The sequence below is a fragment of the Nuphar pumila genome, chromosome 12 (genome assembly GCF_984573655.1).
Source record: "Nuphar pumila chromosome 12, dmNupPumi1.hap1.1, whole genome shotgun sequence".
NCBI classification, from domain to species: Eukaryota; Viridiplantae; Streptophyta; class Magnoliopsida; order Nymphaeales; family Nymphaeaceae; genus Nuphar; species Nuphar pumila.
The window spans coordinates 47,323,163-47,467,341 of NC_143260.1; positions in this window are offsets into that span (position 1 = coordinate 47,323,163).

Genomic DNA, 144,179 nt, shown 5'->3' on the forward strand with positions numbered 1-144,179 from the left:
AATACCTCGCATGGAACGAAGCTCAGGTTTTTACCCTTGACCTGATTGGCGAATGGAATATCTCATCGAAATGAGACTCAGGTTTGTACCCTTAACCTGATCGGGCGGAAAAATGAAGTACCTCTTTGAATGAGGCTCAGGTTTGTACCCTTAACCTGATCGAGCGGAAAAATGAAATACCTCTTTGATTGAGGCTCAGGTTTATACCCTTATCCTGATCGGGCGGAAAAATGAAATACCTCTTCGATGGAGGCTCAGGTTTGTACCCTTAACCTGATCGGGTGGAAAAATGAAATACCTCTTCGATGGAGGCTCAGGTTTGTACCCTTAACCTGATCGGGTGGAAAATAAAATACCTCTTTGATTGAGGCTCAGGTTTATACCCTTATCCTGATCGGGCGGAAAATGAAATACCTCTTTGGATGGAGGCTTAGGTTTGTACCCTTATCCTGATCGGGCGGAAAAATGAAATACCTCTTCGATGGAGGCTCAGGTTTGTACCCTTATCCTGATCGGGTGGACAATGGAATACCTCTTTGATTGAGGCTCAGGTTTGTACCCTTAACCTGATCGGGCGGAAAATGAAATACCTCTTTGATTGAGGCTCAGGTTTATACCCTTATCCTGATCGGGCGGAAAATGAAATACCTCTTTGATTGAGGCTCAGGTTTATACCCTTATCCTGATCGGGCGGAAGATGAATGGAATCCTCGAAGGAAGAGACCATGATGGAACCTTTGGATTTTGCACAATAAATCCAACAGGGGTTTTGCAAAAGGAAGGAAAATGGGGTCCCTAAAGCTTAAAAATGGGTTGATTTTGGGCGTCTCATTGCTGAGACTAAAATCAGCTTTTGAAATTGCCTTTTGCGGGAAAATGATTGGTGGTTCGACCTCGAACCGAAATGGGACTGTCTATGGTGGGACAGTGGGGACACAGGGAAGTGTGCAATCTGAGAGTTCATGCTCTCAAAGAAGGGAAGGAATCAAGTCCTTAGGAGGGATTTAAAATTGGTGTCAGGATGCATCGAAAGTGGACATCAAGTTCTCACTTCATGTCAGGATAGCTAGAAAATATTGTCAAAATATTGAGAATTTTATTGTTGATTCAAAATTTTTGAGAATGTTGCACATTGTTGCAAAGATATTCCTTCTTTTCTACCCAAAGCATTACCTCCAGACAAGGTTCACTTTGTAGAATCGAGATTTGAAATCCAAATTGCTCGCAATTGACCTTCTTCAAGGAAGTTATCAATTTCCTTGATATGAACAGGGAAGAGAATTTTGATATTGTGAAAGCAATTGATGAAAGAGTATTGATAATAGAATTTCACAAGATTAAAGAGGATTCTTGATAGATCTGGCAGTTTGATATCCTGAGGGCTTCTCTCATGATACTCTTTCTGCACTCTTTTGGCTCTCTGGGTTTTTTCTACATTCTCCTTTATTTTGGAGATATTCTTACTTTTTCTCTCTTTCTTTTTCCTCTCTTTCTCTCTTTTGGGAAGGGTACGTCACAAACTCCTTCAACTTGGAGATGTTTTGATCCTTCTTGGATGATGGGTTCGGAGATCTTTGGGCGATAGCTGAAATTAAATATCTTTTAGGGATTGTCGAGAGGTTCATCGCATCTGCCTTCATCTCGACAGTGCTTTGGACTTTCCCTGGAAGGATCCGTCACAAACTCCGTCATCTTGGATATGTTTCGAATCTTCTTTGGCCCCGGGGGTCTACTCGCCTAATTCGCCTTCATCTTGACGACAGGTGAGGGATCCCTTTTGCGGATACTCAATTGTAGCTTAGGTGATTTTGAGGAGACAGGGTTTGGGTGAATTCTCTCTTTTCTAGCACTCAGGATATTTCAACTGCCTCATCTTTGCAAGAATAGCCTTTAAAGATGTGCCATCGACTGCGATCAATATCGATCATCTATGACTTTTCAATAACATTGAATCTTCTTTTCTGGCCATATTGAGGATTTATCCTCCATCCTTTTGGTTGGCCAATAGAAAGAATTTGAGTTTTGAATCCCTTTTCGCAAAAGCTTCGCTCTTTTGGAAGTAATGTTGAAGGTAAACTGATTAGTGCAATAAAGATTCTAAAATCAACAAATAATTTGACAAATTGACAAAATTTTCTTGAAATCCTTGGTGAAAATGAGTATTTGAAATCCGGCTCAATACATCCGCGATGAAAATTCTCCTCTCTTTTTCCCCAAAAAGAGAGACTCAGGCTTAGCCCTTACCTGAATGGGAAATGGGAAATACTCCTCTCTTCCCTGAAGAGAAGGTGTTTGCAAAACGAACTTTCGAAGAGAAATTGAGCTTTCGTCAAAGCTCCCTAATATTAGGCTTCTCTTATGGAAAGGGGGCCGATAATAGTGAGGTCTGAAAATTGGGTCATGAAAGGAACGAGTCCATCACACTCTCCCTGCAAAGAGGGTCTTTCATGACGAAAATGGCCTAGTATGAAATTGGGGGGTCACAAGAAAAGCGAGTCTCCGTCGAGCCTCTCCCTTATCAAAAGGGTTCCTCGTGTGAAATTGGAAATTGTTTTGCAAACGGTTCACAAAGACGCGAGTCCCTTCAAACTCTCCCTGAAAGGGGCTAAGTGAACAAATTGGATAGCATGCGAAAAGAACGAGCTCCCTCGTGCTCTCCCTAAAAAGGGTCTCTCGCAAGAGAAAATGATTGAAATTGGATATTGAGATTGATTGACCCGAAGGTCGAAATTGAAAATTGGAAAATTGGAAAATTGGTTGCTGAAAATTGAATGACCCGAAAGTCGAAATTGGATGACCTGATGGTCGAAATTGAGAATTGATTTGACCAAAAAGGTCAAAATTGAGACTTGATTGACCGAAAGGTCGAAATTGGGTGACCCGAAGGTCGAAATTTGGAAATGAAGGTCAAAGATTGGAAATTGATTGACCCGAAGGTCGAAATTTGGAAATTGATTGACCCGAAGGTCGAAAATTGGAGTTTGATTGACCCGAAGGTCGAAAATTGGAAATTGATAGACCCGAAGGTCGAAATTGAGATTGGTAATTGAAATTGAGAATTGAAAATTGGGTGACCCAGAGGTCGAAATTGGAGAATTGCCTGATTTGAAGATTTAAATTGGAATTTGGAGGACAAAATATCAAATTCGAGCAATTGACGGACCCTGATGATTGAAATTACTTGGATTAACAAAGGAGAATAATGAGTTTGAGTCAGAGCTCGAATAAAATACAGAGATCATGAGTCGGAACTCGGATCAACAAAGGAAAATGGAAGGCTCGAATCAGAGCTCAAATAAGATAATGAGATCACGAGTCGGAACCTGGATCAACAAAGGAAAATGAAGGAATCGAGTCAAGGCTCGAATAAGGTAGAGAGACCACGAGTCAGAACCCGGATCAACAAAGGAAGATGAAGAGTTCGAGTCAAGGCTCGAATAAAGTAGAGAGATCACGAGTCGGAACCCGGATCAACAAAGGAAAATGAAGAAATCGAGTCAAGGCTCGAATAAAGTAGAGAGATCACGAGTCGGAACCCGGATCAACAAAGGAGAATGAAGAGTTTGAGTCAGAGCTCGAATGATGTAATGAGATCACGAGTCGGAACCCGGATCAACAAATGAAAATGATTTGAAATAAAACCCGAGTCGGAACTCGGTTTTCTGAGAAATTGGAATTTTGAAAATGTGCCAGTTTGAGTACTGGATTTTGGAATAATACCAGTTCGAGCGCTGGGTTTTGGTTCAGTATTGGTGATGACCTTTCGATTTTGAATCATTAGGAATCGTGATGAGACTGTTTGTTGAAATCCCAATACTGACCAGATTGTTGTTAATGCAATTGAATGCAAATGAATATGAATTGATGCATATGAATGCACATGTGCATGAAATGAGGAATTTGTTTATCCTGCCTGCATATAGAACAAAATTTTAAAATGCCCCAGTGTAACTGGGAAAGAAAGTTGGATCATTATTTGAAAGAAACATGAAGGATTACAAGAGGAGAATAAATGTTTCAAGTATAAAACTTTTTCAAGTGTCGAGCATTGATAGGATCTGACAATTCTACCCCATCGGCATTGATGAGCCGATATGAGTTGCGGGGTAATGCTTCTTTGACAACATAGGGACCTTCCCAATTTGGCGACCATTTGCCGCCGGGACGATGCTTGAGATAAGCTGTGGATCGAAGTACTAAATCATTGACTTTGAATCTTCTTTCGATGATAGATTTCGCATATTGCCTGGCTACTCTCTGGCGATAGGATTGAGCATGCTCTGCTGCTTTTAGCCTTCTCTCGTCGAGTAAGTCTAGTTGCACTAGTCGCTGCTGCTGGTATTGGTCAAGAGGTAATTGCAGAAGTGAAGCAAATTTCAAAGCGGGCTTCTGAACATGTAGTGGTAATACTACTTCTGTTCCATAGACCAGCTCTGATGGGGTAGCATTCGTTGGTGTACGAATGGTGGTCCGATAGGCCCACAATGCATCGTGGATCTTCTCATGCCAGTCACGGCCTGTTTTCACAGTTCGCTCTAAGATACGAATTAAAATCTTGTTGGTGGCTACTGCCTGACCATTCCCTTGAGGATAATATGGAGCGGAAAAATGGTGATAGATCTTGAATTTTGAGCAGAATGTCTTCATCTTTTCATTCTTGAAATGACTGCCGTTGTCTGACACAATGTCATGCGGGACTCCGAAACGGCAAAGGATGTTCTTGTGAATAAAAGAGACCACGTGTCGGCCTTCTACTATGCGGAGACTGATGGCTTCTACCCACTTGGTGAAATATTCTGTTGCGGCAAGGAAGTATTTGTGGTCATTTGAAGCTGAAGGAGTGATGGGACCTACAACATCGAAGGCCCATATAGAAAATGGCCATGGAGAGACAACAGACTGTAAATAAGTTGCCGGAGCATGGATAGAAGGTGCATGTATTTGACATTGCACACACTTCTTCACATAATGGTAACAGTCTTGTTGCATAGTCTTCCAATAGTACCCTGCTCTTATGATTTGCTTGACAAGGGTTTGGTAGCCAACGTGACCACCACAGATGCCTTCGTGTGCTTCTCGCACGACTTCTTTGGCTTCGTCTTCATCTAAACATCTGGAATACTCTAAACTGAATCCGCGACGATAGAGGACATTGGCCAAAATGAAGTATCGAGTAGACATACGCTGGATTGCTCGCTGCTCTTTCTTTGAGAGTTCTGGAGGAAATTCGCCAGTTTCTATGAAAGTTTTGATGTTGTAATACCAAGGCTTCTTCTTTTGTTCAGCCTGGTTTACCTGTTCCGCTGGAATGAAGGCAGGTTGGTCAAGTCTGCCAATTTCAAAAGAGCGACAAGATTCTCCATTCTTGAATGCCATAATGGAGCCTAAACTGGCTAGGCTATCGGCCACTTGATTGAAATCTCTCTTGATATGGAAGAGCTGGAATTCTTCAAACTTGTTGATAAGAGCTGAAACAATTTTCTGATAGGGAAATAGCTTCTGATCTTTGACTTGCCATTCGGCTCAAACTTGATTGACAACAAGTAATGAGTCGCCATAGGCATGCACTCTCTTAAGATTGAAGTCTAGTAGAATCTTTAGACCTTGAATCAGGGCTTCATATTCAGCCATGTTGTGAGTGCATTGAAAGTCTAGCTTGAGAGAAAATGGAATCATCTCCTTCTCAGGAGTGATTAATAAAATTCCGATGCCTATTCCGGCCATATTCTTTGAACCATCGAAAAATAAATTCCAGACTGGAAATTGCTGGGTATTGCAAATTTGCTCATCAGGGAAGTCATCTTCGGCTTTCACTTCTTCGGTCAGAGGAAAATCCGCCAATTGATCTACAATTGCTTGGCCTTTGATTGATTGTTGCGAGACGTATTCTAAGTCATACTGCATCAGTAAGACTTGCCATTTTGCGACTCGTCCGCTGAGGAAAGGTTGCTCTAAGATATACTTGAGAGGATTGAGTTTAGACAAGATTTTGACTTCTGATGCTAGCAGGTAGTGTCTTAGCTTCTGACACATCCATACCAGAGCTAGGCAGGTCTTCTCTATTTGAGAGTATCTCTTTTCATAATCTATGAAAGTCTTGCTCACGTAGTAGATGGCGTGCTCTATCAGGCTGCCTTCTTTGTATTGCGCCAAGAATCCACCGCATGCGACTTGATTAACTGAGATGTATAGCAAAAGAGGTTTTCCCAATTCTGGCGGCTTCAGGATGGGAGGATTAAGAAGATACTTCTTGATTCGATCGAACGATTGCTGACATTCTGGTCCCCATTCGAACTTAACTCCTTTTCTGAGTAAGTGGTTGAAGGGCTCACATCTCATCGCCAAATTGGAAATGAATCGCCGGATTGACTGCATACGTCCTTGAAGGCTACGTAGCTCTTTGAGATTCTTCGGGGGTGGCATATCAATGATAGCCTTGGCTTTGGCTGGGTCAATTTCAATTCCCTTTTTGCTTACCAGAAAACCCAATAGTTTGCCTGATTCGACTCCAAAGACACACTTTTGCGGGTTAAGCCTTAACTTGTAAAGAATGAGTCTCTTAAAGACTTGCTCAAGTGCTTCGAGGTGATCTTCTTCCTCTTTAGATTTCACGAGAATATCATCAACATACGCATCCATGATTTTGCGCATCTGATCATGAAAGATGACAGCCATTGCCCGTTGATACGTTGCTCCAGCATTCTTGAGCCCAAAAGGCATAACCGTATAGCAGAAAGTGCCCCAAGGCGTAGTAAAAGAAGTTTTTGATTGGTCGCGGGCGGCCAACTTAATCTGATTGTAGCCGGAATATCCGTCCATGAAAGAGAACATGGCATGTCCTGCCGTGCTATCGACTAGAAGATCGATGCTTGGAAGTGGATAGTCATCCTTCGGAGTTGCCTTATTGAGGTCTCTGAAGTCTATGCAAATCCTTACTTTGCCGCTTTTCTTTGGGACAACGACGATATTGGCTAACCAATCCGGGTAGTCAATAGCTCGGATGAATCCTGCTTTGAGCAAATCTTCGAGTCCTTCTTTGACTTGTTGTTCTATTCTGGGATCCATTTTTCTCAGCTTCTGCTTGACTGGCTTAGCATCCGGCTTTAAGACAAGACGGTGTTCGACTAATTTGGGGTCTAAGCCCGGCATGTCTTCATATGTCCATGCGAACACTTCTTCATGCCGCTTGAGAAAATCTGTAAGTCTTTTCTTTTCTTCCGGATTCAGACTGGTTCCGATCTGGAGAATTTTTGGATCTTCCTCTGAACCGATATTGACACCTTCAGTTGGATCTTGTACTAGAGGAGATGGTTCGTCCTGCTTCTGAACTGCGGTGAACTCCGGTAATTCCTGAAGAGACTGATCATATTCTGCACAATCATCAGACTGCTTTGCACTCTTGTCATTTCCGGTGCTTGCTTTGATTCTGTGAATTGCTGTCGACTTCTGAAAGGCCTTGGGATTGAGAACGAGCTTCTTGATTGTCCGAGAAGTCATTCTGAAATTTTGGAGAAGAAATCTGGTTCAGATAAATCGGCTTATAGTAAGACAAGCAATCATTTGAAGAGAACCATACATAAAATCGAATTATAAAATGAAGAGATAGACAGGAAGGGAGACAGATGGCATCCGAATAGACAAAGAAACTGAGAATTTTATTGATTGAATTGATTAATGACATTGGTAAAATGAGACATTTATTTGGAAAAGAATAGAAAGAAAATGACAAATGGTCTTCATTGTGCCCCTTTGACAAAAACAGTCTTCCTTGATGAGCTTCCTTCGGAGAACCCTAGTCCTGCTCTGTGGGGACGATGTTTCTGGATCATTGGCTCGATGCGGCCATCTTCATTCTTGCCGAGTCCCTTGAAGGGTTGATAGCCATGCTTCAGGAGTAAATCGAATCCCTTTCTTGACTTCATGAATTGAGGGAACAAGGGATGATCCTTAATGGTGCTGTAATCGATTCGACCTCCAACCTTGAAGAATTGAGGACCTTTCCATCGTGTCGTGGCTACTGTGTGCAGAGATGGTGCCTGAAGTATTTCTCGATTCTCCCCGAGATTGATCTCTTCACTTTCCCTGATGCTGGGAATATCTGCATTGAATGATGGCCGAGGAATCATGGGCTGCGGGAGCCTTTCTTCTGGGTCTTCTCCCAGTATTGTGGTAATCATTCCACCTTTTGACCACTTCACGCATTGATGGAGGGTAGAAGGCACTGCATTAGCATTGTGAATCCATGTCCTTCCGAGCAGCAAGTTGTAGGTTGGTGGTACATTAACCACGTGGAAAAGGACAGAGTGCACCGAATAGTTGATAAACACCTCCAGAAATATCTTGCCCTTGGCCGTTTGACCATGATTGTCAAACCCATAGATAGTGATGGGATCTGGAATGTATTCCTCGTCCTTGATCCCTAATGCCTTTGCGGTCATTTCAGGACATATGTTGAGGCTACTACCTCCATCGACCAGCACATGGGGAACCGTCATTCCTCTGACTCGAACGACAATGTACAAGGCATTATTATGAAAGGAATGAGGCTTTGGAAGGTCCTCATCCGAAAAAGTGATTGGCGCATTGGTCATGGCAGAGTTCACAATCTGTGCCATGTCTTCAGGAGTGGTACTGGGTTTAACCTTGATTTTCCTGAATAAATCATCCAGTACTTGTCGGTGCTTGCTAGAATTCTTGGCCAAGTCAAGGATGGAGACATTGGATAAAGCAGTCAGAGGCTTCTGACTTGAATTCTCTGGCCTTGGTCTAACGATTTGCTTGAAGAAGTCAGGAGTTTCCTTTGATTTGGGAACTGACTTCACAGGTGCTTCTGCAACTTTCATTTTATCGAATGCTGAAATTAAGTCCATCTTCTTAGAATCTGGAGCTGCTTGTCGTAGCACCGACACCTGATGCTGAACTTGGAGATCTTGCGTAGAACATGGCTTGATATGTTCATGCGGTAGAAAGGGTTGTGCAGACACTACTGCTGTGGTGTGCGAAGGGAAGGGGTGGTTGAGAATGTCCATTTTCTCTTCTTCTTCTCCTTCTACCAATAGATTCTTTTCAATGAGATCTTGCACGATATTTTTGAGAACAAAGCAGTTCTCGGTGTTGTGTCCCACTGTCCTGTGGAACTTGCAGAACTGATCTTTCCATTTCCCCATGGGCACAGGGGGATCGGCCAATCTGGGCAATTTGACCATCTCTTTTGATAGCATGTACTCGAGCACGTCTTCGAGTGATTGGTCAAGGGGAGTAAACTTTCTGTCGTAGCTCCATCCTTCATGTCTAGTCTTCTCACGCAGTTTCGGCCCTTGATCCTGCTGAGGAGGCTTGCTGTATTGAGGGGCAGGCTTTGCTTTTTGGTCTTTGGGGTTCGAACTGCCTGAGCTGTAGCAGTAATCTTTCTTCTGCCCTTTGTGCTGATTTCGGCCTTTGTTGTTGTTGCTGGCAGAATAAGTGAAGTGAGCTTTCTTCTTCTGCTCACCTTGGGAGTTGTTCTTGGAAAAGGTGAAGCCTTCATAGACTCCATTTTCCACACTTAGCTCGAGCCATTCGGCTCGTTCAGTCAGCTCAATGAAGGTCCTGGACGGCGCTGTGGAGATTAATCCTCTTAACGGCTGCGAGAAATTGTTGAGGATTAGGGACAATGCATGCCTTTCCGAGATATGATCTCTCATCTTATTACAGGCTGATCTCCACCTGTGAATGAAGTCCCGTGCTTTTTCATTCTCATTTTGCCTTAAATTGCAGAGATGACTTAATGTAGGCAGCGCTTCTGTGTTGAACAAGAAGCGTTCAATAAAAAGATTCACAACTTTGTCGAACTCCTTGAGCTCGATGGGGTTGATATGCTCAGCATACCACTTAGCTGCAACTCCTTCCAAGCTGCGGGGGAAGCATAGAAACAATGCTCGGTTATCCCTCTTAAACCGAGAGCATTCAGCAAAGAAAGTGGCGAGGTGCGCTTTTGGGTCGCCAGAACCATCGAATTTGATGAATTTACGGGGGAGATTCTCCAGATCATCATCCCCTTCTAAGCCGTCATAAAAGTCCTCACTGGTGAAGACTTTCTTGCCCTTGTCGCGGGCTTGCAGATCCTTGACAACTCGGGCCATTTCTTTAAACTGCGCTTGCAAAGGCTCTTCTTTATCTCTGCTTTGTGACCTGCGGCTTTTAATTTGGCCACGCTTCTGAAATGCCGGAGGCACCTCATATTCTTCATCTGTGTTTTCAGTGGAATCTGATTCATCTGAAATCTCTTCTGGCTGGATCTGCTTCTTGGGAGCCTTCTTACTCCTGCGACCATGGAACCTTTCTCTGAATGGATTCCTTTCTGAGCTGGTCCCGGGCTGCTCATTCATCATTTTTCTGAACATGGCATACATTTGAGGGTCTATGCCATCGTCTTCTTGCTGCTGCTCTCGACTCTTCTCAGATCGAGGGGAACTCATCTCTTCTTCCGAGGCTGACGAGTACTGGGATGCTGTGGTTCTTTTGCCTGATCTTGTCTCAACCATCAAATGGTATGGATGCTCTCTGCAGGGCAAAGACCTGATTAGATTATGAAGGAATTAGCTTTTGGAAGAAATATTTGCTGAAAATATGGTAGACAATTTGGAAAAGATGTCCCATTACTAGGGACTGAGTCGTCGTGGGAATCACGACAATTGTGTTGTCATTCCTTCTACAAAAGAAATAAACAACGAAAATATGCCTTGTTACCTAGGCGAGGTCGTCAAACCACAATAGAAAGAAAATTTTATTGAAATGGGGAAAACATGACTTTATTGGTCTTGACAAAGAGGTGGGGGACAAACAATTTGCCACCATTCACGATAGTCGGCAGACACTCTAGGACCTGGAAAGATTTTGAGAGAGACAAAGGAATCCCAGCCGTAGCGGGCAGATTGATATGCCCCGGACCATTGTGCGGAAGTGAGATCAAACTCTGCCATAACTCCTGATAATAGTCGGGCTTCGACATACTGCTGCCTCTGGGAGAACTGCCGAACACATCTCTCTGGTTGGTAGTAAGTGCAGAAGAATGGTCCCAACAACTTGAACCGCTTGCCATAAGCGTACGTATATCTGGGAGGAGATATTTGCCGATCAAAATAGTCCCAAACAACGTCATCCTCTTGAATGTTGTTGATCATAGATCGGTACTGCGCCACTGGAAGGAGTTCTTGACCATTGTATCTGAAAGAGCTTGCTCGGGCTGGAACGTGTTGGAAAAACCAGGACTGAAGTGCGTAAATGCATCCTTCAACTAAAATGGATTCTCCAAGTGAGAATCGAGTCAGACCTCGATAAAGGAAGGCGAGCGCTGCCATGGCTATGGAGAGGCGATTGGTTTGCCGACTTCCCCATCTTCTCATAAGTTGGATTATCCTGATGTCCATGTAGTTCTGTCCATCTGGGAAAAGGGACAGTCCTACAGTGCATAGAACCATTGCATTCTGAATCTTTTCTTTGGCTGTTCTTGAAAGCGAGCTGACTTCGACGAAGGTCCCGTACTGGCGGTACAACTCAAGTAGGTCAACATACTCATTTCCTTCCAACTGGATTAGGGGCCAAGATCGGCGGCCTGTCATACGAGCTAAGGAGTCTCGGGGGTCCAAACCCTTGACATTGATAAGGAATTGATGCTCTAATGGGTCTCCTGGTTGACCGGCTGGTTCTGGTAACCCCATGATTTCTGAAAATTCATCCATTAAAACAGTCATCTCTCCCCACGGGAACCAGAAGGTACACGTTCGAGGATTCCATCGCTCCGCCATTGCATGGATCAGGTTGCCATTGATGGTCTGTTTTCCGACTGCTGATGCCAGTTCTAATCCGCACTCGCTCAAATGGTCCGAGAACATTCGGGAAAAGCTCTTTAGCCAGGAATAATACCACCAGGGAATGAAAGTTCCGGTGCTAAGGGCTCGATGTTCAGGACGACCTTGTCGCACCTCGAAGGAGATGTGACCTTCAGGAAAGATAGGATCGATTTGACTGGATGCCATCGAACTGAAAACAGAGAAAGACTCAGAATGAGACTTAGGAAAATATGAGAAATTTTGAAAAATTTTGCAGGCAGGATAAAAATGCAGCTAGAAATTCGAGATCCAGTAGAAAAGGTAGAATGGAAAATCGCCTGGAGTTTTGAAAGAAATTTGATATTTGAGGAAATCATCCAGGGTTTGAGAAAAGATCTCGTGGGAAAATAAAGATGTTTTGAAAAAGGCCTAAGAAGTTGGAAAACATTGGGAAATATAAAAAAATTAAGGAAATCATACACATACAATCACATCCTGCACAAACATTCATGCACATTCAGCATTCCCTAAAAGGCTGACTCTAGATGCATCAATTTGAAAACAGCTGTAGGACCCTAATCCTAACTCTAGGTTCAGATCATCTTTGTCTAATCCAGTTATGCCGATATACCCGAACCGAAATCCGAGGTACGTGGCATAGAATCTCAACTCCGGTTCTAAGGTAAGGTTTTCCAACATCCTTGAGCGCCTACCGATATACTTCGGACTGTGGCCCGCGGTACGTGGTAGGGGGTGTTAACCCAAATAGTTGGCCCAGTTGTGAGGCTCTGTCCCGAACTATGGTTCTGGAAGAGAGCCCAGCAACGTGAAGACCGGGTAATGATAGGTAATGGAGATTTGAAAAAATGATCACATGCAAGAAATAGAGGGCTCTAAGTCCTAGAGAGATAGATTTTGAAAATTTTGAAGAAGCATACATTGTTTGCATTCAGATCCTAAATTGAGGAGGATTGTATTTAGACCTAAGTCTATGTGAGCATGAAAATATCTCCTCAATATGGTCCTACCAAACCATGCCTAAGCTATATGCATTCAATGTCAGCTGGGTCAGAATCTAGGCTCCTAGGCTCACATGATATTGAAAGTAAAAGAGCTGACATTTTATGAACATAATTTTGATAATTGAACTAAGTCAAGCATAATTTAAGTCAGACAAGGACAGGTCCCATCTCGGTCGCCAAACCTGTTCTCGTCGCGAAATTTTTCCCCCGTCTTCCCTTCCTTGCGGAAGAGAGAGAGGGGAAACGCTTTCGCGCTTCAAACTTAACCGGATTTTGGAAATTGTTTTGAAATACTCGCCTCCGTTTTTGAAAATTGCGGGAAAATCCGTGGAATGGGGCTCGACCTGTCGGTACGAGGTTCGACCGTTCCTGCCGCCTTTAACAGGGGTAATCGAACCAAGGACCAAAACTATGCTTGACTTAGCGAAATTATCAAAGTTATGTTCTATCCTAAATGCACAGAGAATTCAGGCATGTGCTATGAGATTTTGGAAAATGCAAGTTGGAAAACATGATGTATGCTTGGAAAATATTTGGAGTTGAAAAGATTCTCTTAGGAAAAAGATGAAAGTCAATTTCTCAGGAAAACTCATGTGAAAAAAAGGGTTTTTGAAGTCACGGGAAAGTTCATGAAGTTGTGGGAAAATCATGAATGGTTGAAAATCCTGGGAAAATGGAAGCGATTCTTGAGAAAAGATGAACCTTTTGAAAAGGAAAATATTTCTTAGGAAAACTTGGACTTTGAGAGTTTTCTTAGGAAAATGATGGAAAATTTATAGGAAAACTCATTGGAGAAGGAAATTCAAAACTTGGGGAATCGAAATCCTGGGAATTTTACCTTTTGAAATACTTGGAAATCGATTTTGGATCTTGAAGAAAGATTGGAAAACTCTTTTGAATATCTTAAGAAAATATCATTTTCCTGGGAAAACTGTGGAAAAACTTGTCTTTGGAAAAACCGATTTTGAAAAATCCTTAGAATTTCTTGAGAAATCAATTTCTTAAGAATGAAGTTTTCTTGAGAAAATCTTGAGAGAATCAATGATTTCATGATGTAAATGTCATGAGTGAATGAATGCACTTTGAAAAGATTTTCTAAGAGATTTGTTGGAAAAATGTGCATTAAGTCAAGATAAATCCTTCACATATCCTGACTGTGGCCATGAATATGTTCAGAATTTAGTTGATTTGATGCACATGATTTTGAAAACTTTGGAATATGATGTGCATTTTAAGATAGCCTAAGAGTGTAGGCTCAATGTGACTAGTAGAAAGATGATGGATCTGGGTCTCGTCCATATTCCGACTAGGGCCGTAAATATGGATCCCACCGAGTCCATCAACTCCCTAAGAGTTGGTGCACGTGCCATTCGTGAACATCCATAGTGCTTTTGAAATAAGATGTATGCATCACATAAGCAGGATATTTGCATAAATTCAAACTATATGATATGCATCCTAGTCTAAGCAGGAAATTAACTCTCTTATTCCAAAATTTACATTATTACATCACTAAATAAATGAAATAAAAGAAATTTGCAGACTTCAGCTCCTTCTTTTGAATGTCCTTGCCAAACTTGAAATAAAGTTAGCTCAAATATGTGGGTTTTTCCAAGATTTTCCAATAATATTATGAAATTATTGGATTTAATTGGATATAAACCCTATTCTCATGCTTCATTGATATTTTGAAATGATGAAAATGCAGGAAATTCAGTAGAAAATAGTTTGAAATTCGGAATTGAGGTTAAAATGACCAAAATACCCCTAAAATTAAAGTTACATCTTTAAAATCAGGGTTTTTTGAAGGAAAACTAGGTAAAATTGAGATTTCGAAATTCAAATTGAATCCAATGATGATAAAATGCAGTATGAGGCATGATGACATGCTGCTAAACACATTATGACTGTAAAATCAGAATTTGACATTTTGAAATTTAGCCAAAATAGCGAATTTCGCTTGTTTTTCACTTGGATCCGAGTCCTGCGGGACCCTGTTTTGGTATTATGGATGATCCGAATCTCAAATGGATTCTAAATTGCACCAAATTCGGTATGAAGCATTTAAACACTCTGATAAACAACCTAGAATGCTAAAAATCACAAAATGATATGATTTAAATGCTAAAATTCAAAGAAAGTCCTAAAAATGATGGATTTTGCCTATGGATCCGAACCAAATGCAATGCCTAATATGATAATGCAAGATTTACACCATGGAAACTTCTGATATTTTGCAGACTTCTAAAAGACCCAAAATGGAACATTTTTTGTTTTTATAGCCTCGGGATTTGAGCCATGGTGGGTTCAATAACAGAGATTTAGTTCTGATAGAGGTAAAAATCACACTAATCTGATGAAAAATGCTAAATAAATACAAAACGGCCATGGAAATTTATGAAATTAATCAGAGTTATGCACGACCCCTACATGAACAACGTTCATGTTTATGATTTTGGCATTTGATCAACGGAAACACAAATAAAAATATAACTATTTCTGCCTAAACTAACAAAACAGACAAATGTAGAAAAACAAGGGGCTGACAAGAAAAATCTGAAGCAGGGGTCAACACTGTTCTACAAATTACAGGCTTTTAGATTCAAACAGAGGACATCTCGGAAACCACTTTTACTTTTTACAGTTTCGTATTTGGAGCAACACACAAAGATAAACCATAGCCCTAAGTCGATCCAAGATCTCAGAGGCCCAAATTAGGCTCTGACACGTGTCCCGAACTCTCGGATTTTTGTCAGACATAAACAAAAATCATAAAAATCTGCAAAAATCATATTAACAACTAGACATTCTCCCGCGTTCATAACATCTTTCGGATCGAAAATCGGATCTCCCATGAGGGATATCTCTATTTTACAAGTCGGAAAATGATTTTCAAAACGTGTCCCGGGTAACAAAACTTGACTTGCCATTTTGAATGTTTACCGCAGTAAACAAATTCAAATGGCTCCGAATTTTTGGCAAAGTTTTAGGGACACCTAAGGGCGCATTCCTTGATTTTTTTGGGATTTTTAATAAAAAATAAATGCATGAAATGACGTGTGGACTGACTGACAAAAACAGAGACCTACTGAAAATAAGCAGAATTGAAATAAAGGCTAAATTAATCTTAATTAATTCATGAAATATGCTAAATGAATGAAATAAAATGCAAATTAAATCTAGCTAACTACATGCATGTTTAAAATCATCAAGGAAGCATAATGAAACATTTTATATATGTCGTTTTATGAGAATAGCTAAATCCATCTCTCGGATGAGCTCTTTCTTCAAACGACTCCCGAATTGGATCATGGAATCCAATCAATGGAAAAAGAAGTGCACCTTGTTTCGTTACGCAGCGTAGGAGCTCTTGAAAGGGGCGGCTATCACGAACTTCCTTCGTTCTTCGCTCCAGGCTTCAGATGGTTCACAAAAATCGACCTCTGTTGGAATCGAATTCGCCACAGCACGAGCTCTACTCCACCTTCTTCAATGAGCCAAAGGGGGCACAATTTCCAAAGTTCAAAATCGGATTTTAGGAAGGCTAGGTCGGATTTTCCATGTTCACAAGAGCAAAAAAAAAATGATCTCCCTTAGGCTGGGCGTGAACCCTTGTTTTTATAAATTTTCTGAAAAATTTTGAAATTCAAACAGGCTGGATCTGAGCCGTCCATGTGGCGCCATCTCAAAGGGTGTCATCTGAGGGGTTTGAAATTCGAATTTGGCTTTTGCAGGGAGCCCTCAGGTGGCGCCACCTCAAAAGGCTATTTTGATTTTTTGAGAAAAATAAAAATGGAAATTTTGTGGGTGAGACACCTCAGCAGGGGGAATTTGGAATTTTTTAAAAGTTTGCTTGATTCTCTCTGCAGGGAGCTCCCAGAAGGCGCCACCTCAGAGGGTGCTCTCTTGGAGTTTGAATTTCAAATTCATTTTTTGTAGGGAGTCTTCAGGTGGCGCCACCTCATGGTGGGCTACCTTTATTAAAAATAAAATAAAAAATAAAAATGGAGCCAAGTGGAGTCCTGGAATGGTGCCACCTCAAAAGGTGTTTGCCACATGTCAGAAGGACAGAGCAGTGGGCTCAGAAGGCGCCACCTCAGAGGAATTTGAATTTTGCTTTTTCTGGTGAAAGGAGATCTGGACATATGGCAGTCCAGGATGGTTCCAAGTGTCAGCCTGCTGGAGGAGGTTCTTCAGATGGCGCCACCTCAGAGGAGAATTCGAATTTCAAATGGAGGTTGGCCCTGCAGGAATGGAGGATGGACATGTGGCGCCACCTCAGGGTGGCTCCTACAATGCCATGTGGCAAGAGGGAGGAAAAAGAGGGCAGTGACATGTGTCTCCTACTTTTCTGAAAAAAATAGGGAGAGGACATGTGTCCTCTACTTTTTCTGAAGGAATGAGAAGGAGACAAATGTCACCCTCTTTTCCTGAAAGAAGCAGAAGATGACACGTGGCAGAGGGATGAGAAGGAGGGAAGGGACATGTGGCGCCCTCATAGGCCATCTGGAAAAATCAGAGCTCTGGATCTTCGCCACCTAATGCCTTGTTTGAATTTTAAATGGTTTGCTTTTTCTGAAGAAGGCCAGGAGTGACATGTGTCTCCTACTTTTCTGAAAGAGGTAGGGAGAAGACATGTGTCCTCTACTTTTTCTGAAAGAAGCAGAGAATGACACGTGGCAGAGGGGAGAGAAGGTGGGCCAAGCCATGTGGCGCCATCTCAGACAGGATGAAAAAGGTAGGAGTTCTTGATTTTCGCCACCTATGGGGATTTTTGAATATTTGAATTCTAGCTTTTCTGAAGAAAGCAGAAAATGACACATGGCACTTGCCTTTTTCTGAGGAAATGAGGGCTTGCCATGTGTCCTCTGCAGGAGACACTACAGATGGCGCCACCTCAGAGGAGACAAGCCTACCTTTTCTATAGGAATTTAGGAGTGACACATGTCTCCTACTTTTCTGAGAAAAGTAGGAAGAGACATGTGTCAGGCTACTTTTCTAGAAGGAAGGAGGGGTTGACACGTGTCCCCTGCAGGAGACACACTTCAAGTGGCGCCACCTCAGAAGAGACAAACTCCACTTTTTCTAGACAGGACAACCTATGACACTTGGCATCTTCCGGTAGTCTTTGAAATGACACATGGCGCAGGATGGATACTGACACATGGCAGACATGTGGCGGCTTCTTAAGGTAGACCCACACTGACACTTGGCAGAAGAGGGAGGGTGACATGTGGCACCGACTCTAGGTGAACCCTATGCTGACACATGGCATGTAAATGGGAGGAGAAAGAAAAGACAAGTGGCACCAATCCAGGGGACAAGGCTCCTATATTTTTGGGTTTTTAAAAATTCAAATTTTCAACAGGAAAGCTTGTGTGACACCACCTCAGTGTGGGTCCCACATTGCTTCTTTATTGAAATAAGGATAAAACCACAACTTCTTTTTTGGAATTTTCATAAAATCTGGACTAATGGGCAAAACAGGAATTTTGGAAAGAGTTGGCCCTTGTAGGGCGATTTTGTAAAAGAAAGATATTTGAAATTGTCAAAAAGGGAAAAATCTGAGGTGAAGTGACTGAAATCCACATTGAAAACTATCCAGATGGTTTTCCTGAGGAAATATTTTGAAATTCAGAGTCCTGGGGGTAAAATGGGAACAATTGATAATTTTGAAGACCCAGGGTTTTGAAATCAATTTTGAAAAGAGTTAAAATTCTAATCTGGATTGAAGATTTTGAAATCGAGAGTTTTGGACCTCGAAATGACATGCTGTGCAGTGCAGTGATTTGAAATGCTCATGCAATGATATGCAATGACATGTCTTATGCAATATAATCTTGAACCAAGACTTGGAGATGTATGTCTCCTGTCAGGAGTAAAATCTTGAACATCTGAGATAAAAATAGAGAAAATTTGAGAGTTTCAGATGAAATTTGGACTTTTGCAAGGTCCGGGCTCAGAAAATGACCATTTTGCCCTCCAGCGATTTCAGAGGCTGGATGTTGATGCTTGGTGGAAATGTTGGGGAGGTGAGTAAAAATTTGGGGTGTTTACAGATGCCCCTCTTTGCTACTAAGCCGGCTCATGGCCGAGCTTAGTGGCAAAGAAAAACACACCAAATTTGGGCTATACATAAAAAAAATGCCTCAGTTAGAAGGATCTGACTGAGTGTGAAGAAATTAGCCCGAGGAAGATGGTAGATATGAAACGGAGAATGAAGAGGAAAGATTTGCTCTGTGAGAGCAAAGTTCAGGTTTATGCCCTTGACCTAGATGGGACAAAAATACCTCGCATGGAACGAAGCTCAGGTTTTTACCCTTGACCTGATTGGGGAATGGAATATCTCATCGAAATGAGACTCAGGTTTGTACCCTTAACCTGATCGGGCGAAAAAATAAAGTACCTCTTTGAATGAGGCTCAGGTTTGTACCCTTAACCTGATCGAGCGGAAAAATGAAATACCTCTTTGATTGAGGCTCAGGTTTATACCCTTATCCTGATCGGGCGGAAAAAGGAAATACCTCTTCGATGGAGGCTCAGGTTTGTACCCTTAACCTGATCGGGTGGAAAAATGAAATACCTCTTCGATGGAGGCTCAGGTTTGTACCCTTAACCTGATCGGGTGAAAAAATGAAATACCTCTTCGATGGAGGCTCAGGTTTGTACCCTTAACCTGATCGGGTGGAAAATGAAATACCTCTTTGATTGAGGCTCAGGTTTATACCCTTATCTTGATCGGGCGGAAAATGAAATACCTCTTTGGATGGAGGCTCAGGTTTGTACCCTTATCCTGATCGGGCAGAAAAATGAAATACCTCTTCGATGGAGGCTCAGGTTTGTACCCTTATCCTGATCGGGTGGACAATAGAATACCTCTTTGATTGAGGCTCAGGTTTGTACCCTTAACCTGATCGGGCGGAAAATGAAATACCTCTTTGATTGAGGCTCAGGTTTATACCCTTATCCTGATCGGGCGGAAAATGAAATACCTCTTTGATTGAGGCTCAGGTTTATACCCTTATCCTGATCGGGTGGAAGATGAATGGAATCCTCGAAGGAAGAGACCATGATGGAACCTTTGGATTTTGCACAATAAATCCAACAGGGGTTTTGCAAAAGGAAGGAAAATGGGGTCCCTAAAGCTTGAAAAGGGGTTGATTTTGGGCGTCTCATTGTTGAGACTAAAATCAGCTTTTGAAATTGCCTTTTGCGGGAAAATGATTGGTGGTTCGACCTCGAACCGAAATGGGACTGTCTATGGTGGGACAGTGGGGACACAGGGAAGTGTGCAATTTGAGAGTTCATGCTCTCAAAGAAGGGAAGGAATCAAGTCCTGTGGAGGGATTTAAAATTGGTGTCAGGATGCATCGAAAGTGGACATCAAGTTCTCACTTCATGTCAGGATAGCTAGAAAATATTGTCAAAATATTGAGAATTTTATTGTTGATTCAAAATTTTTGAGAATGTTGCACATTGTTGCAAAGATATTTCTTCTTTTCTACCCAAAGCATTACCTCCAGACAAGGTTCACTTTGTAGAATCGAGATTTGAAATCCAAATTGCTCGCAATTGACCTTCTTCAAGGAAGTTATCAATTTTCTTGATATGAACAGGGAAGAGAATTTTGATATTGTGAAAGCAATTGATGAAAGAGTATTGATAATAGAATTTCACAAGATTAAAGAGGATTCTTGATAGATCTGGCAGTTTGATATCCTGAGGGATTCTCTCATGATACTCTTTCTGCACTCTTTTGGCTCTCTGGGTTTTTTCTACATTCTCCTTTATTTTGGAGATATTCTTACTTTTTCTCTCTTTCTTTTTCCTCTCTTTCTCTCTTTTGGGAAGGGTACGTCACAAACTCCTTCAACTTGGAGATGTTTCGATCCTTCTTGGATGATGGGTTCGGAGATCTTTGGGCGATAGCTGAAATTAAATATCTTTTAGGGATTGTCGAGAGGTTCATCGCATCTGCCTTCATCTCGACAGTGCTTTGGACTTTCCCTGGAAGGATCCGTCACAAACTCCGTCATCTTGGAGATGTTTTGAATCTTCTTTGGCCCCGGGGGTCTACTCGCCTAATTCGCCTTCATCTTGACGACAGGTGAGGGATCCCTTTTGCGGATACTCAATTGTAGCTTAGGTGATTTTGAGGAGACAGGGTTTGGGTGAATTCTCTCTTTTCTAGCACTCAGGATATTTCCACTGCCTCATCTTTGCAAGAATAGCCTTTAAAGATGTGCCATCGACTGCGATCAATATCGATCATCTATGACTTTTCAATAACATTGAATCTTCTTTTCTGGACATATTGAGGATTTATCCTCCATCCTTTTGGTTGGCCAATAGAAAGAATTTGAGTTTTGAATCCCTTTTCGCAAAAGCTTCGCTCTTTTGGAAGTAATGCTGAAGGTAAACTCATTAGTGCAATAAAGATTCTAAAATCAACAAATAATTTGACAAATTGACAAAATTTTCTTGAAATCCTTGGTGAAAATGAGTATTTGAAATCCGGCTCAATACATCCGCGACGAAAATTCTCCTCTCTTTTTCCCCAAAAAGAGAGACTCAGGCTTAGCCCTTACCTGAATGGGAAATGGGAAATACTCCTCTCTTCCCTGAAGAGGAGGTGTTTGCAAAACGAACTTTCGAAGAGAAATTGAGCTTTCGTCAAAGCTCCCTAATATTAGGCTTCTCTTATGGAAAGGGGGCCGATAATAGTGAGGTCTGAAAATTGGGTCATGAAAGGAACAAGTCCATCACACTCTCCCTGCAAAGAGGGTCTTTCATGACGAAAATGGCCTAGTATGAAATTGGGGGGTCACAAGAATAGCAAGTCTCCGTCGAGCCTCTCCCTTATCAAAAGGGTTCCTCGTGTGAAATTGGAAATTGTTTTGCAAACGGTTCACAAAGACGCGAGTCCCTTCAAACTCTCCCTGAAAGGGGCTAAGTGAACAAATTGGATAGCATGCGAAAAGAACGAGCTCCCTCGTGCTCTCCCTAAAAAGGGTCTCTCGCAAGAGAAAATGATTGAAATTGGATATTGAGATTGATTGACCCGAAGGTCGAAATTGAAAATTGGAAAATTGGAAAATTGGTTGCTGAAAATTGAATGACCCGAAAGTCGAAATTGGATGACCTGATGGTCGAAATTGAGAATTGATTTGACCAAAAAGGTCAAAATTGAGACTTGATTGACCGAAAGGTCGAAATTGGGTGACCCGAAGGTCGAAATTTGGAAATGAAGGTCAAAGATTGGAAATTGATTGACCTGAAGGTCGAAATTTGGAAATTGATTGACCCGAAGGTCGAAAATTGGAGTTTGATTGACCCGAAGGTCGAAAATTGGAAATTGATAGACCCGAAGGTCGAAATTGAGATTGGTAATTGAAATTGAGAATTGAAAATTGGGTGACCCAGAGGTCGAAATTGGAGAATTGCCTGATTTGAAGATTTAAATTGGAATTTGGAGGACAAAATATCAAATTCGAGCAATTGACGGACCCTGATGATTGAAATTACTTGGATTAACAAAGGAGAATAATGAGTTTGAGTCAGAGCTCGAATAAAATACAGAGATCATGAGTCGGAACTCATATCAACAAAGGAAAATGGAAGGCTCGAATCAGAGCTCAAATAAGATAATGAGATCACGAGTCGGAACCTGGATCAACAAAGGAAAATGAAGGAATCGAGTCAAGGCTCGAATAAGGTAGAGAGACCACGAGTCAGAACCCGGATCAACAAAGGAAGATGAAGAGTTCGAGTCAAGGCTCGAATAAAGTAGAGAGATCACGAGTCGGAACCCGGATCAACAAAGGAAAATGAAGAAATCGAGTCAAGGCTCGAATGAAGTAGAGAGATCACGAGTCGGAACCCGGATCAACAAAGGAGAATGAAGAGTTCGAGTCAGAGCTCGAATGATGTAATGAGATCACGAGTCGGAACCCGGATCAACAAATGAAAATGATTTGAAATAAAACCCGAGTCGGAACTCGGTTTTCTGAAAAATTGGAATTTTGAAAATGTGCCAGTTTGAGTACTGGATTTTGGAATAATACCAGTTCGAGCGGTGGGTTTTGGTTCAGTATTGGTGATGACCTTTCGATTTTGAATCATTAGGAATCGTGATGGGACTGTTTGTTGAAATCCCAATACTGACAAGATTGTTGTTAATGCAATTGAATGCAAATGAATATGAATTGATGCATATGAATGCACATGTGCATGAAATGAGGAATTTGTTTATCCTGCCTGCATATAAAACAAAATTTTAAAATGCCCCAGTGTAACTGGGAAAGAAAGTTGGATCATTATTTGAAAGAAACAGGAAGGATTACAAGAGGAGAATAAATGTTTCAAGTATAAAACTTTTTCAAGTGTCGAGCATTGATAGGATCTGGCAATTCTACCCCATCGGCATTGATGAGCCGATATGAGTTGCGGGGTAATGCTTCTTTGACAACATAGGGACCTTCCCAATTTGGCGACCATTTGCCGCCGGGACGATGCTTGAGATAAGCTGTGGATCGAAGTACTAAATCATTGACTTTGAATCTTCTTTCGATGATAGATTTCGCATATTGCCTGGCTACTCTCTGGCGATAGGATTGAGCATGCTCTGCTGCTTTTAGCCTTCTCTCGTCGAGTAAGTCTAGTTGCACTAGTCGCTGCTGCTGGTATTGGTCAAGAGGTAATTGCAGAAGTGAAGCAAATTTCAAAGCGGGCTTCTGAACATGTAGTGGTAATACTACTTCTGTTCCATAGACCAGCTCTGATGGGGTAGCATTCGTTGGTGTACGAATGGTGGTCCGATAGGCCCACAATGCATCGTGGATCTTCTCATGCCAGTCACGGCCTGTTTCCACAGTTCGCTCTAAGATACGAATTAAAATCTTGTTGGTGGCCTCTGCCTGACCATTCCCTTGAGGATAATATGGAGCAAAAAAATGGTGATAGATCTTGAATTTTGAGCAGAATGTCTTCATCTTTTCATTCTTGAAATGACTGCCGTTGTCTGACACAATGTCATGCGGGACGCCGAAACGGCAAAGGATGTTCTTGTGAATAAAAGAGACCACGTGTCGGCCTTCTACTGTGCGGAGACTGATGGCTTCTACCCACTTGGTGAAATATTCTGTTGCGGCAAGGAAGTATTTGTGGCCATTTGAAGCTGAAGGAGTGATGGGACCTACAACATCGAAGGCCCACATAGAAAATGGCCATGGAGAGACAACAGACTGTAAATAAGTTGCCGGAGCATGGATAGAAGGTGCATGTATTTGACATTGCACACACTTCTTCACATAATGATAACAGTCTTGTTGCATAGTCTTCCAATAGTACCCTGCTCTTATGATTTGCTTGACAAGGGTTTGGTAGCTAACGTGACCACCACAGATGCCTTCGTGTGCTTCTCGCACGACTTCTTTGGCTTCGTCTTCATCTAAACATCTGGAATACTCTGAACTGAATCCGCGACGATAGAGGACATTGGCCAAAATGAAGTATCGAGTAGACATAAGCTGGATTGCTCGCTGCTCTTTCTTTGAGAGTTCTGGAGGAAATTCGCCAGTTTCTATGAAAGTTTTGATGTTGTAATACCAAGGCTTCTTCTTTTGTTCAGCCTGGTTTACCTGTTCCGCTGGAATGAAGGCAGGTTGGTCAAGTCTGCCAATTTCAAAAGAGCGACAAGATTCTCCATTCTTGAATGCCATAATGGAGCCTAAACTGGCTAGGCTATCGGCCACTTGATTGAAATCTCTCTTGATATGGAAGAGCTGGAATTCTTCAAACTTGCTGATAAGAGCTGAAAGAATTTTCTGATAGGGAAATAGCTTCTGATCTTTGACTTGCCATTCGGCTCAAACTTGATTGACAACAAGTAATGAGTCGCCATAGGCATGCACTCTCTTAACATTGAAGTCTAGTAGAATCTTTAGACCTTGAATCAGGGCTTCATATTCAGCCATGTTGTGAGTGCATTGAAAGTCTAGCTTGAGAGAAAATGGAATCATCTCCTTCTCAGGAATGATTAATAAAATTCCGATGCCTATTCCGGCCATATTCTTTGAACCATCGAAAAATAAATTCCAGACTGGAAATTGCTGGGTATTGCAAATTTGCTCATCAGGGAAGTCATCTTCGGCTTTCACTTCTTCGGTCAGAGGAAAATCCGCCAATTGATCTGCAATTGCTTGGCCTTTGATTGATTGTTGCGAGACGTATTCTAAGTCATACTGCATCAGTAAGACTTGCCATTTTGCGACTCGTCCGCTGAGGAAAGGTTGCTCTAAGATATACTTGAGAGGATTGAGTTTAGACAAGATTTTGACTTCTGATGCTAGCAGGTAGTGTCTTAGCTTCTGACACATCCATACCAGAGCTAGGCAGGTCTTCTCTATTTGAGAGTATCTCTTTTCATAATCTATGAAAGTCTTGCTCACGTAGTAGATGGCATGCTCTATCAGGCTGCCTTCTTTGTATTGCGCCAAGAATCCACCGCATGCGACTTGATTAACTGAGATGTATAGCAAAAGAGGTTTTCCCAATTCTGGCGGCTTCAGGATGGGAGGATTAAGAAGATACTTCTTGATTCGATTGAACGATTGCTGACATTCTGGTCCCCATTCGAACTTAACTCCTTTTCTGAGTAAGTGGTTGAAGGGCTCACATCTCATCGCCAAATTGGAAATGAATCGCCGGATTGACTGCATACGTCCTTGAAGGCTACGTAGCTCTTTGAGATTCTTCGGGGGTGGCATATCAATGATAGCCTTGGCTTTGGCTGGGTCAATTTCAATTCCCTTTTTGCTTACCAGAAAACCCAACAGTTTGCCTGATTCGACTCCAAAGACACACTTTTGCGGGTTAAGCCTTAACTTGTAAAGAATGAGTCTCTTAAAGACTTGCTCAAGTGCTTCGAGGTGATCTTCTTCCTCTTTAGATTTCACGAGAATATCATCAACATACGCATCCATGATTTTGCGCATCTGATCATGAAAGATGACAGCCATTGCCCGTTGATACGTTGCTCCAGCATTCTTGAGCCCAAAAGGCATAACCGTATAGCAGAAAGTGCCCCAAGGCGTAGTAAAAGAAGTTTTTGATCGGTCGCTGGCGGCCAACTTAATCTGATTGTAGCCGGAATATCCGTCCATGAAAGAGAACATGACATGTCCTGCCGTGCTATCGACTAGAAGATCGATGCTTGGAAGTGGATAGTCATCCTTCGGAGTTGCCTTATTGAGGTCTCTGAAGTCTATGCAAATCCTTACTTTGCCGCTTTTCTTTGGGACAACGACGATATTGGCTAACCAATCCGGGTAGTCAATAGCTCGGATGAATCCTGCTTTGAGCAAATCTTCGAGTCCTTCTTTGACTTGTTGTTCTATTCTGGGATCCATTTTTCTCAGCTTCTGCTTGACTGGCTTAGCATCCGGCTTTAAGACAAGACGGTGTTCGACTAATTTGGGGTATAAGCCCGGCATGTCTTCATATGTCCATGCGAACACTTCTTCATGCCGCTTGAGAGAATCTGTAAGTCTTTTCTTTTCTTCCGGATTCAGACTGGTTCCGATCTGGAGAATTTTTGGATCTTCCTCTGAACCGATATTGACACCTTCAGTTGGATCTTGTACTAGAGGAGATGGTTCATCCTGCTTCTGAACTGCGGCGAACTCCGATAATTCCTGAAGAGACTGATCATATTCTGCACAATCATCAGACTGCTTTGCACTCTTGTCATTTCCGGTGCTTGCTTTGATTCTGTGAATTGCTGTCGATTTCTGAAAGGCCTTGGGATTGAGAACGAGCTTCTTGATTGTCCGAGAAGTCATTCTGAAATTTTGGAGAAGAAATCTGGTTCAGATAAATCGGCTTATAGTAAGACAAGCAATCATTTGAAGAGAACCATACATAAAATCGAATTATAAAATGAAGAGATAGACAGGAAGGGAGACAGATGGCATCCGAATAAACAAAGAAACTGGGAATTTTATTGATTGAATTGATTAATGACATTGGTAAAATGAGACATTTATTTGGAAAACAATAGAAAGAAAATGACAAATGGTCTTCATTGTGCCCCTTTGACAAAAACAGTCTTCCTTGATGAGCTTCCTCCGAAGAACCCTAGTCCTGCTCTGTGGGGACGATGTTTCTGGATCATTGGCTCGATGCGGCCATCTTCATTCTTGCTGAGTCCCTTGAAGGGTTGATAGCCATGCTTCAGGAGTAAATCGAATCCCTTTCTTGACTTCATGAATTGAGGGAACAAGGGATGATCCTTAATGGTGCTGTAATCGATTCGACCTCCAACCTTGAAGAATTGAGGACCTTTCCATCGTGTCGTGGCTACTGTGTGCAGAGATGGTGCTTGAAGTATTTCTCGATTCTCCCCGAGATTGATCTCTTCACTTTCCCTGATGCTGGGAATATCTGCATTGAATGATGGCCGAGGAATCATGGGCTGCGGGAGCCTTTCTTCTGGGTCTTCTCCCAGTATTGTGGTAATCATTCCACCTTTTGACCACTTCACGCATTGATGGAGGGTAGAAGGCACTGCATTAGCATTGTGAATCCATGTCCTTCCGAGCAGCAAGTTGTAGGTTGGTGGTACATTAACCACGTGGAAAAGGACGGAGTGCACCGAATAGTTGATAAACACCTCCAGAAATATCTTGCCCTTGGCCGTTTGACCATGATTGTCAAACCCATAGATAGTGATGGGATCTGGAATGTATTCCTCGTCCTTGATCCCTAATGCCTTTGCGGTCATTTCAGGACATATGTTGAGGCTACTACCTCCATCGACCAGTACATGGGGAACCGTCATTCCTCTTACTCGAACGACAATGTACAAGGCATTATTATGAAAGGAATGAGGCTTTGGAAGGTCCTCATCCGAAAAAGTGATTGGCGCATTGGTCATGGCAGAGTTCACAATCTGTGCCATGTCTTCAGGAGTGGTACTGGGTTTAACCTTGATTTTCCTGAATAAATCATCCAGTACTTGTCGGTGCTTGCTAGAATTCTTGGCCAAGTCAAGGATGGAGACATTGAATAAAGCAGTCAGAGGCTTCTGACTTGAATTCTTTGGCCTTGGTCTAACGATTTGCTTGAAGAAGTCAGGAGTTTCCTTTGATTTGGGAACTGACTTCACAGGTGCTTCTGCAACTTTCATTTTATCGAATGCTGAAATTAAGTCCATCTTCCTAGAATCTGCAGCTGCTTGTCGTAGCACCGACACCTGATGCTGAACTTGGAGATCTTGCGCAGAACATGGCTTGATATGTTCATGCGGTAGAAAGGGTTGTGCAGACACTACTGCTGTGATGTGCGAAGGGAAGGGGTGGTTGAGAATGTCCATTTTCTCTTCTTTTCTCCTTCTACCAATAGATTCTTTTCAATGAGATCTTGCACGATATTTTTGAGAACAAAGCAGTTCTCGGTGTTGTGTCCCACTGTTTTGTGGAACTTGCAGAACTGATCTTTCCATTTCCCCATGGGCACAGGGGGATCGGCCAATCTGGGCAATTTGACCATCTCTTTTGATAGCATGTACTCGAGCACGTCTTCGAGTGATTGGTCAAGGGGAGTAAACTTTCTGTCGTAGCTCCATCCTTCATGTCTAGTCTTCTCACGCAGTTTTGGCCCTTGATCCTGCTGAGGAGGCTTGCTGTATTGAGGGGCAGGCTTTGCTTTTTGGTCTTTGGGGTTCGAACTGCCTGAGCTGTAGCACTAATCTTTCTTCTGCCCTTTGTGCTGATTTCGGCCTTTATTGTTGTTGCTGGCAGAATAAGTGAAGTGAGCTTTCTTCTTCTGCTCACCTTGGGAGTTGTTCTTGGAAAAGGTGAAGCCTTCATAGACTCCATTTTCCACACTTAGCTCGAGCCATTCGGCTCGTTCAGTCAGCTCAATGAAGGTCCTGGACGGCGCTGTGGAGATTAATCCTCTTAACGGCTGCGAGAAATTGTTGAGGATTAGGGACAATGCATGCTTTTCCGAGATAGGATCTCTCATCTTATTACAGGCTGATCTCCACCTGTGAATGAAGTCCCGTGCTTTTTCATTCTCAATTTGCCTTAAATTGCAGAGATGACTTAATGTATGCAGCGCTTCTGTGTTGAACAAGAAGCGTTCAATAAAAAGATTCACAACTTTGTCGAACTCCTTGAGCTCGATGGGGTTGATATGCTCAGCATACCACTTAGTTGCAACTCCTTCCAAGCTGCGGGGGAAGCATAGAAACAATGCTCGGTTATCCCTCTTAAACCGAGAGCATTCAGCAAAAAAGTGGCGAGGTGCGCTTTTGGGTCGCCAGAACCATCGAATTTGATGAATTTACGGGGGAGATTCTCCAGATCATCATCCCCTTCTAAGCCGTCATAAAAGTCCTCACTGGTGAAGATTTTCTTGCCCTTGTCGCGGGCTTGCAGATCCTTGACAACTCGGGCCATTTCTTTAAACTGCGCTTGCAAAGGCTCTTCTTTATCTCTGCTTTGTGACCTGCGACTTTTACTTTGGCCACGCTTCTGAAATGCCGGAGGCACCTCATATTCTTCATCTGTGTTTTCAGTGGAATCTGATTCATCTGAAATCTCTTCTGGCTGGATCTGCTTCTTGGGAGCCTTCTTACTCTTGCGACCATGGAACCTTTCTCTGAATGGATTCCTTTCTGAGCTGGTCCCGGGCTGCTTATTCATCATCTTATTCATCATTTTTCTGAACATGGCATACATTTGAGGGTCTATGCCATCGTCTTCTTGCTGCTGCTCTCGACTCTTCTCAGATCGAGGGGAACTCATCTCTTCTTCCGAGGCTGACGAGTACTGGGATGCTGTGGTTCTTTTGCCTGATCTTGTCTCAACCATCAAATGGTATGGATGCTCTCTGCAGGGCAAAGACCTGATTAGATTATGAAGGAATTAGCTTTTGGAAGAAATATTTGCTGAAAATATGGTAGACAATTTGGAAAAGATGTCCCATTACTAGGGACTGAGTCGTCGTGGGAATCACGACAATTGTGTTGTCATTCCTTCTGTAAAAGAAATAAACAACGAAAATAAGCCTTGTTACCTAGGCGAGGTCGTCAAACCACAATAGAAAGAAAATTTTATTGAAATGGGGAAAACATGACTTTATTGGTCTTGACAAAGAGGTGGGGGACAAACAATTTGCCACCATTCACGATAGTCGGCAGACACTCTAGGACCTGGAAAGATTTTGAGAGAGACAAAGGAATCCCAGCCGTAGCGGGCAGAATGATATGCCCCGGACCATTGTGCGGAAGTGAGATCAAACTCTGCCATAACTCCTGATAACAGTCGGGCTTCGACATACTGCTGCCTCTGGGAGAACTGCCGAACACATCTCTCTGGTTGGTAGTAAGTGCAGAAGAATGGTCCCAGCAACTTGAACCGCTTGCCATAAGCGTACGTATATCTGGGAGGAGATATTTGCCGATCAAAATAGTCCCAAACAACGTCATCCTCTTGAATGTTGTTGATCATAGATCGGTACTGCGCCACTGGAAGGAGTTCTTGACCATTGTATCTGAAAGAGCTTGCTCGGGCTGGAACGTGTTGGAAAAACCAGGACTGAAGTGCGAAGATGCATCCTTCAACTAAAATGGATTCTCCAAGTGAGAATCAAGTCAGACCTCGATAAAGGAAGGCGAGCGCTGCCATGGCTATGGAGAGGCGATTGGTTTGCCGACTTCCCCATCTTCTCATAAGTTGGATTATCCTGATGTCCATGTAGTTCTGTCCATCTGGGAAAAGGGACAGTCCTACAGTGCATAGAACCATTGCATTCTGAATCTTTTCTTTGGCTGTTCTTGAAAGCGAGCTGACTTCGACGAAGGTCCCGTACTGGCGGTACAACTCAAGTAGGTCAACATACTCATTTCCTTCCAACTGGATTAGGGGCCAAGATCGGCGGCCTGTCATACGAGCTAAGGAGTCTCGGGGGTCCAAACCCTTGACATTGATAAGGAATTGATGCTCTAATGGGTCTCCTGGTTGACCGGCTGGTTCTGGTAACCCCATGATTTCTGAAAATTCATCCATTAAAACAGTCATCTCTCCCCACGGGAACCAGAAGGTACACGTTTGAGGATTCCATCGCTCCGCCATTGCATGGATCAGGTTGCCATTGATGGTCTGTTTTCCGACTGCTGATGCCAGTTCTAATCCGCACTCGCTCAAATGGTCCGGGAACATTCGGGAAAAGCTCTTTAGCCAGGAATAATACCACCGGGGAATGAAAGTTCCAGTGCTAAGGGCTCGATGTTCAGGACGACCTTGTCGCACCTTGAAGGAGATGTGACCTTCAGGAAAGATAGGATCGATTTGACTGGATGCCATCGAACTGAAAACAGAGAAAGACTCAGAATGAGACTTAGGAAAATATGAGAAATTTTGAAAAATTTTGCAGGCAGGATAAAAATGCAGCTAGAAATTCGAGATCCAGTAGAAAAGGTAGAATGGAAAATCGCCTGGAGTTTTGAAAGAAATTTGATATTTGAGGAAATCATCCAGGGTTTGAGAAAAGATCTCGTGGGAAAATAAAGATGTTTTGAAAAAGGCCTAAGAAGTTGGAAAACATTGGGAAATATAAAAAAATTAAGGAAATCATACACATACAATCACATCCTGCACAAACATTCATGCACATTCAGCATTCCCTAAAAGGCTGACTCTAGATGCATCAATTTGAAAACAGTTGTAGGACCCTAATCCTAACTCTAGGTTCAGATCATCTTTGTCCAATCCAGTTATGTCGATATACCCGAACCGAAATCCGAGGTACGTGGCATAGAATCTCAACTCCGGTTCTAAGGTAAGGTTTTCCAACATCCTTGAGCGCCTACCGATATACTTCGGACTGTGGCCCGCGGTACGTGGTAGGGGGTGTTAACCCAAATAGTTGGCCCAGTTGTGAGGCTCTGTCCCGAACTATGGTTCTGGAAGAGAGCCCAGCAACGTGAAGACCAGGTAATGATAGGTAATGGAGATTTGAAAAAATGATCACATGCAAGAAATAGAGGGCTCTAAGTCCTAGAGAGATAGATTTTGAAAATTTTGAAGAAGCATACATTGTTTGCATTCAGATCCTAAATTGAGGAGGATTGTATTTAGACCTAAGTCTATGTGAGCATGAAAATATCTCCTCAATATGGTCCTACCAAACCATGCCTAAGCTATATGCATTCAATGTCAGCTGGGTCAGAATCTAGGCTCCTAGGCTCACATGATATTGAAAGTAAAAGAGCTGACATTTTATGAACATAATTTTGATAATTGAACTAAGTCAAGCATAATTTAGGTCAGACAAGGACAGGTCCCATCTCGGTCGCCAAACCTGTTCTCGTCGCGAAAATTTTCCCCCGTCTTCCCTTCCTTGCGGAAGAGAGAGAGGGGAAACCCTTTCGCGCTTCAAACTTGACCGGATTTTGGAAATTGTTTTGAAATACTCGCCTCCGTTTTTGAAAATTGCGGGAAAATCCATGGGATGGGGCTCGACCTGTCGGTACGAGGTTCGACCGTTCCTGCCGCCTTTAACACGGGTAATCGAACCAAGGACCAAAACTATGCTTGACTTAGCGAAATTATCAAAGTTATGTTCTATCCTAAATGCACAGAGAATTCAGGCATGTGCTATGAGATTTTGGAAAATGCAAGTTGGAAAACATGATGTATGCTTGGAAAATATTTGGAGTTGAAAAGATTCTCTTAGGAAAAAGATGAAAGTCAATTTCTCAGGAAAACTCATGTGAAAAAAAGGGTTTTTGAAGTCACGGGAAAGTTCATGAAGTTGTGGGAAAATCATGAATGGTTGAAAATCCTGGGAAAATGGAAGCGATTCTTGAGAAAAGGTGAACCTTTTGAAAAGGAAAATATTTCTTAGGAAAACTTGGACTTTGAGAGTTTTCTTAGAAAAATGATGGAAAATTTATAGGAAAACTCATTGGAGAAGGAAATTCAAAACTTGGGGAATCGAAATCCTGGGAATTTTACCTTTTGAAATACTTGGAAATCGATTTTGGATCTTGAAGAAAGATTGGAAAACTCTTTTGAATATCTTAAGAAAATATCATTTTCCTGGGAAAACTTTGGAAAAACTTGTCTTTGGAAAAACCGATTTTGAAAAATCCTTAGAATTTCTTGAGAAATCAATTTCTTAAGAATGAAGTTTTCTTGAGAAAATCTTGAGAGAATCAATGATTTCATGATGTAAATGTCATGAGTGAATGAATGCACTTTGAAAAGATTTTCTAAGAGATTTGTTGGAAAAATGTGCATTAAGTCAAGATAAATCCTTCACATATCCTGACTGTGGCCATGAATATGTTCAGAATTTAGTTGATTTGATGCACATGATTTTGAAAACTTTGGAATATGATGTGCATTTTAAGATAGCCTAAGAGTGTAGGCTCAATGTGACTAGTAGAAAGATGATGGATCTGGGTCTCGTCCATATTCCGACTAGGGCCGTAAATATGGATCCCACCGAGTCCATCAACTCCCTAAGAGTTGGTGCACGTGCCATTCGTGAACATCCATAGTGCTTTTGAAATAAGATGTATGCATCACATAAGCAGGATATTTGCATAAATTCAAACTATATGATATGCATCCTAGTCTAAGCAGTAAATTAACTCTCTTATTCCAAAATTTACATTATTACATCACTAAATAAATGAAATAAAAGAAATTTGCAGACTTCAGCTCCTTCTTTTGAATGTCCCTGCCAAACTTGAAATAAAGTTAGCTCAAATATGTGGGTTTTTCCAAGATTTTCCAATAATATTATGAAATTATTGGATTTAATTGGATATAAACCCTATTCTCATGCTTCATTGATATTTTGAAATGATGAAAATGCAGGAAATTCAGTAGAAAATAGTTTGAAATTCGGAATTGAGGTTAAAATGACCAAAATACCCCTAAAATTAAAGTTACATCTTTAAAATCAGGGTTTTTTGAAGGAAAACTAGGTAAAATTGAGATTTCGAAATTCAAATTGAATCCAATGATAATAAAATGCAGTATGAGGCATGATGACATGCTGCTAAACACATTATGAATGTAAAATCAGAATTTGACATTTTGAAATTTAGCCAAAATAGCGAATTTCGCTTGTTTTTCACTTGGATCCGAGTCCTGCGGGACCCTGTTTTGGTATTATGGATGATCCGAATCTCAAATGGATTCTAAATTGCACCAAATTCGGTATGAAGCATCTAAACACTCTGATAAACAACCTAGAATGCTAAAAATCACGAAATGATATGATTTAAATGCTAAAATTCAAAGAAAGTCCTAAAAATGATGGATTTTGCCTATGGATCCGAACCAAATGCAATGCCTAATATGATAATGCAAGATTTACACCATGGAAACTTCTGATATTTTTCAGACTGCTAAAAGACCCGAAATGGAACATTTTTGGTTTTTATAGCCTCGGGATTTGAGCCATGGTGGGTTCAATAACAGAGATTTAGTTCTGACAGAGGTAAAAATCATACTAATCTGATGAAAAATGCTAAATAAATACAAAACGGCCATGGAAATTTATGACATTAATCAGAGTTATGCACGACACCTACATGAACAACTTTCATGTTTATGACTTCGGCATTTGATCAACGGAAACACAAATAAAAATATAACTATTTCTGCCTAAACTAACAGAACAGACAAATGTAGAAAAACAGGGGGCTGACAAGAAAAATCTGAAGCAGGGGTCAACACTGTTCTAAAAATTACAGGCTTTTAGATTCAAACAGACAACATCTCGGACACCACTTTCACTTTTTACAGTTTCGTATTTGGAGCAACACACAAAGATAAACCATAGCCCTAAGTAGATCCAAGATCTCAGAGGCCCAAATTAGGCTCTAACACGTGTCCCGAACTCTCGGATTTTTGTAAGACATAAAAAAAAATCATAAAAATCTGCAAAAATTATATTAAAAACTAGACATTCTCTCGCGTTCATAACATCTTTCGGATCGAAAATAGGATCTCCCATGAGGGATATCTCTATTTTACAAGTAGGCAAATGATTTTCAAAACGTGTCCCGGGTAACAAAACCCGACTTGCCATTTTGAATGTTTACCGCAGTAAACAAATTCAAATGGCTCCGAATTTTTGGCAAAATTTTAGGGACACCTAAGGTCGCATTCCTTGATTTCTTTGGGATTTTTAATAAAAAATAAATGCATGAAATGACGTGTGGACTGACTGACAAAACCAGAGACCTACTGAAAATAAGCAGAATTGAAATAAAGGCTAAATTAATCCTAATTAATTCATGAAATATGCTAAATGAATGAAATAAAATGCAAATTAAATCTAGCTAACTACATGCATGTTTAAAATCATCAAGGAAGCATAATGAAACATTTTATATATGTCGTTTTATGAGAATAGCTCAATCCATCTCTCGGATGAGCTCTTTCTTCAAACGACTCCCGAATCGGATCATGGAATCCAATCAATGGGAAAAGAAGTGCACCTTGTTTCGTTACGCAGCGTAGGAGCTCTTGAAAGGGGCGGCTATCACGAACTTCCTTCGTTCTTCGCTCCGGGCTTCATATGGTTCACAAAAATCGATCTCTGTTGGAATCGAATTCGCCACAGCACGAGCTCTACTCCACCTTCTTCAATGAGCCAAAGGGGGCACAATTTCCAAAGTTCAAAATCGGATTTTAGGAAGGCTAGGTGGGATTTTCCAAGTTCACAAGAGCAAAAAAAAAAAATGATCTCCCTTAGGCTGGGCGTGAACCCTTGTTTTTATAAATTTTCTGAAAAATTTTGAAATTCAAACAGGCTGGATCTGAGCCCTCCATGTGGCGCCATCTCAGAGGGTGTCATCTGAGGGGTTTGAAATTCGAATTTGGCTTTTGCAGGGAGCCCTCAGGTGGCGCCACCTCAAAAGGCTATTTTGATTTTTTGAGAAAAATAAAAATGGAAATTTTGTGGGTGAGACACCTCAGCAGGGGGAATTTGGAATTTTTTAAAAGTTTGCTTGATTCTCTCTGCAGGGAGCTCCCAGAAAGCGCCACCTCAGAGGGTGTTCTCTTGGAGTTTGAATTTCAAATTCACTTTTTGTAGGGAGTTTTCAGGTGGCGCCACCTCATGGTGGGCTACCTTTATTAAAAATAAAATAAAAAATAAAAATGGAGCCAAGTGGAGTCCTGGAATGGTGCCACCTCAAAAGGTGTTTGACACATGTCAGAAGGACAGAGCAGTGGGCTCAGAAGGCGCCACCTCAGAGGAATTTGAATTTTGCTTTTTCTGGTGAAAGGAGATCTGGACATGTGGCAGTCCAGGATGGTTCCAAGTGTCAGCCTGCTGGAGGAGGTTCTTCAGATGGCGCCACCTCAGAGGAGAATTCGAATTTCAAATAGTGGTTGGCCCTGCAGGAATGGAGGATGGACATGTGGCGCCACCTCAGGGTGGCTTCTACAATGCCATATGGCAAGAGGGAGGAAAAAGAGGGCAGTGACATGTGTCTCCTACTTTTCTGAAAAAAATAGGGAGAAGACATGTGTCCTCTACTTTTTCTGAAGGAATGAGAAGGAGACATGTGTCACCCTCTTTTCCTGAAAGAAGCAGAAGATGACACGTGGCAGAGGGATGAGAAGGAGGGAAGGGACATGTGGCGCCCTCATAGGCCATCTGGAAAAATCAGAGCTCCGGATCTTCGCCACCTAATGCCTTGTTTGAATTTTAAATGGTTTGCTTTTTCTGAAGAAGGCCAGGAGTGACATGTGTCTCCTACTTTTCTGAAAGAGGTAGGGAGAAGACATGTGTCCTCTACTTTTTTTAAAAGAAGCAGAGAATGACACATGGCAGAGGGGAGAGAAGGTGGGCCAAGCCATGTGGCGCCATCTCAGACAGGATGAAAAAGGTAGGAGTTCTTGATTTTCGCCACCTATGGAGATTTTTGAATATTTGAATTCTAGCTTTTCTGAAGAAAGCAGAAAATGACACATGGCACTTGCCTTTTTCTGAGGAAATGAGGGCTTGCCATGTGTCCTCTGCAGGAGACACTCCAGATGGCGCCACCTCAGAGGAGACAAGCCTACCTTTTCTATAGGAATTTAGGAGTGACACATGTCTCCTACTTTTCTGAAAAAAGTAGGAAGAGACATGTGTCAGGCTACTTTTCTAGAAGGAAGGAGGGGTTGACACGTGTCCCCTGCAGGAGACACACTTCAAGTGGCGCCACCTCAGAGGAGACAAACTCCACTTTTTCTAGACAGGACAACCTATGACACTTGGCATCTTCTGGTAGTCTTTGAAATGATACATGGCGCAGGATGGATACTGACACATGGCAGACATGTGGCGGCTTTTTAAGGTAGCCCCACACTGACACTTGGCAGAAGAGGAAGGGTGACATGTGGCACCGACTCTAGGTGAACCCTATGCTGACACATGGCATGTAAATGGGAGGAGAGAGAAAAGACAAGTGGCACCAATCCAGGGGACAAGGCTCCTATATTTTTGGGTTTTTCAAAATTCAAATTTTCAACAGGAAAGCTTGTGTGACACCACCTCAGTGTGGGTCCCACATTGCTTCTTTATTGAAATAAGGATAAAACCACAACTTCTTTTTTGGAATTTTCATAAAATCTGGACTAATGGGCAAAACAGAAATTTTGGAATAAGTTGGCCCTTGTAGGGCGATTTTGTAAAAGAAAGATATTTGAAATTGTCAAAAAGGGCAAAATCTGAGGTGAAGTGACTGAAATCCACATTGAAAACTATCCAGATGGTTTTCCTGAGGAAATATTTTGAAATTCAGAGTCTTGGGGGTAAAATGGGAAAAATTGATAATTTTGAAGACCCAGGGTTTTGAAATCAATTTTGAAAAGAGTTAAAATTCTAATCTGGATTGAAGATTTTGAAATCGAGAGTTCTGGACCTCGAAATGACATGCTTTGCAGTGCAATGATTTGAAATGCTCATGCAATGATATGCAATGACATGTCTTATGCAATATAATCTTGAACCAAGAATTGAAGATGTCTGTCTCCTGTCAGGAGTAAAATCTTGAACATCTGAGATAAAAATAGAGAAAATTTGAGAGTTTCAGATGAAATTTGGACTTTTGCAAGGTCCGGGCTCAGAAAATGACCATTTTGCCCTCCAGCGATTTCACAGGCTGGATGTTGATGCTTGGTGGAAATGTTGGGGAGGTGAGTAAAAATTTGGGGTGTTTACAGATGTCCCTCTTTGCTACTAAGCCGGCTCATGGCCGAGCTTAGTGGCAAAGAAAAACACACCAAATTTGGGCTATACATAAAAAAAATGCCTCAGTTAGAAGGATCTGACTGAGTGTGAAGAAATTAGCCCGAGGAAGATGGTAGATATGAAACGGAGAATGAAGAGGAAAGATTTGCTCTGTGAGAGCAAAGTTCAGGTTTATGCCCTTGACCTGGATGGGACAAAAATACCTCGCATGGAACGAAGCTCAGGTTTTTACCCTTGACCTGATTGGGGAATGGAATATCTCATCGAAATGAGACTCAGGTTTGTACCCTTAACCTGATCGGGCGGAAAAATAAAGTACCTCTTTGAATGAGGCTCAGGTTTGTACCCTTAACTTGATCGAGCGGAAAAATGAAATACCTCTTTGATTGAGGCTCAGGTTTATACCCTTATCCTGATCGGGCGGAAAAATGAAATACCTCTTCGATGGAGGCTCAGGTTTGTACCCTTAACCTGATCGGGTGGAAAAATGAAATACCTCTTCGATGGAGGCTCAGGTTTGTACCCTTAACCTGATCGGGTGGAAAAATGAAATACCTCTTCAATGGAGGCTCAGGTTTGTACCCTTAACCTGATCGGGTGGAAAATGAAATACCTCTTTGATTGAGGCTCAGGTTTATACCCTTATCCTGATCGGGCGGAAAATGAAATACCTCTTTGGATGAAGGCTCAGGTTTGTACCCTTATCCTGATCGGGCAGAAAAATGAAATACCTCTTCGATGGAGGCTCAGGTTTGTACCCTTATCCTGATCGGGTGGACAATGGAATACCTCTTTGATTGAGGCTCAGGTTTGTACCCTTAACCTGATCGGGCGGAAAATGAAATACCTCTTTGATTGAGGCTCAGGTTTATACCCTTATCCTGATCGGGCGGAAAATGAAATACCTCTTTGATTGAGGCTCAGGTTTATACCCTTATCCTGATCGGGTGGAAGATGAATGGAATCCTCGAAGGAAGAGACCATGATGGAACCTTTGGATTTTGCACAATAAATCCAACAGGGGTTTTGCAAAAGGAAGGAAAATGGGGTCCCTAAAGCTTGAAAAGGGGTTGATTTTGGGCGTCTCATTGCTGAGACTAAAATCAACTTTTGAAATTTCCTTTTGCGGGAAAATGATTGGTGGTTCGACCTCGAACCGAAATGGGACTGTCTATGGTGGGACAGTGGGGACACAGGGAAGTGTGCAATCTGAGAGTTCATGCTCTCAAAGAAGGGAAGGAATCAAGTCCTTAGGAGGGATTTAAAATTGGTGTCAGGATGCATCGAAAGTGGACATCAAGTTCTCACTTCATGTCAGGATAGCTAGAAAATATTGTCAAAATATTGAGAATTTTATTGTTGATTCAAAATTTTTGAGAATATTGCACATTGTTGCAAAGATATTCCTTCTTTTCTACCCAAAGCATTACCTCCAGACAAGGTTGGATGACCTGATGGAAAATTAGAAAATTGGTTGCTGAAAATTGAATGACCCGAAAGTCGAAATTGGATGACCTGATGGTCGAAATTGAGAATTGATTTGACCAAAAAGGTCAAAATTGAGACTTGATTGACCGAAAGGTCGAAATTGGGTGACCCGAAGGTCGAAATTTGGAAATGAAGGTCAAAGATTGGAAATTGATTGACCCGAAGGTCGAAATTTGGAAATTGATTGACCCGAAGGTCGAAAATTGGAGTTTGATTGACCCGAAGGTCGAAAATTGGAAATTGATAGACCCGAAGGTCGAAATTGAGATTGGTAATTGAAATTGAGAATTGAAAATTGGGTGACCCAGAGGTCGAAATTGGAGAATTGCCTGATTTGAAGATTTAAATTGGAATTTGGAGGACAAAATATCAAATTCGAGCAATTGACGGACCCTGATGATTGAAATTACTTGGATTAACAAAGGAGAATAATGAGTTTGAGTCAGAGCTCGAATAAAATACAGAGATCATGAGTCGGAACTCGGATCAACAAAGGAAAATGGAAGGCTCGAATCTGAGCTCAAATAAGATAATGAGATCACGAGTCGGAACCTGGATCAACAAAGGAAAATGAAGGAATCGAGTCAAGGCTCGAATAAGGTAGAGAGACCACGAGTCAGAACCCGGATCAACAAAGGAAGATGAAGAGTTCGAGTCAAGGCTCGAATAAAGTAGAGAGATCACGAGTCGGAACCCGGATCAACAAAGGAAAATGAAGAAATCGAGTCAAGGCTCGAATGAAGTAGAGAGATCACGAGTCAGAACCCGGATCAACAAAGGAGAATGAAGAGTTCGAGTCAGAGCTCGAATGATGTAATGAGATCACGAGTCGGAACCCGAATCAACAAATGAAAATGATTTGAAATAAAACCCGAGTCGGAACTCGGTTTTCTGAAAAATTGGAATTTTGAAAATGTGCCAGTTTGAGTACTGGATTTTGGAATAATACCAGTTCGAGCGCTGGGTTTTGGTTCAGTATTGGTGATGACCTTTCGATTTTGAATCATTAGGAATCGTGATGGGACTGTTTGTTGAAATCCCAATACTGACCAGATTGTTGTTAATGCAATTGAATGCAAATGAATATGAATTGATGCATATGAATGCACATGTGCATGAAATGAGGAATTTGTTTATCCTGCCTGCATATAGAACAAAATTTTAAAATGCCCCAGTGTAACTGGGAAAGAAAGTTGGATCATTATTTGAAAGAAACAGGAAGGATTACAAAAGGAGAATAAATGTTTCAAGTATAAAACTTTTTCAAGTGTCGAGCATTGATAGGATCTGGCAATTCTACCCCATCGGCATTGATGAGCCGATATGAGTTGCGGGGTAATGCTTCTTTGACAACATAGGGACCTTCCTAATTTGGCGACCATTTGCCGCCGGGACGATGCTTGAGATAAGCTGTGGATCGAAGTACTAAATCATTGACTTTGAATCTTCTTTCGATGATAGATTTCGCATATTGCCTGGCTACTCTCTGGCGATAGGATTGAGCATGCTCTGCTGCTTTTAGCCTTCTCTCGTCGAGTAAGTCTAGTTGCACTAGTCGCTGCTGTTGGTATTGGTCAAGAGGTAATTGCAGAAGTGAAGCAAATTTCAAAGCGGGCTTCTGAACATGTAGTGGTAATACTACTTCTGTTCCATAGACCAGCTCTGATGGGGTAGCATTCGTTGGTGTACGAATGGTGGTCCGATAGGCCCACAATGCATCGTGGATCTTCTCATGCCAGTCACGGCCTGTTTCCACAGTTCGCTCTAAGATACGAATTAAAATCTTGTTGGTGGCCTCTGCCTGACCATTCCCTTGAGGATAATATGGAGCGAAAAAATGGTGATAGATCTTGAATTTTGAGCAGAATGTCTTCATCTTTTCATTCTTAAAATGACTGTCGTTGTCTGACACAATGTCATGCGGGACGCCGAAACGGCAAAGAATGTTCTTGTGAATAAAAGAGACCACGTGTCGGCCTTCTACTATGCGGAGACTGATGGCTTCTACCCACTTGGTGAAATATTCTGTTGCGGCAAGAAAGTATTTGTGGCCATTTGAAGCTGAAGGAGTGATGGGACCTACAACATCGAAGGCCCACATAGAAAATGGCCATGGAGAGACAACAGACTGTAAATAAGTTGCCGGAGCATGGATAGAAGGTGCATGTATTTGACATTGCACACACTTCTTCACATAATGATAACAGTCTTGTTGCATAGTCTTCTAATAGTACCCTGCTCTTATGATTTGCTTGACAAGGGTTTGGTAGCTAACGTGACCACCACAGATGCCTTCGTGTGCTTCTCGCACGACTTCTTTGGCTTCGTCTTCATCTAAACATCTGGAATACTCTGAACTGAATCCGTGACGATAGAGGACATTGGCCAAAATGAAGTATCGAGTAGACATACGTTGGATTGCTCGCTGCTCTTTCTTTGAGAGTTCTGGAGGAAATTCGCCAGTTTCTATGAAAGTTTTGATGTTGTAATACCAAGGCTTCTTCTTTTGTTCAGCCTGGTTTACCTGTTCCGCTCGAATGAAGGCAGGTTGGTCAAGTCTGCCAATTTCAAAAGAGCGACAAGATTCTCCATTCTTGAATGCCATAATGGAGCCTAAACTGGCTAGGCTATCGGCCACTTGATTGAAATCTCTCTTGATATGGAAGAGCTGGAATTCTTCAAACTTGCTGATAAGAGCTGAAAGAATTTTCTGATAGGGAAATAGCTTCTGATCTTTGACTTGCCATTCGGCTCAAACTTGATTGACAACAAGTAATGAGTCGCCATAGGCATGCACTCTCTTAACATTGAAGTCTAGTAGAATCTTTAGACCTTGAATCAGGGCTTCATATTCAGCCATGTTGTGAGTGCATTGAAAGTCTAGCTTGAGAGAAAATGGAATCATCTCCTTCTCAGGAATGATTAATAAAATTCCGATGCCTATTCCGGCCATATTCTTTGAACCATCGAAAAATAAATTCCAGACTGGAAATTGCTGGGTATTGCAAATTTGCTCATCAGGGAAGTCATCTTCGGCTTTCACTTCTTCGGTCAGAGGAAAATCCGCCAATTGATCTGCAATTGCTTGGCCTTTGATTGATTGTTGCGAGACGTATTCTAAGTCATACTGCATCAGTAAGACTTGCCATTTTGCGACTCGTCCGCTGAGGAAAGGTTGCTCTAAGATATACTTGAGAGGATTGAGTTTAGACAAGATTTTGACTTCTGATGCTAGCAGGTAGTGTCTTAGCTTCTGACACATCCATACCAGAGCTAGGCAGGTCTTCTCTATTTGAGAGTATCTCTTTTCATAATCTATGAAAGTCTTGCTCACGTAGTAGATGGCATGCTCTATCAGGCTGCCTTCTTTGTATTGCGCCAAGAATCCACCGCATGCGACTTGATTAACTGAGATGTATAGCAAAAGAGGTTTTCCCAATTCTGGCGGCTTCAGGATGGGAGGATTAAGAAGATACTTCTTGATTCGATCGAACGATTGCTGACATTCTGGTCCCCATTCGAACTTAACTCCTTTTCTGAGTAAGTGGTTGAAGGGCTCACATCTCATCGCCAAATTGGAAATGAATCGCCGGATTGACTGCATACGTCCTTGAAGGCTACGTAGCTCTTTGAGATTCTTCGGGGGTGGCATATCAATGATAGCCTTGGCTTTGGCTGGGTCAATTTCAATTCCCTTTTTGCTTACCAGAAAACCCAACAGTTTGCCTGATTCGACTCCAAAGACACACTTTTGCGGGTTAAGCCTTAACTTGTAAAGAATGAGTCTCTTAAAGACTTGCTCAAGTGCTTCGAGGTGATCTTCTTCCTCTTTAGATTTCACGAGAATATCATCAACATACGCATCCATGATTTTGCGCATCTGATCATGAAAGATGACAGCCATTGCCCGTTGATACGTTGCTCCAGCATTCTTGAGCCCAAAAGGCATAACCGTATAGCAGAAAGTGCCCCAAGGCGTAGTAAAAGAAGTTTTTGATCGGTCGCTGGCGGCCAACTTAATCTGATTGTAGCCGGAATATCCGTCCATGAAAGAGAACATGACATGTCCTGCCGTGCTATCGACTAGAAGATCGATGCTTGGAAGTGGATAGTCATCCTTCGGAGTTGCCTTATTGAGGTCTCTGAAGTCTATGCAAATCCTTACTTTGCCGCTTTTCTTTGGGACAACGACGATATTGGCTAACCAATCCGGGTAGTCAATAGCTCGGATGAATCCTGCTTTGAGCAAATCTTCGAGTCCTTCTTTGACTTGTTGTTCTATTCTGGGATCCATTTTTCTCAGCTTCTGCTTGACTGGCTTAGCATCCGGCTTTAAGACAAGACGGTGTTCGACTAATTTGGGGTATAAGCCCGGCATGTCTTCATATGTCCATGCGAACACTTCTTCATGCCGCTTGAGAGAATCTGTAAGTCTTTTCTTTTCTTCCGGATTCAGACTGGTTCCGATCTGGAGAATTTTTGGATCTTCCTCTGAACCGATATTGACACCTTCAGTTGGATCTTGTACTAGAGGAGATGGTTCGTCCTGCTTCTGAACTGCGGCGAACTCCGGTAATTCCTGAAGAGACTGATCATATTCTGCACAATCATCAGACTGCTTTGCACTCTTGTCATTTCCGGTGCTTGCTTTGATTCTGTGAATTGCTGTTGACTTCTGAAAGGCCTTGGGATTGAGAACGAGCTTCTTGATTGTCCGAGAAGTCATTCTGAAATTTTGGAGAAGAAATCTGGTTCAGATAAATCGGCTTATAGTAAGACAAGCAATCATTTGAAGAGAACCATACATAAAATCGAATTATAAAATGAAGAGATAGACAGGAAGGGAGACAGATGGCATCCGAATAGACAAAGAAACTGGGAATTTTATTGATTGAATTGATTAATGACATTGGTAAAATGAGACATTTATTTGGAAAAGAATAAAAAGAAAATGACAAATGGTCTTCATTGTGCCCCTTTGACAAAAACAGTCTTCCTTGATGAGCTTCCTCCGAAGAACCCTAGTCTTGCTCTGTGGGGACGATGTTTCTGGATCATTGGCTCGATGCGGCCATCTTCATTCTTGCCGAGTCCCTTGAAGGGTTGATAGCCATGCTTCAGGAGTAAATCGAATCCCTTTCTTGACTTCATGAATTGAGGGAACAAGGGATGATCCTTAATGGTGCTGTAATCGATTCGACCTCCAACCTTGAAGAATTGAGGACCTTTCCATCGTGTCGTGGCTACTGTGTGCAGAGATGGTGCCTGAAGTATTTCTCGATTCTCCCCGAGATTGATCTCTTCACTTTCCCTGATGCTGGGAATATCTGCATTGAATGATGGCCGAGGAATCATGGGCTGCGGGAGCCTTTCTTCTGGGTCTTCTCCCAGTATTGTGGTAATCATTCCACCTTTTGACCACTTCACGCATTGATGGAGGGTAGAAGGCACTGCATTAGCATTGTGAATCCATGTCCTTCCGAGCAGCAAGTTGTAGGTTGGTGGTACATTAACCACGTGGAAAAGGATGGAGTGCACCGAATAGTTGATAAACACCTCCAGAAATATCTTGCCCTTGGCCGTTTGACCATGATTGTCAAACCCATAGATAGTGATGGGATCTGGAATGTATTCCTCGTCCTTGATCCCTAATGCCTTTGCGGTCATTTCAGGACATATGTTGAGGCTACTACCTCCATCGACCAGCACATGGGGAACCGTCATTCCTCTTACTCGAACGACAATGTACAAGGCATTATTATGAAAGGAATGAGGCTTTGGAAGGTCCTCATCCGAAAAAGTGATTGGCGCATTGGTCATGGCAGAGTTCACAATCTGTGCCATGTCTTCAGGAGTGGTACTGGGTTTAACCTTGATTTTCCTGAATAAATCATCCAGTACTTGTCGATGCTTGCTAGAATTCTTGGCCAAGTCAAGGATGGAGACATTGGATAAAGCAGTCAGAGGCTTCTGACTTGAATTCTCTGGCCTTGGTCTAACGATTTGCTTGAAGAAGTCAGGAGTTTCCTTTGATTTGGGAACTGACTTCACAGGTGCTTCTGCAACTTTCATTTTATCGAATGCTGAAATTAAGTCCATCTTCTTAGAATCTGGAGCTGCTTGTCGTAGCACCGACACCTGATGCTGAACTTGGAGATCTTGCGCAGAACATGGCTTGATATGTTCATGCGGTAGAAAGGGTTGTGCAGACACTACTGCTGTGGTGTGCGAAGGGAAGGGGTGGTTGAGAATGTCCATTTTCTCTTCTTCTTCTCCTTCTACCAATAGATTCTTTTCAATGAGATCTTGCACGATATTTTTGAGAACAAAGCAGTTCTTGGTGTTGTGTCCCACTGTCCTGTGGAACTTGCAGAACTGATCTTTCCATTTCCCCATGGGCACAAGGGGATCGGCCAATCTGGGCAATTTGACCATCTCTTTTGATAGCATGTACTCGAGTACGTCTTCGAGTGATTGGTCAAGGGGAGTAAACTTTCTGTCGTAGCTCCATCCTTCATGTCTAGTCTTCTCACGCAGTTTCGGCCCTTGATCCTGCTGAGGAGGCTTGCTGTATTGAGGGGCAGGCTTTGCTTTTTGGTCTTTGGGGTTCGAACTGCCTGAGCTGTAGCAGTAATCTTTCTTCTGCCCTTTGTGCTGATTTCGGCCTTTGTTGTTGTTGCTGGCAGAATAAGTGAAGTGAGCTTTCTTCTTCTGCTCACCTTGGGAGTTGTTCTTGGAAAAGGTGAAGCCTTCATAGACTCCATTTTCCACACTTAGCTCGAGCCATTCGGCTCGTTCAGTCAGCTCAATGAAGGTCCTGGACGGCGCTGTAGAGATTAATCCTCTTAACGGCTGCGAGAAATTGTTGAGGATTAGGGACAATGCATGCCTTTCCGAGATAGGATCTCTCATCTTATTACAGGCTGATCTCCACCTGTGAATGAAGTCCCGTGCTTTTTCATTCTCATTTTGCCTTAAATTGCAGAGATGACTTAATGTAGGCAGCGCTTCTGTGTTGAACAAGAAGCGTTCAATAAAAAGATTCACAACTTTGTCGAACTCCTTGAGCTCGATGGGGTTGATATGCTCAGCATACCACTTAGCTGCAACTCCTTCCAAGCTGCGGGAGAAGCATAGAAACAATGCTCGGTTATCCCTCTTAAACCGAGAGCATTCAGCAAAGAAAGTGGCGAGGTGCGCTTTTGGGTCGCCAGAACCATCGAATTTGATGAATTTACGGGGGAGATTCTCCAGATCATCATCCCCTTCTAAGCCGTCATAAAAGTCCTCACTGGTGAAGACTTTCTTGCCCTTGTCGCGGGCTTGCAGATCCTTGACAACTCGGGCCATTTCTTTAAACTGCGCTTGCAAAGGCTCTTCTTTATCTCTGCTTTGTGACCTGCGACTTTTACTTTGGCCACGCTTCTGAAATGCCGGAGGCACCTCATATTCTTCATCTGTGTTTTCAGTGGAATCTGATTCATCTGAAATCTCTTCTGGCTGGATCTGCTTCTTGGGAGCCTTCTTACTCCTGCGACCATGGAACCTTTCTCTGAATGGATTCCTTTTTGAGCTGGTCCCGGGCTGCTCATTCATCATCTTATTCATCATTTTTCTGAACATGGCATACATTTGAGGGTCTATGCCATCGTCTTCTTGCTGCTGCTCTCGACTCTTCTCAGATCGAGGGGAACTCATCTCTTCTTCCGAGGCTGACGAGTACTGGGATGCTGTGGTTCTTTTGCCTGATCTTGTCTCAACCATCAAATGGTATGGATGCTCTCTGCAGGGCAAAGACCTGATTAGATTATGAAGGAATTAGCTTTTGGAAGAAATATTTGCTGAAAATATGGTAGACAATTTGGAAAAGATGTCCCATTACTAGGGACTGAGTCGTCGTGGGAATCACGACAATTGTGTTGTCATTCCTTCTGTAAAAGAAATAAACAACAAAAATATGCCTTGTTACCTAGGCGAGGTCGTCAAACCACAATAGAAAGAAAATTTTATTGAAATGGGGAAAACATGACTTTATTGGTCTTGACAAAGAGGTGGGGGACAAACAATTTGCCACCATTCACGATAGTCGGCAGACACTCTAGGACCTGGAAAGATTTTGAGAGAGACAAAGGAATCCCAGCCGTAGCGGGCAGAATGATATGCCCCGGACCATTGTGCGGAAGTGAGATCAAACTCTGCCATAACTCCTGATAACAGTCGGGCTTCGACATACTGCTGCCTCTGGGAGAACTGCCGAACACATCTCTCTGGTTGGTAGTAAGTGCAGAAGAATGGTCCCAGCAACTTGAACCGCTTGCCATAAGCGTACGTATATCTGGGAGGAGATATTTGCCGATCAAAATAGTCCCAAACAACGTCATCCTCTTGAATGTTGTTGATCATAGATCGGTACTGCGCCACTGGAAGGAGTTTTTGACCATTGTATCTGAAAGAGCTTGCTCGGGCTGGAACGTGTTGGAAAAACCAAGACTGAAGTGCGAAGATGCATCCTTCAACTAAAATGGATTCTCCAAGTGAGAATCGAGTCAGACCTCGATAAAGGAAGGCGAGCGCTGCCATGGCTATGGAGAGGCGATTGGTTTGCCGACTTCCCCATCTTCTCATAAGTTGGATTATCCTGATGTCCATGTAGTTCTGTTCATCTGGGAAAAGGGACAGTCCTACAGTGCATAGAACCATTGCATTCTGAATCTTTTCTTTGGCTGTTCTTGAAAGCGAGCTGACTTCGACGAAGGTCCCGTACTGGCGGTACAACTCAAGTAGGTCAACATACTCATTTCCTTCTAACTGGATTAGGGGCCAAGATCGGCGGCCTGTCATACGAGCTAAGGAGTCTCGGGGGTCCAAACCCTTGACATTGATAAGGAATTGATGCTCTAATGGGTCTCCTGGTTGACCGGCTGGTTCTGGTAACCCCATGATTTCTGAAAATTCATCCATTAAAACAGTCATCTCTCCCCACGGGAACCAGAAGGTACACGTTCGAGGATTCCATCGCTCCGCCATTGCATGGATCAGGTTGCCATTGATGGTCTGTTTTCCGACTGCTGATGCCAGTTCTAATCCGCACTCGCTCAAATGGTCCGGGAACATTCGGGAAAAGCTCTTTAGCCAGGAATAATACCACCGGGGAATGAAAGTTCCGGTGCTAAGGGCTCGATGTTCAGGACGACCTTGTCGCACCTCGAAGGAGATGTGACCTTCAGGAAAGATAGGATCGATTTGACTGGATGCCATCGAACTGAAAACAGAGAAAGACTCAGAATGAGACTTAGGAAAATATGAGAAATTTTGAAAAATTTTGCAGGCAGGATAAAAATGCAGCTAGAAATTCGAGATCCAGTAGAAAAGGTAGAATGGAAAATCGCCTGGAGTTTTGAAAGAAATTTGATATTTGAGGAAATCATCCAGGGTTTGAGAAAAGATCTCGTGGGAAAATAAAGATGTTTTGAAAAAGGCCTAAGAAGTTGGAAAACATTGGGAAATATAACAAAATTAAGGAAATCATACACATACAATCACATCCTGCACAAACATTCATGCACATTCAGCATTCCCTAAAAGGCTGACTCTAGATGCATCAATTTGAAAACAGTTGTAGGACCCTAATCCTAACTCTAGGTTCAGATCATCTTTGTCCAATCCAGTTATGTCGATATACCCGAACCGAAATCCGAGGTACGTGGCATAGAATCTCAACTCCGGTTCTAAGGTAAGGTTTTCCAACATCCTTGAGCGCCTACCGATATACTTCGGACTGTGGCCCGCGGTACGTGGTAGGGGGGTGTTAACCCAAATAGTTGGCCCAGTTGTGAGGCTCTGTCCCGAACTATGGTTCTGGAAGAGAGCCCAGCAACGTAAAGACCGGGTAATGATAGGTAATGGAGATTTGAAAAAATGATCACATGCAAGAAATAGAGGGCTCTAAGTCCTAGAGAGATAGATTTTGAAAATTTTGAAGAAGCATACATTGTTTGCATTCAGATCCTAAATTGAGGAGGATTGTATTTAGACCTAAGTCTATGTGAGCATGAAAATATCTCCTCAATATGGTCCTACCAAACCATGCCTAAGCTATATGCATTCAATGTCAGCTGGGTCAGAATCTAGGCTCCTAGGCTCACATGATATTGAAAGTAAAAGAGCTGACATTTTATGAACATAATTTTGATAATTGAACTAAGTCAAGCATAATTTAGGTTAGACAAGGACAGGTCCCATCTCGGTCGCCAAACCTGTTCTCGTCGCGAAATTTTTCCCCCGTCTTCCCTTCCTTGCGGAAGAGAGAGGGGAAACACTTTCGCGCTTCAAACTTGACCGGATTTTGGAAATTGTTTTGAAATACTCGCCTCCGTTTTTGAAAATTGCGGGAAAATCCATGGGATGGGGCTCGACCTGTCGGTACGAGGTTCGACCGTTCCTGCCGCCTTTAACAGGGGTAATCGAACCAAGGACCAAAACTATGCTTGACTTAGCGAAATTATCAAAGTTATGTTCTATCCTAAATGCACAGAGAATTCAGGCATGTGCTATGAGATTTTGGAAAATGCAAGTTGGAAAACATGATGTATGCTTGGAAAATATTTGGAGTTGAAAAGATTCTCTTAGGAAAAAGATGAAAGTCAATTTCTCAGGAAAACTCATGTGAAAAAAGGGTTTTTGAAGTCACGGGAAAGTTCATGAAGTTGTGGGAAAATCATGAATGGTTGAAAATCCTGGGAAAATGGAAGCGATTCTTGAGAAAAGATGAACCTTTTGAAAAGGAAAATATTTCTTAGGAAAACTTGGACTTTGAGAGTTTTCTTAGGAAAATGATGGAAAATTTATAGGAAAACTCATTGGAGAAGGAAATTCAAAACTTGGGGAATCGAAATCCTGGGAATTTTACCTTTTGAAATACTTGGAAATCGATTTTGGATCTTGAAGAAAGATTGGAAAACTCTTTTGAATATCTTAAGAAAATATCATTTTCCTGGGAAAACTGTGGAAAAACTTGTCTTTGGAAAAACCGATTTTGAAAAATCCTTAGAATTTCTTGAGAAATCAATTTCTTAAGAATGAAGTTTTCTTGAGAAAATCTTGAGAGAATCAATGATTTCATGATGTAAATGTCATGAGTGAATGAATCCACTTTGAAAAGATTTTCTAAGAGATTTGTTGGAAAAATGTGCATTAAGTCAAGATAAATCCTTCACATATCCTGACTGTGGCCATGAATATGTTCAGAATTTAGTTGATTTGATGCACATGATTTTGAAAACTTTGGAATATGATGTGCATTTTAAGATAGCCTAAGAGTGTAGGCTCAATGTGACTAGTAGAAAGATGATGGATCTGGGTCTCGTCCATATTCCGACTAGGGCCGTAAATATGGATCCCACCGAGTCCATCAACTCCCTAAGAGTTGGTGCACGTGCCATTCGTGAACATCCATAGTGCTTTTGAAATAAGATGTATGCATCACATAAGCAGGATATTTGCATAAATTCAAACTATATGATATGCATCCTAGTCTAAGCAGGAAATTAACTCTCTTATTCCAAAATTTACATTATTACATCACTAAATAAATGAAATAAAAGAAATTTGCAGACTTCAGCTCCTTCTTTTGAATGTCCCTGCCAAACTTGAAATAAAGTTAGCTCAAATATGTGGGTTTTTCCAAGATTTTCCAATAATATTATGAAATTATTGGATTTAATTGGATATAAACCCTATTCTCATGCTTCATTGATATTTTGAAATGATGAAAATGCAGGAAATTCAGTAGAAAATAGTTTGAAATTCGGAATTGAGGTTAAAATGACCAAAATACCCCTAAAATTAAAGTTACATCTTTAAAATCAGGGTTTTTTGAAGGAAAACTAGGTAAAATTGAGATTTCGAAATTCAAATTGAATCCAATGATAATAAAATGCAGTATGAGGCATGATGACATGCTGCTAAACACATTATGACTGTAAAATCAGAATTTGACATTTTGAAATTTAGCCAAAATAGCGAATTTCGCTTGTTTTTCACTTGGATCCGAGTCCTGCGGGACCCTGTTTTGGTATTATGGATGATCCGAATCTCAAATGGATTCTAAATTGCACCAAATTCGGTATGAAGCATCTAAACACTCTGATAAACAACCTAGAATGCTAAAAATCACGAAATGATATGATTTAAATGCTAAAATTCAAAGAAAGTCCTAAAAATGATGGATTTTGCCTATGGATCCGAACCAAATGCAATGCCTAATATGATAATGCAAGATTTACACCATGGAAACTTCTGATATTTTTCAGACTGCTAAAAGACCCGAAATGGAACATTTTTGGTTTTTATAGCCTCGGGATTTGAGCCATGGTGGGTTCAATAACAGAGATTTAGTTCTGACAGAGGTAAAAATCATACTAATCTGATGAAAAATGCTAAATAAATACAAAACGGTCATGGCAATTTATGACATTAATCAGAGTTATGCACGACACCTACATGAACAACTTTCATGTTTATGACTTTGGCATTTGATCAACGGAAACACAAATAAAAATATAACTATTTCTGCCTAAACTAACAGAACAGACAAATGTAGAAAAACAGGGGGCTGACAAGAAAAATCTGAAGCAGGGGTCAACACTGTTCTAAAAATTACAGGCTTTTAGATTCAAACAGAAGACATCTCGGACACCACTTTCACTTTTTACAGTTTCGTATTTGGAGCAACACACAAAGATAAACCATAGCCCTAAGTCGATCCAAGATCTCAGAGGCCCAAATTAGGCTCTAACACGTGTCCCGAACTCTCGGATTTTTGTCAGATATAAAAAAAAATCATAAAAATCTGCAAACATCATATTAAAAACTAGACATTCTCCCGCGTTCATAACATTTTTCGGATCGAAAATCGGATCTCTCATGAGGGATATCTCTATTTTACAAGTAGGCAAATGATTTTCAAAACGTGTCCCGGGTAACAAAACCCAACTTGCCATTTTGAATGTTTACCGCAGTAAACAAATTCAAATGGCTCCGAATTTTTGGCAAAATTTTAGGGACACCTAAGGTCGCATTCCTTGATTTTTTTGGGATTTTTAATAAAAACTAAATGCATGAAATGACGTGTGGACTGACTGACAAAAACAGAGACCTACTGAAAATAAGCAGAATTGAAATAAAGGCTAAATTAATCCTAATTAATTCATGAAATATGCTAAATGAATGAAATAAAATGCAAATTAAATCTAGCTAACTACATGCATGTTTAAAATCATCAAGGAAGCATAATGAAACATTTTATATATGTCGTTTTATGAGAATAGCTCAATCCATCTCTCGGATGAGCTCTTTCTTCAAACGACTCCCGAATCGGATCATGGAATCCAATCAATGGGAAAAGAAGTGCACCTTGTTTCGTTACGCAGCGTAGGAGCTCTTGAAAGGAGCGGCTATCACGAACTTCCTTCGTTCTTCGCTCCGGGCTTCATATGGTTCACAAAAATCGATCTCTGTTGGAATCGAATTCGCCACAGCACGAGCTCTACTCCACCTTCTTCAATGAGCCAAAGGGGGCACGATTTCCAAAGTTCAAAATCGGATTTTAGGAAGGCTAGGTGGGATTTTCCAAGTTCACAAGAGCAAAAAAAAAAAATGATCTCCCTTAGGCTGGGCGTGAACCCTTGTTTTTATAAATTTTCTGAAAAATTTTGAAATTCAAACAGGCTGGATCTGAGCCCTCCATGTGGCGCCATCTCAGAGGGTGTCATCTGAGGGGTTTGAAATTCGAATTTGGCTTTTGCAGGGAGCCCTCAGGTGGCGCCACCTCAAAAGGCTATTTTGATTTTTTGAGAAAAATAAAAATGGAAATTTTGTGGGTGAGACACCTCAGCAGGGGGAATTTGGAATTTTTTAAAAGTTTGCTTGATTCTCTCTGCAGGGAGCTCCCAGAAGGCGCCACCTCAGAGGGTGTTCTCTTGGAGTTTGAATTTCAAATTCACTTTTTGTAGGGAGTCTTCAGGTGGCGCCACCTCATGGTGGGCTACCTTTATTAAAAATAAAATAAAAAATAAAAATGGAGCCAAGTGGAGTCCTGGAATGGTGCCACCTCAAAAGGTGTTTGACACATGTCAGAAGGACAGAGCAGTGGGCTCAGAAGGCGCCACCTCAGAGGAATTTGAATTTTGCTTTTTCTGGTGAAAGGAGATCTGGACATGTGGCAGTCTAGGATGGTTCCAAGTGTCAGCCTGCTGGAGGAGGTTCTTCAGATGGCGCCACCTCAGAGGAGAATTCGAATTTCAAATGGAGGTTGGCCCTGCAGGAATGGAGGATGGACATGTGGCGCCACCTCAGGGTGGCTCCTACAATGCCATATGGCAAGAGGGAGGAAAAAGAGGGCAGTGACATGTGTCTCCTACTTTTCTGAAAAAAATAGGGAGAGGACATGTGTCCTCTACTTTTTCTGAAGGAATGAGAAGGAGACATGTGTCACCCTCTTTTCCTGAAAGAAGCAGAAGATGACACGTGGCAGAGGGATGAGAAGGAGGGAAGGGACATGTGGCACCCTCATAGGCCATCTGGAAAAATCAGTGCTCCGGATCTTCGCCACCTAATGCCTTGTTTGAATTTTAAATGGTTTGCTTTTTCTGAAGAAGGCCAGGAGTGACATGTGTCTCCTACTTTTCTGAAAGAGGTAGGGAGAAGACATGTGTCCTCTACTTTTTTTAAAAGAAGCAGAGAATGACACATGGCAGAGGGGAGAGAAGGTGGGCCAAGCCATGTGGCGCCATCTCAGACAGGATGAAAAAGGTAGGAGTTCTTGATTTTCGCCACCTATGGAGATTTTTGAATATTTGAATTCTAGCTTTTCTGAAGAAAGCAGAAAATGACACATGGCACTTGCCTTTTTCTGAGGAAATGAGGGCTTGCCATGTGTCCTCTGCAGGAGACACTCCAGATGGCGCCACCTCAGAGAAGACAAGCCTACCTTTTCTATAGGAATTTAGGAGTGACACATGTCTCCTACTTTTCTGAGAAAAGTAGGAAGAGACATGTGTCAGGCTACTTTTCTAGAAGGAAGGAGGGGTTGACACGTGTCCCCTGCAGGAGACACACTTCAAGTGGCGCCACCTCAGAGGAGACAAACTCCACTTTTTCTAGACAGGACAACCTATGACACTTGGCATCTTCTGGTAGTCTTTGAAATGATACATGGCGCAGGATGGATACTGACACATGGCAGACATGTGGCGGCTTTTTAAGGTAGCCCCACACTGACACTTGGCAGAAGAGGGAGGGTGACATGTGGCACCGACTCTAGGTGAACCCTATGCTGACACATGGCATGTAAATGGGAGGAGAGAGAAAAGACAAGTGGCACCAATCCAGGGGACAAGGCTCCTATATTTTTGGGTTTTTCAAAATTCAAATTTTCAACAGGAAAGCTTGTGTGACACCACCTCAGTGTGGGTCCCACATTGCTTCTTTATTGAAATAAGGATAAAACCACAACTTCTTTTTTGGAATTTTCATAAAATCTGGACTAATGGGCAAAACAGAAATTTTGGAAAGAGTTGGCCCTTGTAGGGCGATTTTGTAAAAGAAAGATATTTGAAATTGTCAAAAAGGGCAAAATCTGAGGTGAAGTGACTGAAATCCACATTGAAAACTATCCAGATGGTTTTCCTGAGGAAATATTTTGAAATTCAGAGTCGTGGGGGTAAAATGGGAAAATTTGATAATTTTGAAGACCCAGGGTTTTGAAATCAATTTTGAAAAGAGTTAAAATTCTAATCTGGATTGAAGATTTTGAAATTGAGAGTTCTGGACCTCGAAATGACATGCTGTGCAGTGCAATGATTTGAAATGCTCATGCAATGATATGCAATGACATGTCTTATGCAATATAATCTTGAACCAAGACTTGGAGATGTCTGTCTCCTGTCAGGAGTAAAATCTTGAACATCTGAGATAAAAATAGAGAAAATTTGAGAGTTTCAGATGAAATTTGGACTTTTGCAAGGTCCGGGCTCAGAAAATGACCATTTTGCCCTCCAGCGATTTCACAGGCTGGATGTTGATGCTTGGTGGAAATGTTGGGGAGGTGAGTAAAAATTTGGGGTGTTTACAGATGTCCTTCTTTGCTACTAAGCCGGCTCATGGCCGAGCTTAGTGGCAAAGAAAACACACCAAATTTGGGCTATACATAAAAAAAATGCCTCAGTTAGAAGGATCTGACTGAGTGTGAAGAAATTAGCCCGAGGAAGATGGTAGATATGAAACGGAGAATGAAGAGGAAAGATTTGCTCTGTGAGAGCAAAGTTCAGGTTTATGCCCTTGACCTGGATGGGACAAAAATACCTCGCATGGAACGAAGCTCAGGTTTTTACCCTTGACCTGATTGGGGAATGGAATATCTCATCGAAATGAGACTCAGGTTTGTACCCTTAACCTGATCGGGCGGAAAAATAAAGTACCTCTTTGAATGAGGCTCAGGTTTGTACCCTTAACTTGATCGAGCGGAAAAATGAAATACCTCTTTGATTGAGGCTCAGGTTTATACCCTTATCCTGATCGGGCGGAAAAATGAAATACCTCTTCGATGGAGGCTCAGGTTTGTACCCTTAACCTGATCGGGTGGAAAAATGAAATACCTCTTCGATGGAGGCTCAGGTTTGTACCCTTAACCTGATCGGGTGGAAAAATGAAATACCTCTTCAATGGAGGCTCAGGTTTGTACCCTTAACCTGATCGGGTGGAAAATGAAATACCTCTTTGATTGATGCTCAGGTTTATACCCTTATCCTGATCGGGCGGAAAATGAAATACCTCTTTGGATGGAGGCTCAGGTTTGTACCCTTATCCTGATCGGGCAGAAAAATGAAATACCTCTTCGATGGAGGCTCAGGTTTGTACCCTTATCCTGATCGGGTGGACAATGGAATACCTCTTTGATTGAGGCTCAGGTTTGTACCCTTAACCTGATCGGGCGGAAAATGAAATACCTCTTTGATTGAGGCTCAGGTTTATACCCTTATCCTGATCGGGCGGAAAATGAAATACCTCTTTGATTGAGGCTCAGGTTTATACCCTTATCCTGATCGGGTGGAAGATGAATGGAATCCTCGAAGGAAGAGACCATGATGGAACCTTTGGATTTTGCACAATAAATCAAATAGGGGTTTTGCAAAAGGAAGGAAAATGGGGTCCCTAAAGCTTGAAAAGGGGTTGATTTTGGGCGTCTCATTGCTGAGACTAAAATCAGCTTTTGAAATTGCCTTTTGCGGGAAAATGATTGGTGGTTCGACCTCGAACCGAAATGGGACTGTCTATGGTGGGACAGTGGGGACACAGGGAAGTGTGCAATCTGAGAGTTCATGCTCTCAAAGAAGGGAAGGAATCAAGTCCTTAGGAGGGATTTAAAATTGGTGTCAGGATGCATCGAAAGTGGACATCAAGTTCTCACTTCATGTCAGGATAGCTAGAAAATATTGTCAAAATATTGAGAATTTTATTGTTGATTCAAAATTTTTGAGAATGTTGCACATTGTTGCAAAGATATTCCTTCTTTTCTACCCAAAGCATTACCTCCAGACAAGGTTCACTTTGTAGAATCGAGATTTGAAATCCAAATTGCTCGCAATTGACCTTCTTCAAGGAAGTTATCAATTTCCTTGATATGAACAGGGAAGAGAATTTTGATATTGTGAAAGCAATTGATGAAAGAGTATTGATAATAGAATTTCACAAGATTAAAGAGGATTCTTGATAGATCTGGCAGTTTGATATCCTGAGGGCTTCTCTCATGATACTCTTTCTGCACTCTTTTGGCTCTCTGGGTTTTTTCTACATTCTCCTTTATTTTGGAGATATTCTTACTTTTTCTCTCTTTCTTTTTCCTCTCTTTCTCTCTTTTGGGAAGGGTACGTCACAAACTCCTTCAACTTGGAGATGTTTCGATCCTTCTTGGATGATGGGTTCGGAGATCTTTGGGCGATAGCTGAAATTAAATATCTTTTAGGGATTGTCGAGAGGTTCATCACATCTGCCTTCATCTCGACAGTGCTTTGGACTTTCCCTGGAAGGATCCGTCACAAACTCCGTCATCTTGGAGATGTTTCGAATCTTCTTTGGCCCAGGGGGTCTACTCGCCTAATTCGCCTTCATCTTGTCGACAGGTGAGGGATCCCTTTTGCGGATACTCAATTGTAGCTTAGGTGATTTTGAGGAGACAGGGTTTGGGTGAATTCTCTCTTTTCTAGCACTCAGGATATTTCCACTGCCTCATCTTTGCAAGAATAGCCTTTAAAGATGTGCCATCGACTGCGATCAATATCGATCATCTATGACTTTTCAATAACATTGAATCTTCTTTTCTGGCCATATTGAGGATTTATCCTCTATCCTTTTGGTTGGCCAATAGAAAGAATTTGAGTTTTGAATCCCTTTTCGCAAAAGCTTCGCTCTTTTGGAAGTAATGCTGAAGGTAAACTCATTAGTGCAATAAAGATTCTAAAATCAACAAATAATTTGACAAATTGACAAAAAATTTTTGAAATCCTTGGTGAAAATGAGTATTTGAAATCCGGCTCAATACATCCGCGACGAAAATTCTCCTCTCTTTTTCCCCAAAAAAAGAGACTCAGGCTTAGCCCTTACCTGAATGGGAAATGGGAAATACTCCTCTCTTCCCTGAAGAGGAGGTGTTTGCAAAACGAACTTTCGAAGAGAAATTGAGCTTTCGTCAAAGCTCCCTAATATTAGGCTTCTCTTATGGAAAGTGGGCCGATAATAGTGAGGCATGAAAATTGGGTCATGAAAGAAACGAGTCCATCACACTCTCCCTGCAAAGAGGGTCTTTCATGACGAAAATGGCCTAGTATGAAATTTGGGGGTCACAAGAAAAGCGAGTCTCCGTCGAGCCTCTCCCTTATCAAAAGGGCTCCTCGTGTGAAATTGGAAATTGTTTTGCAAACGGTTCACAAAGACGCGAGTCCCTTCAAACTCTCCCTGAAAGGGGCTAAGTGAACAAATTGGATAGCATGCGAAAAGAACGAGCTCCCTCGTGCTCTCCCTAAAAAGGGTCTCTCGCAAGAGAAAATGATTGAAATTGGATATTGAGATTGATTGACCCGAAGGTCGAAATTGAAAATTGGAAAATTGGAAAATTGGTTGCTGAAAATTGAATGACCCGAAGGTCGAAATTGGATGACCTGATGGTCGAAATTGAGAATTGATTTGACCAAAAAGGTCAAAATTGAGACTTGATTGACCGAAAGGTCGAAATTGGGTGACCCGAAGGTCGAAATTTGGAAATGAAGGTCAAAGATTGGAAATTGATTGACCCGAAGGTCGAAATTTGGAAATTGATTGACCCGAAGGTCGAAAATTGGAGTTTGATTGACCCGAAGGTCGAAAATTGGAAATTGATAGACCCGAAGGTCGAAATTGAGATTGGTAATTAAAATTGAGAATTGAAAATTGGGTGACCCAGAGGTCGAAATTGGAGAATTGCCTGATTTGAAGATTTAAATTGGAATTTGGAAGACAAAATATCAAATTCGAGCAATTGACGGACCCTGATGATTGAAATTACTTGGATTAACAAAGGAGAATAATGAGTTTGAGTCAGAGCTCGAATAAAATACAGAGATCATGAGTCGGAACTCGGATCAACAAAGGAAAATGGAAGGCTCGAATCAGAGCTCAAATAAGATAATGAGATCACGAGTCGGAACCTGGATCAACAAAGGAAAATGAAGGAATCGAGTCAAGGCTCGAATAAGGTAGAGAGACCACGAGTCAGAACCCGGATCAACAAAGGAAGATGAAGAGTTCGAGTCAAGGCTCGAATAAAGTAGAGAGATCACGAGTCGGAACCCGGATCAACAAAGGAAAATGAAGAAATCGAGTCAAGGCTCGAATGAAGTAGAGAGATCACGAGTCGGAACCCGGATCAACAAAGGAGAATGAAGAGTTCGAGTCAGAGCTCGAATGATGTAATGAGATCACGAGTCGGAACCCGGATCAACAAATGAAAATGATTTGAAATAAAACCCGAGTCGGAACTCGGTTTTCTGAAAAATTGGAATTTTGAAAATGTGCCAGTTTGAGTACTGGATTTTGGAATAATACCAGTTCGAGCGCTGGGTTTTGGTTCAGTATTGGTGATGACCTTTCGATTTTGAATCATTAGGAATCGTGATGGGACTGTTTGTTGAAATCCCAATACTGACCAGATTGTTGTTAATGCAATTGAATGCAAATGAATATGAATTGATGCATATGAATGCACATGTGCATGAAATGAGGAATTTGTTTATCCTGCCTGCATATAGAACAAAATTTTAAAATGCCCCAGTGTAACTGGGAAAGAAAGTTGGATCATTATTTGAAAGAAACAGGAAGGATTACAAGAGGAGAATAAATGTTTCAAGTATAAAACTTTTTCAAGTGTCGAGCATTGATAGGATCTGGCAATTCTACCCCATCGGCATTGATGAGCCGATATGAGTTGCGGGGTAATGCTTCTTTGACAACATAGGGACCTTCCCAATTTGGCGACCATTTGCCGCCGGGACGATGCTTGAGATAAGCTGTGGATCGAAGTACTAAATCATTGACTTTGAATCTTCTTTCGATGATAGATTTCGCATATTGCCTGGCTACTCTCTGGCGATAGGATTGAGCATGCTCTGCTGCTTTTAGCCTTCTCTCGTCGAGTAAGTCTAGTTGCACTAGTCGCTGCTGCTGGTATTGGTCAAGAGGTAATTGCAGAAGTGAAGCAAATTTCAAAGTGGGCTTCTGAACATGTAGTGGTAATACTACTTCTGTTCCATAGACCAGCTCTGATGGGGTAGCATTTGTTGGTGTACGAATGGTGGTCTGATAGGCCCACAATGCATCGTGGATCTTCTCATGCCAGTCACAGCCTGTTTCCACAGTTCGCTCTAAGATACGAATTAAAATCTTGTTGGTGGCCTCTGCCTGACCATTCCCTTGAGGATAATATAGAGCGAAAAAATGGTGATAGATCTTGAATTTTGAGCAGAATGTCTTCATCTTTTCATTCTTGAAATGACTGCCGTTGTCTGACACAATGTCATGCGGGACGCCGAAACGGCAAAGGATGTTCTTGTGAGTAAAAGAGACCACGTGTCGGCCTTCTACTGTGCGGAGACTGATGGCTTCTACCCACTTGGTGAAATATTCTGTTGCGGCAAGGAAGTATTTGTGGCCATTTGAAGCTGAAGGAGTGATGGGACCTACAACATCGAAGGCCCACATAGAAAATGGCCATGGAGAGACAACAGACTGTAAATAAGTTGCCGGAGCATGGATAGAAGGTGCATGTATTTGACATTGCACACACTTCTTCACATAATGATAACAGTCTTGTTGCATAGTCTTCCAATAGTACCCTGCTCTTATGATTTGCTTGACAAGGGTTTGGTAGCCAACGTGACCACCACAGATGCCTTTGTGTGCTTCTCGCACGACTTCTTTGGCTTCGTCTTCATCTAAACATCTGGAATACTCTGAACTGAATCCGCGACGATAGAGGACATTGGCCAAAATGAAGTATCGAGTAGACATACGCTGGATTGCTCGCTGCTCTTTCTTTGAGAGTTCTGGAGGAAATTCGCCAGTTTCTATGAAAGTTTTGATGTTGTAATACCAAGGCTTCTTCTTTTGTTCAGCCTGGTTTACCTGTTCCGCTCGAATGAAGGCAGGTTGGTCAAGTCTGCCAATTTCAAAAGAGCGACAAGATTCTCCATTCTTGAATGCCATAATGGAGCCTAAACTGGCTAGGCTATCGGCCACTTGATTGAAATCTCTCTTGATATGGAAGAGCTGGAATTCTTCAAACTTGCTGATAAGAGCTGAAACAATTTTCTGATAGGGAAATAGCTTCTGATCTTTGACTTGCCATTCGGCTCAAACTTGATTGACAACAAGTAATGAGTCGCCATAGGCATGCACTCTCTTAACATTGAAGTCTAGTAGAATCTTTAGACCTTGAATCAGGGCTTCATATTCAGCCATGTTGTGAGTGCATTGAAAGTCTAGCTTGAGAGAAAATGGAATCATCTCCTTCTCAGGAGTGATTAATAAAATTCCGATGCCTATTCCGGCCATATTCTTTGAACCATCGAAAAATAAATTCCAGACTGGAAATTGCTGGGTATTGCAAATTTGCTCATCAGGGAAGTCATCTTCGGCTTTCACTTCTTCGGTCAGAGGAAAATCTGCCAATTGATCTGCAATTGCTTGGCCTTTGACTGATTGTTGTGAGACGTATTCTAAGTCATACTGCATCAGTAAGACTTGCCATTTTGCGACTCGTCCGCTGAGGAAAGGTTGCTCTAAGATATACTTGAGAGGATTGAGTTTAGACAAGATTTTGACTTCTGATGCTAGCAGGTAGTGTCTTAGCTTCTGACACATCCATACCAGAGCTAGGCAGGTCTTCTCTATTTGAGAGTATCTCTTTTCATAATCTATGAAAGTCTTGCTCACGTAGTAGATGGCGTGCTCTATCAGGCTGCCTTCTTTGTATTGCGCCAAGAATCCACCGCATGCGACTTGATTAACTGAGATGTATAGCAAAAGAGGTTTTCCCAATTCTGGCGGCTTCAGGATGGGAGGATTAAGAAGATACTTCTTGATTCGATTGAACGATTGCTGACATTCTGGTCCCCATTCGAACTTAACTCCTTTTCTGAGTAAGTGGTTGAAGGGCTCACATCTCATCGCCAAATTGGAAATGAATCGCCGGATTGACTGCATACGTCCTTGAAGGCTACGTAGCTCTTTGAGATTCTTCGGGGGTGGCATATCAATGATAGCCTTGGCTTTGGCTGGGTCAATTTCAATTCCCTTTTTGCTTACCAGAAAACCCAACAGTTTGCCTGATTCGACTCCAAAGACACACTTTTGCGGGTTAAGCCTTAACTTGTAAAGAATGAGTCTCTTAAAGACTTACTCAAGTGCTTCGAGGTGATCTTCTTCCTCTTTAGATTTCACGAGAATATCATCAACATACGCCTCCATGATTTTGCGCATCTGATCATGAAAGATGACAGCCATTGCCCGTTGATACGTTGCTCCAGCATTCTTGAGCCCAAAAGGCATAACCGTATAGCAGAAAGTGCCCCAAGGCGTAGTAAAAGAAGTTTTTGATCGGTCGCTGGCGGCCAACTTAATCTGATTGTAGCCGGAATATCCGTCCATGAAAGAGAACATGGCATGTCCTGCCGTGCTATCGACTAGAAGATCGATGCTTGGAAGTGGATAGTCATCCTTCGGAGTTGCCTTATTGAGGTCTCTGAAGTCTATGCAAATCCTTACTTTGCCGCTTTTCTTTGGGACAACAACGATATTGGCTAACCAATCCGGGTAGTCAATAGCTCGGATGAATCCTGCTTTGAGCAAATCTTCGAGTCCTTCTTTGACTTGTTGTTCTATTCTGGGATCCATTTTTCTCAGCTTCTGCTTGACTGGCTTAGCATCCGGCTTTAAGACAAGACGGTGTTCGACTAATTTGGGGTCTAAGCCCGGCATGTCTTCATATGTCCATGCGAACACTTCTTCATGCCGCTTGAGAAAATCTGTAAGTCTTTTCTTTTCTTTCGGATTCAGACTGGTTCCGATCTGGAGAATTTTTGGATCTTCCTCTGAACCGATATTGACACCTTCAGTTGGATCTTGTACTAGAGGAGATGGTTCGTCCTGCTTCTGAACTGCGACGAACTCCGGTAATTCCTGAAGAGACTGATCATATTCTGCACAATCATCAGACTGCTTTGCACTCTTGTCATTTCCGGTGCTTGCTTTGATTCTGTGAATTGCTGTCGATTTCTGAAAGGCCTTGGGATTGAGAACGAGCTTCTTGATTGTCCGAGAAGTCATTCTGAAATTTTGGAGAAGAAATCTGGTTCAGATAAATCGGCTTATAGTAAGACAAGCAATCATTTGAAGAGAACCATACATAAAATCAAATTATAAAATGAAGAGATAGACAGGAAGGGAGACAGATGGCATCCGAATAGACAAAGAAACTCGGAATTTTATTGATTGAATTGATTAATGACATTGGTAAAATGAGACATTTATTTGGAAAAGAATAGAAAGAAAATGACAAATGGTCTTCATTGTGCCCCTTTGACAAAAACAGTCTTCCTTGATGAGCTTCCTCCGGAGAACCCTAGTCCTGCTCTGTGGGGACGATGTTTCTGGATCATTGGCTCAATGCGGCCATCTTCATTCTTGCCGAGTCCCTTGAAGGGTTGATAGCCATGCTTCAGGAGTAAATCGAATCCCTTTCTTGACTTCATGAATTGAGGGAACAAGGGATGATCCTTAATGGTGCTGTAATCGATTCGACCTCCAACCTTGAAGAATTGAGGACCTTTCCATCGTGTCGTGGCTACTGTGTGCAGAGATGGTGCCTGAAGTATTTCTCGATTCTCCCCGAGATTGATCTCTTCACTTTCCTTGATGCTGGGAATATCTGCATTGAATGATGGCCGAGGAATCATGGGCTGCGGGAGCCTTTCTTCTGGGTCTTCTCCCAGTATTGTGGTAATCATTCCACCTTTTGACCACTTCACGCATTGATGGAGGGTAGAAGGCACTGCATTAGCATTGTGAATCCATGTCCTTCCGAGCAGCAAGTTGTAGGTTGGTGGTACATTAACCACGTGGAAAAGGACGGAGTGCACCGAATAGTTGATAAACACCTCCAGAAATATCTTGCCCTTGGCCGTTTGACCATGATTGTCAAACCCATAGATAGTGATGGGATCTGGAATGTATTCCTCGTCCTTGATCCCTAATGCCTTTGCGGTCATTTCAGGACATATGTTGAGGCTACTACCTCCATCGACCAGCACATGGGGAACCGTCATTCCTCTTACTCGAACGACAATGTACAAGGCATTATTATGAAAGGAATGAGGCTTTGGAAGGTCCTCATCCGAAAAAGTGATTGGCGCATTGGTCATGGCAGAGTTCACAATCTGTGCCATGTCTTCAGGAGTGGTACTGGGTTTAACCTTGATTTTCCTGAATAAATCATCCAGTACTTGTCGGTGCTTGCTAGAATTCTTGGCCAAGTCAAGGATGGAGACATTGGATAAAGCAGTCAGAGGCTTCTGACTTGAATTCTCTGGCCTTGGTCTAACGATTTGCTTGAAGAAGTCAGGAGTTTCCTTTGATTTGGGAACTGACTTCACAGGTGCTTCTGCAACTTTCATTTTATCCAATGCTGAAATTAAGTCCATCTTCTTAGAATCTGGAGCTGCTTGTCGTAGCACCGACACCTGATGCTGAACTTGGAGATCTTGCGCAGAACATGGCTTGATATGTTCATGCGGTAGAAAGGGTTGTGCAAACACTACTGCTGTGGTGTGCGAAGGGAAGGGGTGGTTGAGAATGTCCATTTTCTCTTCTTCTTCTCCTTCTACCAATAGATTCTTTTCAATGAGATCTTGCACGATATTTTTGAGAACAAAGCAGTTCTCGGTGTTGTGTCCCACTGTCCTGTGGAACTTGCAGAACTGATCTTTCCATTTCCCCATGGGCACAAGGGGATCGGCCAATCTGGGCAATTTGACCATCTCTTTTGATAGCATGTACTCGAGCACGTCTTCGAGTGATTGGTCAAGGGGAGTAAACTTTCTGTCGTAGCTCCATCCTTCATGTCTAGTCTTCTCACGCAGTTTCGGCCCTTGATCCTGTTGAGGAGGCTTGCTGTATTGAGGGGCAGGCTTTGCTTTTTGGTCTTTGGGGTTCGAACTGCCTGAGCTGTAGCAGTAATCTTTCTTCTGCCCTTTGTGCTGATTTCGGCCTTTGTTGTTGTTGCTGGCAGAATAAGTGAAGTGAGCTTTCTTCTTCTGCTCACCTTGGGAGTTGTTCTTGGAAAAGGTGAAGCCTTCATAGACTCCATTTTCCACACTTAGCTCGAGTCATTCGGCTCGTTCAGTCAGCTCAATGAAGGTCCTGGACGGCGCTGTGGAGATTAATCCTCTTAACGGCTGCGAGAAATTGTTGAGGATTAGGGACAATGCATGCCTTTCCGAGATAGGATCTCTCATCTTATTACAGGCTGATCTCCACCTGTGAATGAAGTCCCGTGCTTTTTCATTCTCATTTTGCCTTAAATTGCAGAGATGACTTAATGTAGGGAGCGCTTCTGTGTTGAACAAGAAGCGTTCAATAAAAAGATTCACAACTTTGTCGAACTCCTTGAGCTCGATGGGGTTGATATGCTCAGCATACCACTTAGCTGCAACTCCTTCCAAGCTGCGGGGGAAGCATAGAAACAATGCTCGGTTATCCCTCTTAAACCGAGAGCATTCAGCAAAGAAAGTGGCGAGGTGCGCTTTTGGGTCGCCAGAACCATCGAATTTGATGAATTTACGGGGGAGATTCTCCAGATCATCATCCCCTTCTAAGCCGTCATAAAAGTCCTCACTGGTGAAGACTTTCTTGCCCTTGTCGCGGGCTTGCAGATCCTTGACAACTCGGGCCATTTCTTTAAACAGCGCTTGCAAAGGCTCTTCTTTATCTCTGCTTTGTGACCTGCGACTTTTACTTTGGCCACGCTTCTGAAATGCCGGAGGCACCTCATATTCTTCATCTGTGTTTTCAGTGGAATCTGATTCATCTGAAATCTCTTCTGGCTGGATCTGCTTCTTGGGAGCCTTCTTACTCCTGCGACCATGGAACCTTTCTCTGAATGGATTCCTTTTTGAGCTGGTCCCGGGCTGCTCATTCATCATCTTATTCATCATTTTTCTGAACATGGCATACATTTGAGGGTCTATGCCATCGTCTTCTTGCTGCTGCTCTCGACTCTTCTCAGATCGAGGGGAACTCATCTCTTCTTCCGAGGCTGACGAGTACTGGGATGCTGTGGTTCTTTTGCCTGATCTTGTCTCAACCATCAAATGGTATGGATGCTCTCTGCAGGGCAAAGACCTGATTAGATTATGAAGGAATTAGCTTTTGGAAGAAATATTTGCTGAAAATATGGTATACAATTTGGAAAAGATGTCCCATTACTAGGGACTGAGTCGTCGTGGGAATCACGACAATTGTGTTGTCATTCCTTCTGTAAAAGAAATAAACAACAAAAATATGCCTTGTTACCTAGGCGAGGTCGTCAAACCACAATAGAAAGAAAATTTTATTGAAATGGGGAAAACATGACTTTATTGGTCTTGACAAAGAGGTGGGGGACAAACAATTTGCCACCATTCACGATAGTCGGCAGACACTCTAGGACCTGGAAAGATTTTGAGAGAGACAAAGGAATCCCAGCCGTAGCGGGCAGAATGATATGCCCCGGACCATTGTGCGGAAGTGAGATCAAACTCTGCCATAACTCCTGATAACAGTCGGGCTTCGACATACTGCTGCCTCTGGGAGAACTGCCGAACACATCTCTCTGGTTGGTAGTAAGTGCAGAAGAATGGTCCCAGCAACTTGAACCGCTTGCCATAAGCGTACGTATATCTGGGAGGAGATATTTGCCGATCAAAATAGTCCCAAACAACGTCATCCTCTTGAATGTTGTTGATCATAGATCGGTACTGCGCCACTGGAAGGAGTTTTTGACCATTGTATCTGAAAGAGCTTGCTCGGGCTGGAACGTGTTGGAAAAACCAGGACTGAAGTGCGAAGATGCATCCTTCAACTAAAATGGATTCTCCAAGTGAGAATCGAGTCAGACCTCGATAAAGGAAGGCGAGCGCTGCCATGGCTATGGAGAGGCGATTGGTTTGCCGACTTCCCCATCTTCTCATAAGTTGGATTATCCTGATGTCCATGTAGTTCTGTCCATCTGGGAAAAGGGACAGTCCTACAGTGCATAGAACCATTGCATTCTGAATCTTTTCTTTGGCTGTTCTTGAAAGCGAGCTGACTTCGACGAAGGTCCCGTACTGGCGGTACAACTCAAGTAGGTCAACATACTCATTTCCTTCTAACTGGATTAGGGGCCAAGATCGGCGGCCTGTCATACGAGCTAAGGAGTCTCGGGGGTCCAAACCCTTGACATTGATAAGGAATTGATGCTCTAATGGGTCTCCTGGTTGACCGGCTGGTTCTGGTAACCCCATGATTTCTGAAAATTCATCCATTAAAACAGTCATCTCTCCCCACGGGAACCAGAAGGTACACGTTCGAGGATTCCATCGCTCCGCCATTGCATGGATCAGGTTGCCATTGATGGTCTGTTTTCCGACTGCTGATGCCAGTTCTAATCCGCACTCGCTCAAATGGTCCGGGAACATTCGGGAAAAGCTCTTTAGCCAGGAATAATACCACCGGGGAATGAAAGTTCCGGTGCTAAGGGCTCGATGTTCAGGACGACCTTGTCGCACCTCGAAGGAGATGTGACCTTCAGGAAAGATAGGATCGATTTGACTGGATGCCATCGAACTGAAAACAGAGAAAGACTCAGAATGAGACTTAGGAAAATATGAGAAATTTTGAAAAATTTTGCAGGCAGGATAAAAATGCAGCTAGAAATTCGAGATCCAGTAGAAAAGGTAGAATGGAAAATCGCCTGGAGTTTTGAAAGAAATTTGATATTTGAGGAAATCATCCAGGGTTTGAGAAAAGATCTCGTGGGAAAATAAAGATGTTTTGAAAAAGGCCTAAGAAGTTGGAAAACATTGGGAAATATAAAAAAATTAAGGAAATCATACACATACAATCACATCCTGCACAAACATTCATGCACATTCAGCATTCCCTAAAAGGCTGACTCTAGATGCATCAATTTGAAAACAGTTGTAGGACCCTAATCCTAACTCTAGGTTCAGATCATCTTTGTCCAATCCAGTTATGTCGATATACCCGAACCGAAATCCGAGGTACGTGGCATAGAATCTCAACTCCGGTTCTAAGGTAAGGTTTTCCAACATCCTTGAGCGCCTACCGATATACTTCGGACTGTGGCCCGCGGTACGTGGTAGGGGGGTGTTAACCCAAATAGTTGGCCCAGTTGTGAGGCTCTGTCCCGAACTATGGTTCTGGAAGAGAGCCCAGCAACGTGAAGACCAGGTAATGATAGGTAATGGAGATTTGAAAAAATGATCACATGCAAGAAATAGAGGGCTCTAAGTCCTAGAGAGATAGATTTTGAAAATTTTGAAGAAGCATACATTGTTTGCATTCAGATCCTAAATTGAGGAGGATTGTATTTAGACCTAAGTCTATGTGAGCATGAAAATATCTCCTCAATATGGTCCTACCAAACCATGCCTAAGCTATATGCATTCAATGTCAGCTGGGTCAGAATCTAGGCTCCTAGGCTCACATGATATTGAAAGTAAAAGAGCTGACATTTTATGAACATAATTTTGATAATTGAACTAAGTCAAGCATAATTTAGGTCAGACAAGGACAGGTCCCGTCTCGGTCGCCAAACCTGTTCTCGTCGCGAAATTTTTCCCCCGTCTTCCCTTCCTTGCGGAAGAGAGAGAGGGGAAACGCTTTCGCGCTTCAAACTTGACCGGATTTTGGAAATTGTTTTGAAATACTCGCCTCCGTTTTTGAAAATTGCGGGAAAATCCATGGGATGGGGCTCGACCTGTCGGTACGAGGTTCGACCGTTCCTGCCGCCTTTAACAGGGGTAATCGAACCAAGGACCAAAACTATGCTTGACTTAGCGAAATTATCAAAGTTATGTTCTATCCTAAATGCACAGAGAATTCAGGCATGTGCTATGAGATTTTGGAAAATGCAAGTTGGAAAACATGATGTATGCTTGGAAAATATTTGGAGTTGAAAAGATTCTCTTAGGAAAAAGATGAAAGTCAATTTCTCAAAAAAACTCATGTGAAAAAAAGGGTTTTTGAAGTCACGGGAAAGTTCATGAAGTTGTGGGAAAATCATGAATGGTTGAAAATCCTGGGAAAATGGAAGCGATTCTTGAGAAAAGATGAACCTTTTGAAAAGGAAAATATTTCTTAGGAAAACTTGGACTTTGAGAGTTTTCTTAGGAAAATGATGAAAAATTTATAGGAAAACTCATTGGAGAAGGAAATTCAAAACTTGGGGAATTGAAATCCTGGGAATTTTACCTTTTGAAATACTTGGAAATCGATTTTGGATCTTGAAGAAAGATTGGAAAACTCTTTTGAATATCTTAAGAAAATATCATTTTCCTGGGAAAACTGTGGAAAAACTTGTCTTTGGAAAAACCGATTTTGAAAAATCCTTAGAATTTCTTGAGAAATCAATTTCTTAAGAATGAAGTTTTCTTGAGAAAATCTTGAGAGAATCAATGATTTCATGATGTAAATGTCATGAGTGAATGAATGCACTTTGAAAAGATTTTCTAAGAGATTTGTTGGAAAAATGTGCATTAAGTCAAGATAAATCCTTCACATATCCTGACTGTGGCCATGAATATGTTCAGAATTTAGTTGATTTGATGCACATGATTTTGAAAACTTTGGAATATGATGTGCATTTTAAGATAGCCTAAGAGTGTAGGCTCAATGTGACTAGTAGAAAGATGATGGATCTGGGTCTCGTCCATATTCCGACTAGGGCCGTAAATATGGATCCCACCGAGTCCATCAACTCCCTAAGAGTTGGTGCACGTGCCATTCGTGAACATCCATAGTGCTTTTGAAATAAGATGTATGCATCACATAAGCAGGATATTTGCATAAATTCAAACTATATGATATGCATCCTAGTCTAAGCAGGAAATTAACTCTCTTATTCCAAAATTTACATTATTACATCACTAAATAAATGAAATAAAAGAAATTTGCAGACTTCAGCTCCTTCTTTTGAATGTCCCTGCCAAACTTGAAATAAAGTTAGCTCAAATATGTGGGTTTTTCCAAGATTTTCCAATAATATTATGAAATTATTGGATTTAATTGGATATAAACCCTATTCTCATGCTTCATTGATATTTTGAAATGATGAAATTGCAGGAAATTCAGTAGAAAATAGTTTGAAATTCGGAATTGAGGTTAAAATGACCAAAATACCCCTAAAATTAAAGTTACATCTTTAAAATCAGGGTTTTTTGAAGGAAAACTAGGTAAAATTGAGATTTCGAAATTCAAATTGAATCCAATGATGATAAAATGCAGTATGAGGCATGATGACATGCTGCTAAACACATTATGACTGTAAAATCAGAATTTGACATTTTGAAATGTAGCCAAAATAGCGAATTTCGCTTGTTTTTCACTTGGATCCGACTCCTGCGGGACCCTGTTTTGGTATTATGGATGATCCGAATCTCAAATGGATTCTAAATTGCACCAAATTCGGTATGAAGCATCTAAACACTCTGATAAACAACCTAGAATGCTAAAAATCATGAAATGATATGATTTAAATGCTAAAATTCAAAGAAAGTCCTAAAAATGATGGATTTTGCCTATGGATCCGAACCAAATGCAATGCCTAATATGATAATGCAAGATTTACACCATGGAAACTTCTAATATTTTGCAGACTGCTAAAAGACCCGAAATGGAACATTTTTTGTTTTTATAGCCTCGGGATTTGAGCCATGGTGGTTTCAATAACAGAGATTTAGTTCTGACAGAGGTAAAAATCATACTAATCTGATGAAAAATGCTAAATAAATACAAAACGGCCATGGAAATTTATGAAATTAATCAGAGTTATGCACGACACCTACATGAACAACTTTCATGTTTATGACTTCGGCATTTGATCTACGGAAACACAAATAAAAATATAACTATTTCTGCCTAAACTAACAGAACAGACAAATGTAGAAACACAAGGGGCTGACAAGAAAAATCCGAAGCAGGGGTCAACACTGTTCTAAAAATTACAGACTTTTAGATTCAAACATAGGACATCTCGGACACCACTTTCATTTTTTACAGTTTCGGATTTGGAGGAACACACAAAGATAAACTATAGCCCTAAGTCGATCCAAGATCTCAAAGGCCCAAATTAGGCTCTGACACGTGTCCCGAACTCTCGGATTTTTGTCAGACATAAAAAAAAATCATAAAAATCTGCAAAACTCATATTAAAAACTAGACATTCTCCCGCGTTCATAACATCTTTCGGATCGAAAATCGGATCTCCCATGAGGGATATCTCTATTTTACAAGTAGGCAAATGATTTTCAAAACGTGTCCCGGGTAACAAAACCCGACTTGCCATTTTGAATGTTTACCGCAGTAAACAAATTCAAATGGCTCCGAATTTTTGGCAAAATTTTAGGGACACCCAAGGTCGCATTCCTTGATTTTTTGGGGATTTTTAATAAAAAATAAATGCATGAAATGACGTGTGGACTGACTGACAAAAACAGAGACCTACTGAAAATAAGCAGAATTGAAATAAAGGCTAAATTAATCCTAATTAATTCATGAAATATGCTAAATGAATGAAATAAAATACAAATTAAATCTAGCTAACTACATGCATCTTTAAAATCATCAAGGAAGCATAATGAAACATTTTATATATGTCATTTTATGAGAATAGCTCAATCCATCTCTCGGATGAGCTCTTTCTTCAAACGACTCCTGAATCGGATCATGGAATCCAATCAATGGGAAAAGAAGTGCACCTTGTTTCGTTACGCAGCGTAGGAGCTCTTGAAAGGGGCGGCTATCACGAACTTCCTTCGTTCTTCACTCCGGGCTTCATATGGTTCACAAAAATCGATCTCTGTTGGAATCGAATTCGCCACAGCACGAGCTCTACTCCACCTTCTTCAATGAGCCAAAGGGGGCACGATTTCCAAAGTTCAAAATCGGATTTTAGGAAGTCTAGGTGGGATTTTCCAAGTTCACAAGAGCAAAAAAAAAATGATCTCCCTTAGGCTGGGCGTGAACCCTTGTTTTTATAAATTTTCTGAAAAATTTTGAAATTCAAACAGGCTGGATCTGAGCCCTCCATGTGGCGCCATCTCAGAGGGTGTCATCTGAGGGGTTTGAAATTCGAATTTGGCTTTTGCAAGGAGCCCTCAGGTGGCGCCACCTCAAAAGGCTATTTTGATTTTTTGAGAAAAATAAAAATGGAAATTTTGTGGGTGAGACACCTCAGCAGGGGGAATTTGGAATTTTTTAAAAGTTTGCTTGATTCTCTCTGCAGGGAGCTCCCAGAAGGCGCCACCTCAGAGGGTGCTCTCTTGGAGTTTGAATTTCAAATTCACTTTTTGTAGGGAGTCTTCAGGTGGCGCCACCTCATGGTGGGCTACCTTTATTAAAAATAAAATAAAAAATAAAAATGGAGCCAAGTGGAGTCCTGGAATGGTGCCACCTCAAAAGGTGTTTGACACATGTCAGAAGGACAGAGCAGTGGGCTCAGAAGGCGCCACCTCAGAGGAATTTGAATTTTGCTTTTTCTGGTGAAAGGAGATCTGGACATGTGGCAGTCCAGGATGGTTCCAAGTGTCAGCCTGCTGGAGGAGGTTCTTCAGATGGCGCCACCTCAGAGGAGAATTCGAATTTCAAATGGAGGTTGGCCCTGCAGGAATGGAGGATGGACATGTGGCGCCACCTCAGGGTGGATCCTACAATGCCATGTGGCAAGATGGAGGAAAAAGAGGGCAGTGACATGTGTCTCCTACTTTTCTGAAAAAAATAGGGAGAGGACATGTGTCCTCTACTTTTTCTGAAGGAATGAGAATGAGACATGTGTCACTCTCTTTTCCTGAAAGAAGCAGAAGATGACACGTGGCAGAGGGATGAGAAGGAGGGAAGGGACATGTGGCGCCCTCATAGGCCATCTGGAAAAATCAGAGCTCCGGATCTTCGCCACCTAATGCCTTGTTTGAATTTTAAATGGTTTGCTTTTTCTGAAGAAGGCCAGGAGTGACATGTGTCTCCTACTTTTCTGAAAGAGGTAGGGAGAAGACATGTGTCCTCTACTTTTTCTGAAAGAGGCAGAGAATGACACGTGGCAGAGGGGAGAGAAGGTGGGCCAAGCCATGTGGCGCCATCTCAGACAGGATGAAAAAGGTAGGAGTTCTTGATTTTCGCCACCTATGGGGATTTTTGAATATTTGAATTCTAGCTTTTCTGAAGAAAGCAGAAAATGACACATGGCACTTGCCTTTTTCTGAGGAAATGAGGGCTTGCCATGTGTCCTCTGCAGGAGACACTCCAGATGGCGCCACCTCAGAGGAGACAAGCCTACCTTTTCTGTAAGAATTTAGGAGTGACACATGTCTCCTACTTTTCTGAAAAAAGTAGGAAGAGACATGTGGCAGGCTACTTTTCTAGAAGGAAGGAGGGGTTGACATGTGTCCCCTGCAGGAGACACACTTCAAGTGTCGCCACCTCAGAGGAGACAAACTCCACTTTTTCTAGACAGGACAACCTATGACACTTGGCATCTTCTGGTAGTCTTTGAAATGACACATGGCGCAAGATGGATACTGACACATGGCAGACATGTGGCGGCTTCTTAAGGTAGCCCCACACTGACACTTGGCAGAAGAGGGAGGGTGACATGTGGCACCGACTCTAGGTGAACCCTATGCTGACACATGGCATGTAAATGGGAGGAGAGAGAAAAGACAAGTGGCACCAATCCAGGGGACAAGGCTCCTATATTTTTGGGTTTTTCAAAATTCAAATTTTCAACAGGAAAGCTTGTGTGACACCACCTCAGTGTGGGTCCCACATTGCTTCTTTATTGAAATAAGGATAAAACCACAACTTCTTTTTTGGAATTTTCATAAAATCTGGAGTAATGGGCAAAACAGGAATTTTGGAAAGAGTTGGCCCTTGTAGGGCGATTTTGTAAAAGAAAGATATTTGAAATTGTCAAAAAGGGCAAAATCTGAGGTGAAGTGACTGAAATCCACATTGAAAACTATCCAGATGGTTTTCCTGAGGAAATATTTTGAAATTCAGAGTCGTGGGGGTAAAATGGGAAAAATTGATAATTTTGAAGACCCAGGGTTTTGAAATCAATTTTGAAAAGAGTTAAAATTCTAATCTGGATTGAAGATTTTGAAATCGAGAGTTCTGGACCTCGAAATGACATGCTGTGCAGTGCAGTGATTTGAAATGCTCATGCAATGATATGCAATGATATGCAATGACATGTCTTATGCAATATAATCTTGAACCAAGACTTGGAGATGTCTGTCTCCTGTCAGGAGTAAAATCTTGAACATCTGAGATAAAAATAGAGAAAATTTGGGAGTTTCAGATGAAATTTGGACTTTTACAAGGTCCGGGCTTAGAAAATGACCATTTTGCCCTCCAGCGATTTCAGAGGCTGGATGTTGATGCTTGGTGGAAATGTTGGGGAGGTGAGTAAAAATTTGGGGTGTTTACAGGCATCTCATCGCTGAGACTGAATGGCTTTTAAGACAGATGACCTTTTTGCAGAAAATTCAGGTTTAACCCTTAACCTGAACGGGAACTGTCTATGGTGGGACAGTGGGGAGCACAGGGAAGTGTGCGAATCTGAGAGCCCAGACACTCAAATTAAAACAAGAAGGGAAGGATCTTGGACAACTCCCATCATCCGATCCTAAAAGGGATAACAACAACGCCTGGATACATCAAAATAAACATCAAGTTCTCACTTCATGTCAGGATAACTTGAAAAGATTGCCAATAAGATAAAAAATTATAGTTAATTCAAGAATGATAAGACATATATATATGAAAAATATTCCCTCTTTTCTACCTGAAGTATTACCTCCAATTGGACTTAACTTCGTCGAATCAAGATTCGAATTCAAATTACTTGCAATTGACTTTCCTTCAAGGAGGCTATCAATTTCCTTGATATGGACGGAAAAGAATGTATTCTTGATATTGCGAGAGCTATTAGTGAAAGGATATTGATAAAAGAATTTCACAAAATTAAAGAAGATTCTTGATAGATTCGGCAGTCTGATATCCTGGGATTCTTTTCTCATGATGATCTTTCTGCACTCTCTTTTTAACAGAATTTGAGTTCTCTTGGATTTTTCGGGAATTACATCATCCTTTATTTTGGAGATGTCCTAGCTTTTTCTCTCTTTATTTTTTTGGAAGGGTACGTCACAAACTCCTTCATCTCAGAGATGTTTCGATCCTTCTTTTCTCTCAGGGATTATATTGACGGTTATTGGCTCATTGGTTGGGAATCTCTTGATGATAGCAGAAATTAAATATCTTTTAGGATTTGTCGGTAGGTCCATCACACTCGCCTTCATCTCGACAGTGATCTGGACTTTCCCTGGAAGGATCCGTCACAAACTCCGTCATCTTGGAGATGATCCAAATCTTCTTTGGCCCCGGGGGTCGACTCATCTAATTTGCCTTCATCTTGACGACAGTTGAGAGATTCCTTTTGCAGATATTTAATTGCAGCTTAGGTGATTGAGGAGACATGGAGATTGAGTGGATTTTTCTGTATCACTCAGGATATTTCGACTGCTTTTATTTTCCAAGAATGATCTTAAAAAGTGTGCCATTGACTGCGATCAATATCAATCACTCATGGCTTTGCAACAACATTGAATTTTCTTTGCTGGCCATATCGCGGATTTATTCTTCATCCTTTCGGTTGGCCAATAGAAAGATTTTGAATTTTGAATCCTTTTTCACAAAAGCTTTGTCCTTTCGGAAGTAATACTAAAGGTATTCTGAGGTACAATTTTATGCAATAAAGATTTTGAGATCAACAACTATTTTTCATGACAAATTGGCAAAATATTCCTGAAATCCTTGGTGAAAGAAATCACTTGAGATCTAAATGACACATCCGTGGCTAGATTCTCCTCTCCTTTCCCCAAAGGAGAGACTCAGGCTTGACCCTTACCTGAACGGGTAACAAAAGATACTCCTCTCTTCCCTGAAGAGGAGGTGTTTGCAAAACGAACTTTCGAAGAGAAATAGAGTTTTCGTCAAAACTCCCTATTTCTAGGCTTCTCTTATGCAAAGGGGGCCGCTAACAAAGATTGAAAGGATATCATAGAGGAACGAGTCCATCACACTCTCCCTGGAAAAAGGATCCTCGACGACGGGGGTGGCCTAACAAAAGACATTTAGGGTTACAAGGAGGACGAGCTTCCGTCGAAACTCTCCCTGGAAAAAGGGTTCCTTGTGTGACAATAAAGATTGTTTTGCAAATTGTTCGTGAAGCACGAGTCCCTTCAAACTCTCCCTAGAAAAAGGGGTTCAACGAACGAACAATAAAGACATGCGAAAAGAAACGAGCTCCCTCGAACTCTCCCTGGAAAAAGGGTCCCTCGCAAGAGAAATACTTGACGATTGATTTTGATAGCTTTTGATAACTCAAAGAACTGCTTGATAACACGAATGACTAGAGGTCTGACAAAATCGGCAACCCGAATGTCAGATTAACAGAATGGAACGACCCAAGGGTCTGATACAGATTGTTTGGTTCGCAGGTTTGAAGATTAACATCGAGTCTGAACCTCAATGTGAGAGTCATGTTGCGACCAGTATGAAGACCGAATTAAAATACCAGTACGAGTACTGGGTTTTAAAGGATTACCAATACGAGCACTGGATTTTGGAAGATCACTAATACAAGCATTGGATTTCAAAAGATTTACCAGTATGAGCGTTGAATTTAAAAAGATTATCAGTACGAGCACTGGGTTTTAAAAGATTACCAGTACGAGCACTGGGTTTTAAAAGATTACCAGTACGAGCACTGGGTTTTGAAGGATTACCAGTACGAGCACTGGGTTTTAAAAGATTACTAGTATGAGCACTGGGTTTTAAAAGATTACCAGTACGAGCACTGGGTTTTAAAAGATTACCAGTATGAGCAGTAGGTTTTAAAAGATTACCAGTACGAGCACTGGGTTTTGAAGGATTACCAGTACGAGCACTGGGTTTTAAAAGATTACCAGTACGAGCACTGGGTTTTAGAAGATTACCAGTACGAGCACTGGGTTTTAAAAGATTACCAGTACGAGCACTGGGTTTTGAAAGATTACCAGTACGAGCACTGGGTTTTAAAAGATTACCAGTACGAGCACTAGGTTTTGAAGGATTACCAGTACGAGCACTGGGTTTTGAAGGGTCATCAATTGATGATGACTTGGACGACTTGCCAGGGTCTCAGGATTTATCCCTTATCCTGAATGGGAAATTCAATGCAAATTGATGCAGATGAATGCGAATGAATGCATGCAAATGCAAATGGATGCAACTGAGTGCACATGCGTGCAAAATGAGAGATTTATTAGATCCTGCCTGCACATAGATTGTTTTGGATAAAAGGCAACTTTAACAAGAATGCCCCAGTATATTCTGGGGAAGAGAGATATTTTGACAAAAGAATAATTGATCATTTATTGCAAGGAATTTTTGAAGAATACGAAAGATAGAATAGAGATTTTCTAATTATAAAATTTCTTCAGATGTCGAGCATTAATGGGGTCGGATAGTTCTACCCCGTCTGCATTAATCAGATGATATGAATTACGGGGCAACGTTTCTTTCACCACATAGGGACCTTCCCAGTTTGGTGACCATTTGCCACGTGGACGATGCTTGAGATGAACCGTTGATCTAAGGACCAAGTCATTAACTTGGAATCTCCTTTCGATGACTGACTTGGCATATTGCCTTGCTATCCTCTGACGATAAGACTGAGCATGCTCTGCTGCTTTGAGTCTTTTCTCATCGAGTAAATCTAACTGTACTAATCTCTGTTGCTGATACTAATCGAGTGATAACTCTAAACGAGATGCGAACTTAAGGGCGGGCTTCTGAACATGAAGAGGTAACACCACCTCAGTCCCATAAACAAGTTCTGAAGGAGTCCCATTGGTTGGGGTTCGAATGGTAGTTCGATATGCCCAAAGCGCATCATGGATTTTCTCGTGCCAATCACGACCCGTCTCAACGGTTCTTTCCAAGATGCGAATCAAACTCTTGTTTGTTGCTTCTGCCCGACCATTTCCTTGTGGATAATAAGGAGCTGAAAAATGATGATGAATTCTGAATTTTGAACAAAAGATCTTCATTCTCTCATTCTTGAAATGAGTACCATTATCTGACACGATGTCGTGCGGTATACCGAAACGACAAAGAATGTTCTTATGAATGAACGAAACTACATGTTGACCTTCCACTGTACGCAGAGTGACGGCTTCAACCCATTTGGTGAAATACTCTGTTGCAGCAAGGAAATATTTATGACCATTAGAAGCTGAAGGAGAGATGGGTCCTACGACGTCGAAGGCCCACATAGAAAATGGCCATGGAGACACGATTGATTGCAAGTACGTGGCTGGCGCATGAATGGAAGGTGCGTGTATCTGACACTGAACGCACTTCTTCACAAAACGATAGCAGTCTTGCTGCATGGTTCTCCAATAGTATCCTGCCCAAATGATTTGTTTAGCAAGGGTTTGGTAGCCGACATGACCACCGCAAATACCTTCATGCGCTTCTCGTATGATTTCTTTGGCTTCTTCTTCGTCTAAGCACCTGGAATACTTAGAACTGAACCCACGACGATAAAGAACATTGGCAAGGATGAAATAGCAAGCGGACATATGCTAAATTGCTTTTTGCTCCTTCTTTGATAGTTCTGGTGGAAGCTCACCAATTTCAATAAAGTTTTTAATATCTTGGTACCAAGGCTTTTTTTTCTATTCCACCTGGTTGACTTGCATTACCGGAACGAAGGCAGGTTGGTCAAGTCTACCGATTTCAAAAGAGCGACAGGATTCTCCATTTCTGAAAGACATAATGGAGCCTAAGCTGGCCAAACCGTCAACTATTTGATTAAACTCTCTTTTGATATGGAAAAGCTGAAATTCCTCGAAATTGTTGATAAGGGCTAAAACGATCTTTTGGTAAGGGAGCAACTTCTGATCTTTTACCTGCCATTCAGCTTTGACTTGGCTGACGACAAGCAATGAATCGCCGAAAGCGTGTACCCTCTGAACATTGAAGTCTTGCAAAATTCTCATACCTTGTATTAAAGCTTCATACTCAGCCATATTATGGGTACATTGAAAATCCAGTTTCAGAGAAAAGGGGATCATCTCTTTCTCTGGTGTAATCAGCAAGATTCCGATCCCTATGCCGGCCATATTCTTGGATCCATCGAAAAATAGATTCCAAACTGGGGATTGTTGAACATTACAGATCCGCTCATCGGGAAAATTATCCTCGATTTTAACATCTTCTGCCAAATGAAAATCTGCCAATTGGTCCGCAATTGCTTGACCTTTGATAGATTGCTGAGAAACATACCCCAGATCATACTGCATTAACAAGACTTGCCACTTAGCAATCCGTCCACTGAGAAATGGTTGTTCGAGAATATACTTGAGAGGATTAAGTTTTGAGAGAATCTTGACTTCTGATGCTAATAAGTAATGTCACAACTTCTGACACATCCATACTAGTGCTAGGCATGTCTTTTCTATCTGAGAATATTTCTTCTCATAATCAATGAAGGTCTTGCTTACATAATAGATGGCATGTTCAATCAAACTACCTTCCTCATACTGTGCCAAGAATCCACCACAAGCGGCTTGGTTAACTGAAACATATAGCAAGAGAGGCTTTCCGAATTCTGGTGGCTTCAGAACGGGCGGATTAAGAAGATATTTCTTGATACGTTCAAACGATTGCTGACACTCTGGTCCCCACTAAAATTTCACTCCTTTTCTGAGTAGATGATTGAAAGGTTCACATCTCATGGCAAGGTTGGATATGAATCTTCGAATTGATTGCATACGTCCCTGAAGACTACGCAATTCCTTAAGAGTAGTTGGAGGTGGCATGTCAATGATGGCCTTTGCTTTAGCGGGATCCATTTCTATCCCCTTTTTGCTGACCAAGAAGCCTAGCAATTTGCTTGATTCAACCCCAAAGACACATTTCTGAGGATTGAGTCTCATTTTGTAAAGAATGAGTCGCTTGAAGACTTGACTTAAAGCATCGATATGATCTTCTTCTTCTTTGGATTTGACCAGGATGTCATCAACGTATGCATCCATAGTCTTGTGCATCTGATCATGGAAAATGGCAGCCATTGCACGCTGATAGGTTGCCCCAGCATTCTTGAGCCCCAAACGGCATGACTGTATAACAGAAAGTGCCCCATGGCGTAGTGAAGGATGTTTTGGATTGGTCACGAGCGGCTAACTTGATCTGATTATATCCGGAGTATCCGTCCATGAAGGAGAACATGGCATGCCCAGCCGTGCTATCAACTAGGAGGTCAATATTTGGGAGTGGATAGTCATCCTTTGGAGTAGCTTTATTGAGATCGCGAAAGTCAATACAAATTCGCACTTTGCCATTTTTCTTGGGAACTGCAACAATATTTGCCAACCAGTCCGGATAATCTATTGCTCGAATGAATCCTGCTTTAAGCAAGTCCTCAAGTCCTTCCTTGACCTGTTGCTCGATTCGAGGATTCATTTTTCTTAACTTCTGCTTAACAGGTTTCGCATCAGGCTTCAGAATGAGTCGATGTTCCACCAATTTAGGATCTAAACCTGGCATATCTTCATAAGTCCATGCGAACACTTCTTGGTAATGCTTGAGAAAGTCAATGAGCCTTTCCTTCTCATCTGTACTTAGGCTGGTACCAATCTTGAGAATTTTCGAACTATCTTCTGAACCAATATTGATGTCCTCAGTCGGGTCCTGGACTAGGGTCGATGGTTCATCTTGTTTCTGAATCGCTGCAAATTCTGGCAACTCTGGAAGCGACGAATCAAATTCTGTCATTTCTTCTGACTGCTTTGTGACCTTACTGTCCTCTGCTCTTGCTCGGACCCGATGTATCTTTGTCGGTTTCGATAAGATTGAAGGATTGATGACTAATCTTTTTATCGGTTGAGAAGACATTCTGAAATTTTGAAAAGGAATAGCTTTTAGAGAAAGTTCCTTCACTATGACATAAATTGCATGGGAAAAAAATAAGAACAAATGAATTTTGAAGACAAATTGCAGAAGAATAAGAGAAAGATGACATCCAGATAGACGAGAAAATTGATAACTTTATTGAAGACTTGAAATGAAATAAGGACATTTAAAATGAGCTGAAATGGGACATTGTCCCTACAAACTGCAGAAATCAAATGAATGAAATAGAAAAGACAGATGGTAGAAAATTTTTAATGGATCCCTTTAATGAAGACAATATTTTTGTGAGATCTTTTGCCCATGAATCCCAATCCTGCCCTGCGCGGATGATGATCAGGGACCACTGGCTCTAGTCAGCCATCTCCGTTCTTGCCCAATCCTTTGAAAGGCTGATAACCATGCTTCAGTAACAGGTCAAACCCTTTCTTGGTTCTAACAAACTGCGGGAAAAGAGGATGGTCCTTAAAAGTACTGTAATCGAGACGACCTCCGATCTTAAAGAAATGTGGTCCTTGCCATTGGACCATCGTTGTTGTGTGGTTTGTCTCTGATGCTCTCTGCAAGGTAGAGCTGATTGATTAGGTTTTTGAAGGAAATTTGGTTTGGAGGAAAATATTTATTGAGAATTTTGGTAGACAATTGAAAGAGTATCCCATTACTAGGGATTGAGTCGTCGCTGGGATTACGACAATTGTGCTGCTATTCCTTTGCAAAAATAAACAACTGAAAAATATGCCTTGTTACCTAGGCGAGGTCGTCAAACCAAGATAGGATGAAATTTAAAGAAATTTTATTGAAGAAAAAAAGACATGATTTTATTAATAATAGACTCGACAAAGGGGAGGGGGACAGGCAATTTTCCACCACTCCTGATAATCAGAGGACACTCAAGGACCAGGAAAAATAGTAAGAGTAATAAAGGAATCCCAGCCATGTCTGGCAGAATGGTATGCTCCGGACCACTGATCTGATGTGAGATCGAACTCTGGCAAGACCCCCGATAGTGGACGAATCTCTACACGTTTTTGTCTCTCAGAGAATTGTGTGACACACCGCTCTGGATGGTAGTATGCGCAGAAGAATGGACCAAGTAGCCTGAACCGCTTGTCGTATGCATAAGTATATCTGGGAGGTGATTCCTGACGATCAAAGTAGTCACATACGACTTCTTCCTCCTGAAGGTTGTCGATCAAGAACCGGTATCGAGTAACCGGAAGAAGCTTTTCACCATTATATCTGAATGAACTGGCTCGGGCGGGCACATGCCGGAGGAACCAAGTTGCGTAGGTGCACCCTTCGACTAGAATTGATTCTCCGAGTGTGAAACGAGTCAACCCTCGGTATAAAAAAGATGAGTGCGGCCATGACTATCGAGAGGCGGCTGGTCTGTCGACTCCCCCACCTTCGCAGAAGCTGAACTATTCTGATATCCATATAATTCCGTCCGTCGGGAAAGAAAGCTAATCCCACAGTGCATAGGACCATCACGTGCTGGATTCTTTCTCGAGCTGTTCGAGACAATAAGCTGACCTCCGCAAATGCCCCATACTGTCTGTAGATTTCGAGCAGGTCCACATATTCGTTTCCATCCTCCTCTATCAATGGCCAAGACTTGCATCCTGTAATGCGAGCTAAAGCTTCTCGGGGGTCCAGACCCTTGACATTAATTAAAAACTGCTTCTCCAATGGATCTCCAGGCTGACCGGCTGGCTCGGGCAATCCCATAATCTCTGAAAATTCATCTATTAGCACCGTCATCTTGCCCCACGGGAACCAAAAGGTAGAAGTGCTCGGATTCCACCGTTCTGCTAGTGCATGGATCAAATTGCCGTTGACTGTCTGCTTTCCCACCGCGAACGCCAGTTATAGCCCACAATCGTCCAAGTGGTCCGGAAACATACGAGAGAAGTTCTTGAACCATGAGTAGTACCACCGGGGAAAGAAGGATCCAGTGCTGAGGACTCGATGTTCTGGAAGACCTTGTCGCACATCGTAGGAGATGTGACCCTCGGAGAAGACTGAATCAAGCTGACTGGATGCCATCAGAATCGACTGGAAAACATGGAAAATTTAGAATAAGACTTGGGAAAATATAGAGACTTTGAAAAAAATGCAGGCAGGATAAAATGAAGTAGGAGATTCGAGATCCAGAGGATAGGACGATGAGAAATCACCTGGAGTTTTTAGGAAAATGGAGGAATTTTATGAAAATTGTCCAGGGTTTAATGAAATATAAGGAAGTACTTCATAAAATGGAGTATTTTGAAAATCGTCCAGGGTTTAAAACATGGATAGTACATGGACATGGATTGGGGATTTTTGAAAAGTCATCCAGTATTTTAGAAAATTGGGAAAATATGGAAAATAACAAAGAAATGACTATAACATATTCAATTACAACAAGTATGCACATACAACATTCCCTAAAAGCTTACTCTAGATGCACAAATTTTGAAATAGCTGTAGGACCTTAATCCTAACTCTAAGGTTCAGATCATCTGTGTCCAATCATGCTATGCCTATATACTCAAGCCAAGGCTCGATGTACGTGGCATAAAATCAATTTCTCCGGTTCTAGGTTCAAGTTTCCCAACATCCTTGAGCACCTGCCGATATACGTTGGACTATGGCCCTTGGTACGTGGCAGGGGGGTTTTCACCCAAATAAGTGACCCAGTTGTGAGGCTCTGTCCCGAACTATGGTTCTGGAAGAGAGCCCAGCAACGTGAAGACCGGGACAATATAGGTAGGGTGGTTTTTGAAAATATGATCACATGCAATCAAACAGAAGACTCTAAGTCCTAAAGAGATAGAATTTTGAAATATTTGAAGAAGCAAACATTGTTTTCATATAATTCCTAAATTGAGGAGTGTTGTATTAGACCTAAGTCTATGTGAGCATGAATAATTCTCCTCAATATGGTCCTACCATACCTAGTCTATATGCATTCCATGTCAGCTGGGTTCAAGTCTAGGCCCCTAGGTTCACATGATATCATAAAGCAAAGCTGACATTCCATGGAAATCGATTTTGACAATTTGAACTAAGTAGAGCATTAGATTGATCAGGTGAAGACAGGTCCCATCATGGTCGCCAAACCTGTTATCATCACAAAATTTTACTTTTGCAAATCAAACTGACCTTTGAAAAAGATTTTGAAAATAACTCGCCTCCGTTTTTAAAATGCGGGATTATTTCGAAGAATGGGACTCGCCTGTCGGTACGAGATTCAACCGTTCCTGGCGCCTTTACCAGGGGTAATTGAACCAAGGATCAATCAAATGCTTTGCTTTGTTCAACTTGTCTAAACCATATTCTAATTCCTAAATGCACAAAGAATCAGGCATGTGCTATGAATTTCTAAAAATGCACATTTAAAAACATGATGTTTGCTTCAAAGATTGGAAAATATTTAGAAGATTCTTGGAAAATAAACTCTTTGAAAATTGTGAATTATTTTTGAGATGCTGTATTTGAGAAAGTGAAAATCGATTTCTGAAGAAATTTAAGGGTTTTGTGAAAATCGATTTTGAGAAATGAGAAATAATTTTGAAAAACTCGATTTCTTTGAATTCAAACTTTGAAATTGAAAATCTAACTTAGAAAATCGAATTTGGAACTTGGGAAATACTTGAAATATCATTGGCAAATCCATATTTTGAGAAAATCAATTTTGAATAAGACTTAGGAAATTTTGAAGAATTTGATTCCTTTGACTTGGAATTTGAATTGGAATTGGAATTGGAAAATTCATGAAATGAATGAATATGATTTTGAGGAATTGGGAAAAACTCTTTGTATTTTTGAGAAATGCAGTGCATTTTGAAATTAGTCTAAGAGTGTAGGCTGAATGTGGCTAATGTGAAGATCATAAATCTAGATATCCTTCATATTCTGACTATGGCCATAAATACGAATTCCACCAAGTTTATAAACTTCATAAAAGCTAGTGTATATGCCATTCATGTAAACCATAGTGAGTTTGAATATGCATGAATCATCATCCATCACACATTAACATTATTTAAAAAAAATAAACTATATGCAATGCTGTCTAGGCTAAGCAGGAAATGTAAATTCTTATTCCAAAGTTTAATTTAGTTTACATCACTATTGAAATTTAAATACATGAAAAATAAAGTCTTCAATGTACCTGCAAAACTAGAAAACTTTGTTAGTGATGATATGTTGGCTTTTCTAGATTTATCCAGCAATATCAGGAAATTGCTGGATTTTGCTAGATATAAGCCTTTTTTCCATGATTCCATTAAATCAAAATGATAAAGTATGAAATAAAATTGAATAAATAAGGAAGATAAGCTATGAAATTTCGAAATTGGGGTCAAAATGACCAAAATACCCCTAATAACAAGACTATGGCCTTGAAATTAGGGTTTTCAGAAAGATATTTAGTAAAATGCAAGTTTTGAAATTCAAATGCAAATAAACTAGGCTAAAATATGATATGACATACTTAAACACATGAAAGCTAAGGTTAAGGATTTCGAAATTGAGGTCAAATGACCAAATTTCCCCTGATAGCAAGACTATGGCCATGAAATCAGGGTTTTCTGAAATAGATTTTGGTAAAAAACTTGGGTTTTAAGGACTAAATGAAATCAAATTAACATCAAATTTGACCTAAAGTATCCTAATATGATTATGAATATGATTAAACCCTAAAAATATATGCTTATGCCCGAAAATCCAAGAATATCACAAAAACTATGATTTTGGCAGTGTTTTTGGATCTTTCAGGAACCCGGTTTTGCTATTTGCTTAATTCAGCCATCAATCAGATTCCAAAATTCATCAAATTTGGTACCTACACTTGTTATAACCCTAATTTTGAATTAGAATTATAAAAATATTTTTTTGACATTAAATTAACCCGAAAATTGCATCAAACCCTAAAAATATGTTATTTTTTACCTAGTTCACCAACCAGTTTCAGAGTTAGACCCGAATCAGGAGTCAATATTTCATGAAAATCTATGAAATTTTACAGAGACAAACTAAGAATAAAAACAGAGATTTCCCAATTTACAGATCGGAAAAAGAATCTCCGGTTAGGGAGAAACCCTTCCGGCAATCTGAACTAAAATCTAACAAATCTAACAGGGGTTAAAACATATACTTTCAATTGATAATTTCGGGATAAATAAAAATACTGATCTAAAATATCTGATATTTTATCAGTACACAGTAGACAGAAAAATAACAATACTCACTTTTTACAGATCATGAATCGGATCTGTGGTTTGGGATTTATGAATAACACAACTATGATTAGGGTTTTGGTAAACCCTAACGAGTTTTAAATTGAAAATCATAATCTCTGACAGAGGAAAAATACTAAACGGCAATCAAAAATTCTGAAAATTTCACAGTAGCTAGATCTAATCAATATAAATCCATGTCATTTTACATATCTAAAATCGGATATAAGATGAGAAAAATATCATCACAGCAAGTTACCTTCTTGATTTTAACTTCGATTTTAAAGATTTAAAAACCCGATTTGATGTCTGATTTTTCTGACAGGGTTCTCGAGGTCCAAAACCTATGATTTTTTTACAGTAGTTCCTTTAGATATGCATGCATCACATATAAAAAAATCAGAAATAAACAACGAATATTTCAATCCGAAACAGCATGCTTTTTACTGTTCTAAACTAAAAAACACACAGAAATCTAAGAAACTTAAGAAATCATGCTTTAACTAATGAAAAACAATAAAACAAACCATAAAATAGTAAATAAAAATTATTTCTATGCTGGAAAACGTAAAGTAAACATAAATAAACAAATAAATAAAATAAAATCAAAGAAACAATGGCTGGAATTTGATTTCACCCTTAAACACATGGATTTGACCCATTAAAAGGGTAAATCATGTATTTTATTGGTTAATAATGCAAAGAATCATACTTAAATCACTTTTAATGGATTAAAATCCCTGTAAATAACATAAAACAGGGTTAGATCATCTTCTTGGACCATTCTTGATGGTTCTTGAGGTTGGATCATGGTTGAATCTTCATAAGGAGGAGCATCCAAGGCTAAATCTAGGTTTAAAGCATTAAAAATATTAAATAAAATAAATAAAAGTGAAGAAGTTCATACCTTGGAGTTGCAGCAATGGAGGAAGGGCTGGAGAGGAGAGAGAAGCTCCAAGAAACCTCAAAGGTGAATAGTGAAAATCGTCCCCCTCTCTCTTTCTGTTTATAAAAAGAAATTAGGTTTAAAAATCAAGTTTTTTAAAAAAATTGGACTCTCTAAGGGGGGGGGGGGGCGATTTTGGGGTGTAGTTACTATCCTACCCCTAGCCTAAATTATCTAAACTAATGCCTAATTAACCCCTAGTCTATCCTAGAAATCCCCCAAATGTGATGCCACTTGGCATCCTTCACATTTGGGTTTTTAAAACACCTTTAAAAACATTTAAAAACACTAGTTTTAAAAACTAATTTTCAAAATGAGTTTTCAAAATGGTTTTGACTCTTCTAAACTTCTGACACTAACCAAGACACTGACTAACCCTAGTCTAGCCCTGACTTACTCGAATATGGCGCCACCCCGAGTGGGCCCTACTTGAGTTTTTCAAAAAAAAATGATTTTAAAACTTGAAATTGTGAAAGTTTTCAAAAGATTTTCAAAAGTAAGCTTGAAATTAAAAGTTTTGAAATGACATAGGGTTCTAACTGGGTCAAAACCCCTCTGGATATGGTTCCAACTGAGTGGGCCCACATCGATTTTTGCAAATTTTGAAATAAACACTGAAAATACCTTTGAAAAAATGTTAAAATTAATAATTGAAATTCAAGATTTTTGAAAATAGAGTCTCAGGCGAACTGGAACTCCAGGTTAGAGTCCCGAATTCTTAGAATTCTGACATTTTAGATTTTAAAAAGCCAAATGAAAGGTTTTTGAAAGATTTTATCAGAAAATGGTGAAACAAGTCAGAAAATACAGTCAGGGTTAGACTCCTAACTCGATCAGAACTCTGACATAGAGTCCTGAAATAACTGGACTCTGCAAAATGACCTAATTTTTTTGAAAACGAATGGAAACAAATGAAAATGGAATAAAAACAGACTTCAAAACAAACTCCTGACTGGACTGGGACTTTGGGACAGAGTCCTGATCGGACTAAAACTCTAGATTTTTTTTTGGTATTTTCTGAAAAAAAGTTGAAAGAACTTGTGAAAATAGTTAAAATAATAACAAATATTGTAATAAACCAGAGTTTTGATTCAACTGAGACTCTGAGAACAGAATCCTGATTGAACTAGTACTCTTATATTGTTGGATTTTCTGATAAGTAAGTGATGGAATTTAAGCAAAGCTTTTAAAAACCAGTGAAAATGAAGTGAGAAAATCAATTTTGGATAGAATCCTACTTCGATCAGGACTCTGGGGTAGAGTCCTGATTTGATCAGGACTCTGAGATAAAACCTCAGAATTTTAAAATTCTTTGATAAAAGCGCAACAGTTTTGATAGATGAAAAGATTTTTGAAAGATTCTTTCAAAATTTGAAATCAGGATCGGAGTCCTGATCCAACTAGGACTCTCTGAACAGAGTCCTGTTTTGACTAAAACTCTGAGTTTCTGACTCATTTTGAAAGATTTTGAAAGATTTGATTGAAAATGAATAAAATAGCTGTAAAAGATTAGAGTCCCAATCCAATTGAAACTCTGAAGAAGAGTCCTGATCCGACTGGACTCTTGAAGAAGAGTCCTGATCCAACTAGGACTCTAAGATTTTGGCCAAAACAAAAGATTTTGAAAGGTTTTCTCCGAAAATAGGTAAAAAGGTAGTGAAAAGTAGAGTTTTGATCCGACTAGGACTCTGGAAAAAGAGTCCTGATCCAATTAGGACTATAAAATTTTTGAGATTTTTGATAAATGAAGGAATCCAGAAGCGACACCACCTAAATGGGTCTCATCTGAGAATTGAAATCAATTGAAATTGAGTTTGAAATGAATCCAGATTGTTTTCTGAGAAAATACTTTAAAATATAAGGTCCTGGGGGTTGGCAAATGACACAATGTTGATTAAAAATCCAGGTTTTAAAATTGATTTTTGAAAGAAAAGTTTTAAAACTCAAATCTGGATTGAATATTTTGAAAACAAAAGTGTTGGATCTCGAAGATGAGATGTAATGACATGCAATGCTATGCTATGCAATGCAATGATATGCTGAGTTCATGCAATGATAAGCAATGACACATGAAATGTAAGCACTGGATAAGAGTGAAAATTTGGGGTGTTTACAGCTTTGCTAAAAGATTATCTAAGAATTCATTCTAAGTTTAAATGGACAAAGAATCATGCTTGTGCAATGCAAAAGATGTATGCTCTTTTGAAAAGAATGATTTGGAAATCCCCAAGTGTTTCTAAGATGAATCTGGTAATAGAGTGAAAAAATGGTTTCTAACTTAGAACTTGAGATTTAAAGTTCTAAGTCTTTGAAATAATCAGAGTTTTTGGGAAGATGAATCTGGACTTTGAAAAGAGTGATTTGAAGCTGAGATAATAAGGTAAAAGATAGGAAGTTTCAAAGTCAGAAATGGACCTTGGATTTTAGAATTTTGAACTTTGATTTAGGAGAAGAAATGAATATTTTGAAATGGAATTGAATGTTATATTCGAAGCTTGAAATCAGAATGAGATTTGATAAATCCAAATTGAGTTTGAAAAATATAATTGGATCTAGATGGGATATGAAAATGGAATCGGATTTGAAATCCGAAAATCAAGATAGAATTTGAATCCACAGTCTGAATCCTAGAATGGAATTTGAATCTAAAATCTGAGATCCAAGATGAAATTGGATCCTGGATCCTAAAATGGATTTTGGATCTAAAGTCTGAGATCCAAGATGGAGTTGGATTCTGGACCCTAAAATGGATTTTGGATCTGAAGTCTGAGATCCAAGATGGAGTTGCATTTGGAAATCTGGATCCAAGTTGGGATTGGGTTCTAACTTTGGATTTGGATTTTGAAAGTCAAAAATGGGACTTTTGAAGATGGGTCTGGGTTTTGGAACCCAGATTGAATTTAAAAGAAATCAGATTTTGAGACTTAGAATCAATCTCAAAATTTTGATTGAGAATCAAGATTCAATGTGAAGAATGTAGGATGAATTTGTCTTAAGGCCTGAGTTTTTGAAATTAGAAGATCAATCAGGGATTCCAAAGTTAGATTAAATTTTGAAATTGATTTTTGAGATATTGATTTGAATTCGAATTTGAATCTTGAAAATGAACTTGGAATCTCAAAGTTGATTTAAAATTTGATTAGAATTAGAAATTGAATTTTGAATATACAAATGAATTTCAAAGCCAAATTGGACTTTGAATTTGAAGCTTGAATTTGGAATCAGAAGATGATTCAAGAATTTCAAAGTTAAATTGAACTTTGAATTTGAATTTTTGAATTTGAAATTGAATCCTGTAAATGAATTTGGAATTTCAAAGTTAAATTGAACTTTGAAATCTGATTTGAATTGACATTTTTGGATATAAAATGAATTTGAAATCTCAAAGTTAAATTGGACTTTGAGATTGAAAAATAGAATTGAGAATGAAAAGACGAATTGGATTTTACAAGAATTGAAGATTGATTGAAGAAGATACTAACATCACTTAAGTTTTGAATAAGGAATTTTGAAAATATGATGCAGTTCTATCCTAAATGATAAATGAATTTTAAAGAATTTAAAATTGGATTTTGAAAATCATATTTCATTCTTTAAATGAATTAAAATAAGATTGAAGATATAATACATCCGGGACTATGGTCATTGAATGTATTATATAATAATCACATTTAAATTCAGGTGAAGAATAAAATATATTTTGGTGCTTTTATAGAGTTTAAAATGAAATTAACTCTCAATATATCCTGACTATGACCATTGATATATGTATTGAATTAATTTTAAACAAAACTCTGATAAAAGAGGAAAATATTCAAGAATATGATGATTTTTGAAAAGAGATCCAGTGGGGATCCAATATTATTCCATAAAAGATGAAAATCCTAAGTTTTGTTCATATCCTGACTATGACCATTGATGTAAATCATCAACTTAGGATTTAATCACCTCTTATAAAATGGTGCACGTGCCATTCGTGTGCCCATTCATGAAATTTTAAAATAACAGAAAAAGATGATATGAAACAAGCAATATTTATATGCTTATGCATTCCATCTAAAAGCTGAAAATATAAAGATTCTCATTAGTATCTAGCTATTACAACTTTTAGATTGAAATTACAAAGGATCACCAATCTATGATGGAAAATAGTATTTTCCATGTATCTCCTGCAAAACACTTAGTATGAAAATAAAAGAGAATTGCACATATCACCTGGATTTCAAAGATGCTAATGGTAAAATGCTCATATGCCAAGATATTCATGATGGAAAGATGGAAAATGACATATATACCTATGTACATATATATATATATATATATATATATATATATATATATATATATATATATATATATATATATATGTATATCCATATATATAGGTATATATATGGATATATGTATATATATAGGGCATATACAATAGCTTGTGAGATAGGAGATGTGGTAAGGGGCTGTAGCAACGAATGATAGGGTGGACAATGTGCTGAAATGTGGGTGGTTGTGTTGGTACCTAATATTAAAATTTGACATTAAGAAAAAAGATGCACAGGGTGTTTGTAAAGTGAGGTGGTGTAGGGGTAGTGATGATGCCTTTTGGAAGGTGAGGGTTGTGCATGTGACATTGTGAATGGGTAGCAGCACATAAGGTGTACACACGCTGTGTGTGCACATTGTGAGAGATAGGGTATATGGGGTGGATGATATAGCAATGCAATGCAGGTGATGTAAGTTACTGTGGCTGGACAGTGACTATTATTGGGAGAATTGCAAGATCCACCATGGTTGTCATAGCAATGGCTCAAGGAGGATTTTTCTTTTGCTAATATGGATTAGATTCACCTATCACAGCCGAAACAGAATCATTCTCTATCCACCCAGTTTTTAAGTATAAGAACATTATGACAGATATTATGAAAATGTTAGACAGCATCATAACAACAACAAAATGATGAATCATTAGTAACCAAAAAAAAAAAATAACATCCCTCCACAGACAATCAATACAGGCCATGTCTTTCCGATATCAACCATATATCACTTCAAGACAGCTGATAGAGAGTTGATCACGTTGTGAACAAATTTCACCATTACAGTCTTCTCATTGATATCTATTCCACCCATCTACTGCCTCGAGGATTCATTTGAAGCATATATTATGAGTTGTCAGCTCCAGAAAACATCAATATTAAGGAATGTTACAGGGTAACGTGGAGTGCTGAAAAAACCAACCCTACTATCAGGAAATTCTGTGAAATGCAAGTGTTGTGGAGGTACAGAGAATGCAGTTGTGCTGTGGCAGGTAACTGGATGATGGACAACAATACACTATGCACATAGGTATTTATTTCTCAGGGACTCCTGGTTTGACTTTTGGAGATGGTATTTTTAAATAATATTTTGCAATGAAAACTTGGGAAAATCGTCAACCAAAGATATAAAAATCCGACTTTCCACAGAAGTGGCGAGTACGGGTCGAATCCATAGGGAACGAGATACTTCTGAATTAATTCTAAAATAACACTTTATTAATATAACAAAATTTACAATCTATGTCAATATTACAAATTAAATGAAATAACACTCTAACTATGAAAATAAACTAAAATAGGAGGCTAAGTCTTCTGCAGGTCTCCAGGGGCAAAACTGTCTTTTCACCACAAGTGCAGCTGCACTTCATAATTGAATTACACCTTTGAACCTGTTCTAACTTATCAACCTACACAATGAAAACACAAAGTTAGTACACAAATAATATTTAAATCTAAATTACATCTACAATTAGTTCTAAGCTAATAAATGACTTAAACTACACTTAAATAATTAACAAAAAACTAAAAATACATTAAATAACTAAACTAACTAAACAAAACAACTATAATTAACCTAATTAACTCTAATTCAATCACTACAATACTAGAAAACACTAAAACTACACGAAATCAAACAATTGAATAAAAGACTGTTTTGTCCATAAAGAAGGCAAAAATGGACTCTGACAGCTTTTTGCAAATTATAAATTTGAGGGGTCAAATGATTTCCAAAATTCAGGAAACCACTTCTATTCTGTAAAAGACAGATCCAAGAAACTGATACATTTTACAGATTTGAAAAATACATTCTAGATCTCTAGATCTAAGCGTTTCAAAATCAAGATAATCTGGGAAATCGCAGGACCCGAAATTTGAAAACCCGAAAAAGCTGTTTTCATAAAACGCTTAAAAATCAGATCAAATCAACTTGGATTGAGCTGAAATTTGGTCTGCAGACAGTTAACACACCAATGTAAAGAATAGAAAAATATTTTTTATAAAACTCAATACAAATCCACATGAAATGATGAGTGCATGATCAGGTAAAAATTAGGGTTTTGGTTCAATGCACTATTCATCTCTTTGAATCCACTAATGACATTAAAACTTGAAATCATAGACAAATACAGTTCTAACTAAACCTAAACTACTGTTAAACTACACTAAGGACAACAATTAAGCTAATTATAATAAAACTAAGAAATTACATAAACTACTAATATTAATTCTAATCTAAACTACTTGTTAAATCTAATCTAACCTAGACTCACTAACTAACTAACTAACTAAACTATAGTTAATTCTAACACTTAGAGTTAGACTAAAGTTAACTATAACTATTAACTAACTAGGGTTAATCTAACTAGAACTAATTACTAACTAAGGTTACTTAGGGTCGACCAAGATTTAGCTAGAGTTGGATAGAATTAATAGGGGTCGGTTAAAACTAATTAACTAAGGATATAACTAGGGTAGTTAGCTCATTGACTAAGGTTCACTATAGTTAGTCGACTAGGTTAGTTTCTAACTAAAGTTAGCTAGTTACTTAACTAGACCTACACGACCTCTACAAACTAAAGCTAATAATAATAAATACTAATTACTATAATTTATCCTAGTTAATTAAAACTACTAAATACTATCTAGGCTACAATTAAGACAATCTAATATAGTTAACTAATCTAGACTACACGATTTTAGAAGAGCTGAATTATTACAAACTTACTAAGTTAACTCATATCTAATTAATACTAAATCAACTTAGGCAAGTAGTCAAGAGAGCAATAAATAGGAGAAACACGAATTTGGTGATGGACTTACTTTCCTTTTCTAGCCTTAAAAGCACTTTAGGAAAGTTTTAAAATGTAAAACCGTCCAGCCCCTAGCTCATGCGTTTTTCATCTTTTTCATTAAAAGCTCATTTGAAAACCTTTCCAAAATCACAATACACGATTTTAGCTGGTCTTAAAGAAGAATATAGCATTTAAATCCTATGCAAAAATCATGTAAGTATTTTTGGAAATGCATTTAAAATTTAAGGGAGACTTCCCCATTTAAAATTGTAACTCCATTGCAAATTGGCTGGACACAATTTAATACAACTTTCCTAAATGGAAATGCATGATTTTGGAGAGACTAAGACCTTCACCAAAAACGTCTTCTAACATTAAAAGACCATCTTGCCCCTTATATCTAAAGTATTACATTAAACAACTAACTAAATTATGCTAACCTTAGTCTAACTAATCTAATATAAACATAAACAGCTCAAGGACATAAAGAGTAAAAACGAGAATGTTGTATGTGCATACTTGTTTATACAGGATGTGATTGAATGACAGTTTCTTCTATTACATTTTTCCGTAAGTTTTCTAAAATACTGGACAATTTTCAAAAATCCTCAGTTTCTCCATCTGTTTCCATATACTATCTAAAAATTCCTGTTTTATTCAAACCCTGGATGATTTTCCAAATTCTCTTCCTCAAAACCCCAGGTGATTTTCCATCCTTCCTTTCTTCTAGATCTCGAATTTTCTGCTTCATTTTTATCATGCCTGCAATTTTTCAAAATTCTTGTATTTTTCTAAGTCTTATTCCAATTCTCCATGTTTTCCAGTCTGATGGCATCCAGTCAACTTGATTCAGTCTTTCTTGAGGGTCACATCTCCTACGAGGTGCGACAAGGTCTTCCTGAACATCAAGTCCTCAGCACCGGATCCTTCCTTCCCTGGTGATATTATTCATAGCTCAAGAACTTTTCTCGTATGTTTTCGGACCATTTGAGCGACTGTGGATTGAAACTGGCATCTACAGTGGGAAAACAGATAGTCAATGGCAATTTGATCCACGCACTGATAGAGCGGTGGAACCCGAGCACTAGTACCTTCTGGTTTCCATGGGGGGAAATGACTTTGTTGATGGACGAATTCGCAAAAATTATGGGATTACCCGAACCAACCGATCATCCAAGAGATCCATTGGAGAAACAGTTCTTAATCAATGTCAAGGGTCTGGATCCCCGAGACGCTTTAGCTCGCATGACAGGATGCAAGTCTTGGCCATTGATCGAGGAGAATGGAAATGAATATGTGAATCTGCTCGAAGTCTACAGACAGTATGGGGCATTTGTGAAAGTCAGTTCCTTATCTCGAATAGCTCGAGAAAGAATCTAGCATGCGATGGTCTTATGCATTGTGGGATTAGATCTCTTTCCAGATGGACGGAATTACATGGATATCAAAACAGTTCAACTTCAACGAAGGTGGGGAAGTCAACAGACCAGTCACCTCTCCATAGCCATGGCCGCACCCGCTTTTCTATACCGAGGGTTGACCCATTTCGCACTCGGAGAATCAATTCTAGTCGAAGGGTGCACCCATGCATTGCAATCTTGGTTCCTCCGGCATGTGCCAGCCCGAGCCAGTTCATTCAGATACAATGGTGAAAAGCTTCTTCCAGTTGCGCGATACTGATTCTTGATCGATAACCTTCAGGAGGAAGAAGTCATGTGGGACTACTTTGATCGTCAAGAATCACCTCCCATATATACTTATGCATATGGCAAGCGATTCAGGCTACTGGGCCCATTGTTTTGTGCATACTACCATTTAGAGCGGTCTGTCAGGCAGTTCTCTCAGAGACAGAAGCGCATAAAAATTCATCTACTATCAGGGATCTTGCCAGAGTTCGATCTCACATCAGATCAGTGGTCCGGAGCATACCATTCTGCCAGACATGACTGAGATTCTTTTGTTACTCTCACTATTTTTCTTGGTCCTCGAGTGTCCTCTGATTATTAGGAGTGGTGGAAAGTTGTTTGTCCCCCTCCCCTTTGTCAAGTGTATTATTAATAAAATCATATTTTTCCTTCAATAAAATTCTTTTAATTTTCATCCTATCTTGGTTTGACGACCTCGCCTAGGTAACAAGGCATAATTTTCAGTTGTTTATTTTCTTTGCAAAAGGAATGACAATGCAATTGTCGTAATCCCAACGACGACTCAATCCCTAGTATTGGGATAATCTTTCAATTGTCTACCAAAATTCTCAGCAAATATTTTCCTCCAATCAAAATCTCTTTCAAAAGCCTAACCATCAATTTTGCCCTGCAAAGAGCATTCGTGATATTCAATGGTTCAGACAAGGTTAGGGAAGAAAACTGCACCAGTCGAAGACATGGCTCATTCAACAACTTCAGAAGAAGAAATGGATTCCCCATGTTTCGGCAGAAATCAAGGGCAGCAGGTTGAGGATGACATTGACCCTCAAATGTATGCCATGTTAAAAAAGATGATGAGCAAGATGCTGGCAAAACAAGTTGAAGCCAGTGCAGAGCAAATCCAAGTCAAGCAAAAGGAAAAAGGTCGGGCAGTGAAGGAGGCCTCAAAGGTAGCCAAGAAGTCCATTTAGAATGCTGACACAACCGATGAAGAAGAATTAGTGAAAGATTCAGATGAAGAATTTGAGACTCATCAGGCATTCTGCAAATCTACACAAGGGCAGGGGTCAGCCCATAAATTCAAAGATCAGTCTATCAGTGACTCTGACCAGTCGCAGTTCAAAGATATGGTCAGGATAGTTCGAGATCTGCAGACCCGCGACAAGGGCAAGAAAGTCTTCACCAACGAAGACTTCTATGATGGTTAGGATGGGGATGACAATCTGGATAATCTCCCTAGAAAGTTTATCAAATTTGATGGTTCTGGCGACCCTAAGGCACATCTCGCCATGTTTTTCGCTGAATGCTCTAAATTCAAGCGAGATAACCGGGCGCTTTTCCTTTGTTTTCCTCGCAGTCTGGAGGGAACAACAGCAAAATGGTATTCAGAGCATGTCAACCCTGTTGAGTTGAAAGAATTTGACAAAGTGGTAAACATGTTCATCGAGTGATTCCTCTTTAATGCTGAGGCGCTTCCCACCCTCAGTCATCTCTGTGGCCTCAAACAGAAAGAAGATGAGAAGGCCTGAGATTTCATTCATCGATGGAGGTCAACTTGCAACAAGATGAGAGACCCGATATCAGAGGGGCATTCATTGTCACTAATCTTGAATAATTTTTCACAACCCTTGAGAGGTCTCATTTCCACGGCACCGTCAAAAACCTTCATCGAACTGACAGAACGAGTTGAGTGGCTCGAGTTAAGCATGGAAAATGAAGTTTATGAAGGCTTCATCTTTACAAAGGGTAACAATCAGAATGAGAAGAAGAAGGCTCACTACACTCTTTCTGCCAATGATAGCAAAAGCAATAAGAAAAATTATGATAACTATTCAGAGGGATCCAAGGGCCAAAAAGGAAAGTTCTCCAACAATGATAAGCCTCTTCAATCTAGTCCTCTGCATAAAGAGAGAGATCAAGAAAAGCTAAAGTGCAAGGATTGGAGTATGGATCGAAAGTTCACCCCTTTGGACCAGCCACTAGAGAGTGTTCTGGAACACATGCTCGCAAAAGATATGATCCGTTTACCTAAAGCAGCTGATCCCGCAACAATCATGGGCATATTCAAAGAAAAATTCTGCAAATTTCATAAATCATTTTTGAAAATTCAAGTGGAGCCCACTCGGGGTGGTGCCACATTTGAAGAAGTCAAGGTTAGACTAGGGTTAGTCATTGTCCTAGTTAGGTTAGGGGTTTAGAGGAGTCAAAAGCAATTTTAAAAATTCATTTTATTTAAGTTTTAAATCATTGGTTTTTAAAGGTTTTAAATTCAAGTTTTAAAAACCAAATGTGGGTTCATACTAGGTAGTGCCACATTTGGACTTTTTAGGGTTTAGTTAGAGTTCATTTAGGGTTAGAAAACCACAAAAAATCGTCCTCCCTTAGTGGTTTTAGATAGAGTTTGAAAAAGTCAAAGTTAGGTATTAATTAGTCCTAATTACATCGGTTTTGAAAAACTATAAAAATGGGTCTTTAGAGGGGCAAAAGGAGACTCTTTTCTCTCTCAAATTTTTGTGGCTTCTCTCTCCCCTCCAGCACCTCCACCTTCCTCTATTGCCGCTGTAGCCCCAAGGTGAGTTATTTAATATTATTTCATTATTTTTTATTAGTTTTTTATGATTTTATATTAGATTTCACCATGGAACCCCTTGTGTTCATGGATTTAACCATGGATTCAACCTCAAGAACCTCAAGTTCAATTCAAGAAGATGATCTAACCCTATTTCATGCTGTTTTTCAAGATTCTAATCCATTAGAATTGTTTATTGCATTATTTTTTATATTCTTAACCAAGAAAACATGAGATTTGTCTGATTAAATGGATTAAATCCATGGTTTCTAGGGTAAAAGCAATTTCAGTCATGGATTCCCTGTGTTTTATTTATTTTTTTAGCATATTAATATTTATTACATGTGTTTCATCATCAAAATCAATTTTGTTTTGCTGTTTAGATAATTTTTATGGTTTTTCATGGTTAAATCATATTTTTTTTAGTGTTTCTTAGATTTCTGCATATTTTAATTTCAGATCAGTAAAAAGCATGTTAGTTCGTATTGAAATATTCATTAAAAATTTCTGAATTTTTTATATGTTGTTCAGGGATATGTCAGTAAACTACTGTAAAAAAATAAGTCATTTTGAAATTCGGAAACCCTGTTAATAAAATACAAAGTCAAATCAGGATTTTTGTTGATTAAAATCGTTATTTAATTTCAAGCATAACTTGCAGATGCATTATTTCTTTCATCCGATATCCGATTTTAGATACGTAAAGTGAAATGGTTTTGTGTTAATGTAGGATATTTACTGTAAAATGTTCATAATTTTTTTACTCTGTTTGTTATTTTTCCTCTGTCATAAAGTCGGATCCATATTTTAAAACTCGTTATGATTTATTAAAACCCTAATCCGACTTCTACTGATCATAGATCTCAAACCGTAGATCCAATTCATGATCTGTAAAAACGGGAGTTCATTATTTTTATGTCTAATATTCACTTATGAAATTTAAATTTTTTTTTATGAAGGCTGCTATTTGTTTCTATATTTTCAACCAGAAGTACCCGTTTTAACCAATTTTAGATTCGTTATATTTAAGTCCAGATTGCCGGAAGAGTATCTCCTTCATCAAAGATGATTTTTCCAATCTATAAAAAAGAGATTCTTTGTTTTTCTGTATAATTTACCTCTGTAAAATTTCAAAAATTTTCATTGTGAGTTGAACCCTGATTCGGGTCAAACACTAAAACTGGTATGTGACCATGGATAAAAATAGCATATTTTAGGGTTTTAATGTAATTTTCGAATTGGAATAATGTCAAAAATATATTTTTATGATTCCAATCTTATTTTAGGGTTTGTTCATGTTTAGAATCATATTAGTATGCTTCATGGTCATTTTTTGTTTATTTCAATCCTAAATCGAAAGTTTTACCAAAATTTATTTCAGAAAACCCCGATTTCAAGGCCATAGTCTTGTTTTCAGGGGCATTTTGGTCACTTGACCTCAATTTCGAAATTCCAAACTTTGGTTTTCTCATTTTTAATCATATCATATCATCTTTGATTTAATTTATCCTCATTTGAATTTCAAAAGTTGTATTTTACAAAATATCTTTCTAAAAACCCTGGTTTCAAGGCCATAGTCTTGCTATCAGAGATATTTTGGTCATTTTGACCCCAATTTCAAATTTTCAAATATCATTTTCATATTTATTCAATTTTAGTTCTTATTTCATTATGTTTATCTCAGAGAATGATGGAAAAAGGCTTATATCTAGCAAAATCCAGTAATTTCTAGATATTACTGGATAAATCTAGAAAAGCCAACATATCTTCAATAACAAGTTTTCTAGTTTTGCAGGGATATTGAAGACTTTATTTTTCTGTATTTAAATTCAATTAGTGATGTAAATTAAATGTAAACTTTGGAATAAGAATTTCAATTTCTGCTTAGATTAGGATTTGCATTGCATATAGCCTAATTCTGCAAATTTTAATATCTGATGAATGCATTATTCATGCACATTTTATAAATCCACCATGGTCTACACAAATGACACGTGCACAAGCTCTTAGGGAGTTGACAAACTTGGTGGAATTCGTATTTATATCCATAGTCAGAATACGAATGAGACCCAGATTTGTGATCTTCGCATTAGCCACATTCAGCCGACACTCTTAGGCTAACTTCAAAATGCACTGCATTTCTCAAAAATACAAAAGGATTTTCTCAATTCCTCAAAATCAAGTCTTTCAAATCCATATTCATTCATTTCATTCAATTTGCAAATTCCAATTCCAATCCAGAGAAATCAATTTTCTCAAAATTTCTCAAGTCTTTCTCAGAAATTGATTTTCTCAAAACTCTGAGCTTTCAAATGATATTTCAAGTATTTATCAAAGTTCAAAGTTCAAAATTCAATTTTCCAAGTTATATATTCAATTTCAAAGTTCAAATTCAGAGAAATCAAGTTTTTCCAAAGTTATTTGAAATTCCTTAGAAAGCGATTTTCATAAAACACTTGGATTCTTCATAAATCGATTTTCATTTTCCTTAGAAATACTTTCACCATGATTCACGATTTTCCAAGTGACATCTTTTCCAAGTATTTCAGTTAATTTAAGCAAATATCATGTTTTCAAAACTGCATTTTCAGAAAATTCATAGCACATGCCTGATTCTTTGTGCATTTAGGAAATAGAACACGATTTAGACAAGTTGAGCAAAGCTAAACACACTTTTGATCCTTGGTTCAATTACCCCTGGTAAAGGCGCCAGGAACGGTTGAACCTCGTACCGACAGGCGAGTCCCATTCTTCGGAATTATCCCACATTTTAAAACGGAGGCTGTTACAACAATGAAGCCATACATGATACTTCAAGTACAAGGTTTTGATGATGAGCAAGTGGAATCAACTGCATTTCAGCTAAGGCTATGAAGAAATTGAAAAATTCAGTGAAGAATCTTTGAAGACTAGTGTGCATATGTTTAATTCATTAAAAGTCTTAGATTCTTGTAAGAGCCTTACTTAGAGTGCAAATTTAGGTTGCATTTCACCTTAAAAGTCTTTAGAAAAACTTTTCTAAAAGAAACTCTTTTGAAAATCTTTTTAGAAAACTCTTTTCTTAAATTTTCATGTTTATTAGTCGACCAATAGACTTATCAGTCGACTAATCCTTTCGCGCCATATTTTCTAAAAAGTCATTCTTGTCAAATTAGTCGACCGAAGGTTTTATCAGTCGACTGGACAGAATGTCTGTTTTCTGGAAAATTAGCAGCAGTCGACTAATGGTTTTATCAGTCGACTGAACAGAACATGTGTTTTCTGAAAAATTTAATAGCAGTCGACTAATGCTTTTTATCAGTCGACCGAACAGAATGTTTGTTTTTTAGAAGTTTTTAGCAGCAGTCGACTAAAAGGTTTTTCAGTCTACTGATGATATTATCAGTCGACTAACTTTTCTCAAGTCGACTAAGTTTCAAAAGTTCAGATTTTCAAACGGCTCGATTAACAGATCAGTCGACCGACGATAACTGTCAGTCTACTAATAACTAACTATTAGTCGACTAACTGATGTTTCAGTCGACTAATTTTGCCGTTTTCCTGAAACTTCAAAAAAGGCGTGTCTTTTCATTTTTCAAACATTTTGATCGTTCAAAATGGATAGTTTTGACACCCTTTCATACTCTCAACGTATGGAATATTTTAACTATAAATATGAGTGCATTCTACACTCAAAAACATAAAATTCAATAGAATTATATTGAATTACTTCTTGTTTTTCACTCCTATTCATTCAAGTATTTGTTTTCTCACTCACGTGATATTTTCACTTCAGTTTTTCACTCAAATCACTTTGAGAGATAGTGAATTTGTGAGTAGAGTGTTTCAACAACCTCAAAAGCCAATTGCATCTCATTTGCATTCAAAAGGAAGGCTCATAGGTTGTATTGTAAGTTGTTATTTATTTTCTGTAAAAAGAAGGACTCCTTGGTGTAAAGGAGTTGTTTGCTTTCAGTGGGATTGTTACTGAAAGTGGGACCGGTTATGGTCTGTGTGATCTTGTAGTTTACAAGGTTGATAGTGGAAAATCTCAAGCGGGTTTTGCTTGGGGACTGGATGTAGGTCGGGTTTGACCGAACCAGGATAAAATCTTGTGTTCTTTGTGTGTTTGCTTTGAGATTTGCAAAATCCTTCAATATTCCGCAGAAAGTTTTAAAAGCACTATTCACCCCCCTCTAGTGCTCGTTGCCTCGATCCTAGTGCACTTTCATTTGGTATCAAAGCACAGGTTTGCTATTACTTTGATTTGACCATCATCTAGTATGACAACTACAACATCTCAGCACAAAGAAGGAAGTTCCTCTGTTCGTCCTCCTCTCTTCGACAGAACAAACTATGGATACTGGAAAGTAAGAATGACAATATTCCTGCAATCCATGGATCTCGATATCTGGAGAGTTGTTTCAGAAAAGTACCAAACTCCATCAACTGATTTCAGCCGATGGACCGATGATGAAAAGAAGACTGCTTCACTTAATGCCAAGGCAATGAATGCCTTATATTGTGGCGTTGACAAGGTAGAGTTCAATCGCATCTCTCAATGTTCTACAGCTAATGAAATCTGGCATACTCTTTTCGTAACACACGAAGGTACGTCAAAGGTAAAGGAATCTAAAATTGCTTCTTTAGTTCACAAATTTAAATTGTTCAAAATGAAGCAAAATGAATCTATATCGGACATGATAACTAGAATGACCGATATAACTAACACTTTGAAATCCCTTGAAAAAAAATATTCACAAGTGGATTTAGTCAGAAAGATTCTAAGGTGTTTAACTCCTGAATGGGAGAGAAAAACCACTGCTATTGAAGAAACAAATGATCTCAATACTCTCACTCTTGAAGACTTAGTTGGTAACCTAATGGCATATGAGGTCCAACTTCAAGACAGACAAGAAGAAGAGCCTAAAAAGAAATCTCTTGCTTTTAAGGCTACTTCTGACTCATAAAATTTTGAAGAAGATGAAGATGAAGATATTGCCCTCATCACAAGACAATTCAGAAAATTCATCAAAAAGGGAAGATTTCAAAGAAAGGCAAAAAAAGCAGATTCTTCCATTCCCAATGAAGTAAAGTGCTTTAACTGCAAAAAGGCAGGACATATCAAGAAAGATTGTCCTCTTCTCAAATTCAAGCCCAAGGACCAATTCAAGAGGAAAAAGGCATTTCAAGCCTATTGGGATGATAGTGACTCCTCTTCCGATGAAGAATCAAATGAAGAAGTCGCCAACATGTGTTTTGTAGCACAAGAAGATTCGGTAAGTCAATTTGACTATGATGAGTTATTTGAAGCATTTATTATATGCTAAATTTAAGAGTCTTAGTTCTAAAAATAAAGAGTTAAAAACTGAAAATTTAACTCTTGACTCTCAAAATAAAGTGTTACTTCAAGAAATAGAAGATCTCAAGAAGGAAAATTCTTGCCAAGCACTTGAGATAAAAGAAATTGGAGTTAGAACCAATCTCTTACAAAATGAAATATTTAGTCTTAAAGAAAAGTCAAATGATCTTATTTCTATAGTGACCAAATTCACAAATGGTCAAGAGAATCTAGAAAAACTTCTTGGTTCTCAAAGATGCTCGATTAATAAAACCGGATTGGGATATAGCTTCTTTGATACTCAAAATAGACCAAACTATGTGGTGAAAAATCAAAGACATTATTCTCAACCTTTTGTTCATAAAACTAAACTTTCTAGTTCTAATAGAAATGCATCTAGAAATGATTATTCTAGAAATGTTTATTCTAAATTCTTTTATAGAAAAATTATTTATTATCAAAGGAAACCAAAATCCAAATGGATATGGGTTCCTAAGACTAACTCTCATGGACCCGAAAATAGAAAGGGGTCAAATGCTCTGTTTTCTGATTTTGTTGTAGGTACACAACATAAGGAGCAAATGGATATTGGACAACGGTTGTTCCAAACATATGACTGGAAGGCCGGAGTTATTTTCCACCCTCCAAAATAAGGATGGAGGAACCGTCACCTTTGGTGACAATAACAAGGGAAAAGTGATAGGTATTGGTAATATAGGTAATCCAAAATTTCCCTTGATAGAAAATGTTCTTTTAGTGGATGGTTTAATGCATAATTTAATATCTATTAGTCAATTATGTGATAAAGGTTTTCATGTTTCTTTTGAAAATGATTTATGCTTAATTTCTGATTTTCAATCTAAAAAGATCATTTTTAAAGGTAAAAGAAGAAACAATGTGTATGAACTATATCTAGATGAATTACCCTCTTTTAATGAAAAATGTCTTATTGTTTCAAATAAAATTCAATGGTTATGGCATAAGAGACTTGGACATGTTAATTTTAAAATTATTTCAAAATTATCCAAGAATGATCTTGTAAGAGGCCTACCTAGAATACCATATAAAAAGGATCACTTATGTGATGCTTGTCAAAGGGGTAAACAAATCAAGAGTTCTTTTAAAGCAAAAGATATAGTTTCAACAAAACGTCCTCTTGAACTTTTACATTTAGATCTATTTGGACCATCTAGAATTCAAAGTTTGAATGGTAGCAAGTATGCTTTTGTTATAGTAGATGATTATTCTCGGTTTACATGTGTGATTTTTCTAAAAAGCAAAAATGATGCTTTTTCAGAATTTTCTAAACTTTGTAGAAGAATTACAAATGAAAAATCTACATCTATTATTAAAATTCGTAGTGATCATGGTGGTGAATTTGAAAATGAATCTTTTCTAAAGTTTTGTGATTTACATGGTATCTCTCACAACTTTGCTTTTCCTAGAGCGGCTCCACAAAATGGAGTTGTTGAAAGAAAGAATAGAACTTTGCAAGAATGTGCTAGAACCATGCTTCAAGATAAAAATTTACCAAAATATTTTTGGGCTGAAGCAATTAATACAGCATGTTATGTCTTAAATCGTGTTCTTATTCGACCAATTTTACATAAAACATGTTTTGAATTGTATTATGATCGTATACCAAAGATCTCATATTTCAAAATTTTTGGTAGTAAATGTTTCTTGTTAAATACCAAAGATAATCTTGATAAGTTTGATTCAAAATCAGATGAATCAATATTTCTTGGATATTCTTCTAGAAGTAAAGCATATCGTATTTTCAATAAAAGAACATCTTGTATTGAAGAATCTCTACATGTTGCATTTGATGAGAATTGTGAGCAGGTTATTCCTCTAAGCGAAGAAGAAGAAGCAACACTTCAAGAAGAACCCTTGATAGAGAGTACTTCTCAAGAAAATATTTCTCTTCAACCGGTTTGGAAAGAAGTTCCTAATCATCCACATGAACAAGTTATTGGTGAAATAAAGAGTGGTGTCCAAACTAGAAGGCAGTTAGAAAAATATATTGCAAATATTGCTTTCATATCTAAATTAGAACCAAAGAATATCAATAAGGCATGTGATGATGAATTTTGGCTTTTAGCCATGTCTGAAGAACTTAACCAATTTACTAGGAATGATGTTTGGGATCTAGTTGATAGACCAAAGGATCATCCAGTAATTGGAACAAGATGGGTCTTCCGAAATAAGCTGGATGAAAATGGTGAAGTCATTCGTAACAAAGCAAGGCTAGTGGCACAAGGCTATAATCAAGAAGAAGGCATAGATTTTGATGAAACCTATGCACCAGTGGCTCGATTAGAGTCAATTCGTATGATGCTTGCTTTTGCTAGTTACATGAACTTCAAGTTATATCAAATTGATGTTAAGAGTGCATTTTTAAATGGACACATCAATGAAGAAGTTTATGTAGAGCAACCCTCAGGCTTTGAAAATGAGAAATATCCAGAAAAGGTCTACAAATTGAAAAGAGCTCTGTATGGACTCAAACAAGCACCAAGAGCGTGGTATGAAAGACTACGAAATTTTCTAGAACAATCTGGTTTTTCCATTGGTCGGGTAGACTCCAGTTTATTTATTAAACATTTTAATTCAGATATTCTTATTGTGCAAATTTATGTTGATGACATAATATTTGGTTCTACTAATGATTCTCTTTATAAAGAATTTGCTAAGGCTATGTAGGAAGAGTTTGAAATAAGCTTGATGGGCGAATTAAACTACTTCCTTGGACTTCAAATAAAGCAAACTGAAGAAGGAATCTTCATCAATCAGGCTAAGTATACAAAAGAACTTCTCAAGAGATTTGGGATGGACTCATCGAAATCAAGAAGGAATCCTATGAGTACAACTACTTCTCTTGATAAAGATGAAAATGGTAAAAGTGTAGATACTAATCTCTACAGAGGTATGATCGGATCTCTATTATACTTAACTGCTAGTCGACCTGATATTATGTTTAGTGTTTGTATGTGTGCAAGATTTCAAGCTAATCCAAAGGAATCTCATTTAACTGCAGTAAAACAAATTCTTCGTTATTTGAAAGATACTTCAGTTTTCGGTTTGTTTTACCCAAAATCATCTTCCTTTGATTTAGTTTCATATAGTGATGCAGATTTTGCAGGAAGTAAATCTGATCGCAAGAGTACTAGTGGAACTTTTCATTTCTTGGGAAATTCCTTAGTCTCTTGGTTTAGTAAAAAGCAAAATTCAGTATCACTCTCAACAACTGAAGCTGAATATATAGCGGCTAGTTTAGCATGTTCACAAGTACTTTGGATGAAACAGACCTTAAAAGATTTTGGTTTGAATTACTCCACAACAACTATTTATTGTGATAACACTAGTGCTATAAATCCTTCGAAAAATCCTATTCAGCACTCAAGAACTAAGCATATTGAAGTTAGACATCATTTTTTAAGAGATCATGTGTTAAAAGGAGATATTTCGTTAAATTTTATTTCCACTAAAAAACAACATGCCGATATCTTCACTAAACCTCTTAAAAATGAAGATTTTATGAGAATTAGGAGAGAACTAGGTATTTGTTTGTTTTTGGATTTATAAAAATGCTGATTTTTGAACAAAATCTCAAAATCGCACTATATTAGTCGATCGATAAAATTCTAGTCGACTGGTGTTTTTATATTTTGGAATGTATCGCATCATATTAGTCGACCGATATAGTTCTAGTTGACTGATGATATTTTTAGAATAAGTCACACTTTTTTAGTCGACCGATAAAGTTTTAGTCGACTAAATTTTTTTTTAAAAAAAATTTAAGTGAAGGGACCCGACACCCCTTGGATTTGTTTTAAAACCCGTTTTTTTTTAAAAAAAAAAAGAGGCATCGTTTCACTTCGTACCTTTTCGTTTTTTCTTAAAAACGAAACCCTTAAACCCCTCTTTCTCTCTTGCCTCTCTCTCTTCTGAAAAACCCTCGGAGTGTCGTTCGACTCCATCATCGCCGGGATTTTCTTACCGTAACAGGGAGACGCCGGAATCTTCTGGCTGTGATCTTGAAACGCCGGAATCCTCTTGCAGTGACTGGCGCATCTTCAAAACACGCCGGAACTCTTTTGCCGTGTTTTAAAATAGAGATACGAGTTAAAAGTCTATTTTGCTTATGCTATTTTTGCCCTTACTCTTTTTGATTCTGACAAAGGGGGAGAAAAAGATAAAGATAGCATTACATTGAAATTGCAGGAGATCTTGAGAAAAAGATGATAGCAATTACATTACAGGAGATCTTGCATGAGAAATGCAAAATTAAGAGAAAAAGAAAGCTTTGAATGAATGTATTTCTAAATACATGAAGAAATGATGAATGGAAATGCAAACCAATCAATATGTGATATATGTGCTTTAAATGTGCTAACTTTTAATGTTTTGCAGCATATTGATAGGGGGAGTAAAATCTCCATCTATGCATCTAAAAAGTTTCATCTTTGATTAAGTTTGTCATCATCAAAAAGGGGGAGATTGTTACAACAATGAAGCCATACATGATACTTCAAGTATAAGGTTTTGATGATGAGCAAGTGGAATCAACTGCATTTCAGCTAAGGCTATGAAGAAATTGAAAAATTCAGTGAAAAATCTTTGAAGACTAGTGTGCATATGTTTAATTCATTAAAAGTCTTAGATTCTTATAAGAGCCTTACTTAGAGTGCATATTTAGGTTGCATTTCACCTTAAAAGTCTTTAGAAAAACTTTTCTAAAAGAAACTCTTTTGAAAATCTTTTTAGAAAACTCTTTTCTTAAATTTTCATGTTTATTAGTCGACCAATAGACTTATCAGTCGACTAATCCTTTCGCGCCATATTTTCTAAAAAGTCATTCTTGTCAAATTAGTCGACCGAAGGTTTTATCAGTCGACTGGACAGAATGTCTGTTTTCTGGAAAATTAGCAGCAGTCGACTAATGGTTTTATCAGTCGACTGAACAGAACATGTGTTTTCTGAAAAATTTAATAGCAGTCGACTAATGCTTTTTATCAGTCGACCGAACATAATGTTTGTTTTTCAGAAGTTTTTAGCAGCAGTCGACTAAAAGGTTTTTCAGTCTACTGATGATATTATCAGTCGACTAACTTTTCTCAAGTCGACTAAGTTTCAAAAGTTTAGATTTTCAAACGGCTCGATTAACAGATCAGTCGACCGACGATAACTGTCAGTCTACTAATAACTAACTATTAGTCGACTAACTGATGTTTCAGTCGACTAATTTTGCCGTTTTCCTGAAACTTCAAAAAGGCGTGTCTTTTCATTTTTCAAACGTTTTGATCATTCAAAATGGACAGTTTTGACACCCTTTCATACTCTCAACGTATGAAATATTTTAACTATAAATATGAGTGCATTCTACACTCAAAAACATAAAATTCAATAGAATTATATTGAATTACTTCTTGCTTTTCACTCCTATTCATTCAAGTATTTGTTTTCTCACTCACGTGATATTTTCACTTCAGTTTTTCACTCAAATCACTTTGAGAGATAGTGAATTCGTGAGTAGAGTGTTTCAACAACCTCAAAAGCCAATTGCATCTCATTTGCATTCAAAAGGACGGCTCATAGGTTGTATTGTAAGTTGTTATTTATTTTCTTTAAAAAGAAGGACTCCTTGGTGTAAAGGAGTTGTTTGCTTTTAGTGGGATTGTTACTGAAAGTGGGACCGGTTATGGTCTGTGTGATCTTGTAGTTTACAAGGTTGATAGTGGAAAATCTCAAGCGGGTTTTGCTTGGGGACTGGATGTAGGTCGGGTTTGACCGAACCAGGATAAAATCTTGTGTTGTTTATGTGTTTGCTTTGAGATTTGCAAAATCTTTCAATATTCTGCAGAAAGTTTTAAAAGCACTATTCACCCCCCCTCTAGTGCTCGTTGCCTCGATCCTAGTGCACTTTCAGAGGCGAGTTATTTTCAAAATCTTTTTCAAAGGTCAGTTTGTCTTGCAAAAGTAAAATTTTGCGAGGATAACAGATTACTTAGTAGAGCGATTAATAGGTATAGCGATTATGATGTTACCACGATTTGTACTTTCGTTTGCTAAATCCTATAGCGTTTACTAGTTTTGAGTTTTAATTTGTATAGTGATTTATGTAATAACGCTTACTATGTATAGTGATTATGAAGTTACCACGATTTGTACTTAGGTTTGTTCAATCGTTAAGCGATTACTGGTTTAGGGTTTATTATTTATAGTGTTTCCTTTAGTTGCAAGGAACGTCGCATAACATTAGTATACAGCTTAGGGTCTAGGGTTTAGGGAGACGTCATCTGACACGTGTGAACACCCTAAAATTTTCAAAATCTTGTAAATGTTCCCTTTTTGCCCCTGACCCCCATTTTCTGAGTAAACTAAGTCATTTTTTTTACCCAAAACTCTTATTTATTTCTCAGACTTACTGGAATCAAATTTATTTTCTATATCTAACTCAATTTCGGATTCGGATTCAGTTTAGAATCCAGATATGAGCCTCGTTGTCCAATTTTTAAACCAATTTTACAAAAATACCAAAAATAATTTTTGAAAGGCTCAGACAAGTCCATCCAGTGTCTGTTTTGATCCACGGCTCTGTATTTTGCAATGTGAGGTTAAAAACTTGAATATTTACTCAAAACCTGGGTCTAAACTCATTTTTTGAAGAAATTCCCAAAATGAGAACCCGAATTCTCAGAAAACCCTCCTTTTGTAAATATTTTAAAATCTTGCAAAAATAGTTTAAAATCCATCATTTTCTCATAGTTTTAGAATTTTATTTCAAAAATATAACAAAAAAAATAATATATACAAAAATGCAAAAAAATAACAAAAAAATAGAAATGAAAAGAAAAGGAAACAAAAAAATTGAATCGAAAAGGAAAAATACAAAAAAATGGTTTTAAAACCCCTTTTTGAGAAAGTTTTTCAAAAGAAAGCCTTGTTTTTGAAATTTGGAAAACCTCTAAACGGCCTTCCCTAACGGCCGATCACCCGCCGATCTTCTTCCCACTGGCCTCATCCGCCCATCGCCAACGGCCTGCCTCTTTCTTCCTCAACCCTTCGATCAGCTGCTACTCTCTTCACTCGTCGATCACTAACAACCTTCCCCCTTCTCGATGATTCTTCTCTTCCTACATAAACAAGCATCGAGAAGAGGGGAGGGGATCCATTAGATCAATTACTTCCATCTTCTCCATCTGATCACCCTCTCCCTCCTGATCATCTCCTCTTCTCCAGTGGAAGAAGGCCTCCATAGTAGAAGAGAAGAGTGTGGCTCCCTCCTTCAGAACCTCTACAAAATCAAGTAAGTCAATCCCCTTTTCTCCTTGGCTTTCCATGAGTTTCGTTTTTACTCTCCAGTTTTAAATCCCTATTCACGCACCATGGGTGGTGTTGGATTACATACAACAATTTCAACTCATCTTGTGCAATAGCATTAACGGAATCCATCAATTCCAACATCTAATTCTTTTTCTTTTTCTTTTTTTTTGCTGTCTTCTTTGTCTTTAATACTTGATTTCTTGTTGTGATAGCGTAGGATTACATTCCGTTCATTCCAGTTTTATCATATTCCACTCTGGCCTTGAATGTTATTACATTAGATTGTTCATCATACTTTTTTTTAGTGCACGGATCATCCTCTGCTTCAATATTCCCTTTTAGTTCACTTACAATGTTCATTGCAATATTCTTTAGATCCATATTTTTGGTTTTGTCTTTCCTTTATATTCCCGCATTTTAGGCATCGCATTCCTGCATATTAATACTTCAAGTTCATTTCATTATGTTGTTACTGTTGTTTGTATGTCTGATCCCCATACAATGCCAAATGCCTATATGGTTTATGTCAGGCATGTATGAGGTTTGGTTGAACCATCCTACTGCGAGTGTCAAGATCTTTAGTTTGTTGCTGAATGACCACTCATTCAAAGTCTAAGAGGATTGACACAAATCTGCCAATACCATTCGTGCATTAGGATTCATCATCCGACATCTCCTTCAATGATTGGCCTTGTGTTTTCCCCTTCATTATAACATCTGACCCCATCTTTTATAAAATCCTATCTATTTTATTTTAAATAGCATCGTATCTTATGGTACGTTATATGGGATCGCATCGATCTCCCTATGAGTCGATTCAAATCCAGAGAAAAAATCTGGTGTAAAGTCTTTGTTATAGCTCCATTGCATCATAATCATTGTCATACCAGTGTTGCATGAGCATCCATTATATGGTATTTCCAATGATTGTCATTTTTTTTCTCTCTTTCAGCATTGGTTTTAATTGCTTTATCATCACCACCATATGTGGTGTCTAGTGAATTTTCACTGCTAACTGAGACCTGTATCATGATGGGTCTGTTAAATGATCACCCCACTGGAAGTTTACCTGTCTACTATTCAGCGAATGCCATTGAAAGAATAATGCATATTGTTGAGTAAGAGATACCTGAAATTTTGTGAAGAATCTAAATGATCATCAACAACTCCAACTTCTCTGGATCGGTCAGGAGTGGTGACCGATGCTGTCAAGAATGATCCCTCCCTGTACAGTAGGGATCAGAGTGCCTTCTTGCTTGATGCAGAGCTTGAACTAGAGCATGGCCAATAAAAGGAATCTTGTTCCATCTACTGAGCAATAAAGGTGTCAACGATATGGATGCCAGCGATCATGATGCTCAAAGGTTTCTCATCCACAGTGCTATTCGGGCTCACGCCCACACCATTTGCACCTTGATCATTTGGCATTATTGGATACCCACCGTCATGATACTTGATATAGCCTTCACACCTCATTTGCGTCTCTTTATGGCATTTCATTCAACCTCTCATAACTCTACTTCCTGCTGTCATGATCATTTAAATTTATGAATCAAGTATGCAGTTGACGGTTGAAACATCAGCTCATATCTGTGCTTAAACCCCAAAATCCTTTTACATTCTTTTAGTTCAGTAGAATTTATGTTTAAAACCCATCATGACCTCTCATTAAACCTAGCCTTCTATATTTTTGAGCTTTCTGTATTTTGAATTGCAGATATTTTGGGTATTCTGTGTCTTTGAACCTTCATTAGTCTTCTGTATTTTTTAGACACATTATCGTCATTTTATTTTAATATTCTGTTGATCTAGTTAATAATATATTGTTATTTCTGAAACATTGTTTCATTGCTAGTATATGTATATACTCATTGTGTTGGGCTTCAGTTGCTACCCCCTTGCTACAGTCCCCTGTGCATCCAATTCAACCCATCAGAAAATCCTACTTGATTCATCGTGAATTCATAGGTAGAATAGACCTATCCCTGTTTGTTTAATGCATTCCCTACAATGTCTTTTTTTCAATTTCCTCTACTGCATCCTGTTTTACATGTACCATGTCACCTGATGGTAAGAGTGGTAGCAATGGCAAACTGCTTAACAAATGATAGTGATCTTCATAGTTTTAAACATATAAGATCTGGTTAACAAAAAGGAATCATTAACTCCCAGTTTGATCAAATTCTGTGAACCTTGCATATATGATGGACACCTCTTGCTCCAGGTCAAGATGACTGGGAGCCCATGTAGTACACAAGTGTTAGCTGAATAGTTCCATCGTAGCCTAATAATCCAGTCATGCTTACCATTTGTTTGACACTATACAGTATACAGATAGCGTGGGGTTGGGAATTTCATATTCTATCAGAAGGTAGGGAATTAAAAGCAATAACAGAAAATATGCTGACATACAGGGGAAATGTAAGCATTGATGGCATTTCTTGCAGGTTTCCAAGTTCCTGCACCAAAGTCTTTGATTTTGCTCTTGTTTATGTAAGAGAAGCCCCATAAAAGTCCAATTCATAGTGTGTAATTAAGACTATCCACAGACATCTCTGGAGCCACCTTTGGAATGATTGTGCAAATGCTTGAATATTTCAGCTTATGTTGAAAAGCTTGAACAAGAGAATTTTTTTTATCTATGTATGTACTTTTAAATTTGCATATCTACACTTCCTTGTATCAGATAATGGTCTATTGTGTAGCAGTTGGGTGCTATCAATTCATGCATACTACCAAAGTTCGAACTAGCGCCAGGGTCATGGCAACTGCTCAAGTTCATGGCCTCATTGTGTATACATCCACTGTATATGGCCACAATCATTGAATTTTTTTTTATACGGTCATATTGTTTCCTGCATTCTGGTGTGTTGGGTAAGAAGCGTCTTAAGACCTTGATTGAAATCAGCTTGTTGGCACTACTGATATTGTCAAGCTCCTTTCATTTATACCATTGGAAATGACTTGCTGAATTCAGCCATGTAGGAACCACTTGCTGACTACATTCGCCTGCTATAACACCTCATCTCCATGTCTCCTATGCACAACACTTTCATCTTCTCCACCTGTAGGTTACCTTGTCACCACAATCACCACGCTACCACCTCCTGTACACAATACTACCTGCATTTGCATAATCTTTTCTTACTTACCTATTGCACCTTGCATTGTGATCATTTCTGTTGTCACCTGCATTTCTCCATAGCACCACCCACTTATGCTTTAGCTTCACACATGCACATTCATGGTTGTTCTTTAAGCACATGCATCATATCATATAAGCTCCCTTATACATCTAATATGTAGGCATGTCCATAAATCCTCTACTATTTGCATATTAGATCCAATGTAATGTTTTGTGATTCTCTTTCTATATACATTTCATCTATGCTAATCCATAGGCACCTCTCCATTAGCATGAGTAGGATTATACATCTTCCACTTGCTTTTTCATATTTGGTGTTTTTTTTTTAACTCTATATTTTTGCAGAAAATGTATGAAAAGGGTTATTTTTCTTCTTAGCTTAGGAATAGTAATTTCTATTTCAATTTCAGAAATGTAATAGCTAGATTATAAGGAGAAGTTTATATTCCTTGCACCAGATTAGAATGTATGAGCATATATTTTCTAGAAATGCTTGTTTCATATCGTTTTATCTTTTATTGCAAAAATTTCACAAATGGGAACATGAATGGCACATGCACCATTCTAATAAAAGGTGATTAAATCTTAAGTTGACGATTTGCATCAATGGTCATAGTCAAGGTGTGAACAAAACTTATGGTTTTCATCTTTTATGGAATAACATTGGATCCACACTGGATCTTTTTCAAAAATCATTATATTTTTTCTAAATATTTTCTTTATCAGAGTTTAAGTTAAAATTAACTCAAAATATATATATCAATGGTCATAGTCAGGATATATTGAGAGTTAATTTCATTTTAAACTCTATAAAGGCACCAAAATGTGTTTTCTTCTTCATTTTAATTTAAATATGATTATTATATAATACATTTTATGACCATAGTCAGAAATATATTATATCTTCAATTTTATTTCAATTCGTTTAAAGAATGAGATATGTTTTTCAAAACCCAATTTCAAATTCTTTTTAATTCATTTAGGATAGAATTACATCATATTTTCAAAATTCTTTTTCAAAATCCAAGTGATTTTGAGATATATTTTCAAATATCTTCTTCATTTCTCAAACCAGTCTTCAATTTTTTATTCCAATTCATCTTTCTATCTCATTTCAAAATTCAAAATTCAATTTCAAAATCCAATTTGACTTTGAAATTTCGAATTCACTTCTATATTCCAAATTCAATTTCCAATTCAAAATCCAATTTCAAAGTTCAATTCAACTTTGAAAATTCAAAATTCATTTTCAATTTCAAGATTTGATTTTAAATTCAATTCAATATCCCAGATTGAATTTCGTGGTTCAATTTAAACTTTGAAATTTCCAGATTCATCTCCTTATTTCAAGATTCAAGTTTAAAATCAAATTTATTCTTTATTTTTCAAAATTTCCAAAGTCCTATCTAAAGATTGAGTCTTGATTCTCAATTCATTTATCCAAAATCAAGGTTTTGAGATTGATTCTGAATCTCAAAATCTGATTTTCTCTAAATTCAAGCCTACTTTCAAATTCAATCTGGATTCCCAAATCCAGATACCATCTTCTAATTCCATCTTGGATTCCAGATTTCGGATCCAAACCCATCTAGGATTCCATATTTCAAATCCAATTTCATCTAGGAATCCAGATTTCAAATCCGATTCCATATTTTGGATTCAACTCCATCTTAGATTCCAGACTTTGAATCCAATTCCATTTTGGATTCCAGATTTCAGATTCAACTTCATCTTGGATTCCAGACTTCGGATCCAATTCCATTTAGGATTCTAGATTTCAGATTCAAATCCATCTTGGATTCCAGACTTTGGATACAATTCCATCTAGGATTCCAGACTTCAAATAAAATTCCATCTAGGATTACAGATTTCAAATCCAGTTCTATTTCCAATTCCCATTTCCAAAAACCCTTTTCAAATCTATTTCTTAAAAGTTTAAATCCAAATTCAATTCCTCTTTCAGGTTCTGAAATTAAGAATTCCTTTTTTAGAATCGATCCATTCAAATTCAAAATTCATTTTTGACTTTGAAACTTCAATTTTCTCAAAATTTTATCTCAAGTTCCAAAATCTCCTTTTCTTTTATTTCTTCAAATCAAAATCCATTTTTCAAACTTTGATTATTCCAAGACTTGGGATTTCAAGTCTCTTCTTCCAGATCTATTTCAAATTCTAAGTTAGATTCAAAATTTAACTTTTTCAAAACGATTTTCAAAACTTTTTGAATCATTCCTTTACTACATTATCAATTTATTTCAGAATCACTTGGAAAATCCCAAATTTCTAAATTGTTTTCTCAAAAGCATATATTTCTGCATTTGCATTGCACAAGCATGATTCTTTGTGCATTTAGACTTAGGATAAATTCTTAGATGATATTTTAGCAAAGCAAAAATGCATAAATTCGATCCTTGGTTCGATTACCCCTGGTAAAGGTGCCAGGAATGGTCGAACCTCGTACCGACGAGCAAATCCTGTCTCTCCATTTTCCCGCAAATTTTCAAAACGGAGGTGAGTAATTTTTAAAACATTTCTTTGGTCAAATGAGACCTTGCAAAAGAGTTCCTCTTCTCTTCTTTTCTTTTTCTCTCTTCTTTTCTATCTTTTATTCTCCTTCAAAAAGAGAATGGAGTCTAGAAAGGCAAAGAGAAGGAAAAGAGAAACGAGAGGAAAATTTTTGCATGATCACAACACGCTATTGATGTTATGCGATATGTTATTCATTTACATGTACTAACATCATTTCGATGATACTAGCAAATGAAACAACGTCTTTTAATTAATGCGCAATGTAATTGTAAACACCCCAATTTTTCCTTATCCATTTTCGAACACACCCCTCGTGCAGTGCCAACCCTGTTAGGTCAGTGTAGGAGTCCAACCCCGAGTCTGTCTCAGAAAACTACCATTTTACCCACTTTTATTAGGAAAATTACCATTTTACCCCTAGGACATCCCGAACCCCAGTCAGTCGGAGTCAACCAAGTTCATTGGTCAGTTCAGAACAGTCAGAATATTAGTCATTTCAAGCTCATCTGAGCTCACAATGAACAAACCATTTTTATTTCTGATCATTCCTGCAAAAATGGGATCATTTCTTCAGAAATGAGCTCATTTCTTACTCAAATCCAAGCTAATTGTCTCTGAGTCAGTCATTCTCAGTCAATCCTATTTCTTAGAGTCTAACTTGAGCTCACCAAGAGTTCAAGTGCTCCAGTTTCAGTTCAAAACCTTTTTCAAGTGTCTAGGAGCCCATTTTAGCCCGTTTCAGCTCTTTCAGCTGAAATTGAGCTGAGTTCAGCTAGTTAAACTGGTGTTCGAGCTTCAATTTTAGTTCATCTCAGTATTACTGACCTTTGTTCCAGCTTAAACCCAGCTCTGGTCTGCAATTCACTTCACTCCAGTAATCATTTCTCTAAAAATGGCAGCTTTTCTTGACAATTCAGTCCGGGAGTTCAGTCGAGTCAGTATATTGTCAGCTCATTAGAGTTCTGAAACCCTAGAACCCAGCTCAATCTAGTATATTTCAGTTCAATTTAGCTCAAACCCTAAGTTTTAGTGTCACTCTGGTCCGATAGAACCCGAAAACAATTTCTTGAACCATTTTGCAAATTTTATCAATTTTAACACTTTTTGAACTGGTACAAATGTTAATTAAAGTCCAATATCCAAAATTCTTCATTCAGGGTTTGCATTTCGCATAGCATTTCATGTCATTTCTCATCATTTCATAACATTTCATCACATTTCGTTTCATTTTCGAGATCCAGAACTCCAGTTTTGAAAATTTCAATCCAGATTGAGTTTTAAAAGTTTTCAGAAATCAATTTCAAACCCTGGGTTTCCAAAATTGACATTTTTATCCCAAGGATTCTAAATTTGAAAATATTTTCCCGAGAAAAATAATCTGGATTTATTTAAAACTCAAATTTTCAAATTCTAAATTGGATTTGCTTTGCAACGAGGTATTGAACTTCAAATTCTGAACTCATTTCAAAAACTGCCAAAAACAACTCGTTTTGTCCAGAAATTTTCTAAAAAGACTATTCTACCCCTATGATCCTCAAAATGAATTTCAGAGTTGGAAAGTGAGCCCACTCTGAGATGGCTCCTTCATTCACATCTACATTTTAAAATAAAAAAAATTAATATATCTTTTCTTTCTTTGTTTTCTTTTATTTTTCTTTTTTTATTTTTATTTTATTTTATGAGAGGAGGTGGGACCCACCAAGGTGGTCGACCAAGCCTTCAGCCCCCATTTCTTCTTCTTTCCTTTTCTTTCTTCCTTTTCCTTTCCTTCTTTTTCTTCCTTTCTTTCCTTTTTCTTTTCCTTCTTCTTCCTTTTCTTCTTCTTCTTTTTTTCCTTTCTTCTTCTCCCCTTTCTTTCCTTCTTTCCTTCCCTTCCTTCCTTTCCCTCCTCCTTGGTCCAGCCCATCTCACGTACATCTCTCTCTCTTATTAACCCCTCTTAACCTTAGCCCCAAGTCATTAAACCCTAAGTCCTTTGGTTGAAAAAAGAAAAAAAAAGGCATTCACGTACTACCCATCTCCCTTCTAGTTCTAAAGCACCAACCATCTCCCTCTCTCTTCTATCTTGTCCTCTTAACCTCCCTCATACCTTCAAGGCATTCCCCATTAGCTTCAGCCACCCCAGCTCTTTCTTTCTCACCTTGGCAGCCATCTCCATTGCTCCTTACGCAGCAACCAGCAACTCCAACCATCCTCAGCCCTTCCTGGATGCCATCACCATCAACAAAGTAGTAGCTACCACCACAATTGGTGCATCAAGGCAGCCCACTACCGTACCTTCTCAAGCTTCCCCATTGGCGGCAGTAAAACTATGCGTTGCATGGGAGAACTCAAGCTTTCGCTGTAGCAAGATCTTCCAGCCAGCTGCAACCTCATCAACGCAGCCTTACTTCAACCATCTTCAGCCCACCTTTGGCTAAGATGATCCTCTTCAACAATAAACACCTCCAGCCGGTGCCTAGTAGTCCACCTTAAATTACTGTGATCATCACAAAAATTTTCCTCTTGTATTTCTCTCTCTTCCTTCTCTTTTCCTTTCTAACTTTTATTTCCCCCTTTTGAAAGGAAAAAATAAAAGATAGAAAAGAAGAAAGAAGAGAAAAGAAAGAAAAGAAGAGAGGAACTCTTTTGCGAAGGTCTCACCTGACCTTAATTTTTGAAAAGATTTAAAAGATTACTCACCTCCGTTTTGAAATATTTGCGAGAAAAAGGGAACGGGGCTCGCTCGTCGGTACGAGGTTCAACCGTTCCTGACGCCTTTACCAAGGGTAATCGAACCAAGGATCGAATTTATGCCTTTTTGCTTTGCCTTAATATTGTCTAAGAATTTATTCTAAGTCTAGAAAATGCACAAAAAATCATGCTTGTGCGATGCAAATGCAAGGATGTATGCTTTTGAGAAAATAATTCAGAAATTTTAGAGATGTTCCAAGTGGTTTTTTTGAAAATTGAATTTGAGAATATTTGTGAAGAAATGGTTTTTTGAAAGTTGAAGATGGACTAGGAGAAGTTATATTTTTCTAACATAAGATTTAGAATAGATCTTGAGTTTCGAAATAATTTGAGATGAACCTGAATTTGGAAAAGGGAGATTTGAAAAATGGATCAAAAGTCAAGATGGAATTTGAGAAATGAAGTGGAATTCTAGAATTGAAGTTTGAAATTAGAATGGATCTTGGGTCTAGGTGGAATTTGAAAATGGGATTGGATTTTTAGATCTGGATTTCAAGATGGATTTGAATCCAAAATCTGGAATCTTAAATGGCATTGGATCAAAAGTCTGGAATCCAAGATGAGATTGGATTTGAAATCTAGAATCCTAAATGAAATTGGATTCGAATTCTGGAATCCAAGATGGAGTTGAATTCAGAATCTAGAATCCTGAAGTTGGATCTGGAGTCTGGATTTTGAATATGTGTTTGGGTTTTCAGATCTAAATTGAATTTGGATTTGGATTTGGATCTTTTAAAATATCCAAGTTGAATTTAAAAGTGGAAAATTAGATTTTGAGAAATCCGGAATTGAATTTGAGAATCCATATTGAATCTGAAGTGGATTTGAGAAATCCCCATGGAATTTGAAGATAGGATTGGAATTCAGAAATCCAGATGAAACCTGGAATTGGATCTGAGAGGTCTAAATTAACTTTTTGAAATTTGAAAGAAAGGATAGAGAATGAAACTTGAATCAGGAGATGAATCTGGAAATTTCAAAGTTAAATTTGAACTTTGATCTGAAATGTTGAATTTGAATTCTGAAGATGAATTTGGAATTTCAAAGTTGAATTAAACTTTGAAATTCGATTTGAATGGAAAATTGAATTTTTGAATATAAAAATGAAATTTGAAATTTCAAAGTCAAATTGGACTTTGAAATTGAAATTTGAATTTTAAAATGAGATAGAATTGAGAAAAAATGAATTTAAAATAAGAATTAAAGCTTTGATTTAAGAAATGAAGAAGATACTTAGAAAATATATCTCAAAATCACTTGGATTTTGAAAATGAATGTTTGAAAATATGATGTAGTTCTAGCCTAAATGATGAAATGAATTAAAGAATTTGAAAAGTATATTTCATTCCCTAAGTGAATTAAAATAAGATTAAAGATATAATACATCCCTGACTATGGTCATTGAATGTATTACATAGTAATCATATTTAAATTCAAGTGAAGAATAAAACACATTTTTGTGCCTTTATAGAGTTTAAAATAAAATTAACTCTCAATATATTCTGACTATGGCCATTGATATATATATATTTTAAGCTAATTTTAAATTAAACTCTGATAAAAGAAGAAAATATTTGAAAATATGATGATTTTTTGGAAGGAGATCCAGTATGGATCCAGTGTTATTCCATAAAAGATGAAAATCCTAAGTCTTGTTCACACCTTACTATGGCCATTGATGCAAATCATCAACTTAGGATTTAATCACCTTTTATTACAATGGTGCATGTGCCATTTGTGTTCCCATTCGTGAATTTTTGAGAAATAAGGAAAAAATAATATGAAACAAACAATTGATGATATTTACAATGCTCATTTATTCTATCTAAAACTGAAAAATGTAACATTCTCATTAATGTTTAGCTATTATAATTCTGAGATTGAAATTTGAAGTTGTATTTCTTAAACTAAAAGAGAAGAATGACACTTTCCACATGTTTCCTGCAAAACAATGTTAATATATGACAAGAATATGAAAGAATTCAAGAGGTTATATTGAAGCTAAAGTACCTATGAGGATGCATGTATACTAATGAGGGTAGACTGCATAAAAATGCATGCACACTTAATGGGTATCGTAGTGAGTGACGATATACACAACTATCTAAGTGTGATGTTAAGGGAAAGAGGGTGGTACAGGGCTACTGTGAGGAATATATAGCAATAAGGTGCTGAAATGAAATTGGAAAACATGCAGGTATTGGTATTGGTGTAAGAGTATAACAGTGTTGTGAAAAATATAACAGTGGTCTAGAAGATGCTGGGATGGTGACTATGAAGATGGATGTATTGATGGTAATATACAGGTGGTGATGGGGTAGTGAACACAATGGTTGTGCTTGAGGTGTGGGAAACGGAGGTATGTACATGAATGGTGCACAGTGACTGTTGGAGTAACAATGGGCTGATCAAGTGATGCACAAATGGTGTTGTGGGGTTCAGTTGTTGGTAAGTGCAACAGGGAAGTAGGGATAATAAGTGATGTATGATGGCTGCAAAGATGGAATGCTGGAAGGTATGGAGAGAGAGTTGAGTGTGGATAGATTGGCAAATATAAAGGGGAGTTTTAGCAGTAAAGGGTACAGAGGAAAACACCTGGGGTGTGTGTGTAGCAGTAACATGTGTGATGGTGGAATAGGTAGATGTGCACTACCGCAAGTGCAATGGTGGTGATCAGTATAATTTGCAGGAAATAAAAGCAAGTGGCAGGTAAAAGGTATGTACCGTAAGGCATGGATGTGTGTTGATGACATAGTAACAGTGTAACAAGTGAATGATAAAGAGATGATGAGGCATGACCTGCTGTAATAGCAGATGGGTGACGGTGACGAAAGTGGAGGTTGGGCTAGGGATGAAAGCAATATATATTGGGTGTATACAGGGGAGGATTTTTTTTTTTTTTTCTTTCTGCAAGATTACTTCATCCATGAATTTGCCTTCAGAATTGTCAAATCAGACTCTCCAACAGGAACTATGGTACATGATTTACTATCATTGATAGATGGTTCATCAGTCTTTTCAACATCTGTATTGGCATGTTTAGAAATTGATTCAACTTCACCTGATTTGCCCTTGACCTCAATTATGGAAGTGTGATCATCGCAAAATTTTTTCTCTTGTGGTTTCTCTCTCTTCCTTCTCTTTTCCTTTCTATTCCCTATTTCTCCTTTTTGAAGGAAGAAATAAAAGACAAAAAAAGAAGAAACAAGAGAAAAGAAAGAAAAGAAGAGAGAGAGGAACTCCTTTGCGAAGGTCTCACTTGACCTTGATTTGAAAATATTTAGAAGAATTACTCGCCTCCGTTTTGAAATATTTTGCGGGAAAATGGAGAGAGAGAGAGAGAGAAAAAAAGGAACAAGGGACAGTGAAGTAAAATTCCAAAAGATGGGGAAGGGGGTGGGTTTGTTGAGGATCGATGGCTAGCGATCAGTGGAAGAGGGGTGTCAAGCAAGCGATGGAGGGTTGAGAAAGGGGGTTGAAGTCATTGGTGATGGAGGGCAGATGGTTTGTGGCCATGGATCAGAGGATGGAGGAAAAGAAGGGAATTCTGTTGACGATGGAAGCTTTACAAAATGAAGGTTTTCTAAGAGTTTGGGGTTTATTTTTAGAAAATTTCTTCAGAAAATGGGTTTGCACCCAAGTTTTTGAGAAAATATTTGAGTTTTAAACCTCGAATCGAGAAATATAACACGATGAATCCAAACGGATACCGGACGAACTTTCTGAGCCTTTTAAAAGGTTATTTTGGTATTTTTGAGAATTTGGTTTATAAATCGAATGACAAAGCTCAGATTTGGATTTGACAATGGATCCAGATCCGAAACTGAGTCAGATGTATAAAAATGAATTTAATTTCAATAAAATCTGAGAAATACTGGAATTTAGATTTAAAACTGGCTCAATTGCTCAGAAAATGGGGTCAATGGTAAAAAGAGAATATTTACAACATTTTGAAAAATTTGGGGTGTTCACAGATGCCCCTCTTTGCTACTAAGCTGATTGAAAGCCGAGCTTAGTGGCAAAGAAACACTCCAAATTTTGAAAAATGACCCAGTCAGCAAACCTGAATTGGGTGTGGAAGATTTATTTCGAAAACATGGCTTTTCAGGCTTAAAACCTTATCCTGAATGGTTCTGGGGGACGAAATCCTTGAAAATGATATGGCAGAATAATAAAAAATGAGGAAATCGTGATGGGACTAGGAGGATTGCCTTGTCGAAACGAGGCTCAGGTTTAAACCCAAACCTGAATGGAAGGTACCTCGTGGAACGAGGTTCAGGCTCAACCCTTAACTTGAAGGGGTCGACCATACGGAGTCCTCGAATGAAGAAACTGTGATGGGACAGAAAGAAATGCATCTCCAAAGCGAGATTCAGGTTTAACCCTTGACTTGAGTGGGGGAAACCGTATAGAATCCTCGGATGAAGAAACCGTGGTGGGACTAGAAAGGATATCTAGTTGAAACGAGACTCAGGTTTAACCCTAACCTGAATGGAAAGATACCTCGTGGAATGAGGTTTAGGCTTAACCCTTAACCTGAAAGGGGCGACCATACAGAATCCTCGAATGAAGAAACCATGATGGGACCTTCGGAATTTGGACGAACAAATCCGAAAGGTGTTTACGAGAAGAAAAAAACAAGGGATTCCCTAAAGCTTGGAAAGGGGATGATCTGGAGTGTCTCATTGCTGAGACTAAATCAGCTTTCTAAAAACAAACGACCTCTCGCAGAAGGTTTGGGTGATACCTCGAGGAGCAAGGTAACAGGTTTAATCCTTAGCCTAAATGGATACAGAATCCTCAAGGAGCGAGGAAACTGTGATGGGGCCTCTAGACTTCTCACAACAAGTTCAAGAGGGGTTTGCAAAAGGATGAAAATGGGGGTCATTAAAGCTTGAAAAGGGGTTGTTCTTGTGCGCCTCATTGTTGAGACTGAAAATAGCTTTTGACAATACCAGACCTTTTGCTGAAAGTTCAGGTTTAACCCTTATCCTGAGCGGGAACTGTCTATGGCAGGACAGTGGGGAACACAGGAAAGTGTGCAGATCTTAGAGCGCTCAGATCAAACAGAAGGAAATGAATTTTCCGTCCTAAGGAGGGATGACGCCATGATATGTCAAAATGAACATCAAGTTCTTACTTTATGTTGGGATAACGAGAAAATATTGCCAATAAGATGTCAAAATTGTAGTTGATTCAAAATGATTGAATTGTGCATATATGTGTGAAAATATCACCTCTTTCTACTTAGAGTATCAACTCCAATTGGGCTAACTCTGTAGAATCAAGAATCAAACTCAAATTTGTTGTTGTTGAGCTGCTTCAAGGAAGATATCAATTTCTTTGATATGAAAAGAGAGGAAATATTCTTAGCTTCATAAAAGCAATTGAGAAAAAAGATATTGATAAAAAAATTTCACATAGATAAAGATGATTCCTGACAGTTTTGGGCAGTTTGACATCCTAGGGCTTTACCCATGATGATCTTTTGCACTCTTTTGAGTCATGGAGCTTTCTTGGGTTTTTACATCATCTTTCATTTTGGAGATGTCCTGACTTTTCTCTCTTTTTCGGGAAAGGGTATGTCACAAACTCCTTCATCTTGGAGATGCTCCGATCCTTCTTTTTTCTTTCTTTTTCAGGAGTTAGGCTTGATGATATTGGCTCATTGGTCAAAAGGTCTCTAGATGATAGCAGAAATCAAATATCTTTTAGGGTTTTGCCGAGAGGCTCATCGTAGTCGCCTTCATCTTGGCGGTGATTTTAACGTTCTCTGGAAGGATTCGTCACAAACCCCTTCATCTCGGAGATAATTCAAATCTTCTTTGGCCCCAGGGGTCTAGCTCGCATATTTGTCTTCATCTTGACGAGAATTGAGAGATCCCTTTTGCGAATATTTGATTGCAGCTCAAAGGACTAAGGATATATAGATTGGGTAGGTTCTTTTTTACTGCCCAGGATATTTCCACTGCCTGATTGCCAAAAGAATAATCTTTAAGAATGTGTCATAGCTATGATCAATATCAATTTACTTATAGCTTTTCAACATCATTGAATTTTCCTTTGCCGGTCATATCAAAGATTTTTCTTCATCCTCTTGGTTGACTAACAAAAAAGCTTGAATTTAGTTCTTATTTCGCAAAAGTCTTGCTTTTTTGGAAATAATACTAAAGGTAATTTAAGGAAATTCTTTATGTGATGAAAGCTTTGAGATCAACAATGACTTTTGATAGTAAATTGGCAAAGTATTCTAGAAATCCTTAATGAGAGTAATTACTTGATATCGAATTGACACGTCCATGACAAAATCCTCCTCTCTTTTTTCCCAAAAAGAGAGACTCAGGCTTAGCCCTTACCTGAATGGAAAGTTGAAAATACTCCTCTCTTCCCCAAAGAGAAGGTGTTTGCAAAACGAAACTTTCGAAGAGAAATTAAGTTTTTGTCAAAACTCCCTATCTCTAGGCTTCTCTTATGGAAAGGCGGCCGAAAAACAAAGTTGAGAAAATATCACAGAGAAACGAGTCCATCACACTCTCCCTAGAAGAGGGTCCTCTATGAAGGGTTTGGCCAAAGATGAGAAAAATGGGGGCCACAAAAGAAAAACGCTTCCGTCGAAGCTCTCCCTGGAAAACGGGTTCTTTTATGTAAAGTTGGTTGTTGTTTTGCAAACTGTTTGCGAAGAAAACGAGTCCCTTCAAACTCTCCCTGGGAGAGGGTTCTTGCGAACAAAAAATGGTTGCATGCGAAAGGCATGAGCTCCCTCGAACTCTCCCAGAGGAGGGTCCTTCGCAAGAAAAAAAAGATTGATTTTTGACAAAATGATGACCCGAAGGTTGAAATTGAGAATTTAGAGCTTGAATTGTTGATGATTGGTTAGTACAAAGATTGAACCTGGAGGGCTAACTTGATAAGTCAGCCAGACACTAGCACGAGTGCCAGATGTACCAGCACGAGCACTGGATTTGAAGATATACCAGTACGAGCACTGGGTTTTGAAAAACACACCAATACCAGCACTAGATTTTGAAAATGCCCCAGTACGAGCGCAGAGTTTCAAAAAATGCACACCAGTACGAGCACTGGGTTTTCGAAAGTGCATACCAGTACGAGCATTGGGTTTTCGAAATTGCATACCAGTACGAGTACTCGATTTTGAAGATGCACCAGTACGAGCACTGGTTTTTCAAAATGCACCAGTATGAGCATTGGTTTTTCAATGGAGAATTTGAAGAAGAGACTGACATTCGAAGATACTTGAGAATTTAAGCGAGAATGATTGTCGACGTTTCAGGATTATCCCTTATCCTGAAGGGGAAGTTCAGGTTTGTCCCTTAACCTGAAAGGGAAAGTTCAGGTTTGTCCCTTAACCTGAAAGGGGGTGTAAGAAAAACTTTGGTCCAATACCAGCATTGGATCAAGAGGGGGGAATCTGAGTCGGAACTCAGAATCGCAAAAATGGAAGATAAAAGGGAAAACTCGAGTCGGAACCCGGTTTTTCAAAATGAAAGAATGAATGAGAAAATCGAGTTTTGAGAAATTCGAATCCTTGACATAACAATTGATCCAATGCGAACATCGGATCCAAAAGGAAGCCTGAGTCGGAACTCGCAACTCCAGAAATAAGAATATATATAAAAAGGAGAAAACCAGAGTCAGAACCCGATTTTTCAAAATAAAAGAATGAATGAGAAAAACGAGTTTGAGATCTCAAATTCTCAACGTAACAATTGGTTCAATGCAAACATCGTATCCAAAAGGAAATCCGAGTCGGAACTCGCAACTCCGGAAATAAGAATACATATATAAAAAGGAGAAAACCCGAGTTGGAACCCGGTTTTTCAAAATAAAAGAATGAATGAGAATCATGTTTGAGAACTCGAATTCTCGACGTAACAATTGGTCCAATGCAAACATCGGATCCAAAAGGAAGTCCAAGTCGGAACTCGCAACTCCGGAAATAAGAATACATATATAAAAAGGAGAAAACCCGAGTCGGAACCCGGTTTTTCAAAATAAAAGAATGAATGAGAATCGAGTTTTTGAGAACTCGAATTCTCAATGTAACAATTGGTCCAATGCAAACATCGGAACCAAAAGAAAGTCCGAGTCGGAACTCGCAACTCCAGAATTAAGAATACATATATAAAAAAGGAGAAAACCCGAGTCGGATCCCGGTTTTTCAAAATAAAAGAATGAATGAGAATCGAGTTTTTGAGAACTCGAATTCTTGACGTAACAATTGGTCCAATGCAAACATCAGAACTAAAAGGAAGCCCGAGTCGAAACTCGCAACTCCGAAAATAAGAATATATATAAAAAGGGAAAACCCGAGTCGGAACCCGGTTTTTCAAAATAGAAGAATGAATGAGAATCGAGTTTTTGAGAACTCGAATTCTCGACATAACAATTGGTCCAATGCGAACATCGAAACCAAAAGGAAGCTTGAGTCGGAACTCACAACTCCGGAAATAAGAACATATATGAGACCCGAGTCGGAACCCAGACCTTTAAAAAAAAATAAAAAATAAAAAGAAAGCAAAAACCTGAGTCAGAACTCAGATGGGAAGGAAATGATTCCAACCCGGGAGTCGGATTCTGGAAGGATTGACAAAAGGCACGAATAGATTCCGACGATTTATGAAGATGAGAAACTTATTCAAGATCCTCGACCCAAGATGGCCTAAGATTTGAATTTTATTTATGATGATTTCAGGATTATCCCTTATTCTGAAGAGGAAGAAGGAAATAAATTGAAAAAGGTGATAAAAGTTGATGAAGAATAAAATCGAAAAAATTTAATAAAGAAAAGATTGATAAAGATTGACAAAGCATCAACAAAATTGATAAAGGATCCATATAATTGATAAAAAATTTGAAAAGAATGAAAATTGATAAAGACTGAAAAAAAAAATCTAGTGAAAAGTTGGTAAAATTGGTGAAAAAATTGAAAGACAGTAAAAGATTTCAGGGTTATCCCTTATCCTGAAGGAAGAAGGACCTCGCGGGACGAGGTTCAGGTTTATCCCTTAACCTGAAACAGGAAAAGAATACCTCGAAGGCCGAGGTTCAGGTTTATCCCTTAACCCGAAAGGGAAGAGAAGACTAGAATTTTGAGGAAAATTAATAAGGAAAATTTGATAAAAATCTACAAAATAAAGAAAGATTGATGAAAATTGTTTTTGCGAAAGAATCCTCATAGGCAGCAATATCACTTCTATGAGGGGTCTCAGGATTATCCCTTTTCCTGAATGGGAACACCTCGAAGGACGAGGGTCAAGTTTGTCCCTTAACCTGAGCGGGCAAAAGGGGAAAAGGAAATACCTCGTGGGAAAGAGGCATCAGGTTTATCCCTTAACCTGAAAGGGTAAGTAAGAATAAAATTGATAAAATTTAATAAAATTTGATGGAAAATTGATAAGACTTGATAAGAATTGATAAAAATAATAAATTATCAAAAAATTGATTAAATTGGAAAATGAAATGAATGCAAATAAAGATAACAAAATTAACTGAAAAATTGATAAGATTTTTTAGAAAAGAGTTTGTTTGATCCTGCCTGCATATGATGAAGGAAGACAAGTATAGATCTAAATAAAAATGCCCCAGTATCATGGAGAAGAATGTGAGAATTCAATAAAAGATTACTGCTTTATTGCAAAAGACTTTTTGAAGAGTACAAAAGGCTAGGATGAACAGTTTAAGTATAAAATCTCTTCAAATGCAGAGCATTGATAGGATCTGGCAGTTCTGCCCCATCTGCATTGATCAGACGATAGGAATTGCAAGGCAGCGCTTCCTTAACCACATAAGGGCCTTCCCAATTTGGTGACCACTTGCCCCGTGGCCGATGCTTGAGATGAGCTGTTGATCTGAGTACCAAATCATTAACTCGGAATCTTCTCTCAATAACTGATTTGGCGTAGTGTCGAGCTATCCTCTGACAATAGGCTTGAGCATGCTCTGCAGCCTTGAGTTTTCTCTTGTCTAAAAGATCGAGCTGTATACCAACCTCTGTTGCTGATACTGATCAAGCGGAAGTTCGATGAGTGATGCGAACTTGAATGCAGGCTTTTGAATGTGAAGAGGTAATACTACTTTTGTTCCATAAACAAGCTCCGAAGGTGTAGTGTTGATTGGGGTCCGAATGGTGGTTCGGTACGCCCAGAGTGCATCATGCATCTTTTTGTGCCAATTGCGGCTTGTTTCCACAGTTCTTTCCAGAATGTGGATCAAGATCTTGTTGGTGGCCTCTGCCTGGCCATTCCCTTGAGGATAATACGGAGTTGAGAAGTGGTGATGAATCCTGAACTTCGAGCAGAAGGTCTTCATCTTCTCATTCTTGAAGTGGCTGTCATTGTCTGACACAATATCGTGTGAGACGCCGAAACGGCAAAGAAGATTTTTATGAATAAAGGAAACCATATGTCGGCCTTCTACCATTAGCAGAGTCATAACTTTGACCCATTTGGTGAAGTATTCTTTAGCTGGGGGAAAGTATTTGTTGCCATTAGAAGTTGAAGGAGTGATTGGACCCACCACATCGAAGACCCACATCGAAAAAGGCCAGGGAGAAACCACAGACTGCAAGTATGTGGCTGGCGCATGAATGGAAGGTGCGTGTATTTGGCATTTTACGCATTTCCTTACAAAATGATGGCAATCCTGCTGCATGGTTTTCCAATAATATCCTGCTCAAATAATCTGCTTGACGAGTGTTTGGTAGTCGACGTGACCACCACAGATTCCCTCGTGTGCCTCTCGAACAACTTTTAGGGCTTCATCCTTATCTAAGCATCTAGCATACTCAGAACTGAATCCACGATGGTAGAGAGTATTGGCAAGGATGAAATAACGGGCCGACATGCGTTGGATCGCACGTTGCTCCCTTCTTGGCATTTCCGATGGAAACTCACCAGTTTCAATAAAGTTTTTGATGTCTTGATACCAAGGCTTCTCTTTCTGAGTGACTTGGTTTACTTGCTCAGCTAAGATGAAGGCAGGTTGATCAAGTCTGCCAATCTCGAAGGAACGACAGGATTCACTGTCTTTAAACTACAAAATGGAGCCAAGACAGGCTAGGCCATCTGCTATGTGATTGTATTCCCTTTTGACATGACTGAGCTAAAATTCTTTAAAATTGCCTATGAGAGCTAAGGCGATCTTCTGATAGGGAATTAATTTTGAATCCTTGACTTGCCATTCAACATTAACTTGACTGACAACAAGCAATGAATCGCCAAAGGCATGTACTCTCTTGACATTGAAGTCTTGCAAAATTTTGAGGCCTTGTATTAGAGCTTCATAATCGGCCATGTTGTCAGTACATTGAAAGCTGAGCTTGAGTGAATAAGGGAGCATCTCCTTTTCGGGAGTGATCAATAAGATCCCAATCCCTATGCCAGACATGTTTCTAGCTCCATCAAAGAAAAGCGTCCAAACTGGGGCTCCCGAACATTGCAAATTCGATCGTCGGGAAAATCGTCTTCTGCCTTGATCTCTTCTGTTAACGGGAAATCTGCCAACTGATCTGCGATGATCTGACCCTTGACTGACTTCTGAGAAACATATTCCAAGTCATATTGCATCAGAAGGACTTGCCATTTTGCAATCCATCTAGTAAGAAAAGGTTGCTCAAGGATGTACTTGAGAGGATTAAGTCTTGATAGAATTTTGATTTCTGAGGCCATCAGATAATGTCTCAGCTTTTGACACATCCATATTAAGGCTAGACATGTCTTTTCCATCTGAGAATATCCTTTCTCATAGTCGATGAAAGTCTTGCTTATGTAGTAGATGGCATGCTCTATCCGGCTGCCTTCCTCATACTTCTGCCACAAGCATTCTGGTTGATAGAAATGTATAAGAGAAGTGGCTTTCCTAGTTCTGGAGGCTTCAGAACTGGTGGATTGAAGAGATACTGCTTGATGCGCATAAATGAGAGCTGACATTCTGGTCCCCACTCAAATTTTACTTCTTTTCTCAGCAAGTGATTGAAGGGCTCGCATCTCATGGCCAAATTTGAGATGAAGCGCCGAATAGACTAAATGCGCCCCTGAAGGCTTCGCAGTTCTTTCAAATTGGTAGGAGGCAGCATATCAATGATCGCCTTTGCTTTGGCAGGATCCACCTCTATGCCTTTCTTGCTGATCATATAGCCTAACAGTTTGCCTGACTCTACTCTGAAGACACACTTCTGCGGGTTGAGTCTTAACTTATAGAGGATAAGTCTTTCAAAGACTTGGCCGAGGGCATCAAGGTGATCTTCTCCTTCTTTGGATTTGACCAGGATGTCATCTACATAGGCATCCATGTTCTTGTGCATCTGGTCATGAAAAATAACTGCCATCGCTCTCTAATAGGTTGCCCCAGCATTCTTGAGCCAAAACGGCATGACTGTGTAGCAGAATGTACCCCAAGGCGTGATAAAAGAAGTTTTTGATTGGTCACGAGCGACCAATTTGATCTGATTGTAGCCTGAGTATCCATCCATGAAGGAAAACATGGCATGACCTACCATGCTATCAATCAAAAGATCGATGTTGCAGAGTGGATAATCATCTTTTGGGTTGACCTTGTTCAGATCCCTGAAATCAATACAAATTCGGACTTTGCCATTCTTTTTGGGAACTGCTACGACGTTCGCCAACCAGTCCGGATAATCAATAGTCTGGATGAATCCTGCCTTTAACAATTCCTCAAGTCCTTCTTTGACTTGTGGTGCCACGCGAAGATCCATTTTTCTCAATTTCTGTTTGATTGGCTTGCAATCTGGCTTCAGTACGAGACGATGCTCGACCAACTTGGGATCTAAGCCTGGCATATCCTCATAAGTCCAAGCAAAGACTTCTTGGTGCCGTTTGAGGAAATGGATGAGCCTTTCCTTCTCCTCTGAACTTAAGCTGGAACCAACTTTGAGGATCTTCGGATCATCTTCTGAACCAATATTGACATCCTCTGTCGGATCCTAAACCAATGGCGATGGTTCGTCTTGTTTCTGAATACTGGCAAATTCTGGCAATTCTTGAATCGCTGAATCAAACTCTGTCAATTCTTCGATCTGCCCTGCCACTTTACTAACCTCTGCCTCTGCCTCTGCCTCTGCCTTTGCCTTGCAGATTCTGACCGGTTTGGAATTACTTTGAGAAAAGTTGCTATTGATAACGAGCCTTTTGAACAATTTAGGAGCCATGATTCTGGCAGTCCTGAAAAGCGCAAAGAAGGATTTTGAGAAAAAGGTAAGATGTTCGAAAATAGTCTTTTGTACAAAAACAAAGAATGATGACATAGAAAAGATATAAGCAAAGAATTTGTGTACGCCAAGATGTGAATAGGAAATCAAAATTTCATTGATTGAAATAACTTTGATATTTACATATAACTGTTGAAGAAGAGAAAGAAACTGGGGCAGATTTTTGCCCCTACAAGATGACATTAAAGAAAAGAAAGCAGAAAACACTGGCATTGTCTTCATTACTGGGCTCCCTTGACGAAGGTAGTGCGCTTGCCAAATGACTGACCTGAAAAACCCAAGCCTGTACCTTCAACATGCCGAGCGGGGATGATTGGTTCTATTATACCGTCCTCATTTTTACTCAGGCCTCTGAAGGGCTGATAGACGTGCTTCATCAGTAAATCAAATCCCTTCTTGGTTTTTGAGAACTGAGGGAAAAGAGGATGATCTTTGAAAGAAGCGCAATTTAGGCGTCCTTCAATCTTGTAAAAATGAGGCCCCTGTCATTGGACTACCACTGTGACATTCTCGGTTGGCTGGACTTCCTTCAGTTTCAGCATGTCCAAACTTTCACTAAGACTGATCTCATCAACTTCCCGAATGCTTGGGATGTCAGCTGTGAAAGTAGGACGAGGGATCATCGGCTGCGGGAGTCTTTCCTCTAGATCTTCTCCTAAGATTGTGGCAATCATGCCTCCTTTTGATCATTTTATTCACTGGTGTAAAGTTGAAGGAACAGCATTGGCATTGTGGATCCAAGTGCGTCCCAGAAGAAGGTTGTACGTGGGTGGCACATTCACTACGTGGAAAAGCATGGTATGCACCAAATAGTTGATGAAAATTTTGAGAAAAATCTTCCCTCTGGCTGTCTGCCCATGGTTGTCAAAACCATAGATCGTGATCGGATCTGGGGTATATTCTTCTTCTTTGAAGCCCAAGGCCCTGGCTGTCATCTCGGGACAGATATTGAGGTTGTTGCCTCCATCAACAAGCACATGAGGGACTGTCATGCCCCTGGTTCGCACCACTATGTATAAAACATTGTTATGAAATGAATGAGGCTTTGGCAAATCCTCATCAAAAAATGTAATGGGTGCATTCGTCATAGCCTGGTTGACGATCTGAGCCATGTCCTGCGGAGTTGTGCTAGGTTTGAACTTGATCTAACGCAGTAGATCATCTAGCACTTGTTGATGTTCCGGGGAAGCATGGGTCAAGTCCAGGATAGAGATATTTGATAGAGCAGTAATTGGCTTCTGAATTGATCCTGAAGTCTCACCTTTCTTCGAAGTTGCCTTGATAAAGCGCTTCGGGATCCTAGGGATTAGCTTGGCAATTTCTACTGTCACCTTTGTCGGCTCCTTAGTTTGTTTCTTGCTGCTAGAAAATGCAGTAATATCCACCCTCTTGGCGGAAGACTGCGCTTGTCGAAGGACTAGGACCTGATGTTGATCCTGGATGTCCTGACTTGAACATGGCTGGATATTGTTCTGGAGAAGAACTCCCTGCTCTGAAATCACTGATGCAGAATGTTTAGGAAAAGGCTTGGACAAAAATTCGGGTTGTTGTTCGTCCTCGTCCTTGATCAATAAATTTTTATCGATACAATCCTGGATGATGTTTTTGAGGACAAAACAGTGTTCGGTGTAATGTCTAATAGTTCGGTGAAACTTACAGAATTTATCGGTCCATTTTCCCATAGCCACTGAAGGATCTGCCACCTTGGGGAGTTTGATCATTCCTTTCGACATCATATATTCTAGGATGTCTTCGCGGGACTGCTCTAGAGCTATAAACTCCCGATCGTAGCTCCATCCCTCATGTTTTGGCTTTTCTTGTTGTTTTGCTTCTGGCTGCGGTGCTGACTGGACAGGCTGTGGTTTAACGAACTTTCCCTTCTGGGCTGCAGAGTTTGTCCTTTCGGCTCTGGAGTGTCCGACATTCTTGTTGCGATTTTTCTTGCTCTTCTTGCTGCCAAAACTACTGCTATGGTCTGAGAAATTCGTAGAATAAGCAACGTGTGCCTTCTTCTTCTACTCAGAATTCCCTCGGACGAAAGGGTAACCCTCATATAGACCATTGTCTAGTCCTGTCTCGAGGCATTCAGCTTGCTCAATCAGCTTAATAAACGACTTAGCAGGAGATTAGATTCCTCAAGGGCTGAGCAAAGTTGTTCAAAATAATTTGCAAAGTGTGCTCCTCTAGGATGGGAACCTTCATTTTGTTACAAGTGCTTCTCCACCTCTGGATGAATTTGTCAACTCTCTCATTCTCATTCTGCTTCAAATTGTATAGATGATTGAGGGTTGGTGAGGCCTCGATGTTGAACATGAAGCGCTCGATGAATAGGTTCACAACTTTATCGAACTCTCGTAGTTCGATAGGGTTAATGTGGTTCACATATCACCTGGTCGTTGTTCCCTCTAGGCTGTGAGGAAAGCAGATGAATAATGCCCTGTTATCCTTTCTGAAACAACCACATTCCGTGTAGAACGTAGCCAAGTGAGCTTTAGGATTGCCGGTTCCTTCAAACTTGAGGAATTTGCGAGGGAGATTCGCCAGATTGTCATCCTCGTCTAGGCCATTATAGAAATCTTCGCCGGAATAGGTCTGCTTGCCCTTGCTCTTGGCCTGGATGTCCTTAATTGTTCGAGTCATTTCTTTCATTTTCTCGTGCATCGGATTCTCGACTGGAATGGGTTTGTTCACGGATTCAGGCTCTGCGGTGATCTTCACAAACTGCTGCGGAGGATTCTGTTTGTACACAAACTGCTCTTTATTTCCTGATTCTTCCTCGGCTGATTCTGATTCCTCATAAGCGGTGTTAGGCTGGACCTTCTTTCTGACAATCTTGACTGGCTTTTTCATAGCTTTCTTCTTTGGTTTTCTCTTTGGAGCAACCTTCTTCAGACTGGCCTCAGCTTGCTCTGACATCATTCTGGCCATCATCTTCTGAAATAGATTGTACATAGCGGGATCGATGTCATCGCCTTTGCTCTGACCCTACCCTCTGACTGACTTGGGAGAGTCTATTGCTTCAATCTCGCTGTCACTGTGCTGAGGGGCGATCTTTTTTCTAGCTCTTGTCTGAACCATCTTGACAATGCCAATGATTTCTGCAGAATAAGGGAATGGTTAGAGCGCGAAAGATCTTTTGAAAAACATGACCTTTTGAGAAAAAGACAAGAAAGGAAGAATTGATAGACAATTAAACAAGTTATCCCATCACCAGGGATCAGGTCACTACAAAGCTTGTGATAATTGCGTTACCATTCTTGTGATAACAGAAAATGTGCCTTGCTACCTAGGTGAGGTCGTCTATCATGATAAGAGATATTTGAAGAAAATTGGAAGAAATATCTCATCACTAGGGATGAGGTCGCCATGAGAATCGTGACCATTTATGCTATAAAATAAGATAAAAGAATAAAATTTGGCCAAAAAAGTTTTAGAACAAAAGTTGATCTTCATTGCTAACAATTTCAAAGACAAAGAGAAAGTGGGTAGACAGTTTGCCACCATTCTCGATATTTAGTAGATACATTGGGTCTAGGAAATACAGACAAAGGAATGAAGGAATCCCAAGTGTACTTGGTTACATGGTATGCTCCAGACCATTGATCCGACTGCAGATCGAATTCTGGCATGTGGCCAGCTGGGAAGCGAGTGTTGACACGAATCTGCCGCTGCGAGAATTGTTTGAGACACCTCTCTGGTTGATAGTCGACACAAAAGAAGGGGCCAAGCAGTCTATAGTGCTTGCCACGAGCATAAGTGTAGCGAGAAACTGACTCTTGCCTATCGAAGTAATCCCAAAGGATCTCTTCCTAATGCAGACTCTCGATCGAAGCTCGATACTGAACAACAGACTTTGGGTTCTTGCTGCTGAACCCAAAGGAACTGGCTTTTGACGGCACATGACACAGGAACCACGACTGCAGGGCATACGTGCATCCTTCCACTAAAATAGTTTCTCCAAGGGCGAAACGAGCTAAGCCTCGGTAGAGAAAGGCTAGAGCTGCCATGGACACTGAAAATTGACGGGTCTGCTTGCTTTCCCATCTTCTAAAGAGTTGGGCGACTCTGACATCGATGAAATTCTCACCGTCTTGGAAGAATGCCAATCTCACTGTGCATAGGACCATGGCATGTTGTAAGCACCCCAAATTTTTCAAAATCTTTTAAAAATTCCCTTTTTGCCCCTAATATCATTTTCTGAGCAAATGGGTCATTTCAAATCTAAAATTCCAGTTCATTTCTCTAGTTTTATTGAAATTTAATTCATTTTATATGTTTAAATTGATTTTGGATCTGGATCCATTGTCCAGATCCAAATCTGAATCTCCTTGTTCAAATTTTAAATTAAAATTATAGAAAATACCAAAAATAGCCTTTAAATAGCTCGGATAGTCCATTCGACATCCGTTTGGATCCATCATATTGTATTTTCTCGATTTGAGTGTCAAAACTCGAACATTTTCTCAAAACCTGGGTCCAAACCTACTCTTCTGAAGAAATTTTCCCGAAATGGTCCGAAATTCTCAGGAAAATACTTTTTGTAAATATTTCTCACAAAAATACAAAAAAATTAGTGTTTAAAACTTAGTTTTCTTTTAAAGTCTTAGTTTTCTATTACAAAAATACAAAAAATGGAAAAGCAATAAAGAAATCCAAAAAAAAAAAAAAAATTGAGGAAAGTGAATAGTTCAAAACTTGGAAATTTTGAAGTTTGCCAAAAACCACATCTTAAACCATTTTTTTACAAAAATTTCTTAAAAAGAAACCGTCCTTTTGAAAATTCAAAAAATTCCAACGACTTGCCGTTGCAAGGAATCACAGGGAGAGGCGATGGAGGGCATGGCCTCGATCCTCCTTCTCTCCCGTCCATCTCCAAACCGCCCTCTCGATCCTTCGAGGGCTTATAAAAGAAGGTATCAAGAAGGGAAAAAGGGGGGGAAAAACATCGATCGATGCCATCTGCCTTCAGCCTCTCCGCTTTCCTTCTCTCTTCGTTGGAAAAGAGTTGCAGAAGAAAGCAAAGATGAAGCTCTCTTCATCGCCGAAATTCCTCCAAAACCAAGGGCTCAATCTATCTAGCATTCAAAGGTTTCTTCCTTCCAAGGCTCCATTTCGACTTTTCCCTTTCCTTCAAAATATCCAGCTTCGATCAATAAATCCGGTAAGCATTCTTTACCTGTATTTTTTTTTCTTTCCCTTTTCATTTCCTTTTAGTTTTTTTTTTTTTTTTTGGTTTTGGCCCCCGTTTATGCATCATTGATGGTGTTAGATTGCTTGTGCAATCTCGACCCATCTCCATGCAACAGCAACGGGATCTCTGATCCCAACAATTTTTCTCTATGTATATCTTTTATCTAATTCGATGTTAGCTTTCTTTACTTGATTCTGTTTTGATCGATTCCTGTTCTTACTTTTTATTAGCTTGATTCCTGTTTTATTCTCATGTCTGATCTGTTCGTTTTTTTTTTTTTTCTTTTCTTGTTTTCTATTATATCCAATCGCTGGTTTGATGCGGATCTTCAATGTATGGTGGCACTTTGTTCATATCGTTCAGCAGACATACCCTGCTTACTGTATTCTTAGTATTTGATGAGTCACGTTACCTTCCTTCACACACAGGAGGTACCTCCATGTAGTATGGATTTCACCCCTGTTTCATCTCAAAGATCGGCAGATTGTATTTTCCTTTTTCTCATTTTGGATTTCCCATTTACTTTCAATGCTTATATTGGATTGCTCACTCCAGCATACCTATCCCCTGCACCCTGTTATGTATTCACCTTGTCACCATCCCCCATCGAGTGGCTGCTGAACTAATTACAGGTTATGGAGAGGAGAGTGAACTGGAGAACGTCAAGGGAGTTTCTGGGTTTCGTCTGTCATTCCTCATTATAAGATGATCAGAGCATGGGTTGGAATGCATTCTGACCTCAAATAGGGGTTCGTGAATTTTGTTTTTGTTGTGTTTTTCTCTTTTTTTTTTTTTTTGGTGTTCAGTCTTTCTGTAGGAGTATTATAACATTGTGGCAGGAAGAGGCTATTTTATTCCCACTACAGGCCTAAGATGTACCACTAGGTTGAAGGAGACTCTACCTCCCCTGGATTGATTACTAGCATACACTTGAATAGCCTCTAATTGTGTATTGCAATAGTTTGAAAAGTTTTTCCAAACAACTATTCTGAGTTTATGCGAGCCAGCCATTAGATTGCTTTGTAGTAGCCATGCCTATGCTTTGCAGTTTTGCAGTAATCATACTTACGATGCATGAGCATGAATATAGCTGTTGAACATTCATCATTGAACTGATCCATCATCTTTCATTACTTGCTGTCACTACAGCACACCAGCACCCATTCTGCATCTCTTGCATCCGCAATTGGCAAAATAATTCTCCTACTTCTGAGATGGATGTGAACTCTGCACTGAGAACTTGTCCCATTTGTCGCAAGCTTTCTTTTTCTTTTTTTCTTTTTTTCTTTTTTGTTGCTTGTTTTTGTTATTCCAAGTGTCATTTGATATTCATCAGCAGAAGAGAAGCAAGAAATCATCAACAATTGCAGATCAAAACTCAAGTCTATTGACTGCAAATACTTTGACTTTGGTAGTTGACACATGGGAGTCCATGGATGGATGAATGGATGCAGTTCGTCTTGTTTACAACCATCTATGCATGTGGAAAGAGTAATGTACTTGTAGGTGTTATAATTGGCTGGACGTCTATCAGAGTTTTGGCATAAGGAATCTCTTAGCCTATGCCAAAATTCACTGGTTTGTTGTTTTATAGGAGTGAACTTTCTTCCAAATTGATATCGATCTCTTAGGTTGCAAATAATTGAAGTCATGTATTATGTTGTTCATTATTAATTATAGCATACAGAGATACCTGAAAGCTTGTGTAAACAACAGTTAATGAATCCTCATTTAGCTCAAAGCAGCTACTAGTTTAGAATAGGGCACAGTGCCAGATATACAATACTTAGACAACAGTGTATTCTAATACATGCTTGGATACATCATCAATGCTCCTACCACCTTCATATTTGCAGACTACACACCCGCAGCCATCTCCCCACCATCACCAGCACCTGTTGCCCACAAGCATCCACCTTCCAGCACATCAGGCCTTTTCCACTTGCCTATCATTACTCACACCTATCTCTGGTAGATGCGCAAGACCCTTTCACAGCTACTCATACTTCTCCACCTCACAGTTTTCACCCATTTCCTGCACTTCTTCTATACGCAACCCCCTTTATTTGGTCCAGCCACTTGGGGTTACTTTTGCTGTAACAAAAGTTCAGTAGTGCCACACTACTTGTCATCACTTCATCTAAACTGGAGCCAAGTAGCAAAGATTGACTCACGGAGAGTCGATTTGCTGCTAAAATACCTCACTAAGCTGTTGTGACAGCTTGTGAGGCTCATTTGCCAAATGGCGATCTGTGAATATCAAATTATATTGATTTCAGTATAGATTATCACACCCACTGTCTTCCTTGATGTCTTGAATCCATGAGCACAAAAGCTGGAAATCTTGCAGCTACCGCAAGGGAAACAGCAGGTGGGCATCGGATCCAGCAGCAAAACGAAAATTTTAATATTGAAGCTGCCAAAGCAACTTCAGTATTTATAGCCTCCTGGTTAATCTATTACAAAGGCTTTCACCATAGTTCTTCGGCATCTACAGCAATATTGTACCCTGCTGTGAATCCTTTTGACAGACATATTTCATTAAGTTACAAACCATGTCAAAAGCACATTTTTTTCAAACCATTCCTTTTCTTTTTTTTAGCCCATTTCACTAAATTATGAACCACTTAGGCCATCTTCTATGGCACTCACAACACTGTCTTGCATCTTCTTTATCTCCCAGCACATACACAATTTCCAGCAGTTGTGTGCTACCATTTGTCTACACAATCCCTTCACATTCACCATTCCACCTGTATACACATATATACATATATATATATATGAGTATATATATATATATACATATATATATATATATATGTATATATATCCATATATATATGTATATATGTACATAGATATGCATATATACATACATACGTGTATATATGTACTTAGATATATCATTTTTCCCACTCTTTAAATCTTAAGTTCTTTGGTATGTGAGTATTTTTACCATTCAATATCCATATGATATGTGTAACTATATTTTTTTCCATTTTTCTTACTAATCAAGTGTTTTGCAGGAAATATATGGATGAAGTCATTATTTGGAGTTGTAAATTTGATGTCATGTGTTGTAATAGCTAGATTTAATGAGAATTTACATTTTCTGTTTTAGATAGAATGAATGAGCATTATAAATATCATGAATTGCTTGTTTTCATGCATCTTTTCCTTTATTTTTTTAAGTTCTCACAAATGGTGAAACACGAATGGCACGTGCACCATTTCGTAAGAGGTAAATTAATCCTAAGTTGATGATCCACATCAATGGCCATAGTCAGGGTGTGGACAAAGCTTAGTATTTTTATCTTTTACGAAATAACACTGGATCCATTTTCAAAATTCATCATATTTCCTTAAACATCTTCTTCTTTTATTAGAATTTAACTTAAAATTAATTCAAAATGTATACCAATGGCCATAGTCAGGGTATATTGAGAGTTAATTTCATTTTAAATTCAATAAAAGCACCAAATGTATTTTATTCTTCACCTGAATTTAAAGATATGATTATTATATAATACATTCAATGACCATAGTCAGGAGTGTATTATATCATTAATCCTATTTACATTCATTTGAAGAATGAAATATGATTTTCAAATCCAATTTCAAAATTATTTAAATTCATTCATCATATAGGATAAAATTGCATCATATTTTCAAAATTCTTTTTCAAAAATCCAAGTGACCTTGAATATCTTTCTTTAATTTCTATTTTCATCAATTCTATCTCATTTTCAGAGTCCAATTTGACTTTGAAAATTCAAATTTATTTCATATTCAAAACTTCAATCCAACTCAAAGTTCAATTTAACTTTGAGATTCTTGATTCATTTTCTAAAATTTGAATTCAAGCCCCAAATTCAAAGTCCAATTCGACTTTGAAATTCATTTGTATATTCAAAATCAAAAACTCATTTTTCAAGTCCAATTTAACATCTTCTGAATTTAACAAATCCAAATCCATTTTTTTGGATCCAGAATTCAACATTCATTTTGGATCTTAGACTTTAGATCCAACTTTCCATTTTAGGATCCAGGATCCAATTCCACTTTTGGATCTTAGACTTTAGATTCAAATCCATTCAAGGATCCAGAATCCAATTCCACATTTGGATCTTAGACTTCAGATCCAAATCCATTCTAGGATCCAGAACCCAATTCTATATTTGGATCTTAGACTTCAGATCCAAATCCATTATAGGATCCAGAACCCAATTCTACATTTGCATCTCAGACTTCAGATCCGCTCCATTTTAGGATCCAGAACCCAAGTCCATCTTGGATTCCAAAGTTCGAATCCCATTCTGTTTAGGATCCGGAATCCAACTCCAATTCTAGATTTCAATTCCATTTTCGGATCTAATCTGAATCTCTTTTTTCTATTCTTAAAAACCATTTGATTCTCTCAGTCCATTCCAAATTTCAAAAACTTCAAAAATCTAAATTCAATTTCCATCTCAAGTATTCATTTCCTTTCATAAATTCAGGATCAAATTCTAAGTTCATTTTTTGACTTTGAAACTTTATTTCCTTTTATTTCAAAACATCAAATCATTCTTTCTCAAAATCAAGATTTGTTCTTCCAAATCTGATACACTTCAAAGACTTAGAACTTCTCTGATCCATCTCAAATTCTAAGTTAGATTCAATCATTTCTTCACTCCTTTACCAAGTTTATCTCAGAATACTTGGAAATTTCCAAAACAATCCTTTCAAAAAGGAGCATACATTCTTGCATTGCACAAGCATGATTCTTTGTGCATTTAGAGTTAGAATAAATTCTTAGATTATATTTAGGCAAAGCAAAAGGCATAGATTCGATCCTTGGTTCGATTACCCCTGGTAAAGGCGCCAGGAACGGTCAAACCTCGTACCGACGAGCGAATCCCGTCTCTCCATTTTCCCGCAAATTTTCAAAATGGAGGCGAGTTAAATTTCTAAATATTTTCAAATTATGGTCAAGTGAGACCGCGCAAAATAGCTCATCTTCTCTCTTTCTTTCTTTCTTTTCTCTTCTCTCTTTTTTCTTTCTTTTATTCTTCTCCCTTCAAAAAGGAGGAAAATAGAGGTTAGAAAAGGAAAGAGAAGGAAGAGAGAGAAACCACAAGAGAGGAAAAATTTTGCGATGATCACAGTTTTGGCGACCGTGATGGGACTCGTCTCCATCTGGTCGAATTATGCCTTTGCTTTGCTTTTATATAATCTAAGTCTTTATTCTAAACATATGTCAGCTACATTTCCATGTAAACCTTAGGAGCCTAGACTCTGTCCTAAGCTGACATCATGGCATATAGGATCTAAGTATGGTTTGGTAGGACCATATTGAGGAGATTATTCCATGTTCACATTAGACTTAGGTCTTAAATACAACTCTCCTCAATTTTAGGGATTGAATGAAGACAATGTATGCAAGTGTATGCTTCTCTTTCTTTTAAATCTATCTCTTCAGGACTTGCATTAGAGCCTTCTGATTTTATGGCATGTTGATCATATTTTGAAAACATCCCTACCTATATTGTCCCGGTCTTCACGTTGCTGGGCTGTCTCACTGAACCATAGTTTGGGAGAGAGCCTCACAACTGGACCACTTATTTAGGGTTCGCGCCCCCCTACCACGTACCTAAGGGCCATAGTCCGAGGTATATCGGTAGGTGCTCAAGGATGTTGTGAAGCCTTTACCTTAAAACCGGAGAGATATCTTATATGCCACGTACTTCGAGCTT